Below are 143,679 nucleotides of genomic sequence, written 5' to 3'. Positions count from 1 at the left end.
CAATCGTATGGTCGATGTGGAGGTAGTCCGCTAGCCTTCTCCTTCCTGAAAACCTCCATGAGGTCTTGATATTCCGGTGGAATGTGAACTGGAGCAGGTTGATCAGAGCTTTCGATGGAGGTGGCCGCCAGTGGAACTACTGGTGTCTGTAGGCAGTGTGCAAGGCAGTGGATAGACCAGTGCGTGATTTGTTTGTTTGTCCATAAAATGCTTGGGTTGTGCTGTTCCAGCTAAGGGAGACCTAGGATAATGGGATGTCTGGCGGACACTGTGATGTAGAAAACAATGCTTTCTCAATGGAGTGCGCTGGTTTGAAGGGTGAGGGGCTCTGTGCAATGAGAGATGTACCTCTAACCAATATGGGCTCCATCAATGGCCTGGATCTTATGTGGCTGTCTTAGTAGCCGAACAGGGATGTTGTATTGGTGAACAGTGCTCTGATCGATGAAATTCCCCGCCACTCCTGAGTCAATGCTTCTAAAACACAAGACTTCCCTGAGTATTCAGCTATGACAGGTAGCATGAATGCAAGCTGAGATACGATCTGGGGTAACAGAAATTAACTCACCCCTTGCTAATGGGGTTTAGCGTCCCCACTATCCCCTGTATTGCGACGAAACTTGAGAGGGCACTGTCGGATGAGATATTTCTCCTCTCCGCAGTAAAAATAGCTAAACTCTCGATGACGCCTCTCTCTCTCCTCCTCGTTGAGCTGTGCACGACCCAGCTGCATGGGCTCTGTGGTGGCACCATGCACTGTGACATTTACCTTGCTGCGTACTGGGCGGTGGCCCTGCAGAAGGCGATCCAGGCGGATAGCGAGGTCATTGAGCATGTCAAGGGTGACTTGCTCGTCACGACAGGCCAGCTCTGTCAATACATCTGGGTTCAGTCCCTGGCGAAACAGTCTTTAGAGCTGGCTCGTTCCACGCACTCCTTGCTGCAATGGTGCGAAACTCGAGGGTATACTCAGCAACACAACGTGAACTTTGCTTCATGGTTAGCAGCTCCTCTCCTCTCTGCCATCCAGAGAGTGATCGAAGACTTGCCGGAAATGCCCTGTCAACTGTTCCAAGGACGAGATGGAACCGCCTCCTTGTTTCCATACAGCCGTAGGCCAGAGGAGAGCCACACCGGGTAAAAGCTGCAGAAAGTGTGTGATTTTCCGTGTCTCCGGCATGTTTATTTGGTAGTTTTAAAATGATTAGACAGATCCGTTAGAACATTGTACACGGAGTGTGTGAATGTAATAAAAAATAATAAATAAATTAATAAATAAATAAATGAGGCCTATTTTCATTTAGGTGAAAAGTACATGTACATGTTGAGCTCATATTATCTATTTTATGGATTAGAGATTTATAGATTTGGGGGATTTTCTCCAAACATGACGGACAGAAACTAGTCATACTGAACAATCTGTAAGTGGTACAGTAAGTCAACTGCCTGATCTTGCACTGCTTATTTAATTAAACACAATGATTTGGCAAAAAGAACCACAAATTATTATGATCTGTAACTATTATTTAAAAAAAAAAAAAAAAAAAAAAAAAAAACTTACAGAAATAAATGACTAGTGTATCAGTCAGGTTTTCCATTTAAATGAACTTATTAATAGTTTATTATTCATTTATAATAGGATAATCAAATATATTGCCTAACCAACTGCTTATATTTAGCACCTCTCCTTGCCCCACCTTTACTATCAGTTTTGTGTTTGCTACAGATAATTCATGTGGGGGTGGGGAATTCATTTGGGGTATGGGGCCACAGTGGCTAAATTATCACCTTAGGCGGGCCAAGTAAAATCAAAACAGTTAAAATTGAACTTGACACTTATTTATCACCCAAAATGGAATTCTGATGTAAATATTCATATAACATCCATGATCAGCAGGATTAGGCCAACACACAACATGAAGGATAAAACTGACACAAGACCAGACCTATCATTTCACCATATCACACATAATGGCTTTCACATTAATTTCATCATTAATTAGCATCATTAATCTCCTGACTATGAGTAAAAACTGACTGTTGCTTTTTAAGTGCTGCAACCAACTCATTTACCGTGTCTGTCCATGCCTGGCCAAAATATTGTACTTCTTCACATGATTTGTATCGTAATGCTGTCGAATATAAAATACTTTGAGGACCGCCACTTGCTGGGAGCAAATTAAACCAATTGTTTTTTTAAAGTAATATTCTTGTTGTCCATTTTTCTTGGAATATACGGCATTCAAAATCCACCTTCCGAGATATTTCTCACATACCCACGTTTTCAGTTTGGAAATATTTGAAGATTACAATTTATCTATATATAAAGACTCAAGGACTATAAGCCTATAAGGACTCAGAGAAGAGGACCTCTAGTGGATATATAAAAGTAACTGCATCTGTGTGTGGATAATTCCTTACAGTTCCATTACATTACTGCTTTACATTTAGAAATTAGAAATTACTGCTTTACAATTAGAAATGTAACCACACCCACTCATCCAAACCAGTAATTAACCTGTATGTTTAATTTTCTCCTAATAATGATTTAATGCTGATTTGGGCTGAAATCCTGTTTCTTCTGCTACAAACAGAAAACGAGAAAACAAGTCATTTTTCCTTTTTTGTAAGTTTAAATTTAATGCAAGAAACAAACGGTTAAAATGTACAGTGACTTTTTACTCAGTAAGTGAACTTGACTTGATTTGAATCAATGCATTATGGCAAAGAGGGTTTATATTTGGTCCTTTTGGCTTTCCATACTATAAAAGAAGCCATGCTTGTGCTGTCAGACACGTTTAGCGCATTTCACGTGCTGGGTGTAATCACGCAGCAGTCGCAGGATTAATATCTGGCCACGTTATGAACAGGGAGGTAACTAAATGAATGAAAGTTACAGCTTTGTGGAGAGGTTTCTCTGCCTGATTCAGGTAGAGAAAGATCATCACGTTATAGAATAAAGTTAATAAGTGGAACCTGATCATAAAATAGTAACTTTCACCGTTTGAGCATGGTCTGGACTTTAAGTTTACTTGGAAATCCTCTATAAGTTATTGGTCATGGCGGGAAATAAAATTAACCCATAAGGATAACGTTACGATCTATAGTTACATCATCATTTTACACTCCGACTCAGTGTTGTTCATGAGCAAGTGATTTGTAGGATTTAAAAATCCGTCTCCAAATTTTGAGTGAGTTTTATGAACACGGTTTCGTCCCTACACGCACCTCACCGCATTCTAATTCTGTGACGTTGACAACACTGTGACGTCATGGCTCAGCCAGCAATAAAACATTCTGCTCAGCTGAAGTGGTCTTTAGTTTCTACAGACAGATCACTGAGAGGTATGGCTCTACTAATATCTTCACTTTAACTAAGCTTCTTGTACACCTGTCTTTCTGTAATAATGCACAAAAAAAAATAATAAAAAATGTATCTATCTTTTGATAAATTTGTCAAGTCAAATTTATTTATATACTGTATATATATCAGATTTAATAGACAATGAGTGTCAACCAAAGTACTGTACATCTTGGCTAAATCTAAAGTGAGAAAAAAAGAGAAAATTAAAATAATGTAAAAACAAGAAATAAAAACATTGAAAGACAAAACCACAGATAAAAGACAGGACAAATGCAGAAGACCTGATACTACAGATCTCCATTCCCCCCCCCCCCCCCCCCCCCCCGTTTCTTTTTATTGGTATGCATTTAACTGAGTGTACTGAGCCATGGCAGTGAAATCTGATCAGCAAAATATTAATTTTATTATATGGTATTATATGTCAGCTGTTTCACTCAATGGGAACATGGCTGTCTTTTTAATTACTAAAGCTAATATTCCATGAGTTAGTGTGCGTCAGTAATAAAGCTGAACTAGTAAAGATATTTGTAGCAAAACAAGAACCTCTAAAAGAAAGGTTAGATAACGATGCTCATTTACTTGTATGATTAACCGAAATTCAAACAAAATCTCTTACATGTCTTTAAATAGCAACTGAATTTGTTTAAGTCTGTTTATTTTGCTTTACATCAATGTGATGTGATGCTACTCACAGATGTTATTTCAGCACGATGGAATGATTTTCAAAAATGAGGAGGAATCACAAAGAGACACCTCAGCATCAAGCTGTGAGGAAGTTTTTTTTAACCATCCATACACTTTTAGTATTTGAAATGCATGACTGCATAGCAATCAGTGTTAAAATATAATTTGTTTTTCTTTGTTTTGTTTATTTACAGATGCTGGAATTAAGGAGTAGTAAAATGGACATATTGTCCAGGTACAGTCACCTGTTCACACACAGGACAATTAGTATGATGAGTGTGTTTCATTTCTAAGAGAAAGCTGAGTCTGAGAAGCAGAGAATGCCAGTGTAGAGTTATTAAACTCTTTGACCTTTCGATAGGAAACGATCTGAGAACAGAAGTGAAACTTTTAAAAAGTAAAATGTGTGGAAAGACTTTTATCAGAAGTGTGTTTTAATTTAACGGAATGTGTTTGTTTCTTAAAGAAAAAGAGAAGAAGCAGCAATGACGATCGCTCCAGAATCGAGTAACGGGCCTACGAACCAAGATTTCTTGCAGGAAACTCCACGACCTGAGGAAGTTCTGGTAAACAGATAATTAAAGGATTTTATTAGTTGACGCTTGTTATATATTATTAGTTATATTTAGATTTATTAGTTATATTTACCTTATCAAATGCCACAGCATTTGATAAGGTAATAGTCTTGTAGGGTTTCTGTGAGAACACTGAAGCATCTTGGATAGAGCAAAGTGAGATGGACAGGATTTGGAAATGGAAATGTAATAATTTATTAAGATCTTGTGTAGAAATAATGGGTCATTTTCAGAGTTCAGTAAATGTGTAGTGAGGATTTAATACACTAATTGCAGATGTCGGTATTCAGACGTCAGATGTAACTACATACTTTTTTCTTTACAGGAGAGAGCCAAGAATATTGGTATTTTAGTAATTTCACAAATTGTCATAGACTGAGTTTTTTTGACAAGGCTAAAATTTGTTGAATTTTCCATTTTAGGCACATGGGAACAATAGCATGCACACTATGGCAAAGCAGAACATCCGGTTACCTGTCACTAACACAACCAGAAATACATTAGTCTTCCCCATAAAGAGCATAGAATTTGAACGGGCAGGTGCTGGTAAGATATGAAATATTGTCTTTTATCAGAGCAAAATGACTTATAAACCAACCAATCTTAATGTTCAAAGAGTACACACAAGGCTAATTGCATGTGTTGTGTGTAATTGAAAGGGCCTCCAGCAAAGAGCCCTGGGAAACCAAAACTTCTTCCTAGAAGGCCCAGAAAGGATCCGATTGGTCTTCCCCCTTTCAGAGCACTGATGCACAAGGAAACGGTAAGTGAAACATCTGGCAATCCTCAGTTACTTACTCTGGGTTCCTTTAAGTAAATGTGCATATATGTGATCAAATTTGATTAAATTGTGAGTAGGACTTGTTTCCAGACTACAAGCTTTCAAATATAGATGTAAAAATTACATACACAGAAAATGTATTTGAAACATATTTTTTTGAATATGTTAATTCATCATTATTTTACACGAAAAACAACACTTCAGATCTTAGCCACTGTATGAAACAGATCATTAAATTTTATCATCAATAGTTTAACTCCTTTTACCATAGACCAAAAAAATTGAATTTCTGTCTGTTTTAGGAGGTGTCCGTGTTCAGCGTTGATTTTTTTTTTTCTTTTTTTTTGTCACACTACACACTATGTTACACTAGTAGTTAATGGCTCAAATGAAAACGCAAAGCTTTAAGAATTTGCAGGGGTTTTTTTTTACCTACTTTACTAGATTTAAATATTATCATTTTATATGGACAGTTTTAACTATCAAAAAAGCTTTAGCTGTGCTGTTCGTTTTAACTTTGTAGAAATTATTATTGTGGAAAGCTGTGAATTGTTTGCCCAGCAGGGGGCTCACACCCGTCCTGTTGTGATACATTATACTCTACATACAGAAACCCAACAGAGTCCTGATTAATCTTATAACAGACTTGTGGTGATAAATGAATTCATTTGTTTACACTGATTGAAAATTTCTGATAAGTCCATTTCCATTCCACTGGTAGAATGGAATGCCAGTGTACTGCCAGAAAGGGCTAAAGTAGATTAAGTGAAAATATGCAAAAGAGATTAATATAATTTAATGCATTTATATTGGATTTATACAGAATTTATAATGGATATAATATTTGATTAGCTACATTATCCTAAGCTATTTCTTTGCTTTGTGAATTTTAGAAACGTTGCCTGAGATCAGGGGTCATTTACAGAGTTAAGCGTGTAGTGAGGATTTAATAAAGTGATTGCAGACGTCAGTATTCAGAAGTCAGATATAACTATAGACTTAAACTTTTTCTTTATAGCAGAGAGCCAAAAATATAGGAATTTTATTAACTTTACAAATGGTAATAGATTTGTATATTCTCTACAGGCTGAGGTTTTTTGACAAGGCTAAAATTAGTTAAATTGCTAATTTCAGGCACATTGGGAAAATAGCATGTGCACTACAGCAAAGCAGACTGTCCGCTTACCTGTCATTAACACAACCAGAAAGAAATCAATCGACCCCATGAAGATCATAGAAATGTTTGAACGAGCAGGTGCTGGTAAGATATGAAACATTAACTTTCATCAGAGCAAAATGACTTATAAACCAACCAATCTTAATGTGCAAAGAGTACACACAAGGCTAATTGCTTGTGTTGTGTGTAATTGAAAGGACCTCCAGCAAAGAGCCCTGGGAAACCAAAACTTCTTCCCAGAACGCCCAGAATGGATCCGATTGGTCTTCCCCCATTCAGAGCACTGATGCACAAGGAAAAGGTAAGCGAAACATCTGGCAATCCTCAGTTACTTACTCTGGGTTCCTTTAAGTAAATGTGTATGTATGTGATCAAATTTTATTAAATTATGAGTAGGACTTGTTTCCAGACTACGAGCTTTCAAATACAGAAGTAAAAATACGTACACAGAAAATGTATTTGAAACGGCACTTCAGATCTTAGCCACTGTGTGAAACAGATCATTAATTTTTATCATCAATAGTTTAAAGTAGATTCAGTGAAAATATGGTAAAGAGATTAATATAATTTAATGAATTTATAATGGATATAATCTTTGATTATCTACATTATCCTAACCTATTTTTTTGCTTTGTGAATTTAAGAAACGTTGCCTGACATCAGGGGCCATTTACAGAGTTCAGTTAAGTGTGTAGTGAGGATTTAATATAGTGATTGCAGACGTCAGTATTCAGAAGTCAGATATAACTATAGACTTAAACTTTTTCTTTATAGGAGAGAGCCAAAAATATTGGAATTTTAGTAATTTTACAAATGGTAATATATTTGTATATTCTCTACAGGCTGAGGTTTTTTGACAAGGCTAAAATTTGTTAAATTGTTCATTTCAGGCACATGGGGAAAATGGCATGTGCACTACAGCAAAGCAGAACATCTGCTCACCTGTCATTAACACAACCAGAAAGAAATCAATCGACCCCATAAAGACCATAGAAGAATTTGAACAAGCAGGTGCTGGTAAGATATGAAATATTACCTTTCATCATAGCAAAATGACTTATAAACCAACCAATCTTAATGTTCAAAGAGTACCCACAAATCTAATTGCATGTGTTGTGTGTAATTGAAAGGACCTGCAGCAAAGAGCCCTGGGAAACCACAACTTCTTCCTAGAAGGCCCAGAATGGATCCGATTGACCTTCCCCTATTCAGAGCACTGATGCACAGGGAAATGTTAAGCAAAACATCCAGCAATCCTCAGGAACTTACAGGTACTACAGAGGTAAAGAGTAAGTCTCTTGAGGCTACAATTGAGGTAGAACCTCAATTAAGAACCAACATTACTGATGCTGTCCTGGATTGCATAACCTCTACATCGTTCAAGAATCAGTTCATTCAGCGCATTGTGGGTGAGTTTGATGATATACTAGCAAAAGCCGTGTCCCAGGTTCATGAGCAACAGCATGCTGTGAGATTCGATACAGTAGGAGGTAAGATAAACAACATCTCCTGGGAACAACAATCGAGCAACAATGTTTTCAGGCCTGGCTTCAGTGATGGTGTGGCATCTGTGCTTGGTTATGCACTGATAGAAGTTAGAGAAGATGTGAAAAAAACTTTTAGAAGCCAGTCACAAAAATTTCAGACAGCCTCACCAACGGCATGCGATTCTGTAACAGAAATAGTGGACAGCGTCTTTGAAAGCATGCTTGATTCCTTGATTCCTCAACTGAAACCAGATGTTTGCACTGAAAGGGATCCTAGCATGATTGATTCTCTTAATAGTCGTGAGTCTGATACAGTGTTTGATAGTATCCTTCCCAGCACTGACTCAGATTTCAACCAGAGTCAAGTCCATGAGTCAAGAGGAAGTGCTGATGAGTCTAGCGTCACAGCTCAGGACATTGAGACATTAGGTAAATGACTCTTATGTTACATAGCCATATATTCATAGTGAGATAAGATTTTTTAAATGAATGATGTATTATTACTTATAGAAATCATGTGCTGAATGCAAATCACATTAATCACAGCTCAAATAAAATATTTGCCAAAATTGCAGACATTGTGAAAGAGAGAGCTGACTCCCCAAGAAGATCTACCAAAGTCCCGTTCTCCACAGTATTTGACCAGTCTTCTGGACCTGAAATTAAGGCCAAAGATGAGGTTGAGGGCATCTTGGCTGATTCTGGAAGCATGAGCCACCTTGATGTACCTCTGACTTCAAGAGTCAAATCTGACTCTGATTCAGATACAAGCGTTCTTGAGCTCACTGCTACTTCTGAAACAGAACATGTTGACCACATGTCAAGAACTGATGAAGTAGCAGAAGAAGGACTTGTGGCTAAATCATATGTTGAGCTTGAGCAAATCATGGCTGCTCCTTCTGAGGAAAACACTCCTTCTGACATTACTTCCCAAAGCCTTCAGCTGATTGGACACCAGGAATGTGCTAGCCCTGTCCCTTCACCACCTTCTAGTGATCAGCCAGGTAAGGGAATCTTTGTAGGATACATCGCTAAGATTTTACATTTTTATAACCTTTTAAACATTATTAATTCGTCAGTCAGAAATATTTTGTGTTGCTATACCTCTGTTATATTTATGTTGAAATTATTTTGAGGTATTAAATCATGGCAAATAATCAACCATCCATTGATTATCTTTTCACACTGTTCTCTCTTGTATCCATATTGTAACCTCCCCAAGAGGATCTGCCAGGAGAAGGGCACGTCCTATAAAACCCAACTCTTTGCCAAACATATTCTCTGATGAAGAAGATGGCATCTTTGACCAGTCTCACAAAAAGGTAGAAAGTGATGGCAAGCGTAGACTTTCTCTGCCTGGTATGGAAATGGAAATGGGTTCTTCTGTAAGCAGAAGCGGCCTTGATGAGCCGCAGTTCATCTGAAACTTCCAACGTTGAAGAAGCTACAGCAAAGTCAAGTTAATTAAATTAATTAATTAAAACATTGCAAGTAAATGAATATATGAATATATATGAAAAATATATTTTTACACTGTTCTTTCTTGTATCCAAATTGTAGCCTCCCCAAGAGGATTGTCATGGGAAATAATCTTTCCAGCCTAACAAAAAACAGAGAGAGGGTTTGTAGATGTCAAAAAGTAATTAAACTTTATCGAAACTGTGGCATTCCCAAATGGAAGGAAACGTTTATCCAAATTTAGTAAATCCAACTATGCCACCCTGGGGAATAACCAGGGACATACTCTAAAATAAAGGCACACAGATAAGTTTGACCAATCGGGGCAAAGACCTTGAGAGTGAGACATGAATATGAATCTAAAAATTACGTTTTATTATGACGCTTAAGCATCATTAAAACTTAACATACAAATATAAAATCGCTTTCTCATGAAGCACAATAAGGATTTTAAAACTAAGCACTTCTCCAGGCCCAGGCTTGGCAGGAACAAGACAGGCCAGCTACAGCTCGGGAGGTCATCCAAACCCACCTCAAGTCACACCAAAATCATCAAACACTGCCTACACCATAATGTTCTTGTGTTGGCTCATTAAACACGCGGTGAAGTACACACCACTGAATAAATGCAGCTAGCCTCCCCTATCCCACTGACTCACTGGCTACTGGAGAGAACAAAATCACCAGTTAACCCAAAATTACATAAACACTAAACAATAAACAAATAAAAACAAATATTACAGACACCATGATGTGGTGGCTATAACAACCAGGCCCACTGACACGACCACAGAAATTAGAGGCAGTTAACAGCACCTAAGCAGAACCAGAATTATGATAAAGGGTACAAATGGAAAATATAGCCACTATAGCATGGAGACAATAAGGCATAGCATACACCCCCTCAATAGTAAGGTGGTTGTGTGGAAAAACAAACCAGAAAGAACAGGTTTGAGGCTGGAAAACACTAATTTACCAATTAGTGTCTCATACTACGTGGTTGCAGAACATAAGCTAAACATACATCCAAAAATAAAGTTAAAGTTAACAAAAATAGCAACAAAACAGACACTAGTACAACGAATAATAATAGAAAAAGAAAAAACAACACAAACAGAGAAAAACAAAATAAAAATTACACCAGCAACAAAGTAAAGCTGATATGCAGCACAGCAGCAGAAAGGCACGTACCCTGACAGCCCAAGTGTGCAACACAGCAAAAGCAAAGCCTGTAAGTGAACCAGCCTAGCAAAATGCCCATAAGCAAAGCAGTTAAGCAAAACTATACAGCGAAGTAAAGCAATAAATAAAGCAAACAACTAAGTAAAGCAAAACAACATATAAAACAATAAAGAAAACAACAATAAAGAAAAAAATAAGAACAATAAAGAGAATGATGGTAAAGCAAAACAAATCAGGAAAACGATCAAGCAAAACAGCAGTGGTATCATATGTAGTGTCTTCAGCTAGGGATTTGTCTTAGAGAAGATTTAAATGCTCAACTCCCCACTCTTACCTTAACACAAAGATCGGAGTGTCAAACTAAATCTACCAAGTCCCAATGTGAAAAAGGGAGAGGTATACTTAACATTTGGTTGAACAAACACCAGACGCGAAGTTGTATGATTACTCACAGGTACCACGGCTCAATATACATATACATATACACATACACATACATATACATATATAGCCACCGGCTAATGTTGCGATCACTGAATGCAATCTCCAGCACGATCTCCGCTGCCAACTCACCACAATACACATGCCACCAACACCGTTCCAAAACTATAAATAAACAAATTAGCCTTGAGATGTTCACCTCATTACACCGTGAGCAAAGTCTGTGTACCTGCACGGAAATTGGAACCGGAAATGCCAGGGAGCGAGGAACTCCGAATCACCAAGACACATATGCACCTGACAAAATAAGGTTCCTTAAATAATCGGGTAGCTCCCACCTTATTGGTCTGCCGAAGCCATACCCGGAGCAGAGCCAATAGGATAGTTAAATCACTTATCCTGCCACATTCTACCCCCTTTTATTTGAATTGCCGTCCGGACAATGACCCAACGAACACACATCCTTGAACTATTTCGGGCTTGCATCCCATGGCCTAAAGCAAACCAAAATTCTTTTAGATGTAGGGCCTGGTGCAGTGACTTCTCTCACGCCCCCCTCATCCACGGCCCATGGTAGATGGTACGGGTTCAAATGGTGGCCTGCAGTGGCCCTCCCCATTCTCTGCAAGGGGATGTCATCAGTACGTGACCGGCCTGCTGGCAAACTATCATGCCCTGATGGTATGTGAGATCCAAAACCAGGAACCCCAAGGCCCACCGAAGACACTGTGGCCCCCTCATCAACACTTACCGCCTTACTCTGTGACGGAACAGGGTCCTGAGAAATAGGAACACGAGGATCTGGCCCCCGCCTTACCGGATTGGTCTCTGGTACCAACATCAGCAAACCAACATCCTCTGATACTTCTACTGACAGCACCTATTCCCAAAAAACGAGGATGTGTCGAGGCCGGAACCAGACTATCCTTCCGGATCCGGGTCTTCAAGGCCGGAGAGATTAACCTTACCCATGTCATCCACTGGTGCAATGGTGTATACTACACCACTCATAGTAGTATTGCCTTCACAACCTGATACACCATTGGGCTCCACAGGTCTTGAATTTTATGACGTCCTCTAGCGTCATACTTGCGTAAATAAACTAACTGGCCCTCCTCCAGTGGTACATCACAGACGTGGGCGTCATGTTTTGTCTTCCGGCGACCAGCAGCAGCTTCCAGTCATTCCTGTGCCCCCTCAAAAGCTACCTGTAGCCTATCCTGATGTTCCCTCATCCACTCGTGCACACTACCAACCCCTACCTCCTGGACTCAACCCAAAAGGAAGTCCACCGGAATTCGTAGCTCCTGCCTGAACATTAGAAAATATGGAGATTCACCAGTCGCCTGATGAGGAGTGGTATTGTAGCAAAACAGCACCTGTGGGAGACATAAGGCCCAATCAGCCTTCGGGGACACAGGTAGAGCACGTAGAAGGTTATGCAGAGTCCTATTAAAACACTCGCACTGACCATTACCCGCTGGATGGTAAGGGGTAGTGCAAGACTTTTCAACATTATACAGAGCAAAAGCTGAAATACCAGGGAGGACTCAAAATAACGGCCCTGGTCTGAATGGATACAACCAGGAACACTGAACTTATAAAACCATTCCACCACCAAAACTTGGGCCACTATTTCCGCCCGTTGGTCCCAAGTAGGCACCACCAAGGTGTACTTGATGAAAATGTCTGTCATAACCAGCACATTCTCTAACCCTGAACGATTCAGCTCCAACACCGTGAAGTCTAGTACCAATATTTCGTTTGGCCGAGAGGCCAATAGATGGCACATGAAGCTACTAGTCAACTCCTTGGTGCCCATGCTCATGGTGTAATTGCAGTAAAACTTTAACCTACAATAGCGATGGCAGCACCAGCTGAAGTCCCTCTTCGCCCCCATCAGAGCGAAACACCCGGCGATGTAATACTCTGTCCTGATCACACAAATGGCCCCATTGGTGTAACAAATTCACAACAGCCTTGGGAAGTTGCCGGCACTCCTCTGCACTAGGAGGCACCCCATGCCTCCAAAACATTAGGGCCTCACCAATAACAGGATCCTCTTCCTGCAGGAACTGCATATCCTCAGCTAGACTGGGCAACGCAGTAACTACTGCTTGAGAACCCAGCCCTGTCTTCCCCGCCTTCCTTACACTGGTGGGGAGCACTGTAACTGGCAGTAAAGCATCTAACTCACCCTGGTTTGAAGGACCCTGTCGGGAGTGAGCATCCGCATTATGGTTGCTTCTTCCGGAGCGGTACCTCAGCTCAAAATCAAATGCAGCCAATTGCGTGGCCAATTGCGCATCCCACCAGTGCTCTGTTCCCTCGAGCTTGGCCGTAGTCAGTGAGGTGGTTGTTATCAGCGAAGACAACACACCTCTGCCCTAACAGGTATTCCTAACAGGTAAACTTCTCAGTCATGGCTCACTTGAGCGTGAAGAATTCCAACTTCATAGAGCTGTAGTTTAACATATTGCGCTCAGTGGGCCAAAGACTGCGGCAAGCATAGGCCGCACCTTCCCCTCCTGTTCCTGAGACAGAACTGTGCCCAACCCCCATGGCTAGCATCTACCTCCATGATAAAGGGAAAGGAGAAGTCAGCATAAGCCAATACAGGGGCAGAGGTGAGCCTGCTCCAACCCTTCAAAACTCGCCTGACACTGCTCCATCCATGCTGCACCAAAAATTGACTCTGCCCAAGCCCTAGGCTTACAACCGGCAAACTCTGCCACCAGCCAATGCAGAGGGGCCGCCAACTTAGCAAAACCATCTACAAACTGTCGATAGTAACTGGCAAACACCAGGAACGAACAGAGTTCTGCCACCCCATGTAGGGCACGGCCATCGCGTTACTGCCTCTATCTTGCTCAGATCTGTAGACACCCCAGCAGCAGAAATTAGATGTCCCAGATAGCTTACCTCCTGCTGGAAAAACATACATTTAGCTAGTTTAGCCTTCAACCCCTCTCGCTCCAGCCGACTCAAAACCACCTCTAACCGCTCCAGATGGGTCACGGAAGAGGAAAACACCACTCTGTCGTCCAGGTCCAAAAGCCAGGACTGACACTGCTGATCCCCAAACAACCTCTCCATCAACCGCTAGAAAGTGGAAAACAGCTTATAAATCATACTAAATCATACATACTACATTTTTTTACATTAAATGTAAAAATATATTTTTGTGATGTTTAGGTAATGGATATGTTTAGGGGATAGAAAATACAGTTTGTACAGTATAAAAATCATTATGGAAATTCCCCATAAAGCATGGAAACCCAACAGTGTGTGTGTGGACCCCCGAAAGTAGCAGTAGCCCCCCCCCCCTTGTATAAAACTCTTTGATAAATTATGGATGGGCCACAAGAAGTTGGACACAATTCGAACACTGGTTCTGCTGAGTAGCTCAATTTTGACCAACTTTTGAGCTGTTTGGCTTCCCATACTCTAGCGCCTGTTAAAGCTGGTCTCCTGAAAAGAATGTTCCTCAGTAACCAATCCTAGCGCAGAAGGAGGGATCAGACGGAATAGCGGTGGTAAAGAGCGACAGTCTGGGTTGTTTGTTGTGCTCCTCCTCCTGGCTGTGATAATAGGTCCTTTTCCCGCGAAATGCTCTGTGCGTTTCCGTGAGAGACAGAGAGGGGAGAACAGAAGAAGAAAAATAATACAAGAGGAGAGGGAGAGGGCTTCGGCTTCCGGAGCAACATGGCTGCTGTTTACTCGGAGAAACAGGCCGGGCTGCAAATAAACATCGAGAATGTGTCGTCGGAAAATGAGAAAGACTCGTCCCCGGAGAACAGCACAGACTCAGCGAGCTGTGAGAAAGACTTAAGTGTAGAAAACAGCGGTGTGGGAGGCGGCGTGAGAGCCGGCAGTCCTGCACCGGAGGCCCGAGAACACGCAGAAACTGCGGCATTCAGCGGTGCGGTTCCTGCGATCAGAATCAAAGAGGAGCCGCCCGAGGACACTGAATACGTGGCCGTGCATTTGGACGATGTCGAGGAGGAAGACTGGGACGAGCAGACCGGCAGAGGAGCACATTTCGCGGGCAGAGATGAAGGTACCGAGGGTAATTATTGACTACCAACAAAGCAGCCGGAGGGCCACCGGAACGCCGCGCGTTGCACGAGCGCCTCTCTGACCTAGTCACAGCGTAGTGCGTTAGACATTTATGCTCTCTGCTGGATTTATACACAGCATTGGGGTTTAATAATGAACGACGTAAATAATGACGTGTAACACACACTTTCGACGTGTTTTATTAAACCAGGACTCACGTCGACGGATTGACCGTCCTTTATACTAAATAAATAAATAAATGAGCTTCAGTTTGTCGTGTTTTTATCAGACAGTCGCTTCGAGGAGGGGTTTAAAGCCTTCAAGGTGTTGGCCTTTCTAGCACTTACATCCCAAATCACGTGTGTTAGGCGTTCATTTAAAAAAACACGCCTTTTCACATGTATGCACATTTGGCAGTCTCTGTCGATCTATTAGGTAGATTTTTTCCCCCACACAAAATCAAGGCGCATCAGCTGTTTGAAGGTTTCATGGCGAATAACTGGCGTTTAATCGAATGCGATGGTCTGTCCCCGCGCCCGTATGCCCTCAGTGACGATGTACCGCAGTGCAGTATGGGAAGTGAAGTTTTATTTACCCTGTACGGGAGGGTTAAAAAACACATACACACACACACACACACACACATATATATATATATATATATACACACACACACGTGTGTCTAGACAAGTTGACTCGCAGTTTATTCTAAAGGAAGTATTTTGCTGTTATTTTATAACGTTTATAAAAGCACAGCACGGTTGAATGCTCGGGATTGGTCGGGAGGTGTGCATTGTTTCCATATAACAGGAAAGTAGTTCCGGCTCTAGGTTTAGGTTAATGCATTCGTTCTAATACCTTATTGTTGCTATAGTAACAGCCCAACCACAGGGATTTGTATGGAAGATGCTCCACCTAATCTACAGTGCTGGAAAAAGGCTGGTTTCTTCTGTTTTTGTGTAGTATCTCTTACTAAATCGTTTTAGATCTTCAAACGAAATCCAACATAAAAACAAAGGCAGCCTGATTAAACTCACAATACTTATTTATTTATTTTATTGAAGAAAAAAAAAAAGGGTTATCGAACACCTGTCACCCATGTGAAAAAACTAATCCCCCATAAACTTAAAATCTGGTTGTGCCACCTTTAGCAGCAATAATTGCAATGAAAACACTACCAATAACTGGAGATCATTCTTTCACAGTGCTGTGGTGGAATTTTGGCCCACTCTTCTTTGCAGAACTACTTTAGTTCAGCCACATTGGACGATTTTCGAGGATGAACTGTCAGGTTAAAGTCCTGCCACAGCATGTCAATTAGTTCAAGCCAAGACTTTGACTAGTTCACTCCAAAACTTTAATTTAGCTTTATTTGAGTCATTCAGAGGTGGACTTACTCAACTATGCTTTGGATCATTGTCTTGCTGCATAATCCAGTTGCGCTTGGGTTTCAACTTACCAACTGAAGACTGGACATTCTCCTTTAGGATTTTCTAGTAGAGAGCAGAATTCATGTTTCCCTCAGTTATTGCACGTTGCCCAGGCCCTGAAGCAGCAAAGCATCCCCACACCATCACACTTCCACCACCATGCTTGAACATAGACATGATGTCCTTTTTGTGGAATTCTGTGTCTGGTTTACACCAGATGTAACGGGATCCCTGTCTTCCAAACAGTTCCACTTTTGACTCATCAGTCCACAGAAAACTCTCAACCTCAAACCTTTTTGAGATTTTTTATTATTTTTTTTAAATGCAAAATTCAAGCCTTAATGTTGTTCTGAGTTATCACTGGTTGTCACCTCACGACTCTTCCATGAATACCATTTTTTGCCCAGTGTCTTTCTGATAGTGAAGTCATGAACTGTGACCTTTGTGACCTGGTTGAACCCCAGTCCAGCTGAACCCCATTATGAATGCAGTTTCATAGATTTAGGGAATTAGTAACTACAGGGGCAAATACATTTTCAGACAGGCCAAGTTGGTATTGGATAACTTTTTGCTTCAATGAATAACATTTATAATTTAAAAACATTGCTTACTCGGATTGTCTGTTTTTTTCTTTGAGTTTGTTTTCATTTCTAAAACAAATTTCTAAATTTAGTATGAGATGTACACAAAAACAGAAGAAATCAGGATTGGGCAAATACTTTTTCACAGCATTGTAGAGGTAATAAATGGGTTTTAAAAAACATCGTTTAACAAAGTAAAACTTAAACCATGTTACCATGTTAACTCTGTTTTTAGGAGACATTTATTTAACATTTATTATACGTACTTTGTAACAGTCAACGTGTTCTCACCTGTGAATCTTCAGGCAGAGGAGTTTGTGGTTTCTTGGTAAGATGACAGGCTGAGAGAGCGAGAGAGGGAGGCTGGTGAGGGAATGACTTTATTGCAGCTATAATGCAAGTGAGAACAGGAACTGTACCGGACATGTTATTCCTTACTTAATTCTTAGAGCTAATATTTTCTTCTTTTTTTGTCATTTTGTTGAGTTATTTATATTTCTTTTAAATATACCAGTATCTGCAGTACATATGTTTTTATTTTATTTTAAATAAAGTGCTTCCTAATACTTTGTTTTGGGCATGAGGTTTAATTCTTTTCCATTTCCTCTGAAACAGAACTCCTGACCTGCCATTTCCCCTTTTCTATTTTTAGGGGATTGGCCATTTTGCTGTGAAGAAAAGAGTGAGGCCTTTGGGAACAAGGAGGCATACACAGAGCATCGCCGGGAGCACACCCATGATGGCCCCATAGTCTGTCTGGACACTGACTCCCAGTGGGACAATCTGCTCGTCTCCACAGACGGAGGTCATCAAACCTTATGCTGTGCTCTGTGCGGTTGCAAATTTTCAAACTCAAGAGAGTTTTTTACTCACCAGCTTAAACACCGTAATGACATCATTAAACAGGAATCGATTTTGGAGACTGGTGAGGGTTTATCAAAACAGAGAGTTTTTGAGTGCAAAGACTGTGGTAAGACGTACGCATCAATTGGCCAATGCCTTAATCATCAGCGTTCACACAAGCAGGCCTCAAAATCGGTTTTCCATCAGTTGGACCATTTAAAGAAAAAGTCCTTTCAGTGTCCCACCTGTGGCCGCTCTTACTCTCGTGCATCGGCTCTTGATGCACATCGCCGTTGCCACGAGGAGAAGTTGTTTAAGTCAAGAAACAGCGAAGGCGAGAAAAACCTAGCTGATGAAGTTGCAATTAAAACTGAAGACACCGCTGACACAAGTTCTGAACAGCTAGAGGAGTCGCCAAAAAAACATTTTGAGTGCTTGGACTGCGGAAAATCTTTTCGCACTATGTGCGGCCTTGGGACACACCAGAGATTCTCTGTCAACTGTTCAAGCACTACAGTTAAGGTGCGCGTCAAGCGTTCGTTTGACTGCACCGAATGTGGAAAGACTTTTCACCGTCCTATGGCAATGGCATGTCATCAACGTTGGCATAAAAGAAAAGAGCAGTTCCAAGGTAACGACCAGCCACTTCAGTGTAAGGAATGTGGCAAGGTTTTTACTTCATTAACATTCTACAATAAACACCAGCGAATGGTTCATAGTAAAGAGATGCCAGCCAAGAGTTTCCTGCATCAAGTCTTTCAGCTCCAGAAGAAGGCTTTTGAATGCCAGGAATGTGGTCGTCGGTTTTCTCGCGCTTCTGCGTTGCATTCACATCAGCTCTGTCACACCGATGTTTTTGGTGAGATTATGGAGGGGAGTTCTCAAAAGTCCAGTTCAGAACAAACAATCGTCTCCGACCAGAATAACCAAGACAAGGCTGCAGATTTTGCTGGAGCCACAGTGTATTCACAAAATGTAGTGCAAACCAATGTTTTAGTAAAAGAATTGAGGCGTGACGGAACATTTTGCACAGAAGGTCATAAAGTAGATGATTTTAAACCGCTCAACATAGCAGCTTCTGACTGTCATAGACGTGACCATGGCTCCCAACAAAACCCTGATCTTGAATTGGTGTGCGAATCAGACCAGGAGGAGAAAGACTTTAACTTGAACCCATGCAAAGAAACCGTGCTCTCTTCTCAGCCTGGAGATCTAGAGATCGATGTTGTACAGATAGGCTGTGTGAATTTCAGTGAGGGATTAGGGAAGGCAGAGATAGACCAAAGTCCTTCGCAAGAGGCTAAGAAGTATGAATGCTCAGAGTGTAATCGGACATTTGATAAGGCAGTTTCTTTGCGCTGTCACATGTTATGGCACAGAGGAGGAATGGGGAAAAAGTCACGTTACTGGAGAAAAATTCACACCACAAATCCCAAAAGGAAAGCTTTAATCAAATGTGAGATTTGTGGCCATGAAAGTTTCACCAAGGCTTCTCACTACGTTCATCTGGGAAAACACGAAGACAGAAAACCCTACAAGTCTATTATGTATCAGCTTGCAAATCTGCAGAAAAACGGCTTCAAATGTGACCTATGCGGAATGCAATTTTCTCGCCTGTCTGCTCTGCAGTCTCATCAGCAGCATCACAACAAACGGAAGAAACCTTATGAATGCTTACAGTGTGACAAAAGCTATTCAAACCTCAGTACTCTTAGCAACCATCGGAAAGTTTGCAGTGGTAAGGAACCTCTTAAAACCAGTGACGAAGACAGAAAGACGGAGCAGTTTAATCCAAGTAAGACACTATTGGGTCCCAAAGTTCATCATTGTAAAAAATGTGGGAAAGGATTCTGGTCTATGGGAGCCCTCTTTCATCATAAACAGTATCATCCGCAGTGTGCCGACGTTAATGCTAGCAGTTCAGGAGCCACCCTTACCTCTGAAAATGGACATGCAAGACGCAAGAGGCGAGGTCATAAGAGGGTTATGATGAGTAGTCACAATCATAAACCTCACGTAATGTCTGATCGCATCAAATCCAAATTGTATAAATGTGATGTTTGCGATAAATCCTATCGTGTTATAGGCTGCTTTCTTAAACATAAGCTTCTCCACCAAAACCAAGGTATCCCACCTCCAGTAAAGTCGTTTGACTATCAGGTTGAACAACTGCAAAAGAACATGTATAGATGTCCTGACTGTGGAAAAAACTTTTCTCGTGCCATGGCACTTCAGTTCCATATGAGAAGTCACGGCTATGAAACAGGCCTTCCAATGGAACAAGCAATGCTGTCCACCAAGTCTGATGGGCTTCAGTGCCCAATCTGCCATGCTGTTTTCAACTGTGAGTCGTCACTAGAAATTCATCAAAAACACTGCTCAACAGCCAAAGGGACAGACGTGGACATGTGTCGAGAAGCGGAACGGGACAATCTTGGTGCACCTAAAGAAAATAATGTTCAAAAACAGACGCATGCAGATGTAAAAGACATGTCTGAAAAAGAACTCAAAATACCATCCTTTACATCTGACATGAAATATGCATGTGATGACTGTGGCAGAAGCTTTTCTGTTGTAGGTGCACTTAACTTTCATAAGAGAATTCACCGTAAATCTCCCATTTCCATTGAGTCACAGTCTGAATGTGTAAATGTGTCGCCCAGCAAACCTGAAGAGCCAACAGCCAAGGCTCCATTTTTCTGTACAGAATGTGGGAGGAAATTTTCTACTAATTCTGCCCTCGGTACACACCGGAGATGGCATAAAGACAAGAAATTGGCCAAATTTATATTAAAGAGTAGTAAAATGTCAAGGAAAAATATGGAGAATGGTCCTTTTTTGTGTAACTTGTGTGGGAAGGGATTCTTCTATCTATGTGTTCTCCGTCGGCACCAGAAATATCATCCACCGATTGTGGCCCAGCCTGATCCTGAAGTAAATCTTAAAATGACTGATCTCCTCAGCAATGCTTCTCCAAAGAGCAGCTTAGACTGCCCAGACTGTGATGCATCTTTCCTTAGTGGATCTCTCTTAGCAGCCCACTTTGCCTCCCATCATGCCAAGCCACCTGTGGTTAAAGCTAAGCAACACGTACAGGAGCCCCCACTTGGTGTACAAGTCTCAGATAATCCTATTATACCAATCAGAAGCTCACCCACAGCTGCCATGTTGGCAGTTGGAGGAGACAAACCAAAGATAAAATACCACTGCCTCCAGTGTAACAAGAAATTTGTAAATGCAAGAGGTCTTCGTGCACACAAATGGCAGAAGCACAGGAAGACCAGAGGGCGACCACCAGCAAGCATGAATGGAGGCATAAAACCTTTTCCTTGCTCATGGTGTGATAAGCGCTATAGATCACAAGGAGCCCTGCAGAACCATGTACGGTCATGCACTGCAAATAACAACAGAAATCTGAAACAACCACATAAACCAGACGTAGTGAAGGAGCCGCCATTACAGCATAGGGCTTTAGAGTCCGGTGCAAAGTGCCTCTTCAAATGTAATAAATGTGGTAAAGCGTTTCCCACTGAAAAGCAATTGGATGCTCATAAAGAAGCCACAAAGACACGCCCTCACTGTTGTGCGCTATGCTGTCGTGGCTATTGGACTGAATCTCAGCTACAGCAGCATCTCATTTGGCACGATGAAGTACGGCGACGTCTCCCAGCTGATCTTCGTTACAGGCTTAACAGCTCTGTAGTGTCAGGATCTTCAGCTAAACTCCTGGTCTCAAGCACAAACCTGGTATCCCCAGCGAAACTACCTTCGACTGGTGCTAATTTGCAGATGGACAAAAATTACAAATGTCACCAATGCAGCAAAATGTTTATTTCCCCACATGCACTCAAGGAGCACCAGGCTCTCCACAAGAGTGAGGAGCCTTATCTTTGCTCTCTTTGTCCAAAGACATTTGCTGAGATCAGAGATCTCATTGATCATCACCAGGAATGTTTGGGTCATGAAGAATTAGGAGCCACTCCTTTACCTGCTTCTCCTCGAGATACAGAGAGCCTGACATGCATTGAGTGTGGGATTTCTTTCAATCAGGAAACAGACTTGCATCAGCATTACATTGATCATGCACGTGGAGAATTCTGAGTTCTGATTAATTGAAGTTTAATTAGCCTGAGGTAGTTTGCTCACAAATTTCCTTTACTTTGTTTTTGGTTGTTTTGGGGTTTGTTTGTTTTTTAAATGCAGAGAAATTAACTACAGTAGTTCTAGTGTGTGCAGATGAATTGGCTCTATTAGATGCTATATAATACCACTATAATAGCCTGTTATGTGACATTTGCTGCACTTAAAACAATAGTCATCACTGCAGAGATTTTATACACATGCTCAGTTTTCAGAATGCAAAGTAGTGACAAATAGTTGTAATCAAGCATTTTCAAGCTTTGCTGATCATTTAATGATAATTTTGAAAGAAAAAGAAGCCTGTTCTAAAGAAGAAGCCTGTCCTTGTAAATGTTTGAATGCTGTTGCTTACTTTAGTTATTCAGCAATATGACTCATTGTGATATTAATTAAGTAGAGATATTATATATCCAAAATGTAGTCTATGATGAATTTTTTTTTTGTAATATTAAACCTCGTGGCATTTTAACTGAAATAAAGGTGATGCAGTGTGTAACAGCAATGTTTGGAATTAACGTATGGAGTTTGCCCTGTTATTTAGATGTAAATATACAGCTCTGTGCAAAGGTTTTAGGCACATGTGAAGAAATGCTGTAGAGCAAAGATGTCTTCAACACATTGTAAAGAGTAGTAAATGAAAAAAAGAAAGTCAGTATTTAGTGTATGGAAAAAAAATAAAAAGAGTAGTCTCCGGTACAATTTGTGCAGTTTTAGAAGGAAATGAGCTGTAAGTTTTATTGAGCATCTTGCAGGACGGGATATGGTTCTTCTGGGGACTTGGACTGTCGTATTTGTGTCTTACGTGCTGGTCTCTTACGTGCTGCTTTCTTTAATGACCTACAAACATTTTCTGTAATATTTAATTTTGTGCTAGAAAACTAATGGTTGGGAATCTAACGTTTTTGTACCGATTTGATAATGTAGAAGTCATAAAATAAAATCTATAACAAAGTTTGTACATAAAAAAAAAAAAAAAATAGGATGCCTAAAACTTTTGCACAGTATTGTATATGTATACATTTTTTTGGTCACCTACATGCACTGGTGGTCTTGTCATCTACTGTATATAATTAATTGTTTTCACCAGTTTTTGTGTTGATATTCGTCCTTGTGATTAATCAGAATTAGCCTTGACTCAGCCAGACTGGTGATAACAAATAATACATTCATTTTGAAGTGACTAGTTTGAATTAAATGCAGTTCAGTGGATATTTAACATTTGGATTTCATTATGATGAAATGTTTTGACCCCTTTTATGGAAAATTTGACTGGACCTTCAAGGACTCCTCATGTGAATTTAACAGGTGGCTCATGTCTTTCGAGCAACTTCTTTTAAATAAATAAATAAATAAATGACTGAAAATAGCAGAGTGTTTCGCAGAGGTTGTAATTAATTTGCGTTTGTGCTGTGCATAGTAGCATATGCTCAGTTTTCCACATGTGTCCCTACTCATGGACAATTATTTTCCAATAGCAATGCTTTTTATTGTTTGTAGCTGTGTTTTCTCTGTGGTAAAACTCTTGACAGTACAAACCCAAATCATGTGTGTAGTGTGTTTACTGATTATACCTTAAAGCCCAAACCTATTCAGAAATGCTTTTAAATTACTCGCTGCTTAATAACTTTTTTACATTGGTTTCTTGTCCAGTATGTTTATCGTTTGCCGTGAGGAAGCATTTAAAATGAATGTAGATATGACTGCTATTCACATATAGTATCTTTTCTTAGTGTTTTACCTGTATGTATTTAGACCTGATTTTTTTCCCCCTCTGACAATGTTGAATGACGTTAGAACAGACATCTCTTACAGAGGCAGGTTGTCTTTGTTGGAAAGGAATTCTGCTGTAATTATGTGTAGTGTATTTAAGTACATGAAATGATTCTACGAAGATGAGTGAATAAACCTCTGAATATGCAACTTGTTTTATGGTGCACACTTTCACATGAAAACAAACAGTAGGCAATATGAGTGACTGAGTACAAAAATGGTTTAGATAAGTTTTACTAATGGAAAATGTCATTCCAATGAATCTCAGTGGTTTACTAATTTGTTTAATTAGAGGTATTCCCCTTCCCAGCCTCCTACCCCTCTCAGATTTCCCTCTCCAGTAAAACCGAACAGCATGAGATGCCAGTACTGCAGGCAGCAGTTTACTCACTGGGAAGCATTCAAAATCTGCATGCAAAATCATGTAGCGGTGGAGGTCAATTTAGTGAGGGAAAGCAAAAAATTTAGTTAAGATTTAGTTAAGAATGTTAATAACAATCGAATGGAGGTGAGCCACATAGATGAGTGCTTTTTTTAAAAAAAAAAAAAGTAAAACTCAACCCTTTCAAAATTATTGCTGTTGCTACACTATATGGCCAAAAGTATTTGGAAACCTGATCATTACACACATACAGTGGGAGAAATAAGTGTAGAACATGTCAACATTTTTCTCAGTAAATATATTTCCAGTGAGATTATTCACATGAAATTTTCACAGACATCAGTATTAACTCCAAGAAATCGGGAAATATAAAGAATTCACAACATTAAAGTCCATGAATAAAGTTATGTGTAATAAAGTGGAATGACCCAGGAAAAAGTATTGAACACGCTAAGACAAAGCAGTTCTCCAAGACAAGGTTAGGCAAGGAACCAGCTGAAATCTGTAAATAATTATATCCCCTATCTGCAAATTAATTAAATTAAATTGATGGTCTATAAAAAGGCTTTTCGTTACCAAGGTGTCACACAAGAAGCATCTCATGATGGGTAAAAGCAAAGAGTCTCTCCCAAGACCTTCACAACCTTATTGTTGTGAAATATGGAATCTCTTAATGTTGATAAGGCCAAAGAGGTGATTGTGGACTTCAGGAGAACTTGCGTGGGCCACTCACCACTTCACATCAATGGAATAACTGTGGAAAGAGTCAAAAGTTTCTTGGTGTGCACATGACAGAGGACCTCTCCTGGACTCTCAACACCACTTGCATAGGCAAGAAGGCTCTGCAGCATCTCCATTTTTTATAGAGACTGAAGAGAGCCAACCTCCCCCTCCCTTCTTCACCACCTTCCTCAGAGGGTCAATTGAGGGTTTCCTGACCAGTCGTCTCACTGTTTGGTATGGGAACTGCACAGTCTCAGACTGTAAAACCCTACAGCGAATTGTGAGAACAGCTAAAAAGATCATCTGGGTCTCTCTACCCACCACTGTTGCCTCGGACAATAACCGCTGCATCCATAAAGCCACCAGCATTGAGGACAAACCCTCTCACATCCATGCCATCACCCCTACCAGACTCTGCAATCATTTTGTTCCTGAGGCACTAAGATTGATCAACACCTTGCTGCCTCCCATTGTTCACCTGAACTAGTAACCCAGTATGATTCAATACCAGTTCCAGAAGAAGCAAAGTGTGAAGAGTAGAGGTGTAAGAGCCAGAGTAAGTTTTTTATATATAAATATTTTTTTATAGGGGTCAGTTAGGTGATCACGGAAGAGGTGGGTCTTTAGCTGTTTCCTGAAGATAGTGACAGATTCTGCTGTCTAGAATGAGGTTGGAAGTTCATTCCACCAATGAGACACTGAGGTACACTGAGGGACAGATAGTGTGAAGGTTCTGGAAAGGGACATTGAGCCACGCTGAGTAGGCACCACTAAGCGTTGGTCATATAGTCCACAAAACAAGATAATAGCTGCATTTATTTAGTAACGCCTACTTTTCCAGCCTTTTGTTATCCCGTCCCAACTTTTTTTTTAGACATGTTGCCGCCATCAAATTCAAAATTACCTTATTTTTTTCTTAAAAAGGTACATTTACTCAGTTTAAACACTTGATATGTTTCCTGTGTTCTGTTGGGACTAAAATATGGGTTTATGAGATCTGCAAATCATTGTGTTTGTTTTTATTTACACTTTACACAGCGTCCCAACTTATTTGGAATTGTAGTTGTACTTCATATGATGTCATAATGAAGTGCTTGTTTTCGTTCACTTGACCAAACATTATGTACGGATAGATATTTATAATATTTAGCCTTTGATTACGTGTAGGATTTGCATATGGTTAGATATGGGTTACAGTTTGTATTAAATTATGTGTTATTATTTTGTTTAAAGATCTTATTTTTTTTTCATTTAGTACTGCCCTTCAGAAGCTGCATAAGATATATTACATGTTTCCCAGGAGACAAAATAATGACAATTTACACCGATCATTCTGTTCAAAAGTTTACACCCCCTGCCTCTTAATGTATTGTGTTGCCTTCTTGAGCATCAGTGAATGTTTGCACCTTTTGTAATAGTCATGTACGAGTCCCTCAGTTGTCCTCAAAGATGATTCTAAACATCATATAGTCACTTTTGGAAAGGGGTCAAATATGCAGTAGATGCTGGAAAAGTAAAGAATGTGCAGGACCTGTAGGATTTTTGTGAAGAACCGTGGGCAGTTTAACTGCTCAGGACAAACACGGGACTCATGAACAACTTTCACAAAATGTAAACAGTCGTTGATCATCCAGGTAAAGACACACAGTATTAAGAATCAAGCGTATGTAAACTTTTGAACTGGTTCATTTGTGTAAATTCGGTTATTATTGTGTCTTTTGGACTATATGTAAACATCTGTTATGTGAAATAGCTTATTTAGTGCAGTACTATATAAAAAAAATTAAATGCAATTTTAATGATGCCTTTTTTTTGCAGATTCTGCAAGGGGTATGTAAATTTATGAGCACAACTGTATAAACTGGATTGTTAACATTTGTAAATATTTTTTTATAAAAAACCTAAAGCAGAAAATCCATTACTGGTATTAAGCAAAATGACATTAAAATGGTCCAAGCTTAATAAGATCAGCCCTGAGCTTGGGTTACTGTCTGTGTGAACTGTCACATGTTCACCACATATCCACACAGGTTTCTTCACACCTCCCCAAAACATGTGGATCAAGTGGAGCAGCTGTAGTTGCCCTGCAAGGATTAAAATACCCAAGCGTAAATTAATTTTAAAAAATATATGTGCCTTGGTATTACAAAGATTGTACTTTTTTTTTTTCCAGGTTAGTCTAAGCAAAACACAAGCCAGTCAATTTATTTTCATTCTTGACTTGTGTAGGAATAATCATTTTCCATGCTTTTCCAAGGTTTCTGTATTTTATCTGTTTGAGTAGATTATATTAAGCAATCTCTGTGTGTGTAACCTTAAAGTAGTCATGTTTTTGAAAGTTCCACTTGATAAGATAGATTGAACAGGTGGTAGCTTTCAGTTCAAGAATATTTTGTTAAATTTTACTGGCTGTTCTGAGGGCAATGCTCCATGACATCACACGTAGATACTAACATATATATACACCCAGTCTGTAGTTGGTCATGCCCATTTTGGTTTTAATTGTACCAGTGGTAATGAGGCTCACTGTAACTGTTTTGCTGCTGGTGTTTGTGCGTAAGTGGGAGGTCTTTTATTTCTTACTCAAGAGACTTGTAGTGACTCACCTGAAATTATATCTAGTTTTGTGTGTCAGGTACTGAAATAATGATTTGACAAGATTATATTTTGTTAGAGTATATTCTGTTGAAATGTGTGTGAATTAGACCATAGCAGAGCCGATGATGATAAGATCATCGGGGGTTATGAGTGTACTCCTCACTCGCAGCCCTGGCAGATTTATCTAACCTATGATGATGGACAGCGCTGGTGTGGAGCATCCTTGATTAACAGCAGATGGGCCGTGTCTGCCGCTCACTGTTACGTTCCGTGAGTATCTCTCAGCGCTTTTTCTGTTTTCTCAGTTGGAGAGCATCAGCAAACATGCTGACTGATCGAAATTTAAACGTACTGAACCGTAATAACTAAAGCCATGATTTTAATATCAGAGATAAAAACTGATAAAGTAGTTGGCGCTTCCTTTGCAGGCACAAATATTTCTTCCAAGCAAAATATTTCTTCCAAGTCTAACAATGTTGCTTAAAATAACAGCCTCAAAAATGACCACAGAACTACATTTATATTAATAAATACTCTACTAGTGATTATGTATTTTAATGACATTTAGATTTATTGATTATTATTATTATGAGATTTATTGAATATCTATCTATCTATCTATCTATATATATATATATATATATATATATATATATATATATATATATATATATATATATATATATATATATATATATATATTTCATCTGCAATACAAAAATAATGCAACATAATTGTTTAAAAAAAAACAGTTACTTTATTTGAAAAATTCCATTCAAAGGGCTCATCGTCTTTCTCTTCACCTGGGAGAACACAACGTGTTCACTGACGAAGGCACGGAGCAGAGAATTTGGGCTGAGAAAGTCATACCACATCCAAACTATAATGACAATACATACGACAATGACTTCATGCTGATCAAACTGAGCGAGCCTGCAGTTTTTAACCAGTATGTGCAGCCTATACCTCTGGCTTCCTCCTGTACCGTGGCAGGGGAGGAGTGCCTGGTGTCTGGATGGGGAAATCAGATCAACACTGGAGGTAAGGCAACAATAATGCAAAATAGATGTGTAAAAGTTCACAGTGTGATAGCCTTAATAATCTAACCTATGGTTTGTGCAATATCACAGGATCAGCTCATCATTAGAGTGGAATTCCAATTAGAAAATCATTTTAGTGCCACTAACAGGATTAGTAGCCCTGTTAAGAGGAACACTCAGTCGACAGTAGTCTATGAAAACTACTAGTTTATTAACTTATGTTTTTTTCACTTATTTATTGCTGCTGTTGGTCGTAAGTTTACGTACGCCTTGCAGAATCTGCAAAATGTTAATAATTAAAAAAAAAAAAAAAAGAGGTAGCAAAAAAATTGCATTTAGTTTTTTATTTAGTGCTGCCCTGAATAAGATATTTCACATAACAGGTGTTTACATATAGTCCACAAGACACAATAATAACTGAATTTACAAAAAAGAACCAGTTCCAAAGTTTACATACACTTGATTCTTAATACTGTGTGTCATTACCTGGATGATCCACGACTGTGTTTACGTTTTGTGAAAGTTGTTCATGAGTCCCTTGTTTGTCCTGAGCAGTTAAACTGCCCGCTGTTCTTCAGAAAAATCCTCCAGGTCCTGCACATTCTTTGCTTTTCCAGCATCATCTGCATATTTGACCCCTTTCCAACAGTGATGGTCAAGAAGGCAACACGATACATTAAGAGCCGAGGGGATGTAAACTTTTGAACAGGATGTTCGTTGTAAAATGTTATTATTTTGTTTAAATATTTTAGTATTTCATTTAATGCCCCCTTCAGAAGCTACATAAAATATCTACATGTTTCCCAGAAGACAAAATAATAATTTACACCAATCATCCTGTTCAAAAGTTTACACCCCACATTCTCAAGTTGCCTTCTTGTGAAGTAATGAATGTTTACATCTTTTGTAATAGTCGTGTACGAGTCCCTTAGTTGTCCTCGGTGTGAAGAGATGGATCTCGACATCATATAGTCACTGCTGGAAAGGGGTCAAATATGCAGATGATGCTGGAAAAGAAAAGAATGCGCAGGACCTGTAGGATTTTTCTGAAGAACAGTGGGCAGTTTAACTGCTCAGGACAAACAAAAGGGACTCATGAAACAAGGGACTCATGAAACAAGGGACTCATCCACTATCACAAAGCATAAAAACAGTCGTTGATCATCTAGATAAAGACACACAGTATTAAGAATCAAGGGTATGTAAACTTTTGAACTGGTTGATTTGTGTAAATTCAGTTATTATTGTGTCTTGTGGACTATATGTAAACATCTGTTATGTGAAATATCTTATTCAGGGCAGCATTAAATAAAACAACTAAATTCAGTTTTTATGATTCCATGATTTTTCTAAAAAATTATTAACATTTTGCAGATTTTGTAAGGGGTCTATAAACTTATGACCTCAGCTGTACAGAGTCAACAATGGTGAAGTAATACTGCGTTTAGCTAAACATTAAATCAGTTGTTCATGACTTTTATAATCTTTTCCAGTGATTTATGCGTCCGTTCTGCAATGCCTGAATTTGCCTGTACTCTCCCGCTCAAAATGTGAGGCGTCCTATGGTTCCAAAATCACTAGTAACATGTTCTGTGCTGGGTACTTGGAAGGAGGCAAAGATTCATGCCAGGTAAAATTACAATAGTACTGCAAGATTTATTTAATTCTAACCCACTTTAATGTATTCTGTTTTGTATTTGTTCTGTTTGCTAATTAGAAATGGATGTTGACCCATGATATCTCTTGAGTTATGTAATAAAACAATTTATTTGAATCTAAAAACCTAATATACCTCCATCTAAATGAGTAGTTTCATGTTAGATAGTTTTGCTGTTGCATTTCAAGGAAACTGATTTTAATGAATTAACTATTAGTCTTTAGGATTGCAAAAAAGACAAGCATGTGCCCTGTTGCCAGGAGAACTGTGGTTGGGAGTCTAAAAGAGTCAAATTTGCTGTGCAGTCTGGGTGAGAGGGATGGCATTACATTATGAATGGATGGATGAATGAATAAGGGAACTGATTAATTAATTAACCAGTTCATTCATTCATTCATTCATTCATTCATACACCTTCTTCACATTGTTTAATTTATTATTTTTTATCCCATTTCCCCCCAATTTTTTCATTTGCCAATTCCCACCCAATAGGCCACAAGACATGTACCAACCAGGGAGGGTGAAGGCTAGCACTTGAAGCCAGCCACCACATCTTTTTGAACTGGTGCTCCACTGCTGTATCACAGAAGTTGAACATACTAGGAGGAAACTTCCCTCTTACACATACATGGGCTTACACACCCATAATTGTCTAGCATCGCTGTAAGTGACAAGTAATGCTGTAATGCCATCCCAGCAATGCAATGCCAGCCAGTTTCTCCCTGTTCTCTCTGTTATGCCACCAATAATTTTATTTGGAAACAGATTCTTCCACGCTCTTTTTTGTTTATGTTATAAAAATTATATATACACTGCACTACAGATTCATTTACAGATGTATTGCTCTCATTCATTTCTTTTGTACCTCATTCCAGGGTGACTCTGGTGGTCCTGTTGTATGCAATGGGCAGCTGAAGGGCGTCGTGTCCTGGGGCTATGGATGTGCTCTCGCTGGCTTACCTGGTGTTTATGCTGAAGTGTGTCGCTACATTGACTGGGTCAATACCATCATAGCTACCAACTAAGAAAGAAAATGATACTTTAAACACTGTGAAATGTAAAACTTTGCTTTATGTTATAAATCTGATCATGCTGATCATACTGTCTGGTATTAACCAGAACTGGATTTAATTTTGAGTCTGACTCGTCCTGTTTCTTTCTCATTCCATCTCAGTGAGTGTTTCCTTACCAATATTAGCTCTGGCTTGCTTATTATGTAGTTAAATTTACATCCATATTTCTGTAAAGCTCTTATTAAAATACTATGCAAATAAAGATGACTTGAAATTGAATTAAGTGAAGCAGGAGCTTTTTTGAGGCAGATGGCCCCCAAAAAGAGCCGTATTCAGTAACATCTCAATAAGTAGATACCATGTAATGTACTGCTATCACTATCAGTCACTATCATTGACCGTAGTCTGTAAAATTAAAGGTACCAGTTTAGTTTACAATTGCATTGTAAACTAGGCACTGCTAAACAACTAATTTTCTTTAGTAAACTCAGTTTGGCTGTTTTGAAGATTCAGCAAATGGCCAAAAGTTTGTGGACACCTGATCATCACACCCCAAATGTGGGCCTTCCCCAAACTTTTGCCACAAAGATAAAAGCACACAATTGTCTAGAATTCCTTTGTATGCGATAGATAGATAGATAGATAGATAGATAGATAGATAGATAGATAGATAGATAGATAGTATTTGAACAACAAGGCCAATTCTATTGTTTTTGCTATACATTGAAGCCATTGGGTTTGAGATCAAAAGTTGAACATGAGACGATAGATCAGAATCAGATATCAGACATCAGAATTTCCTGATATTTACATCTATATGTGTTAAGCAACTTAAAATAGGGCACCTTTGATGGCAGAACACCCAATTTTTAGTTGAGCAAACGTATAGGAACAGATAATCTTAAAGTAAATTATAGTAAACAACACTTAATAATTGGTTGCATATCCCATGCTTGCAATACCTGCATCGAGCTGGTGACCCACTGACATCACCAAACCATTGAATTTTTCTTTTATGTTGCTTTTCCAGGCTTGTACCACAGCTTCTTTGAGTTGTTGTTTGTTTTGCAGGATTTCTCTCTTCAGTCTCCTATTCAGGAGGTGCTCTTGCATTCTCAATTGGGCTAAGGTCTGATGATTGACTTGGCCTAGTCTAAAACCTTCTACATTTCCCCATGATGAAGTCCTTTGTTGTGCTTGCAGTGTGTTTTGGATCATAGTCTTGCTGCATGATGAAGTTCCTCCCAATTAGATTGGATGCATTTCTCTGTAAATTGAAAGACATTTTTTTCTGTAGACTTCTGTATTAATTCTGCTGCTACCATCATGAGTTACATCATCAATAAAGATTAGTGAGTCTGTTCCAGAAGCAGCCATGCAAGCCCAAGCCATGACACTACCTCCACCATGCATGACTGATGATCTTCTATGTTTTGAATCATGATCTCCTTTCTTTATGAACACTTTGGCCTTTCAGCCACATTGATAGAGGTTAATCTTAGCTCCAGAACTTTTGTGGCTCATCTCTGTATATCTTTGTGAATTCCATTCTGACTTTCTGATTCATACTGCTGATGAGTGGTTTGCATCTTGTAGTCTGGCCTCTATATTTACGCACTTGAAGTCTTTATCAAATGGTGGATTGTGATGCCTTCACCCTGTGCAGGTTGTTGGTAACATCAGTAACTTTTGTTTATGAGTTTTTCTTCACAGCTCTCACAATGTTTCTGTCATCAACTGCTTTCATTTTCCTTGGCCAACCTGTTTGATGTCTGGTTGTTAGTATACCAGTGGGTTCTTTCTTTTTCAGGACATTCCAAATTGTTGATAAATTTTCCTTTTCTCAGCTTCAAAATGGTTTGCTTTTCTCCCATAAACAGCTCTCTGGTCTTCATATCAGTTTATCCTTTTTAACAAAGCGCTTTGAGTGTCTGGAAAAGTGCTATATAAATACTGTAACTGTAACTAACTAACTAACAACAAATGCAGTCTTCACAGTTGAAACCTAGGGCTCAATCCAACAGTAGTCATTCAGAGCTATTAATTCTTTAAACAATCATTTTAACAGGGCTCACCTGGGCAACAAGAAACACCTGCTGTATCAGCGTTATCAATATTTTTGATCACTTGAAAAAATGAGTGGGTTCAAACAAAAGGTACCATGTTCGAAGTTGTTTAACACATCTAGATGTAATTATTAGGAAATGAAAGCTGAAATTCTGATATATCGTCTCAAATTAATCTTTTGATTTCAAACCCCAACCCAAATGTCTTCAATGTATAGTGAAAACAGTTGAATTGGCCTTGCCATTCCAATACTTTCAGAGAGGACTGTACATCGATAGAATCATGGGGGGGGGGGGGGGTGTACACAGTCCTTCAATTCTACGTGTTTATTTATGAGGGACTAAATAACAATTGTGGTGAAGTCCAGTAAGTAAGTACACCCTTCCTACTTTCACAATCATCAAGAGAATAATTACCTACTAGGTGTTACTAATGAAATGTACAAGATTAGTTAATCAACAAGAAGTGTGATCTCTATAAAGGTAGCTCCAGTGTGAGTCTACATCATGCCAAGGAGAAAGGACATCAACCATGACCTCAGAGAAGCAATTGTTGCTGCTCATCAATCTGAGAACAATTATAAGGTCATCTCCAAGTGAGAAGGATTATTTACAAGAGCCTTCAAGACAGTTGCCAATCTTCCAAGGAGTGGGCAACCCAGCAAATTCAGTCCAAGGTCATATCGTTTAATACCCAAAGATATAAAGAAAAGCCCAAGAGCTACCATCATATGACCTGCAGGCCTCTGTAAGCACATTAAATGTTTATGAATGGTTATGTAATCAGGATACAAAAAAAATGGTAACTGTAATCTGTTACAGTAAAGTAATCAGATTACAGGTACATTTTGTAAAAAAATGGAATACTATCAGGATTACTTTTTTTTTCTCATTTATAACCAAATAAATTAATCTTTTGACATAACACAATACAGACAGCGGCTTGATTATAGTTCTGGTTCTCTCTTGCCAGTCATGTCTCACATGGGCAACCTCCATGCGCAAATTTAATTTGGTAGAAATTAACACGAATTGTTCTCTGAAATGCTTTTGTGGTGTAACGTTACCTGCGTCAGGGAGAGTGATCTTCTTTTAATTTATTATTTATTAAAGCAAATCCAAACATTCAGCATATTTTTAAGCTCTAAAATAAACTCTAAATAAAAGTATTTAGATCATATTGCTTTTCTTTTGAATTTATTTACGTGTGACCTTGAAGTAATCCAAAAGTAATCAGATTACATTACTTTCATATCGTGATACTTGGATTACGTTACTGATTAACATCTTTTATGAAGTAATTTGTAACTGTAACGGATTACATTTTTAAAGTATCCCTCACAACCCTGTCAATGACTTATGAATAGATTATTATTCATTTATAATAATCAATCTGCTGTTTAACAGCACTGGACTCTTATTTTGAAAGGGGTTGCAGAAGAAGAAGAAATCATGTGAGTTGACCATTAAGGGACATTTAGGAATTTATCCTCAGCCACTCATCCAAGTCAATAATCAACCCATATGGTTTATTTATTCCTAATAATGATTAAATGGTGAATCAAGCCAAAATCTGGTTTGTTCTATTATAGACACAAAAAGGAAGAAGAAAAAAAGCATTTCCCATTTTTTTTTGTAAATTTCAATTTAATGCAAGAAACGAAGGGTTAAAATGTACACAGACCCCCAATGCAGCCCAGAGCAGGATAAAACACTTCCCTAAGATGAGTGAATGAACTGCATGAATTTACTGTAGTTCCATAATAAACAAACAACAGGCTAAAATGAGCTAAATTAAGGTAACTCTTTCTTACTTTTGGTTTCTCAACCATCTGAACACTCAGCTTTGTTTGGGGCAAAAGGCAAGAGAGACATTGTTTTTACTTTTCATGGTATCAAAATGTCTTTGGGGTGGCATGGTGGTGCAGCGGGTGGCGTTGCTGCCTCACAGCTACAGAGTTCGATCTTTAGCACGGGTGACTGTCTGTGTGTTTCTGTACATGTTCATGTCTGTGTAGGTTTCCTCCGGTTTCTCTAGTTTCCTTCCACCTCCCAAAAAACATGCCAGTATTTGGTATTGGCTAAGATAAACTGCCCCTGGGTGTGTGCACGTGCCCTGCGCATGGACTGCCATCCCATCCAGGCTGTATTCCTATATATAAAGGGTGCACGGTGGCTTACTGTTTAGCATGTTTGCCTCACACCACCATGATTGGAGGTTCGATTACCACTACTGCCCTGTGTACTGCCCTGTGTTCTGCCCTGTGAGTTTGCATTTTCTGCATGGGGTGCTGTGGGGGTTTCCTCCGGGTACTCCCTCAGTCCAAAGACATGCATGGTAGGCTGATTGGTGTGTGAATGTGTATGCGATTGTGCCCTGTGAGGGATTGGTACCCTGTCCAGGCTGCACCCTGCCTTGTGCCCCATGCCTCCTGGGATAGGCTCCCGGTTCCCTGTGACCCTGAATGACAAGCAGTATAGAAAATGTATGTGTGTATATATATATATATATATATATATATATATATATATATATATATATATATATATATATAGTAATTTTTCACCATGAAAAGTAAAAACATTATATGTCCTAAGGACGCTGTGTTACTGATCAAAAAATGACTGTCTAAATGCAAAAATCATTCAGGCATACACGAGGCTGGCTCTAACCATTTTCCCCAAACAAAGCTAAGTCTGAATCAGGACTTATCCCCCTTTTCTGGTGGTGTTGAGATGGTAGCAGGATAAACAAACTGCATTTGTATGTTCTATCTTCACAGGATAAACAAAATGAATACAATGGGAAAAAAATTCCTTTAGAAGCTTAATTACTGGACATAAATGAACAGAAAACAGCGCGGGTGCCTCTGCAAAAGGACTACAATGTCCAAGAGAAACTGCTGCGTCCCACGTGACGTCACACACTCCGGATTCATATTGATGAGGTAGTGACTGGTGATGCAAAGAAGAAACAATGCAGGTAGGTTGAATGCGCCGACAGAACAGCATTTTGGTAGCCTTTTGCGCATTAAAGTGCCTGTAATGAACATACTCTATCGTCGTTGAATAGTATGCGTGTGTGTGTTTTTGGTGAAGTGTATCAGTAGGGTTAATTTAGCGTTATAAGACTAAATAAAACAGCGGTAGCCTAGCCTCAGCTTCAGCTAACTATGGGCGAGTCGATGATGCGTCGGCTTTGCTAGCGCTAAGCAGTTATTAGACGAAATAATTTTTTTCTTAGTTTTTAAAGTATTCACACCGTTATGGTGCAATTAAATGTTGTAGTAGAGTATATTCTGACTGAATATAGCCACCGTGCACATATCCTGCATGCCTACATTGTTTGTATATATGTCTGTATACCACTGTTCCTATATCAGTCACTATTCCTTCCCTGTCTATTGTTTGTATATATGTCTGTATACCACTGTTCCTATATCAGTCACTATTCCTTCCCTGTCTATTGTTTGTATATATGTCTGTATACCACTGTTCCTATATCAGTCACTATTCCTTCCCTGTCTATTGTTTGTTTATATGTCTGTATACCACTGTTCCTATATCAGTCACTATTCCTTCCCTGTCTATTGTTTGTATACATGTCTGTATACTACTGTTCCTATATCAGTCTTGTTAAATGTTCCAGATTTAAACGTTTGCGAATTTGTTGTGTGCATTTCAGGAGTGTTAACTACATCTTCGTTAAGTCTTCGTGAACCGGATTCCTTCTGGAGCTGAGGATCATGGAGTTTGCCAGTCAGTCAGTCAGTGATCTGTTTCTTGCTAAAGAAGATATGTCTCTAGCTTTGACGCAGATGGCTCCTGCAGAAACAGCATTAGATCACACAGTACAGGACATCACAGCACAGATCATTGGCCTGGGAGAGGGGAAACTGGACCTTTATGTCCCATCAGAAGCAATAATTGAACCGATATCCCCAGCGGAGGACGTGCCAGAAGACGGTGCACTTGCAGCTTCAACGTATGAAGCTGCTGAAGATGAAATGACAAGTTATCCGGTTCAGTCAAATCATTCTTCAGATCCAGGTGTGCCAAATGAGACGACCGCAGTCAGCAGTTCGGTATCAGACTCAAATCCCAGTGACGCGTGTGAAGTGTCCCTTGGAGACTTGGCATCTAACCCTACAGCTCCTGGAGAGACAGGAATCTCTAAAGAGGATACAAGTGTCAGAAAGTTCATCCCACCAAAGAAGGACAGAATGGACCCACTAAAAATGGACATGTCCAAGCCTACAGTGATCCCCCTCACCTGTAAGTTTACCTGATATTTGTTGTTGTTGATTACTGTGTGAGAAATGCTTTAGCTTTTAAGTACTGTCATATTTTCATTTTTTTTCTCTACTTGTATTGAAAACGACTTGAACTTGCAGTATGCTGAGAAGTTATTAGTTTATGATCCACTTGCAGCATCTCAGCTCTCACTGCAATGTCTGGAGTGCCACATTATCTTCAGTGACGACAAGAGCAAGCAACGTCACCTCAAAATGAACCACCCTACTGAGTATGAGCAGTGCATGCTTGGAGATGCGCTGTTTGCGTGCTATGTGTGTGATCGTCATTTTACCTGCTCTACAGAGCTCATGGCACACCAGCGCGCTCACACTGAGAAGCAGCCCTTCAAGTGCCCCATTTGTGGAGATGCCTTCAGCCGATCGTCTGAGCTTACAAGCCATAAGAAGGTACACTATAGCAAGCAGGGTTATACCTGCTCAGACTGCAGCAAGCTCTTCAAAACCCTTACATTGCTTAAGTACCACCAGCGTGTACACACTGGGGAAAGGCCATATGTTTGCATACATAAAGAGTGTGGCAAGAGATTTACCATGCCCAAAGCTCTCCAGAAGCACCTGGATGCACATGAAAAGGAGGCGACAGAAGGTGTAGAAAACTTGACAAACGCCACAAGCAAAACAAAGAAAAAGAGGAGCAAGTGTAAGTATTACTGTGTCTCTACCAGTTATAGTCAGTACCGTTATTTAGTATGGTACATTCACAATGTTTTCCTACTGTAGGAACTTTCTATGGACATACAGCATAGCATAAGATTTACTGACATGAAGCTGCATCGTACTGTTGTTTTGCATTGGGTGAAAATGTATATTAGAATGCATTCACATGTTAACCATCCCTCTTAGTGATCCTAAAATTCATGATAATTGCTTTGTCTACATATAATTCATATCTGGAGTCTGGTTTGGTAGTTGATTGAGGGGATATATTTCTCTAGATGATAATATAACGATTTAAGCAGCTTAGCAGCTGGTCGTGACAGATGATTTGTCCTCGTGGCATCATATCTTTTCTTTTTGCCTCCTATATAAAGTGCTGCAGGGATGATGTATTTTTGTAGGCCAACCCGGAAGTTAGCTTGAGCTTGGCCCCCTAGTCAAAAATCCAATACGATTTTTCCACTGGCTTTTAGAAAATAAATTCTGTGACCAAGAAAGGTTTATGATTTTCGTACACGTTTTGTTCATTAAGTTAATCTTCACAAACGAATACAGCTTTTATGAATTTTGAAGCCTAAATACATTTGCCAGATGTAAAAAGCTAAAGTTTGGCTATAAATGAACTACACCATGGTCACATGACTTCAACGTCACCACTGGGCTGCTGTGGCTCAGGTGGTGGAGCGGGTTGTCCACTAATCGTAGGGTTGGCGGTTCGATTCCCAGCCCACATGACTCCACATGCCGAAGTGTCCTTGGGCAAGACACTGAACCCCAAGTTGCTCTCGAATGCAAGGCGCTAACTTGCCAGGCAGCTCTGCTACCATTTGTGTGTGTGTGTGTGTGTGTGTGTGTGTGTGTGTGTGTGAGAATGGGTGAATGAGACACAGTGTAAAGCACTTTGTAGAAATGGTAAGGTTAAAAAACAAAGTGTTTTTATTCTGACCATTTACCACTAAGTTATTCCCTAACTGTGGGGCTTTTGTAAGAGAAACTCTGCCCGCTGCTGTAGCCTTCTATAGCCGCGTTTCCACCGAAATTACCTGGAACAATTAGTCCCAGGAATTTTTTTCAAGGGACCATTTGGTTCTACAAACTGATGATGATCAGACAAATAAGACCTGAGCCAGGAGAGGGTCGTTCCCTTAACTCCAGCAACATTTTCTACTCTTATCAAGGACAATAGTATGATCAGTGGTTTCAAAAGCTGCACGATGGTCAAGCAATATAAGCAAGGAGGCACAACCCTGATCAGAGGCCAGTAGTAGGTCATTTACTACTTTAACCAGCGCTCTGTCTCTGTCCTATGATGAGGCCTAAATCCTGTCTGATACACTTCATGAATGTTATTCCTATGTAGGTCCGAGCACAGCAGCTATGCTACAACCTTTTCTAAGATCTTGGAGATAAAGGGCAGGTTTGGTATTGGCGTATAGCTGGACAACTGACAGGAGTCAAGGTCAGGGTTTTTTTTAATTAGAGGTTTGATAACTGCTAGTTTGAAAGATCTAGGTAGCCAGTGCTAAGGGAAAAATTGATTATAAACATACAACAAGCCTTCCACGCATGCAGCCAGTGTCTACATCTCTTGGAACCGGAGGATAGGCATCCTGTATGTGCTCACTGCCCTGGAATTGACCATCTGAAGGATGCTATGTCTGACCCAAGACAATGTGTGACTTACATGAAAAAAAAAAAAAAGAACTTCACCATACTAACTTCACCATAACTTAACCTTCAGGAAAGTGACAATATGTTGCTGCCTTTTATGCTTTTATGGCTTGAATTCTGTATTAAATTTCACTTTTGCTGCTAGAAGGTCCCTCCGTCCAATTTTCTCTAATGACATCTAAGATGCTGCAGGGCTTGCACCTAGGGCTGCACGCTTATGGCCAAAATTATAATCACGATTATTTAGATCAATATTGAGATCACGATTATTTATCACAATTATGCATCGATTTTAGGGACAACATATTTTTATTGCACTTTCACATTTAAATAAACAGACCGCTGCTTTCACCTCCATGTCGTGCTACATTCCTGCTAATGTACAAATCTTTATCAAATTAGACTGGTCCTTAAAGTGCGTCATCACGTAGAAGCAAAATATCAATAGAATTGTACCCAGAATATAGCATAAGTAAAAATAAAAATGCCATAAACCAAATGAAAATATGCATCAAATATAACAATATGCAACCAAATGAAAACAATCAAGGCGTATGCAGAAAAGGCAAGAACAGTGTTTACGGGAGGAGAGTACATTTACATGGACAACAATAATCCGATATTAACCCAATTAAGACAATACTCTGATTACCATGTAAGCAGCAATTTTTAATTACCTTAATCTGATTAAAGTCATACTCGAATACATTACTCAGAATAAGGTCAATAATTAGATAATTAAATCATTAAAACTGCTGTCCATGTAAACGTAGTTATTGGTTCCCTCGAAAAAAAAATCCAAAAGATTTTCACATAGACTTTTGGATTATTGCAAAAAATAATCTCTGTGATCAACAAAAGGTTACAACACGAACACGTTTTGTCCATCAAGATCATTTTCACAAATGAACACAACTTTTATGAAGTTTGAAGCCTAAATACAATCGTCAGAAATAAAAAGCTAACCGTACGCTATAAACGAACTACACCACGGTCGCTCGACTTCAACGTCACCGTCACCAAGCTTCCGAGAGCTTTACCAAACTTGATTTGAAAACATTTTCCATAATACAGATTTACTCTGTGGATGAATCTTCATCCATGTTTTTTGGGGAATTGTGCACAGCAAACATGAACCAGTTTATCTGTTCATTGAATTGCCTCCTTCTGTTAAAATAGGTGATTCTTGGCCAAGCTTACTGATGAAATGTACCAGCCTTTCTAGAAAATGAATGCAAAGCTAGCAGTGCTGTGTACTGATATATAATAAGTGTTTTTACTTAGTTAGTTGTCACTTGGTTTGCCTCACTGTTCTAGACATTTTACATGCTTTTTTTTGTTTGTTGGTATCAAAGCAGTCCAGTCGTATAAATTCACTGTAAAATGTTTAAAGACTATTTTAAGGGTTATCAATGGCGTCTCGGAAACTTTCTCCATGCAAAATGCATTCCTTGGGAATGTATATGGTTTGTCATGATTAACAAGATATTTATTTAGACAATTTTTTTTTTATTGTTCCAGGTACATCCTCTAGGAAATACGCATGCTCACAGTGTAATGAATCTTTCAAGACAGCCAAATCACAGCTGCACCACATTAAGGCAAAGCACTCACAGTGCTCAACCATTACACCATCCAACAGTGCTGTGGCAGCAGGAAGCCCATGTGTTACGACTCTGACTGAAGTAGTTCAACTACCTCTACCACACGTGGAAGCGTTTGGACAGGCAGCCCAGCAAATAGGCCCACTTGGAGTTGAACAGATTAAAAGACTAATAGAGAAAATGGGAAATGTCCAAAAAGTAAATCAGCTGGTCATTCTTGGAATTGATCAGTTACCTTTGCAGGCACAAAGTGCTGGTATGCAACAGCCACAGGGCCTTATACAACCGTTGCACTTTGATTTCACACAGCCAACAGTTCAACAAACTGAACATCAGCAGGCAGGGGACAAGAAAGGACATGAAGGAACAGCACCAACTGGAACTGAGCAAGATACATTATTAGAATCTTTAGAGGTTGAGGTTGCTGTTGAACAAAAGAAATCTGCGGTCCACGTCGAGACAAGTATTTCTGCAGCATGTCCAGAGAAACAGGCGACAGTTATTGAATCAGACATGACAGGAGAACAGGTAAATGAGGTTCAGTATGAACCTGAAATTACTGAAAAGGACATTTTACCTCCTCCGTTGGAGGCCAGTCATCAGCATATGCTTATAACAGAGGAGCAGCACATTCAAGATGCAATAGATGTCAAAACTTCAGAAACAGTGAACGATTCATCTTTGACTTATTTAACTGATTTTGAAAGTAGAGTAACAAGCGAGAAGGAACTTGTGATCAAGCCAACAGACATCACAGTGCAGGAGAAGACAAACACAGATACAGACCCAAGTCAAAAGGACTTTGAAGCTGCAGGTTCATCAATAGAACCCGAGACCCAAACTGAGCAGGGGAACGTAGTTAACCCTGATATGACCAACACACATGCAGATCCTCTAAATCAAAAGGCTTCCGAGGCACTAGGTTCATTAGTAGAATCTGAGCCACAAACTGTGCAGGGCAATCCAGATAAACCTGATGAGACCATTGCCAATGCAGAGTCCCGATGTCAAAAGGCAACGGAGGCAACAGGTTCATTAGAAGAAGCTCAGCCAAAAGCTGAGCAGAGTAATCCTAACCTTCAGAGGAGTCAAGAGATTGAAGCTCAGTTAGAGCAAGAGCATTTAAAGGAAATTCTCTTATCGGAGGATTCAATATTACAGATGAATAAACCCTCTCTTGGCAATGTACAATGCAATCAAGAAAGGTCTCCCTTGGAGCAGGCACCCTGTAGTGAGTCCAGTGTACAGCAATGCAGAGTGGAACCAGAAGACCAGACACTTTTGGAAGAAGAAAATCATTACATTAAGAAGGTACTGCCAATAAAGAAGAAAAGTTCTAAAAAGCGGGTGATCCGTAAGTCTCAGTACTTGGAAGTTCAGGATGAAGTTGCAAAAAGTACATTACCCATAACACCTAATCAGAAAATTAGCACTGTATCAAAGACACCAAAAAAACAAGAGAAGGCAACGAAACATTTTGGACCTAAACAAAATAAGAAAAAATATTCAAAGCCAAAACTGTTACATATATCCAAAAACAGTCTATATAAAGATCAGCAAGACATTGATCCAGGAAATGTGCCTGTTTTGTCGCACAGTGAGATTGAAAAGTTGAAACAGAAACATAAAAAAGGAAAGAAAGCTGAAAAGTCTTCTGGGCTCATGCAGGCCCTTAATCTCCCCTGTGAAAAAAAAGTAATGAAGGTGTCGGAACAAGCACATCGAGGGAAACCTCAGAAAAGAAAGTTTGAAAACCAGAGAGATTTGGTAAAGAAAGGGAAGTCTACACAGGATACCCAGCAAGATGAAACCCCTGTGCCAAAGAAGAAAAAGTCAGGCAAAATTTCTGAGGCAGCTTCCCAAAAGAAAGCAAAGAGCAACATCACAGTGAATAAAGTAAATAAGAAAAGCCACAAGATCACAAAACAAAGGGAGAAAGATAAAAAAGTATCAGAGACCCCAATCATGGATCAAATAAAGCAACAGGCCTTGCTTTTGCTGAAAGGTCATAAGCAACCACAGCTGAAGGTTCATAAGTTGGATGCTAAGACCACAGGATTAGACCACCAACTAATAAGTAAATGTCAAACCAAAGAAATGTATGGGCATGAGACTACAGCGCCAGAAAAGGAAGGGATACAAAATAAATCGCTGCAAACACCCAGGCAAAAGAAAAAAAAAGCAAAAACAGTCGGAAAGAAATCCAAAGTAGATACAAAGCAATCTTCTCATTTGCAAACATCTCCTATTAACAGTGACTTCCCTTCTGGTGCAAAACAAAAAGTTGTGAGGAAGCGTAAAGCCCCTGCAAAAATAGATCAGGAAATTGCATTAAGCCCTCCATATTCTCGGCTCATAATTGGCTGCCATGACTGTGGGAAGAGCTTTTCGGAGGTGTCTGCCTTGCAAGAGCACATGGCATCCATGCACTCTGAAAATGGAGCTCTCCAGTCTATTGTACCCTGTGACGTGTCTGAAATGCCCACAGTTAGCCTGAGGCCAAATGAAATAATGCTCACAAATTCAGTCCACTCGAGCAGCTTCGAAATACACGTACCAACAGATTGGGATGTGGAGTCAGAGATGAGAGAAATTGGTTTAGGGGATGAACAAAGGAATGAGCACAGGCTTTCATTCCCTGCCCTCAGTCCTTCCCCGTCTTTTCCAATAACAATAACCTTTGTTGAAGAAGGTAAACAGGATGACACTCCTAATCAAGAGCCTCCACTTGGACATAAAAAGGCAATTGGTAAAAATTCTTCCTGTCACGTTGAAACAAATGAAACTAAGGTAGGAGAACAGGAGAACATAGATGTACATTCACTTCCACCAGACTCCTTGTCTGGGCCACAGGAAAGCATGGCTCTTAAAGAGGCATTGCCATCTAATGTGAGTTTAGTCATGGTTGAGGACCAAAATTATGGAGATTCCCATGTATCAACTAAGTTATCCAGCCTCTCCCAAAGTAACTCTCACAAGGTCTCGGATCCACAGGCAGGGGAAGCGAGTCACAACACAGTCAGTCACAGTCCATCATTTATTCAGACCCAGCTGCCTACCACTTATAATGCTGGATCTCGCTTAACAGAGCAATCGGAGATTAAGCAAGAGGCAGACGAGATATCCATTCAGACGGTAACGAGCCGACCAAACACTTCTATGACGAGAGGTAAAAGAGGACGAGGAAGCAAGGGTCGGGGAAAGAGACAACTTGGAAAAAGACGTTCTGCTGAAAACAAGCGTACAGAAGAGATGGTGGCCAATGAAGAAGACTGTCAGGTTGTCTTTGAGTTGTATTCACTAACAGGTAACAGTGAGGAAAAGAATGAAGACGTACTCAAAGACAGAAAAGCCATTAATGCCGCTGCAACTTCCATGCACTCGGTCTTGAAGGAATCTTCCGAGGATCAGGAAGTATACGTGTTACCACAACCTGTTACCGCAAGTGCTTCGGAGATGATGACATCAGAAAATGGTTCCCTAACTCAGAAGTCTGGAGAAGATGAAAAGAACAGTAGTTTCTCAAGTAGCTTAAGGAAGGGGAGAATCTCTATACATCGCCAGATTGGAATGAGAGGACAGGTAGGTTTCTGTTGAGTATGTAATACAGACTTCTTAATTATATGTTTGATAATTGTTTAAAGTAAATTAACGTATACAGGAACAACAGCTAATAGGGATCAGCCAGCAGGATTTACAGTTATTGTACACCTTTGCAATATGTGCAAACACCCACAGAAATATTTTTTTCTTTTTAAAGCAAAAATCACAGGAGTCACAAAAAAAGAGAGTAATACTTTTACAAAATTTGAGTTTTTTTTTTTTTTTTTCTTCCTAACATTGTTTGATACTAATAATATTGCTTGTGGGTCTAATTCTTTTTAATACATTTGGTGGAGATGTTTCTGTATAAAATTCGCACACCACTTTATGCACTTGATGTGCATGATTGCAAACGGTTGAAATGAATCAAGAATTTTTAATTGATTTTTATTCTGAGAATTTTTTTTGTTACGTGTGTCTTCATTGAAGGGCAATCTACAGTCAGATAGTGGATTAACTTCTGCTGGTACCTCTACTGATGTGAAAATAGAAGCCAGTCCATCGGTTCTCACAGCCCAAGATGTCCAAGCTAATGATGGAGATTTTTTGCAAGGAGTCCAGATGATTTTGGTAAAAGCGGAGGATCAGCCAATTTCAAATGATCCCCACATTGTACAGGAAGCTCAACATATGCAAATTAATCACGATGCATGTCTAGGTAAATATTTTTGTTAAACCAAGCTACATTTAAATATTTTAAACTAATTAATCTAGTTGTTTTGCAAGTTCTTTTTCAGCTGTTGTTTATTTTTGAATACCTTTTCTCATCTCACACTAAAGAAAAGCACCTGGACCATTCCACAATTGGAATTTCCTCTGGTTCCCCTACAGTGGGTCAGTCTACTGCCAAGCAGTGTATTTTCTACCCTGTAAAGGAGGAGGAGGGGGAGATAGTGGAGCCTCAAGTTAATATCCAAGGGACCTCAAGTTCAGAAGTTTTGGAAGAGAGGACCGGACCATGTAAGATCAATAATGTTTGGAGTCAATGGGAGTTTGGAAATGAGGTTCTGGACAACATATCACTAATTTGTCCTTTCTACCAATCTGTAGGGGGTTCACCTGGATTAGAGGAGTGTGAGGTCAGGATAGGATGCCCACAAATGGAAGTGCACCCTAATTTATACTCCAGCACTGAAGAGGGTATGTAACAGCAGTTTAGTTTAATTAAACATTTTGCTTTAAGTAAAACTTGTTTTAGGCTTGTGCGATATTGTTTTTTCCCCCTGGTCATGATTTAATAAAAATGAAAAAGCGGTTAAAAACCAAAACAATGTAAACATCCAGAACTGATAGGAAAAGACATGAGAACAAGTATTTCCACCATTCTGGTCCAAGGAGAGTACTGTAGGGCAATAATGTTCCAGTAGCTGTGCACTCGGAAACTCTGGATGGTGGATTTTATTTTTTTTTTTTTGATGAGTCCGTAGTAGTGAACCGTAAACAGCTGAAAACAAACAAACAAACAAAAAAAACATGATACATTTTCAATATAATCCATTTACAAATTGGTTGTCTAATGTTCACATGGCTTATATTTTTCACTGTTTATGCTGCTGCTTAAAGTGCATGAATTTTGAGTCCTGATTGGCCCAAGAGAGCAAAATCCTCACCATTAACGTTAAATGTAAATGTTAGATTTGACACTTCACTGTAGGCCATTTTTAATCTTTTAAGACCCAAATCTTTAGCCTTTTTTGCTCTTTCAACCAGAAATCAAATGTGCTGTTTTAACCATTTTTAACAATTTTTGGGAGAAATGTTTTGGTGGTATTCTTAATAAATATATTTAACTGATGTTTTACATTATAGTTGTGTAATGTTAGCCAAGTCAAACATATATTGATAGATTTTATTTCATATTAATGAAACTCAAAACATTATCAATTTACCTTGACAGAAAGTGAGAGTACCTTGCAAGTCGTCTACTGGAGAGCACATAAAATAGGGGGAAGGGTGGGGCTTCCAGATTCATGTGTCGACTGCTCTTTTGGTGTATTTTTGAGTAATGACTTATTATTGTACTTTGTTGTTGAATTGCAAAAGTCCTATGCAAATTGTGTAAACGCTGGCAGGTTTGGTGATATAATCAGAGTAAATATCACAGGATGTAATATCGTGGCAGTGTAATATCATTCAATGACGATTACATCAAGATTTGTAAATCACAAAGATTTCACAAGCTTAGTCTATTTATTGTTTGCTTTCTGATAATGTGCAACTATGTCACATGCAGGCAATGTTGGTACGGAGCAACAGAGCACTGAAGACATTTTAGAATTCCTTTCCCAAACATCAGATATGGAGGATTTGGTTAGTGACCCTTCTGATCCGGAAGCTGAAACTCATATTATGTCTTGTTACAATGGTATCTATGCCAATGGAGCAGTGCAACAGTGTGAAATGTCCAGCACTGAGCAGCATGCAAAACCCTCTAAGTAAGTCTTATTGCCATAAATAATTAAATTAGGAAAAGTGCCCACATCTGTCTTACCACATTCTATTGCTGTTTTTTTTCCAAATAGAAATACAGGCTGTCCTGAAGCAGATGACAAACAGGCAGGCAGTAAAGAGCATTGTGAACCCATTGACTACTTCATTCAGTATTTTAGTTGGAATATATGGAAAGATATTGCAACTTGCACAGGGCAAGTGTCAAAATTGCCAAAGCCTGTTACTGAAAAGGAGGTGGCCCAGTTTGTAGGAATCCACATTGCAATGGGAACCCTAAAGGTGAGTAATAACAGTCAGTCAGCTCCATAAATATTGACAAGGTTTTATTTAGGTTTTAGTATATTGGAAGTATATTGGGGAAGTGGCAGCACAGTGGGTAGGATGTTGGAAGGTCGTGAGTTCAAATACTAGCAACACCAAGCTGCCACTGCTGGTCCCTTCAGCAAGGCCTTTAATCTTTAATTGCTCAGTTCCAATGAATTAGTTATTATTTAAGTTGCTCTGGATAAAGGTGTCTATTTGCATAAATGTAGGTAAAATTAAATAATGTGCAATAATGCATACGTTCAGGATGAACTTGAGAGTATTACATCCATATCAGGTGACTGGTATAGGAATTACAACACTTTTATATATATATATATATATATATATATATATATATATATATATATATATATATATATATATATATATAGCCATGCTTCTTTGCCTTGGGTTGCTTTCAAAGTATCCTTTGTGTCATTGTCCATCTGCAGTGTGAAGCGCCGTCTTTTTTGAAGCATTTGGCTGAATCTGAGCAGATGATATAGCCCTATACACTTCAGAATTTATCCTGATGCTTTTGTCAGCAGACACAGTATCAATAAATACCAGAGAACCAGTTCCATTTGCAGTCATACTTGCCCATGCCATAAGATCATGAACAGTCCCTTTACTACTTCATGCACTTCTCTTCACATCATGGTACAAGTTAATAGTTGTCATCTGTCCATAGGATGTAGTTCCAGAACTGTACAGGCCTTTCTATATGTATTTGGCAAACTCTAATCTGGTCTTCTTGTTTTTGAGGCTTACCTCATAAAATCAGTTCACCCACTCACAGGCTACTCTAAATTGTCCCTGGGTGTGCATGAGTGTGTGATGTGTGTGCACCATCCAGAGTGTATTCTCTTATGCCAGTTATTTCCAGGATTGGGCTCCTGATCCACTACTACTGAAGACGAATTAACAAATCGTTATATTATACGATACATTATCATCTTGTGATCTTCCTTTGCCAAGCCTTTTCTATTCTTTGTTTTTAGGAGTTTCTGTATTAGGCATATTTTCAATGGGTGAAATGTGTATAAAACAGTTTCCAGTGTCCGATTATGCTAATTAATCTAATTAAACGAATGGATTTTTACCAAGTGTGCCAGTAATTCTGGAGCTGCCTCTACATAGTTGGATGAAATTGGTATTTAGTCCAAAGTCAATATTTAAATTAATTGTGTTTTTGAGACTTTAACTTTTATGCTAAATAAGCTGGTCTACATCTTTCTCTTTCTCTCCTATTAACCCTCAGTTTCCAAGTATGAAGTTGTACTGGGATGATTTCACCCGAGTGCCATTGATTGCTGATGCCATGTCTGCAGCCATGTTTTCTGAACTTGCATCTAATCTAAGATTGGCCAGTCTTAAAGGGGATGGGCCAAACTGGAACGGACAGGATGCACATAAGGATCAGGATGCAAATAATTGCACAGAAATTTTGGTATCAAAGAAAGATCCCCTATGGAAAGTTCAGGCAATAGTGAACAGAGTTCGAGAAGGGTGTCAAGCACTTAAACGAAATGGAAACTGTGGAGTTGACCAGTATCTCCTTCCTTTTCAGAGACATCCAACACACTCATTACATCACACAGTAATGATAAATGCTTCCGGATTGGTCATGGACTTTAGCTTGCGTGTCAGTGACTGTAACAGAGAGAAAATTGTTGAGGAAATGGTTTCTCAAGAAAAAAGTGATGATCAAGGAATGGTATTTCTTTGCAAGCCAGAGCTATCAACACCTTCCATGTTAGAGCATCTCCTAGAGGCAGGAGTGCGCAGTGCTGGCAAGGTTGGTGGTGCTAGGGGGCAAATAGGTGATGAGTTTGTCACTTCTGATGGGAAACTAAAACTGTTCAGATGCCATCATGGCTTTATTTTGTCAGCAGTAACAAAAGACAAGTCCCGCTCGACATCGCTTGTAAGTGGTTTTGAGAAGGCAATCAAAGCTGCAAACCTGAACCGAGATTTGAGAAGCCTTTATCGCACACCATGCACAAGCCCATCACCCAGTGCCTGGCCACAATCTGTACTTTGGGACCTTATTGATCTGGCATTAGTTAATTCTTGGCTACAGTACAAGCAAGATCAAAACCATCTTTCAGAGCTACTATCACTTATGGCATTCCGATTAGAAGTTTCCAAAGCTTTAATTCAATCCAACAATATTGCTGTGCAAGACTCCTCACCACCCCCATATCTTCCACCACCAATACAGCCTGGATCAAATGCATCCACAGGACGTTCGGATGTCTTTGAGACCCCTTTACCTGATGCAGCCACACGATATGATGGTTTGGGCCACTGGCCAGAACAACTTTCCGAGGGTGAAGAGGCTAGGTGTAGATTTGGAGGTTGCGAGCAAATGTCTAGAGTACGTTGTCTCAAGTGCTGTGTTTTCCTCTGTATTTCTCGCAATCACAACTGCTTCCTGAAGTTTCACAGTCAAGGAACTACATGAATCTACTAAAATGCTCTGACAATAGGCCAAATTAAACCAATGAGTTTTATATAGTTATTTATCACCATGATTTGTCATTTAGTGTTGACTGATATGGGGCAGTTTGTCTGGTGTAAGTGATAGTTTGCTCTGTCCTGATTTTGTTAAAACAAAAAAAAAAACAAAAAAAGCAAACAAAAACCCTGTCATTTGCTCATCTTGATTGCAATGGTATTGTAATACTCAGTTCTAGGACCCGGTTGAACCCGGTTTCTACTTCTGGGACTGGGAGTAAGTGTTGACTGTTTGAAACCTAAAGCACTTTGTTCATAAGCTGTTTTATTGGAATAGTTCAGGGGAACAAGTTATACCTGTTAGTTTGCCATGCTTAATTTGGCCAATTGTGCATCTTTACATCTGTTTAAGCTAAACCCTGACATACTAGGTGAGAATTTATAGCCACAGTTTTAAAAACCCTGAACTCACCCCAAGAAACAGTTTTGCACAGTTTATATGTATAAACTAAGTATATAACATCAAATTACATCGTTTACATCGTTTTCTTCCCCCTGCTTTAACTGGTGTAGCCTATGGCTTGGGTGTACATATGTATTTATCATAGGCTAGCGGATTTGTAAGTTATTATTGCCCCCCTGTATCTAATCTTCCACTATTTGAAACCATTTTATATTTTTTTCTCCTGTATTATATATTACACTATTTTAGCTAAAGAATAATTGTGTACAGAGGATATAAAAAAATTGTAAACACCTGTATTAAAACAGCTGTTTTTTGTAATGTAAACAAAGCTAAATCATAAAAGAACATGTTCACCTTTTAGTGTACAAATTACAACCTGTACAGTGCCACTGAACATTAAAGTGACACAATTCAGAGAAAAAAGATTTAAAAAAAAAACAAAAAAAAAACAGAATAATCTAATTGCATTAGTGTGCACAAACTTTTTTATAATTGGGTACACGGCTTTGTTCAGAATGAACATCAAGCTCCTGTGAAATGGTAGTTAGTACACACCTGACTTAAACTGAAGTGACTCGTATTACTCCAAATAAATCTCAGCTGGTCTTGTAGGATTTAAACTCCCAGTACACTTCTTCTAGTGGGCATTTTAAAAATGTTTTTTTTATTTATTTTATATATATATATATATATATATATATATATATATATATATATATATATATATATATATATATATATATATATATATATATATATATAAGGGAAGTGGATGAAATATCCTTTTTATTGGAATTTTTACAACACCTTCAGGCGTATAACAAACATGTTTTCTTGATGATAAAAAGTTTACCCCAGAGTTGTTTTATTGAGATACTTTAAGTTAAGTTTTGAAAATATATTTGTAAAAATTTTACTTTGGTGACCTTTAGTCACAGCATTTTTAATGTTACCTTATTTATGTTGGCTTAATGAAGGCAAACCCTTTGCTGTTAGAATTTTCGTGTACACAGTAAATTACTTGAGACAACTGTTCTTTTTTTTTAAATTATTATTATTATTATTTTTTTTTTTTTATACACCATATTGCACTGTGTATGCCTTTTAGATCCAAGTCAGAATTCATACACAGGTCCACAATTTGTACAAAAATGTATAGATGTAATTGTATAGTATGAACTGTGAACAGATTCAAGTTGTGATTTTTTCAGTATATGGTAGATGTCCATGAACAATGTACAGTTTCAGTTGGGCTTTTAATTTAGAATTGAATTGTCAGTATTCTGTCTGATTATAATTTTGTAATTAGGTAACTGCTAAGTAAAAAATGTTTGAATGTGCTTTTTTTTTTTTATTGTCTATGCAGTTATAATATATGTTGACTGTTATGTTATTTCCTGCAAATATGATGGCGTGTGTAGTATATAAACAATCAGTTCTGAAGCTTGGTGTGTTATGAAAGTGAATCTATTAAGTTATATACTGTACTTTTAATGAAATATACTGTCTCTTCCTATGGAATGAATTTGAACTTGTCTGATTTCTTTGACATAAATAATAGAAATGTCTGTGTATTTCAAAAATAAACACATCAATTATTCCTTTGCTATTTAACTAGGTAAAGTACCAGAAACTAAAAATATTGTATAGTAGAAGAGGCATCTGAAGGTAAAGGGAACAGTGTTCTGAAAATATTAATGTTAATGATGAGCATGTAGTTACACAAATGTTTACTAGGAGAATTTGCAATTTATACAAATCATTTCCTAATTCATGTTTGCCAATTCTATTAGTAAGTCAATTTACATGAATTAGCGATATCGCTCCCCAGTCTTATGTTTCATAAATTACAATGAATAATGTGTATAATACTGCAGAATTTCTTTTAAAAATAGACATACAAATTAAAGGGATAATCCTATTGATAATAGTGAAAACTGAGTATGATCTGTAAGCAAGATGTCTAATAAGAGTTGCTGTGGCTGGATAAGACTGTCTTATCATGGGGGCAGAGTGAAAAATGGCCAACATGAAGAGTTTTGGTGTAATGCTTAAACATCCAGCAGTGCAATAACTTCAGGTTTATATCAGGGGTTCTTAAATTATTTATTTTTTTAGCTGCCCCAAAAAAAAAAAAAAAAAAAAAAACACTTTAGCTTGAAAAAATCTATATCTGCAGAACCTCTTTTGTTTTTATGAGTGTAATAGAACTATTTAAATATCACATTTGATTTGAAATATCAGATTTTTAAATAAATTTTTTAGAGTATAGTTACCGTTAGATTATTTACAGGGTTATTTTATTGATTTATTGTTATTCAGTTTAAGTTATTCAGCTTTGGAGCAATACAGCACGGTACTTCTCTGGAAACTTCTTCAGCATCTGAGCTGTGTATGAAAATGCTTGTTGAAAATGTGTTATTAGATATTACATTATATTAAATTTGTACACTATTGCTAGATAAATAATAGAGGAGGCGATCTTCAATTATTTGAAATATGTATTTTGTGAACTGCAATGCAAAGTAATGCTGTTTTGTTTGTTACACGGTAACGCAAGATCTCATTAAATAACTTCAGCCATAACGAGAACAACCACTGATCAGAACAGCGCAAGCTTTTGTCCCTTATAGAAACCAAAACGTCAATGAGCCGTTTGGTAGCCGAAAGTGTCGACTCTTGTTTGGTGAGCTGAACCACGTGACCCGACTCACTAAAAAGACTCGGTATTCACTGGGGTCTTCGACTCACTTGCGCCCCCTTTACATCATTTGCATGAGTAGTTGGTGCTGGTGGTTTCCCTCCATAAAAAGGGCAGCTATATAAGGTAAGCATGTAGCCCTTGTTGTTTGTAGCTTACCTTTTTTCCCTGCTTCTTCTTTCCCCCGCCATAGTTACTAATACTTTGCACGTGGTTTATATGTGAATTGGTTGGATAAGGAATTGCTTAGCAGCCGGCTGGCTAACCAATACAGGTCAACAGTTGGCGAGTTTAATTTCTAAGGGTGTTAGCTTAGCTCGCTATCAAATTAGCTAACATACATATACGACTGCTAAGAATTGCACTCATAAAGTTATCTTTCTCAGTAACCGAGTCGCAGCTAAATCAGTAGCCCGATTGGTCGCTGATCCCAGATCCAGCGGTGTGTTTTCATGCAGCAGAGACAAGGCCATGTCACTTAGGCCCTGGTTTGTTAGCTTGGTTAGCTAATGTTTGAACTGTTTCGCGGCTTAATAATTACTTAACACGACGCCGGCTCGCTTTATTTGATTCTCTAATCGGGGGGGAGGGGGACATGGGCATTTTGCTCTTTAACTTTCCACGTATTCAGTAAAGTCAGTGTTTTACATCTATCCTGCGTGCTGCTAAAGCGAACTAGCTAATTTGTTAGCTAGCCGTGCCGCCACTGACGTGGGATTGTTAAACTTGTTAAACATTAGCTACTGGTTACTTTTAACTGTGTAACGACTTCATCGGTATTAATGAGCCAGCTCTAACTTCACTGAAGAGCAGATCGATAATGTGAAGAAAGTTTGCTATGTATGAGTAGTGCGTCCAAAGGAGAGGGGGGGGGGGCGGTCAACTCGAATCAATACCAAAAATAACACAAATGGAAGAGTCCATATCTTGAATATCCACTGGTTTTACTACAGCCTGGCGAAAGATATTTATCTGAAACGTCGTGTTTGACTGGAAACTTTGTGAGCTAACTCTGAACTTGTACAGCTCGAGTAGTATTACTGAAGTACACCAAGTCTGCCTCACACCTCCAGGGCTGGGGCTTCAAATCCTGCCTCCTTCACTGTCTCATGTCATTATTTAACAAGAGCTAGGAAGTTATTGTGCGGTGATTTAGTATTTATACCTCGTACTTTAAATGGAGAATGAGTTTGGTTTTATTTCTAGAGTGATAAGACCTCATCATGAAGCAGCTTAGAAAAATCCAGGTGTATATATTTGTATTCTGATCTTGATGAAGTTGAGGAAGAACCAGATTCAAAATCCTCTTTTGGGTGATAGCGGGATTAAAAGTCTTTCACGATTACACAGTCAGTACGTTTACACGGACAAAAATAATCTGATGTTAACCCGATTAAGACGAGACTCTAGCATGTAAACAGCGATTATTGATGACCTTAATCCAATTAAGGTCATACTCGAAGTAAACACAAATGGAATTAAGACGTGTAGAGTATTCCTGTTTTAGTCGCGTTATCGATGTGCATTACGGACATGTACACACCTTAATCACACTGTTAACGTCGTGTGAGAGTTTTCACCGCATTTTGCGACAGGGCACGTACACACACGGCAGTGCTCAACAGTTTTACGGCAAACGAGAGCACGGCTGTGTCTCAAACCGCGTGCTTACCTACTACAGGATATAGCAGGTGAAATACATGTATTTCGGCTTCTATATAGTAGGTAAGTAAGCAGTTTGGGACGCAGCCCACGGCTTCAAGCAGTCGTCTATTTGCAGGTATAGCATGACAAATAATTAACTGCACTTGAAGTTTTCGTAAAATTAAAAATGAAACACTCAGAACTGTATACCGTACCTTAACAAAGATAAACTGTATGTTGAAACGTGAAATTCTGCAGGAACGGTGTGGCGTGGGGACGTAATGATGTGTGCCGTTAATCGATCTCTGTTCTATAACATGTAAAACAGGAAAATTCAAAAAGCAATTCATGTAAACACCTTAATCACAATATGGTCTTATTCAGAGTAAGGTCAATAATTAGATTACTGCTGCCCATGTAAACGTAGTCACTCTCATATTCATAAGAGTGCATATTTATTATTAGCATTCTGGTCTTTATGATTCCAGCTATTCAGGTGGGTTTGTAATCCTATACGTTTGTTTCTTTGTAGTAGCGAATACACATATAGGCCCATTCTTCAGAATGGATTCCGATATACTGAAGATAGAGGAGATCGTGATGGGAGGTGGGGAGACTGCTGCCCCTGCTGACGTGAACGCTGAGAAAGCGGGGAAGCCGTACACTGCGATCATCATCCAGGATCCTCCTCCAGCACCTGTCCTTCAGTCCTGTAAGAACTGTTCTCTTCACCTGCCCAAGGCTTAAGATAGCCTGGGCAAAGTTAGGATAAGTATGATAGCATTGGATTGAACGATTTGGTGGGGTTGTATTTCTTTCTTTGATTTTGATCCTGTTTTTAAATTCAGTTAAGTTACTGGAACCTTTCCTGTCTGATTTCACCACTTATCATAGCACTGAGTCTGCGTTGCTAAAAGTGTCCAGTGACATCTTACTTGCAGTTGATGCTGGTAAAAATACTGTGTTGATGCTACTAGATCTAACAGCTGCCTTTGATTCTGTAGATCATAATATACTTCTTTGGCATTTAGAGCATTTGATTGGTATCAAGGGGTACCACCTTACAATGGTTCAGCTCATATCTTAATGACTTTTCAGTAGCATTGGGTAAGTTCTCCTCATCTTCTGCTCCTATTATTAGTGGTGTACCTCAAGGCTCCATTCTGGGCCCGCTTTTTTTTAACTTATCTATGTGTCCGCTGGGGAATATCATCAGGGCACACAATGTCTCTTTTCATTTATATGCTGATGATACCCAGCTGTATGTACCATTTGAAAGCTGGTGACTCCATTCAACCATTGTTGGACTGTCTCGACGAAAAATAGTTAACAAATAGAATAACTTTCTCCAACTGAATGAAGACAAAACCGAAATAATTGTTTCTGGGTCCCCCTAGATTCAGACTGTCCCCAAGGTCTCATTAATGAGCTTCGTAATCACTTCCCCTCAATTTCTTCCCAGGTTAGGAACCTTGGTATCATCCTGGACTCAGAATTATGCTTAACCAAGCAAATTCGGTCGTTAAGAATAGTTTTTATCAACTTCGGATCATTTCTAAACTTAAAACATTTTTGTCTTTGGAGAAGGTTATTCGTGCTTCTATCAGATCGTGTTTAGATTATTGTAATTCATTGTACTCGGGTCTTCCTCGGTCATCTCTTGCTCGTCTCCAGATGGTTTAAAATGCAGCTGCAAGGCTGTTGACTAGGGCAAAGAAATATGATCATGTCACCCCAATATTAGCATCGCTCCATTGGCTCCCGGTCCAGTTTAGGATTCGGTTAAAACTGAACTCTTAATGATCAAGCTCCTTCTTACCTCAAAGATCTTCTTACTCCACAATCATCTAGTAGATTTCTAAGATCTTCTGATAGGATTCTTCTGTATGTCCCTCGATCCCGGTTAAAAACTAAAGGTGATGGAGCTTTTTCAGTCGCCGCCCCTCGTTTATGAAATCGATTGCCACTGGACATCCGCCTTACACCTTCTGTTATCATTTTTAAAAAGAGGATGAACGTGTATCTCTTCTCCCAGGCGTTTTAATCTCATTTTTACTATTGTTTATTGTCTCTCTATTTGGTTTTATTCTGTTTTCTATTTAACTTTTTTCTTACTCTGTTCAGCACTTTGGTAAATGTGCTGTATAAATAAAATTTACTTACTTTCTTTCTAGTAACTTGAAATTTCTCTCAATAGAAATTTCCCTGGATTTACTACACTTCTGAGCATGCTTTTCACATCCTGCAGTGGAGGATGAAGTTTGTTTTTCCACTTGTGTCTCAAAGGAGCAGTCTAAAAATTTTGAGGCACACCTTTCGGGGTCTGCAAGTAGATTTGGGTGGTTCCGAGGTTTTACTGATGGTAAAGCCTTAGTATACATGAAAGCATGTGCTGTGATCGCGAAGAACAAGTCATCCGGTTAATGCACCACTCTTTGCATGGTCCTACTATTATAGCAAACGGTGGCATTTCACACAAGCAGTAAACAAAGAAAGATCACACAGAATAAAATAATATAACACTTTCAGTTCATTCATGACGAAGTATGTATGTAAACTTAAATGGATAATGTGACTAATAGAAGCTTGCTTCTGGATTTTCAGCTAACTAAGACAGTTTTCCTAGCAGTTTTATTATTTTCAGTAGTAACCAGACATATTTTGTACAGCATTGGCCATTTAGACATGTATTCAAATTGCATGTGTTTAAAATGTTCTCTTTTGACTCAATTTACAGACCAGCATGAGAGCCTGCAGTGTTTCCAGTGTTTTATAACCTTCTGTAACTCCAAAGCCAAGGAAAGGCATATGAAAAAGAGTCACCGTGAAGAATACAAACAGCAACTGCAGCAGGTTAGTTTTAAATAGTTTTTTAAATCACTGAGTACTTTAATATTTTCACTAGGGCTTTTCGTACCACCACAGACACGTAATAGTGTTTAAGGATGTGTTGATACCAGTACTGGTGTTTTGTCTGATGCCATGCTTATCTACTCAGTAAAATGTACTCGTAAAAAAATATTCAGATATTAACTGATTCTCTGAGACTTTAGTCTCATGTACGTTGGCATGGTAATGAACAAACGCTACCAAGTCAGGGTGATCTGGATGTATTTCATGATTAAAGTTGGCAAGTAAAGCAGACTGTAAACTGCGCTCTGTGCGAATATCAAGAGGAAGTACTGAGAAAACGTTAAACATAAACTTCAGCACCAGTCACTGACGACAACAATTCCTATGTAACGGAAACAAAACAATAAAATCTTTGTGACCTCCGTTGTTAAGTAATACTAAGAAGTGGGTTACTCATTTTGGCATCACTGTTGGCTCATGCTCAGTCTGAAAAATCATATCCCTGCTAAATTTTTTCCCTAAGCCTTGGCTTGTGTAGTATTAAGAGTTTTTCAGAGTAGTTGGAATTGTTCAAACCAAAAAGTGACCTAAAACATTTGCTCGTGTCTATAAAGTTATGGAGTATATTCTGTTTGCTTTTTTTTTTTCCCCCTTATAGTGTGACACACTCTTCACCTGTTATGTGTGTGATCGCACATTTCCATCCTCTGAGGAACTAACACTGCATCAGTCTACTCACAACAAGGAAGACAAACCCTTCAAGTGCGCACACTGCGGAGAGAGCTTCCGTACATTCTCAGAGGTGAAGGGGTATTCCTATGAGCTTTTTTTCTGTTTTTCCTTGCATCATTGTTCATGTCTGTGTCCTTCGACTCCAGCAGCTCATCGTTTTGTCACGTACGGAAAAACCTATTGCGTGTCGATACGGCTACGTTTCGGCCAAACGGCAAATGTACCAAGTTTAGAAAGATACTGAGGCGACAATACCAACAACAGAGTTTCTGTTGGGATAAGGATCCAGTTTAACATCATCCGTCTGTCTGAAGATGCCTGAAACGTTGATATTTAAGTGTGATTGCCTCACACAGCGAATGTCATGAATTCATGACGTTATATGCCGTAGTAACAGACATATGCTTAAACACTTGTTTGTACTTGGATATTGATCTTCAAATTGCACCTGAAGCATCTGCACCTGCTCCATCATACCAAAAACAGTGAGGAATGCTTACACCCATTAAAAAAAAGTTTGTATGACCTAATAAAACTGAGAAATTAAGCCGACAGAACTAATTGAACCAATCAGCTGTTATTTCCCCACCGGTGTAATAGCTAACAGGGATCAGTCAAGTGAGGAGTGTTAAATGTTGCGAGTGACTTTTACTGCAGGTGATGAGACTGAAACACGTGTCTGATTTTCCTCCTCGCATGCCACATGTAGTCCTAAAACTTCCAAGAATAATAGTCTAGGTCAGTGGTTTAGCCTGCCTTTTATCAAGCAGTCAGTGCAGAACAGTGCTGCCATCTTAGCGACTTTTCAGACACCTTTAGCTGATTTTTTTTGTTGTTGTTGTTGCCAAAAAACATGCCTAGTGACTTCTTGGACAAACCTTAGTGACTTTCAAAATGTGACCAGTACTGTCCTGCAAGCGTGAGGTCTTGCTTTCCCACTGTGCTGTCACCTCTCTCTGTGTCTGCTCTGTTCAGTGAGGGTCTGAGAGCCGGAGATTTAACAGTGTCACGGATAACGAGACACGCACTTCCTCCCAATTTCCATCATTCTTATGTGAATGTTTTTAGAACGCAAGATGAAAGTAATGCAACATGTTTTACACGTAAAATAGTCCACGTTATTACAGCCTAGTTCTCTGTTCAAAGTAGTTCTAGTGTTCAGAAACATTTTTGATCATTCCTGTTCCATGTCAGTCCGTTATATAGTTATAAAAGTCATTTTGAAAAGTAATTTAAAAAAGTATAAAAACACTAAAGCAAAAAAATCTATCTAGCTATCAAAGACAAATGATAGATTATGTTATATATCGATAGATTTTATTTAGAATAGATAATCATTATACCTGGTCTCCTCCAATATGGGCCACATGAAAGGGGAGGCTGGGGAAGGGCTTTAGTTATAAAAGTTTTTAAAAAAAATTTTTTATCGAAGTACGTTATGTTCTTGGCTGCATTGCAACAAAGATGCCGTTTAAGGCTGTAACTAACTTGTATAGCCTGACGCTCTTTTTATCATCAGCTCTGTTTAATTGGTCGGTTTGTCTTCTCATGTTCCTAGTTGACCACACACCGGCGGCAGGTGTGTTACGGGCGTCAGTTTTTGTGTAGAGAATGCAACGAGACGTTCCGGAGCCAAGCACTTCTCCGTACTCACCGTCTGGCCCAGCACCCTGCGCGCCCGGATGGAGACGACACTGACAATCCTAGCAAAACCCACCGCTGTGGTAAATGTGGCAGGGGATTTGAAGAGGAGTCTGAGCTGCTGAGCCATCAAGAAAATCACGCAGCGAACCAGCACTGCAATGGCAGCAGCCCTGTCAAGAGGCGCGGCCGGCCTCCCAAAGCCGAAACAAGCTTGGCGACTGGAGAGAAGAAGCAAAAACGGAGCAAAAACGAAGAAAATGAAATTGCTGAGAAATCAGAGGACGCACCCGCAGCGCCCCCAGCACCACCAGCACCACCAGCAGTTGAGGCTAAACCCAAAACAGTGGGAAGGCGGGGGCGGCCACCAAAATCTGCCTCGCAGGATCCCAAATCTGACGAAGACAAATCTGACAGCAAGAAAACAAAGGCGGCTTCTCCGACAGCTCGCCAGATCCCGTGCCCAGAGTGTGACCTTTTTTTCTCTGCACCAGCTCAACTCCGGGCACATAAGAAAGAGAAGCACACACAGCGCAAGGCACACCCATGCCAGGAGTGCGAGGAAAGCTTCAACCGTGCCGAGCAGCTGGAGGCCCACATGGCCCGCGCACACAAGGCAGGCCGTTACTCCTGCTCGACATGTGGCAAGAGCTTTGGCCGAGAGAGCAACCTTAAAGCCCACCAACAAAGCCATGGGAAGGAGGATGAGAAGTCTGCTGGGGGCGGCAAGAGATAAGCTGAGCATGAGAGAGGAATGAGGCTTTGACGGAAATGGGTTAGGGCTTTCAAGGTTTCTAAAGCAACCTTTAGTGGAAGAAAATGGAAAAAAAAAACATGTTTTGGTTTATAGTTTGGAGACAGGCTTGAGATGCTTTGAGTGGGCGAGACTCTGTAGAGTTTCGTGTGGAAACTGGAAACCTGAAAGTCCCATTTGGCTTCCTCATTTCATTCTGACATGTTTTAATAGCTGTGGCATAAGTATATGATTTGGGCCACAATTTAAAATGTATAGCATAATCAAACCCATGTCTCACATATGCCAGAATTGTAGGGGCATGAACCTGATTTCAAAAAAAAAAAAAAAAAAAAGAAGAAGAAAGAAAAGGAAAAAAAAAAGCCCAGTCTTAGTGAAAGGATTTGCATTAGGCTTTTATTCAAATATTTTAATGTAATTTTTTTTTTATATAAATATGAGTGCGTTGTTTTTACATTATATTTTAGAAGTTTTGGGACGAAAGGTATGCCTAAATGAATTAGTGTTTTCTGATGGTAAGCATCAATTAGCGAATTAGCAGATTTATTTAATTTCCTGTTGCACCACAAGGTGTTACTTTTAACTTTGTTACATGTGACTAGCGATTCAGAGCTGTTATAAGAGAGATGATTACTCATGTTACCCCTTTTTTTTTTTTTTTTTTTTTTTTTTTTTTTAAATAAAAAATTCTAATTTTATTTGTTTATAATAATCTGTGACTCCTAATCATAATTACACAGCAAACTGACATGTACTCAAGCTGTTGCTGTGTAGAAGTAAATTCAGTCTTTCTCCAGCTACTTGTTTTAAGAAGAGGTCTAACATGCCTGGTCTAACATTTATCTGAGCTAACGTTTTTAATTCTGCACATGCACTCTTTGTAATTCATTAAAACTTTAACCAGCAATTGTATTACTATGATTTACTTGATGGCGGTTGTTCAATGTGAACGTGATACCTCTCATTTTATCATAGTAATGCAGATACGTTTTTAAACTCTTAAAAGCAGCTACATGATGCAGGTTTAATTCTCCTCATTTGAATCCGAATAGTTAGCTCACGTCTGTCTCGGTGTTATCAAGCAAGTAAAAATGTTTCCTCTGACATCTGTAAATCAATGCATACACCCTGGCCCATGTTTTGATGATTTTATTTTATTTTTTTAAACATTAGTAATGCACAAACTTTGACCACTGTAGCCCTCTGGGGGGAAAAAAATGTATCCTGCTGTGTCTTCAGTTTAATTTTCCCCATGTTGCCTGAATGGTTTAAAATTAAAGAAAACCACCTTAAGGAGCTGCTATGGAATCAGTGTGCAAATGTTTTCATGGTCCAGCACTTTCTCTATCCTGATCTCTTTGTGTTATTTGGTTCCCATAACTCATTCAAAATGAATCAGTTGCTCTAAACTAAACGAATGCTTCGAAACTCTGGTATCTGGACAAGCACGGGTGGGAACCGAATTCTCGGCTCAAGGCAATATTGTATTACAGTTCACTCTTGGACAATGCTAATATTTTCGGTCTTTGATCAGTTAGATGTGTAACGGTTTGTAAAGTCATGACAATAACGGACTAATACATTTTGTCCCTTCATGTCGTTCCAAAACTTGTGCTGAGATTTAGTTCAACGAAATAAAGCATCGTTAGATGTGTTGGTTGTACACAGTATTGTGTGTCGGGATAAACACTTAACGACAATGTAATAGAGACACAGACTATTAATTAAACAAATTAATAAATGAAATCTTAATAATGCACGACAAGAAATGAATGTCCGTGTATAACAGTGCTTCAGCAAGTTCACTAGATTACTGTTTGCAGTCTCCAAAAACATTCCAAATGAATTCAAAGCAAAAATAAAGTTGACATTGCAGCAGTGTCTTAGTGAAGGAACATGGCCCAAACTGTGACAGTCATTTGCAAATATAGGCTGTCTACACCATTCTAATGTATCGGATATTACCTGATGATGCAGAACCCGATGCCATCAATGATGGAATAATGCAGTCAAACAAAAGAGCAACTTTGTTTTTGTTTTTTTACCTCCTGCGTATGGATGCCATCCATCTCCTGACGTGCGGTTTCTTATTGTCAACAACAAAGAAAGCCAGTAGTCTTAACAGGGCATTCCTCATACTGTGAGATTAATCATAGTAAGTGGTATAGTACTGTCAAGCTGCTAAAATCATATTTTTCCCCCTGGGTAGCTTTATATATTCAATAATAAATGCTTAATTATTTAAAACCATAATATTATTAGAACAATGGACCAATTCTAGCAGTGCAGATGGAGCCTCTCAGTTATGCAGCCTCAAAAGTTCATGTTAACAATGGGAGTGGTGGTGGTTTGGCGGTTAAGTCTCTGGGATACGGATCGAAAAGGTCAGGGGTTCAAGCTCCAGCATTGCTAAGCTAACACTGTTGAGCCCTTGAGCAAGGCCTCTTAACCCTCTCTGCTCCAGGGGTGCTGTATCATGGCTGACCCTGCACTCTGACCCCAACTTCCTGACATGCTGGACTATGCGAAGAGAATTTCACTGTGCTGTAATGTATATGTGATTAATAAAAGACTCATTATAACAAACAACTCGGATGTATGCGAGTTGTCTGTCCATGGTCACTAGAAAGAGGTGTGTCAACGTACAGTTACATTTAACACACATTTCAGGCTGTGGGCCAAGCCCCAAAAACATTTATGTCATCTAATTCTGGTGTGGAACTATGCTCTTTTTTTGATATCCATGTATAAAATATATGATCTGGCCGAAAGTATGTGGACACCTGATGATTACACGCATATGGACAATTTTAAAACCATTGGCGTTAATATGCCGTTAGTCTTACCTTTTGCTGTTATAATAACCTCCACTCATCTAGGAAGGCTTTCCACTAGATTTTGGAGTGTGGCTGTGGGGATTTGTGCTCATTCAGCCACAAGAGTATTAGGTTGGGCGGTGATGTTGGGTAAGGAGGGTCTGGGGTACAGTTGTGTTCTAGTTCATCCCAAAGGTGTTCAGTGGGGTTGAGGTCAGGTCTCTGTGCAGATTACTCGAGTTCATCCACTCCAACCTTGGTAAACCATGTCTTCATGGAAATCGCTTTGTGCACAGGGGAATGTTGTCATGATGAAACATGATGCAACAGGTTTGGGCCTCTTAGTTCCAGTGAAGGGAAATGGTAATGCTACAGCATACAACAACATTCTGGAAAATTGTGTGCTTGCAACTTTGTGGTAAACACTTGGGGAAGACTCAAGAGGTCAGGTGTCCACATACTTGTGGCCTTATGGTGTATTTCTGTTAACAAGGTAAGAAATTTTCACATTCACATTCTAAAAGCACCAAGTATAACTTTCAGGCTGTATGTCAGGGCCATCAGATTACTTCAGATCAGATTAAGAACACCTTTTACTGCAAAAATATGTTGTTTTGTATCAGATTACCAAGAAATGCAGCATCAATCTGAAATGTCACACTGTAAAAGGTCTTCAGAGCAGATCTATGACCTTTCCTACATTATGTAATTGTCTACCACAGCGGAAGCAGCAATGACAGACGGCTTAAAAAATAAGTCATTTATTTGCAGTCTTGAGGATGTTCAAATTTGGGGATAAGTTTATTAAGAAATAAAGGATTAGCCTCCTTTACTCATCCCCTATTGCCAGGGTTCAGACAAACGATATTTATTCTGATTATTTTTCTCGGACGAGGGTGTCGTCAAGGTTGTCCTTTATCCCCTCTGCTTTTTGCTGTCGCCATCGAGCCGCTGTCTATTGCACTAAAATCTGCTCCCTTGTTTAAAGGAATAGTTCGATACGGTGAAGAATACAAATTGTCGCTATATGCTGATGATTTGTTATTGTATGTAACCGATCCTATTGCCTCTATGCCAGCTGTCTTGGGTGTTCTGGAGTCCTTCGGTGTTGCCTCTGGTTATAAATAAAATTTATATAAAACCTCTTTGCGTCCTTTAGTCAATAACCATCTATTTCATCCATCGTGTTTGGACTCCACATTTTCAGTATGGTATGACAAGGGTATTAAACAAGTTAGAAATCTGTATGCCGAAGGTGTGTTTGATAGCTTTGCCAATCGGGCATCCACTTATGACCTCCCTGTGACGCATTTTTTTCGGTATTTTCAAAAATCGGAATTTCGTTTCTAAATGTTTTCCTGATTTCCCCTCTGCGCCTCCTGAACAGGCTTGGTAAAGCTTGTTTTCAAACAATCCACATCAGAGAGGAATGATTTCTAGGATTTATGATTTTATTCTGGCGTTAGGTAGTGAGTCGAGTAACAAAATTAGGAATGCGGGGAAAACGTACTTAGGAGTACAGATAAGTGAGGAGTGTTGGGAACGTGCTATAGGGAGGGTACAGTCTACCACTTCTTGTGCCCTTCTTGGACTTATACAGTTCAAAGTTTTAAATAGAGTCCATCTGTCCAAGTCGAGACTTTCTGTGATGTATCCAGACTTAGAGGACAAGTGTGATAAATGCCATGGCTCTCCCGGCCATCTTGGCCATATGTTTTTCTTCTGCCCTGATCTCCATGGTTTTTGGTCTGGTTTTATTTTTTTACCATCATGTCCACTATTCTTAGGGTAGATTTAAAACCTTGCCCATTGATTGCTGTATTTGGGATTCCTAATGACTCAGTTCCATTGAGCTCAATACAAAAGGATGTTATTGCTTTCACATGCCTTATAGCAAGACGCTCCCTACTGTTGCATTGGAAGTCTGCTAAATACCCATCTATCTCCCAGTGGCTAAAGGACATGATGTTTTTTCTCAAACTCGAGAAAATAAGGTATACGATGAAGGGTTGTACAGACAAGTTTTTTTTAATAAATGGCATTCCTGCATCGTATACTTTATGGAGTTACAGACACTTCCCACTTAAATTTTGGTGCCTGTTGTTGGGTTTTACAATATCTATATAACCAGCTTCTCAATGGAATATTTGGGAAAGGGATGGGAGGAGAGAAGAGAAAAGGTGATGTTCAGCAGACATGTTTGGTAGACATGTTCAGCAGAAATGTTCAGCAGAAATGTTTACTTCAGCAGAAATGTTCAGCAGAAATGTTTAGTTCAGCAGAAATGTTTAGTTCAGCAGAAACGTTCAGCAGAAATTTCAGCAGAAATGTTTAGTTCAGCAGAAATGCTCATCAGAAATTTCAGCAGAAATTTCAGCAGAAATGTTCAGCAGAAATTTCAGCAGAAATGTTTAGTTCAGCAGAAATGTTCAATAAAAATGAAACTGTAAAAAAAAAAAATCACGAAAACTTGGTTTTGTTGTGGTTTTATGTGTTCATTTTTATCTACATAAAATTCCCACATTCATAAGAAGTTATCACCTCCCACACAGTGTCTAGCTGTACCTACACAGTGTGTTGTCTTACTTTCTCCTGTGAAACCTTTGCTATATATCTGAAAATAAACCAGTAGAAGAAGAATCTGCAGTGACGTTCTGTAGCCTCCAAAACAACGGGTCCTGTAATCAGTTTTACAGAAGAAAAAAAAAGCTTGGACCAAGTTGTAATTATGATTGTGCCTTAACGTTATAGAAAGTGTAGTGGCAAAAAATGTCCTGATTAAATGCAAGCCTGTGAAGCTTCAGGATCAGCTAATACTGGACTCCCCTGAGAAATGCTATAGCCAACTAAAACAAACATTGAGCGAGCACAGAGGAGGAAAGACATCCAGAGAAACAAAATGCTTGTATTAACTGATGTATCTGCCAGTTAACCTCTCATCAGTCTAACACAGCACGCTGAACTTCCAGGGTTTATTATACTGATGGTGAGTCGCTGACTAAAAAGGGGGCGGGGGGGGGGGGGGATGGGGGGGTGTGAACGATGATAGACTGCACATTGGTCATTTTGCTGTGTTGGCCTGAATTATTATAAAGTTTTGCAGCCAGAATACAATTCAATACACATGAGCCAGTTTTTCCTCAGTTCCTATAACAAGGGATCGATCAACTCGAAAAATAAGCAAGATAGTGAGACTCAGCTCACTGCATATATAGTTAGGTCCATAACAATCTGGACATTGACAAAGTTAGTTATTTTAGTTGCCTGTTTGCCATGGTATATTGGAGTTAAAATTAAATAATGATGTTTATGGCAGTTATGATGTTTAGACTTAAGGCAGTCAAAGGATTTGCAACCAAGTATTAAAAGATATTTGTAGGTGGACACATATATAAAGTGCTGTAATTGCTGCATCGTTCACCCGATTTGGATGTACATACTCTCAAATAAAAGATGAAAGTCTGTACTTTGAGGTCATAATCATTATTTAATTTCAATTACTTACATCTTCTGGTGGACCCTGTGTTTTTGAACTGTGTGAAGCTGATTGATCTCTTGATTGTTGACTTTGACACGCCTGTCTACAGGAGGGTGTTTTTGATCTTGTGAAGGGTTTCTTCTTAATCATCTGATGGATTTGTATTGACTTTTCAGCCTAATGATGATTTTTCAGCCTGATGATGGCTCACTGACAGCTTTTTGGACCTTATATTGAGTGTTAACAACAACAGATTCCAAATGCCACATTAGAAAGCAACCTTTCATCTTTTTACTTGTCATCTATATACTGTGTTAGACAGCTAAAAAACAAACAAAAACAAAAATGTAAAGTACATAAAGCATACCTAATAAATCTCTCTCTCTCTCTTTCTCTCTCTCGCTTTCTCTCTCTGTCTCTCTCACACTCAATTCAATTCAATTCAAACAAGCTTTATTAGCATGACTGTATTACAGTATTGCCAAAGCATTGGTCATGAAATAAAATGCACATAAATAAAAAAATAATAAATAAATAAATAAATGAAACACCTGTTTTACATATTTGTGCTGCTGTGAGGGTTTCTATTAAGGGGGTTGGATACTTTTGAGACTGGAGAAGTCATTATAAGTTGCATTTTCAGTTGAATTTGTTTGATTTGTTCATTGCACACAGATGAAAGTCTGTACATTTTGACAATAAACTTGATTTGCAATGGGGGTTGAATAATTCTGCTTGCAGCTGTATGTATTCCGGAAGCTTCCACCCTCCAGTGCAGTAGATGGCGGTGTTACACTTTAACCTGGTCTACCAATCGCAAAAACACCAAGGAAGAAGAAGAAGACGAAGAACAACAGCGCGCATAGACAGATACTTCACTTTTTTTTTATCCCGTGAAAGCGTTTATGTTGTTTTTGTGTGTATTTGGAAGTAGTTCTTCACTTTGGCAGTAAATGTCGGATATCTTTTGTATTACTCTCCTGTGAAAGCGGAAGCGTGTAAACAGAGAGGTGCGTGTTGGTAGGAAGGTTAGCTAGCTGCTTTCAGCAACACCAGCCTATTTCTGTGAATACGGTAAATAATAATACTAATAAATAATCATTTTTACATTGCAAAAAGTGAAAGTTCATGCAAAAAGAAAGTGTAAGCTCTTGTGCTCCTGACGTCCTTTGATATTTCTCCTTTATCAGGCAGACATGTCTTCAGAGCTAACTATTGACATCCAGCTAACAGAGTTGGGCTTTTCAAGCTGGGATTTTCAGGTTTTAAAACAGAAAGAGACACACCAGACTTCAGACCTGGAATATGCTGCTGCATCATCATCATCATCATCATCAACAACAACAACAACAACAACAACAACAACAACAACAGCAGCAGCGTCGTCGTTGTGTCCCATACCAGTGGAAAACCTCATGGATGAGGACACAAAAGTGGATCACAACACTGCTGTTGTCTGTCCAAACTCCTGTCCCGGTGATAAAGACTGTGGGGTTAATGCCAGTTTAGTGCATGCAGATTCCACAGAGACTAGTACAGGCGAAAGCAGCAAGCAGACTGTTTGTGAAAAAGAAAATGGACATGTGGGAGAAAAGAGAAAAAAATGTGGTCCGTGGTACGATGAAACGACGAGGAACACAGACGAGGATAAAAAGAAAAAGTTGCACAAAGACCAGAGAGAAAACGACGAGCTCCGAGAAACAGGAGCTCAGAGGAAGCTGATGAGTGATGTTTCTGGGGAAGAAGAAGAAAATGAGGAGGAAGAGGAAGAAGAGGAGGAGGATGACGATTATGACGACGACTTGACGGCAGATGAAGAATGTGATGATGTTATGCCTTTAGGTAAGTGAGTGAGTGAGTGTGTAAAAACACACAGTGTTCAGACAGTGTTTGAACGTGCCTCGGTATAGTCCTTGGTATGATCTTAGAAAATAGATATTTTGTTGTTGTGCAATCGTACCTAAGAATTATAGCACTATATTGCATAGATGCTGAATATATTGCATTGAGAAATACTTTATAAACTCATTAGGTGCTTATACTGACTGCCCTAATTTGAATATTTGTAAAATCAGGAGAACTTAGTTGATCATAAGGCTGAATCCCTGAACGCTTTACTTTCTATCTGTAAGAAATAAAACATGATGGAGTATGCTGTTCTAGAAAACGAATCAATGTCACCTGCCAAGTCTGAATGAGAATTCACCAGCATTGTGGTATTCTCATTACTGTCATTTGTACCTTTTTTTTTTTTTTTTTACATTTTTAAAATTTTTTTATTAAAGGCCCTTTCAAAGGACTAGGTCATATCTATCACCGGGGCATCCAATTTTGTCCACAGGACCGGTGTGGGTGCAAGTTTTCATTCCAATCAAGCAGGAGCCACATCTGATTCCACCTGTTTTATCAGTTGAGCTTGGCCATAGACTCAAGTTTGGCTTCTGCTTAGGTGGAATGAAGACCTGCACCCACACCGGTACTTTTCTGATAAGATTGGACACCCCTGCTCTGTCACATCTATTTTGTATCATTCCAAAGTAGAAAGAATGAAATAATAATAATAATAATAATAATAATAATAATAATAATAATTCAGGTCCATGACAGTAGCTGCAATGTACCTTTGTTGAGATGCAGGAAATTTCCCAGCAACTAGAAGCTTTAGTATGGTTCTAATGAAGCTAAATGTTAACATTGTGGGATTGTGGAATTTCATTTATAGCATGTTCCCTCCAGACAGTGTGGGGTGGTAACAAAGCTGTGATCCCACATTTGTTTCCATTACCAAGTAGGCTGTACTATACCTACAATGGATATAAAAGGTCTACACACCCCTGCTAAAATAGCAGGTTTTTGTGATGTAAAAAAAAAAATGAAACCAAGATGAATCATTTCAGATCTTTTTTTTTTCTCTCCATTTTTTTAAATGTTAAACAGCAACCAATATCATTCAAGTTAAGACCAAATAAAAACATACAAAAGAACCCGATTGTGCAAGTGTACACACTCTATTATAATAGGCATGTGATTGTGTTCAAAATGAACCAATCATATTCAGTAAACCTCAAATAAAGCTTTTGTAGGATTCTTTTCATCTTCTTAGTTTGAAAGCTGAAGCTATAGTCTGCAAAGAGCTTCCAAAGCATGTACAAGATCTCATTGTCCAAACGTATCAATCAGGAGAGGGGTACAAAAGCATTTCCAAAACATTAGATGTACCATGGAGTACTGTGAGGGCTATCAACATCTCAACAAGAGGAGAAAATGGGGTACCACAGTGACCTTACCAAGAACAGGACGTCCCTCAAAAATTAAAGAAAGGACAAGAAGAAAAACAGGGAGGCTACCATGAGAGGTATGACAACATTGAAGATGCTGCAGGAATATCGGTCAAGTACTGGTCACTGCCTACATGTGAGAACAGATTCATGTATTCTTCACGGCTGGGCTATGGAGTAGGGAGGAGAGAAGGAAGCCTTTTCTCACAAAACAAAAAAAAAACTTCCAAGCCCATGTGAATCACCCCAAACCATGTTGTAAAATGTGTTGTGTTCTGATGAGACCAATGTAGAACTTGCATCTTTGACACAAAAATAAGACTGCTTATCCCCCAAAGAACACCATACCTAGTCTACTCAAGATGGAGGGATTAATGTTTTCAAACGGCTCAGTCCGAGCCCCAAATCCCAAAAACACGTGGAATGACTTGAAGAGGGTTGTGCACATGAGCACCCCTCACAATTTGGTAGATGTGTAGTAGTTTTTGCAAGGATGAGTGGAATAAAATTGACAAATAAATATGTGCTAAATTGGTAGACTCTGTTAAAGCACATGTTGCATTTTGTAATACAAAGTATTAGTTAAGGCATGTGCACACTTATGCAGCCATGTTATTGTACATGGTTTTGTTTCTGCTCTCACCATTAAAGGCAAAAGTTCTGATATTATTCATCCTGGTTTCATTTTTCTTTTAAATCACGAAAACCTGCAGTTTTAACAGGGGTGTATAGACCTTTTTTTATTATTATTATTTTTTTATATCTGCTGTAAACTGTTTAAACGATAGGTGTATTGATCTTGATTTTCATTATTATTTTATATGGATTTGCGAGACTGTGAATGGAATACAGTTTGATGTAATGATATAAAAATATATTTTTGCGATTAAGCCATTCACATTAATGCAAATGGTGTCCATTGTGTCACAAAAAACCTCCTCTCCCATACCAAAACTTATTTAAGATACACAGAGACCGAGCTGGGAAACAAGTAGTTAGGCTACACTATTTAGTTTTGCCATTTGGATGCGTTCGTTGATTGGACCAGCTGCTTGAAATGGAGAGCAGAGAATGCAAGCCTCAGCTGGAACAACTCGAATGATGACGTACATCTCTTGTTTGGGAAACACCACTGTCTGAGTATTTACTGATTTTGTTAGCTCGGAGCCAACCCTTACTGCACATCCTCCTCAAATGGAAAAGGAAAAAAAAAAACCCTCTAAAAACTGTTTCTATTATGTCTCTGCAGATACAAATGGTTCAGAAGAGTATCGTTGCCAGTTGTGCAAACTCACATTTTCCACAACATTCCTCCTACATGAACATTTGCACATGCATAATGGTGTGCGTCTCTACCAATGCGCTGAATGTGACCAGCAGTTCTGCCACTTAGTGAGCTATCGTAAGCACCTGCGCTCCCATGCAAAAGCACCCTCTATCCAATGCATCATTTGCACAGCCCAATTTACAACCCAGGAGGACCTGCAGCAGCATCTGGACACAAACCACTTTGAGGACAAGTTCTACCAGTGTGATCTCTGCAAGCGCATTTTCACCAGCATGGCAGAGTGCAAGAAGCACGTGCAAACGCACAAGCGGCGCACAAAACGCTACCCCTGCCCAAAATGCGAACGCAGCTTCCGCCATCGCAGTTCTATGCTCTACCACCTCAAGCGACACAATAAAGGCGTCTTCCTCTGCACTGACTGTGGCCTGGCGTTCTCTACAAAAGCCGTCCTCCTGCGCCACAGCTTCCATCACCTGGGCCTTTTGCCCTACACCTGCATACGTTGCAAACGCCATTTCCGTTTATCATCTCAGTACATGAAGCATGAGTGTAAACCGGAGCAGTTGCAATGCGAGGCATGCCTCGTCGTCTTTCAGAGTCAAGAGGACTTCCTGAAGCACAAGAAGGACACGGGTTGCTGGGGTCATCAGACGGCTCTTAGCACAAAGACGAACGACATCCGATGTATGGAGTGTGGGCAAGTCTTCGACAGTACAGAGGAACTGAAGAAGCACGCGGGGACGCATCAGAGGGTCATGAGGTGCTCGGAGTGTGGGATGGGTTTCCGCTCATCCATTATGCTCATGTCGCACATGGTTGGGCATGCGGCTAAGCGGCCATGCCTCTGCAAAGAGTGCGGCCTGGGCTTCTGTCATCAACAGGCTTATGACAGCCACCTTAAAACCTGTGGGCTTGCGAATCCAGCAGAGGTAACTACATTTGTTTTTCCTTATAATATACAGTTAATATCATGCAAGGATAATTCATATCTAATATTAATTAAGGTAATATTGTTTATATAATGTCAAATTAATTTGATTTGAAACAGTAATTAGTTGTTTTATAATACATGGTTATGCTTTATATTAGTCTAATATTGTGCTATCATATTTATTGTCAGTATTATGTTTATCATGTTTCAACAGTTCTATTTGTTTTATGTTCTTTGAATGGGCTATGTATTATTTGTATTATTTTTAAGCCATTTTATTTTCTATTTTAATTAGCTAATCATGTGGCAGCGGAACAATGCGTAAAATCGTGCAGATACAGGTCCAGAGCGTCAGTAAACATGTTCACATCAAACGTCAATCTTTTCACTTTGACTCATTATATATCCAGAATCCACAGGCCCATGCTGCCCACAACAAGCCTTCCTTCATGTTGTTCCTTTTATTTCTGTTTTGTTTTTTTGTTTGTTTTGTTTTTTTTGTAAACAAAAAACAATGCAGATGATGACATAATAGACAGCTGTCTGTTTATTTTCATGAGAAAGCAGGATTTGGGGATCAGGGGCCTGTAACATGAGGCTGATTTAGGTGGCTAGCCAGGTAAGTGTCAGTTTAATTTGTGCCAACCCTGGGTTTTAGGCACGATGAAAGTGGCTCGGCTTTTACTATGGTGTTCATCACCATAGTAACTTGCGCTCCATGACTAACCTGCTGTGGGGCAGGTTATGTTCTAGGTACGAGAACTCAAACCCAACTTGGACCAATCAGCTGTGAGCAGAGTGACATAATAAGTGACGCAACTAATTCAGCACCCCAGTGCAAATTATAAGACGAGCACATCACAGAGAAAGAGTTTTCCCCTGTTACTTACTCGCACGAAAGATATGTTTTCCTCAGATGGAATTTCATATCTTTGTCAACTTCTTGATCTGCACGTTTAAAATCTGACCCGCCAGAGCTCTTGCTCTGGTGGCATTATTTCTGTCATTAATATATTTTCACAAATTTGATAAATTTTTTTAAATACTACATTTTCCTGAGCTGTGGCAGCTGCAGCGGTGGTGTTTTCTGTGTAGCCTAGTGTAGGATTAAATTCCTCATATTTGCACGTAATAATTTCTTCCTTTTCAACTGGAAGTATGCTGCCTTTTTTTTTTTTTTGCACGTTGACCCGCTATTGGTTGTTTGGTGCTGACGTCGCGCTTTTATGTGCACGTGCTCGTGGTGTAATCATAGCTTAAGGATCAAAGCCCGAGTTGACGGAGAAAGCTGATAACCAGCATCATGATACCAATAAAGCCTGATTGGATTGGTTTCGTTTTGTCAACTCGAAACTAATCCCATGACCCTGAGTTTGTTCAACCAGCTTCATGGTACAGGCCCCTCGTGTGTTTCACCTGGGATCTAATGCGAGCCTCAACAACAGGTTGCAAGTGATAAAACTCGTATAGTGTGAGCAGCACAGCATTTCTGAGATTTTGAATATTGTGTCCACTAGTCATTAGTGTAAAGAGGTTTGTTTGTTTGTTTGTTTGTTTGTTTTTTAAACATCCCATATTAATACAGAGTTCACTTGCTTTGATGCAATCTCGGGTGTTAAATTATTTGAAATGCAGATGAGCCAGGTATTCATCCATTTTATATTTATTTTATATAAACAGAGTTTATAGTGCCTGTCCATTACTCTACGTCCAGGTCAGAACGTTATGGTCCATCTTCGCTGACTGACGAGTTGATAAAGTTGACCTTCATCTGCACCACACACAATAATTATTTACCACACACAATAATTAATCTAATTATATCATTGATTTTGATTATTGAAATAAAATATTACTCTCAAATGTGCGCACACTCACTCCAGTCAGAGGTGATTTTGATTCTACAGATAAATCAAAGATGAAATTGGTAAACAAGGAAACTGTAATTGAATTTTCATTCAGGTATTTTGTGCTCAGATTTGTCTCCATCTTTGATGAATAAGGATCAATGTTCCTGCCATCCAAAGTACAGTGAGGTTTTCTGAACAGTTAGCACTTCTGCTTAGTGAGAACTTGGTGAAAAGTACCCTTGAGTAGTACCACCTCCACAAACAGCAGCCTGCCAACCAGACATGATGTTGAGAGATGAATGAAAGGAATCTTAACACATGAACGACGATGATAAATTTAAAAAAGATCAAAAAAGAAGAAATGGAAAAAGCCAGAGTCAGAAAAATAGACCAAGATCAACCAAAGGCTTCCCTCCATGAGGGTCGTCCCTACTACTTTTATTTCAGATCCCAAATGTCTTGTGTTTAGTGATGAAATGCACTCTCAAAAACTAAACAAACCTTTATAACAATGTTTTTGCAGATTGTCCCAAAGAAGCAAAAGCCAAACTCACTGAAGAAGGAAGCTATTATCACCATTCCTACAAGCAAGGAAATTCAAACTATAAAACAGCTTGTGCACATGCATCCAACTGCCGTAGTAAGTGACCAAACAAAACCTGCCGAAGTTCAGTCTACATTCACTCTGAATAAAGAGCCCGTTTCTCCTATACCCCTGGTTATGATTTTGCCTGTACCCTCTACATCTGCATCCAAAAGCATCCAGAATCCTCAAACGCTTAATTCAGATGTCTCAAAGAAATGCCTGTCGGCTCCACAGGTCATTCACATTCCATTACCCCCTAATAAATGTTCTGTACGCAAAGAGTCTGGCAAAACAGTACTGTTAAAAGACATGGCTAGCGCCGTGCCTGGCTCAAACATTCTGATACCTTTGACATCTGGTCCGTGCACATCTGGTTCAGTAACTAAAATATACGTCGTGAAAAAGGAAAAGGAACAAGTGGCGATAACGCACATTCCACAGTTGAGTGCGAAGAATGAGCAGAAAAAGACCATTTTGTCAAGCTTGGAGATCCTACAAATCTTGAACGTGATGAAGAAAAATGTTTGTGTTGACAAGAAGGCAGAAACTCCATCAAGCTTGACCAGTGCAGCATCAGACAATGCAGAGGTGAAAGCAGATGATGAAGAGCAGAGAGGGTTGAGGCTGGAAAACAGTAACCCCTCGCTTGAAAAGAGCAGTGATAGCACAACAAGCACAGAGAGAGAGAGCCTTAGTCTTAGTGCTGTAAAAATGCAGCCTCCTTGTCCTGACATTGATTCTTCAGCAGTGATGCTTGACAGTTCACCAGTTAAAACACAGCCTAAACAGGATCAAATCCCACAATCATCGATTCATTCATCATCCAAGTTCTCCTTAAACCCAGATGAGTTATCGTCAAAGAACAGTGTACAAAAGACAGACCAACCCCCTCAGGAGGAAGACTTTTGTCTGTATAGTGCACAGTCGGAATACGGTGATGAATCCGAAATAGTGCAGTGTGAAATTTGTGGGAAAATTATTTTAGAAAAAGATTTGGACCAACACACCGAGGTGCATTCAGTCTCTTCTGTCCTCACTACTTCCTAGGTCTCGGATTTTTAAACTTGAATGAATGGTTCAGGTTAATTTTACTGTAAGAACATTTAAGAAAAAAAAGAAGAAGAAAAAGATGACTCTGAACAGCTTTCAGTCTTCCTTCCTTCCTTCCTTCCTTCCTTCCGTTTTCTCTTCCTTTTTATTTAAACATAGGGAATCTTTCTATTAAATCCAATATTACTGGAGTAAACAACAAAAAAAAAGACTGGTTATGTGTATTCATATGAATGAAACAGTGAATATAACAAAATTGTTTACTGATCCTGCAGATAATTTGCACAAATGAGTACTGGTATGTTTTGTTTTCTCTGCTGTGTATGAAGATCAGGACCTTGCATTGAATAGATATTGTACACGGCTTTTAACAGACGATTGTCTTCAGGTTCAAATCAAGCTGAACTGATGTTCTATTTTTGTTTGAAACCTTTTTTAGACATTTTTTTCATTATAACAACACAATCAAGAGTGGTGTTCATGATGGATGTATTTGTTTAGTTATGATTAGCATTTAAAAATTATGCTAGCTTTTATTGTTTGGGGACGGGAATAAAAATGCAATCAAACATTCTAGTTTTGCATTGTTGTTGTATTTATTATTTACAAAACCATTTACAAGCATACGATTGTATAGAATCTTTGTTTGTTGTGGTATTACAGTTTCCCTTCACTGGAACTAAGAGGCCCAAACTTGTTCCAGCAACAGAGAACCCAACTTTGGAGTTGAGTGTGATGGTCGGGTGTCCACAGATTTGACCCATCTAGTGTGTTTTACGAATGTCTTATTGTGAACCAGTTTCTTGTTAACATGCTATCCCATGTCGTGAAAGACCATTCCAAAACACCAGTAAGCTGTGAGTATGGTGTTTACCCAGTCGTTGTTTTTCAAGTGGAGTTTTACTGTCCTCTCATGTCAACAAGCCGTTTCCGCCCACAGCGTCACTGCACGCAGGATAGGTTTTGATTTCCTCTCAATTCTGCATGAACTGTATAGGCTGCTGTGTATGAAAGTTCCAGGAGATCAGCAGTTTCTGAAGTACTCAAATTCAGCTTAGTCGTCAGAAACAATCACGTCATGGCAAAGTCAACATGAAAGAGCAGATGTAGAGGTGTTCTTAATAAAGTGGCTGGTGAATGTATAGCAGCTCTCATTGAATAGGCTTCACACTTTTTGGCCAAGATAATTCTGAGACAAATTAACAAAATGACCATATAATATGGTATGATACAAATAATGTTGAGAAATGGTCATATACTGTTATACATGTCAGACTTCATCTGCACCTTTTCAGCTATATAACTAACAGATTAACAGCTTGTGACTACAGACAGAGCTATGGGTACCCTGTCCTCCAAAGCTAGCGATAGGCTCCCATCATCTCCATTTATCATCTCTTGATGGCTCTGGTGAATTGCCCAAGCACAGAATGCAGATGCACTGATGACATTCTTGTGAGGTCTTACAATATCGTCTCGGCCATCGTGCATTGGAACAATTGCCCTACAACGATCTGCAGCTATTGACCCCTCTTTGACGAAGGTGATTGGAAACTCACTTCTGATAGTGGTATACCTAGGCAAGTTGACTCTCTACCAATCAGATTAATGCAGAACATTCAACTCAACCCTGTAAAACCTGCCTGGGTTGCTGTTTCTGCTCATTGCCAAAGAATCCATAGAGAGAAAAGCATCGATTTCAATAACAAATAAACCAGCAGAGCCAAATGGACCAGCATGTGGCACCCTCAAATTGTTACAGCTTAACTCATTGAAAAGGTACCCATATAATAGGTCTTGTACCAGCCTTAAATGGACAGTCATGAGCTCGGGTTCTTAGAAGGTGCCAAAGTAAAACCATTTACCTTGTGAGTAGGGCTGTAAACAGTGCACACTACCACTAGAGTCCTGTGGACCCTGGCCATGGTGGATGGGGGGCTGCCAGCAGGACTCTTCACATTGCTCATGGGGCAGTGACAGTAATCAGACCAGTGACTTCTGATGACACTATCACACAGGTACAAACTTCAGTTTTGCCATCAGCCCCAAGCTCTATTCCTTTTGAACAAATACTTTTGAAAGTAGAATCCAATTTTCAGAACAAGGGTTTTTACCTAACTTACTATTTCAGAGGAAGGACAGTGAGTTCGGTCGAATTATAGTTTTGCAATTGCGAGGGCTGATCTGAAAAGAACACATGGTGTTCAAGACACACAAAAGAAAAGGTGAGACCATTTAAGCTTTTTTTAAAATTATTATTATTATTTTTTAATATGTAAAGTTTTGGTGTAATTGCCCATGTTGTAAATATGCATGTAATTTCAGTATTCATCTAATGCTTCAGACATGTTTATTTAACTACAAGTAGATACATATTTTAGTATTGATTTTTTCACTTTAGGTACCATATGAGCTGTTTTTCCTATTGTTCATTTTAAAATCTGTAGAGTACTGGAAAAAAATAGTACCCTCATTCAGTTGTGCTCCAGGCATGCACTGCAAAGCCTTGCCGACGGCCATCAACAGGAACATTTAGATTCTTTAGCACCTTTACATTATGGGGGTGAAAACTGACAAGTGAAAAGTGTGGCAAGGAAAATGGTTTTAAGCTATGCCACTAATAACTAACTTTTACATTAATAATAATAATAATAATACTTAAAAATACTATAATAAATAAACTAGAAAAAATACTAAAAAAAAAAAAAAAGTAGTCTTGGGTAGAATTAGTGCAGTTTTATAGGGAAATGAGCTGTAAGTTTTATTGAGCATCTTACAGAACCAGCCACGGTTCAGCCATGGAGACTTTGACTGTCGCACTCGCTTCTTAGTTTTGCAGCAAAGTCCAGCAGCCTTCATTGTGTTTTTTTTTTTGGTCTAAAAAGTGTCTCTTACCTCTTAATGTTTTCTTTACTGACATTCAAACATTTTTTCTGTAACAGATACTTTTGCACTGGAAAACTAATGTTTGGAAGTCTAACATGTTTTTGTACTGACTCGATAATGTAGAAGTCATCAAACAAAAATCTATAACAAAGTTTGTACTGAACATTATAGGGTGCCTAAGACGTTTGCACAGTACTGTATATATGTACCGAATGTACCTCACCATGTAACCTTTTGTATGTGCATTTGAATATGATTTAATAAATATTAAAGCCCATTTATTGGGAAAAGGATGAAATTGTAGCATACCAAACCATTTATTTTAACATGCATTACAGGCAAGAAAAGAGAAGAGAAAGGGAGGGGGGGTCAGAGAACTGAAAATGGGTAGTGGGAGATCAGAATTGCACAGCACCTTCCACAAAACAGTTCACAAGATTGCATTAACTGCAGTTCCATTACCATGTGTCTCTTATGAACCATCTAATAGAAAAAATAGCCCGGTATGAGTATGAAGGAAACTTGGTTGAATCGGGTAGAGTCAGAAACCCCCACCTCCACCCCTTACCCCTTGTTTAATAATGATAATGTCAGGCACAGTTTTATGTTCCATATACTAACAGCCTCCACCCACAAAACTTTGTACAGGGGAAAGTAGAGCCACTGCCTCTCATCCTGCTGACTGTATGATCTTTAAGCAGGTTGTTCCTGTTTTCGGTAAGCCTTATTTACTTTTTTCTGGCAACCTGAAGGAGTTTTACATTTATATTGGACCAACATAGCCTACCTATTTGCAGATGTTGGTAGAAACACTGTTTTTTTGGTGGAAATGTTTTTAGCTTTGAAACTTTTATTCAGGGCGCATTATGCTAGCCAGCATGCAGTCTTTAAGCAGATAGATAGCCTTGTACTATCATTGTTTGTAAGTAACAGAACAAACTCTGCTTTTTCTAATGATGAGGTGACACAATTATAGTAATACAGGCCCATTTATTTAAATAATACAGTCTGTAATGAGTAGCTTCTCATAAGAGGGCACGGGGTGAATGCAGGTGATACTTAGCTCAGGACAGATAATCGACATAGTTATTAAAACGGTGACTCAGAAAGCATACTTTTTACACTTTGTATTTTGAAATATTGATTCATTAATTAAACTGTGAGTGAAAATACACAAGGGTTTTTTGTTTTGTTTTGTTTTTAAGATATGTAATTTTACTTTTTACCTAAAAGAAAAACATTAATATAATGTAGTACATTCTGGCCTAATCAATACATTGAGTTGCTAGTTTAAGTGTTTCGCCTCTTTTCACTTTCAGAACTGCATTTATTAGCCTGGCCATGATGGAAATATATTGAAGGGATGAAAGGTTTCAGATACACTGTGCTGTTCAAACAACCTGTCACCACCAGCCTGTACGTTGCTGTTCGTAGCAAACGGGTTCTTGTGACCAAAAAAAAAGGCACCTAGGTCTTTTAAGTAAACAAAGTAGTGTTCTGACATAGCATGTTGAATTTGGATGCAAATTACTCAGTGTTATCCTGTAACTGCCCTAATAAACAATCAGATATAGAAAGCATTAAAGACATTGTCACAAATTACCTTAGTTCACTTCATACACCTTACTCTGGTCTAACATAACCTCACCTAGATTAAATAATATTGGAGAATTGAGTGTTTGCAGTACATGTGGCACATAACACGAATACCATCCCTTGTCTGTGGTTTTAAGGCAGTATAGAGATACGGGCATGATTGACCGACAGGAGCTGATTTAGTACAAATGGCGGTGAATTATCTGTTTCTTTCAGAGATGGCTGACAAGGAGGATTTAAAGACCACCATTTTTAATGAATTTGAACTTAACATGGTTTATATTGGGTCAAACATACTTTTTTTTTTTTTTTTTTTTTTTTAGGTCTTTAGATACTCTGCTAGTTTGCTCTAGAAATGTTCTAGTTTAGCCCTCTTCAAGAGAATTGATGTCTGTCTAAAACTCTTAACAAATCCAAAGGATTTCAGAAATGACATCATTTACATGTCCATAGTGTGGTAATGTTTTGAGTTCAAAGGTAGCTAGACTCAGACGTATAGGTATTAGGCTGTTGCTCGTCAAGTTCAATGATTTTTATAAACCGTTTTTGTAAACTGTCGGTTTGTTATTCCTGTGCAGGTGAAAATAAGTCAACAGCCACCTTTACAGGAAATGACAAACCAGGGCTTTCCTTTGTATCTTTTCTTTTCATGTTTAGGTAAGTGCGTTGTTTTTTTTTTTCACACCTCAGACTCACAATCATGTACGAAGCGAGACCACCATAGCTGTGTTTGCTTGGTCTGCTGATTTCCTGTGCTAACAGTGTTTTTCCAATTTGTAACCGTCTGAGTAACTTATTCCACTCCTTACACGAGAGGTTATTTATGAGCATCATGTGGCGATTGTTTAAAACCATGTGTATTTGTGTTAATCCATATATATTTTATGTCCATGTGCTTCTGTAGTCCCGACCTACAATACTGAAAATTTAAACCCATTAAAAACAGTGCTGCTGTAATTTTTGAGCCAGTTTTGTCATCTGTAACTGATGATTTCCTGTTAAATGGCAATAAAAAATTTTTTCAACTTTAAAATCAGTTCAGTAACCTATTTTATTTCAGGTTGTGTTGCCTGTAATGTGGGTGTAAAACCCTGGATACTTGACAGTATGAATACATATACACGTGTGTAGGTGTAAATAATTGTACTGACTACAAAGAAACTAAGAGTAGTAGTGACTACTACGAAACTAATCCTTGTACAAAGGAACTTACTAATTAAATTGGGGGAGGGTTCAGCAAGTTTTGACTGATTAAATTTGACTCATTAATTGTTTTATCTTTCACATTCTTGTTCTCCTTTCTGTCATAAGCCATGATCAGTGCAGAAGAGACAGGTAAGCTTTAGCTTGTAAGTTACTAAACTCCAACAACAGTCTTGCTCTCAATGTTCTTTCTTACACACTTTATATTGCAGCAGTAGATTTTAATAGATGAGGTGATGTTTTTATCCATTTTCCAGAAAAGGGTTCATGCTACCGGATAGCTCCAGGTATGCTGGCAGGTGTGGTTCTTGGTGACATCGCACTTACAATACTGATTGTCGCGGCTACATATTACTGTGCTAGTAAGCGTAGAATCAAGAAGGAAAAGGGTAAATCCTGAAAATTGTTTCTTCTAATGTCCATTTTACCCAGTTCCATATGTTCTCTATTTGTGACATTAGTGACATTAACATGTATATGCATGCTTTCACAGCTGATAAAGTCTACATGAATGTCAGAGCGAACTGCAAACAATAAGCAGCTTAAGAGGATGAAGATCTGACAGTAACAGTAATACTTTACTATTTTCCAAAAAATGTGTGGCAGTCCTCTCACTTTTCAGACCAGAAGATATTTATTTGTGTTATATAAATATTTTTTGCTAAAATTGTCCAGTATGCTTGCTTCATCTAACAACTATAATAACTACATGCATAATATATATATATATATAATATCTTTTAATGGCTTAAAATTAGTTAGTTTTTTTCTGTCTGTACGGTTGTGTTGTGTGAATCATTTTAAATCTGTGAATAAATTTATTTGAATGTCTTTTTGTTTGTTTTACTTTTTTTTCATTTGGGGTGTGGAACAGTATGGAAAATTCACAGTATGATAAGCCAGTATCACGGTTTGGAGAAAATCACTATCGGCTTAAATATTTGTACCACTACAACAACAGTGCAAACATAAAATTATTTGATTAGCTAAATGTATATTACTGTTTTTAACATTTTGATTGGATTCTTAACTCCTTAAAGTCATCCCTTTATAAAATGTAGAATAGAATATAAAAGTCTGGACCCACCAACAGGTAATGTGCATTTAAGGCGCTAGCAGTTGGTCTTCAACTTTAACAGTAGAAATACATTTTCTCAGATTTTTGCCTGGAATGTTTTTCTTGTTTTGTTTTGTTTTAAATTTGTACTGTACATGGTGCTTTGTGATAGGCTGACATCCCATCCAGGGTGTATTCCCACCTCACTCCTAGTGTTTCACCGCAACCCTGAGCAGGATAAAGCCATTACTGAACTGATTTGTTTGTCATCATCTGAAAAAGTCATATAAAAAGTCCAACTATTTCAGATTTAATTATTACAGTATACCATCACACTGATCCTTCATACAAGTCTCATCTTTTCTGACCAGCCATGCCATAGTCTTGGCAAGTCTTTTGATAGACTACTAAATACCCTGTTAAACATGGCTGGGTTGCCTTGCTAGCCACTCTTATACAGTTGGGGCCATCGTGTAACATGCATGCAGTACATAAATCAGTGGAAATACAGCATACATATCCACATTAGATCATGTGTGTTGCATTAGTCTTGTGCATTATTTAATTGAGGGGGAAAAAATAAAGCTAGTCTGATTATGAAATAGAGACTTCTCATTAATCCTTCATGTTAATATTCTTACTTACTTCTGAGTTATATTATCAGGTGGTACGTTTTATTTTTTTTTAACATTTGATTCTTTTAGTTGTTCCAGTAATCTTGTTTTGGTGTGTTTATCTCAGTAAAATGAAGTACAATTGTTTTGCACTGCAATCTGTGCATCCGGTGACTGCCTAAAGCGAAGCAGTCTCTTATCATCCTGATAATTTACCAAAGAAAAATACTCTGGCCTTTTGCTGTCACATTTTTATCAAATCCTGTGCGTTTAGCGAAGTCGGCAGTACAACTCGGACTAGAACTGGAAGTCAGCTTGACAAAGCTGTCACGTAAATGTTAAACGATTCAAAAGTGCTTCACCTTACAGTTATTGCACTAGTTACAAAGTTGAACAGTATGGTATTTGCGCGTATGTAAAATTTAAACAGTTTAGATTTACTATATTAAAAATACAGGCCCTACAGTAGGAACTCTCTTTCATTACTGAGATTCAAATCTTTTATTTTTTTTCAGTACTTCATAGGACCTTTATTTATCATAACAAACTCAAACCTCCTCGGCATGGAGGATACCAGTGATGCACAAATTTCTGGAGAGATATTCTGCCATTCTTCAGAGGCAAGTTTTTCAGCTGCTCTTTGCTGGAGAGGTTATGTTGCTATACCTTTTTCTTGTCACGATTGGATTCAAGTCAGGTGACATAATTGGCTAGGTCATTGTTTTCACTTTTTTCTTCTGTAGAAACTCTTGTGTGATTTTAAAAGTGCGCTTTGGGATCATTATCATGCTGGAATGTTCCTCTTCTGCCAAGCTTCTGGAGACTGGGAGTCATTTTGGTATGTCCACAGGCATTCATGGCGCCACCTATAAATGTCATCCCCCCAAAATCTTTTGCACTCATGCAGCCCCATACAGTATCATCACACTCCCAGCTCCGTGCTTCACTGTCAGGACTATGTATTGACAAATTCATCATGATCTCATCTGACCAAACAATGTGCTCCCAATATTCATCAGGCTTCTTTTCATGTTCTTTAGAAAAGTTTAACCTTGCAGCCGAAGAGCAAGCAAGGTTCATTTTCTTGGATGCCATCCATAAAGGTTGACATTATGCAATGTCCTTCACACTGTCCGAGCTATCACAGAAACTCTGATTTCCATTGATCGCTCATGTGCCAAGCCTGAAGCACTTGCCCAACTATTATTCAGCACTTGATTGTGCAAGCTCTGATTAGTGGTACAATGACGTGTAGATAGACACAGCCCATATGTCCAAAGTTGAGAAAGTTCTGGGGTTCACAGGTCATTTTAAAACCATTTTCATGCAATTAGGCTATTTGGAAATCACAGGTATACTCAGTTTTGGGGGCTGGTCAGGTCTCTATCTGTTGGTTCATGCATGACTGGCTGGAAAGGGAGACTCAGCGTAGGACTGCTCTAAGCATGGCACACTGATGTGCACTGACCCTCCCATCTGAATGCCAATGTCCATCATTTCATTATTAGCGTGTCATTATGCTTACTTATTTCTGCTCCTATGGCCATTTGAAAGCATCAGATATCCCCATGAGGTAATTCTCATCTGATTAAGAAAAACAGTATATTAATTATCAGGATTTATAATACGAGTTGAAAGGTTTCCATTTGATTAGGATCAAGGTCAGTGAAAAACCCACAGATGAAGATTGTGTGTGTGTGTGTGTGTGTGTGTGTGTGTGTGTGTGTGTGTGTGTGTGTGTGTGTGTGTGCACTTTCTCTCTCCACCTGTGGGTGTGTGTGTACGTGTGTGCATGTGCGTGTTCAGGGGAAGTGAACGATAATATCTCCCAAGAGTGTTAGTGTTACTTTGACTTGGCTAGATTTCAAAAGTTTCTTTATTATTTCATATCTAGTAGCTCTTTTTTGAATAAAATAAATACATTGTATACAATTATTAATAATAAAAACGTTCTTTATCCATTTTAACCTAATCTGTAATTTCCTATTTCACTGTGGTTTTTGATTTCATTTCAAAACCACACTGAACAGTGTTCCTACTTTCATAGCAACAAGGAACAACAACAAAAAGCCTAAACCACATCATGCATGATGCAGTGCTAACGTTTCTGATAACATTGATCATAATGGTAATCAAGTTCACTTTCAGACAGCACAGTTCTGAGAATATCCAGTGTTATTGAAGGCTGTGATCTTGCACGCCTCGGTAACAATGTTTCACGATTATGTTTGCTTTTACTGATAAAACCAAACCACGTATCATCATAGATGGAGCTGACACATAAAAGTGTAGACCCACAACACTGAAACTAACTAACCACAAGCTGAGAGTATAAAGACAAACACAAACTAAACTGGCCTGGTCTGAGTACAGAAAGCATCTCACGCCAAACACTCAACAACATTTTCGAAAATAAGAAGTCTATAAATAGCTGTATTTATTTTTCATTCGTTTTGAAGGCCATAGATAATGAAATCCTAGAAATTAGCACGTTGGGGCAGGGGGGGGGACACGAAAAGAAAAGTTTCTCATACATATGTTAGCTTGACTAACTGTATTTGTTAGTGTTTGCATTTTTAGATTGTACACCTTTTCTTAATTTTTTTTTCTTTCATATTTCTGTTGATTAGCACTGAAATGTAATGAAAGGCCAAAGAAGAGCGTGTAAGCGTCTGTGTAAAAATAAATAAATAAATTGAAACAACTCATGACTCCGCCTAGTATCACACTGGCCAACAGACAATGACACGTCTTTAGCATTCGCTCAGTCCCTCACCACAGTGTCCCTCTTTACGTTTCAGCCAACTGCAAGAACTTTGTGGACTCCTGTGTGTGAGATTCTGGTTTAAACATAGGCAAAATATTTGTGCATCGTTCATACGAGGATAATTAATCAAACACTTAGTGTCCAACATGGGCTGGATTCTGCACTCGATAGCTCTTCTCAGTGGACTCTTTGGTGAGTTTGTGTTGTATCAAAGTTCTTTTTTTATTATTGCCTTTTATTTTAAGTGATTTGGGAATGTTTGACAGTATTTATTGAAAATCAGACTCATGTTTGATGAAATATATAGAAATTAAGTCCCACCTTCTTGGTAATGCAAGTAATTTGGATAAATAGTGTGTTAAAATTTTGACTAAGAACAGTCTTTGTATGCATGTTTCTAATTTCTAATGTTTCTAATATTTTTTTTTTTTTCAGGTTATGTGGCAGCAACCCAAGGTAATGCCTATTTTATGAGTGAAAATAAAACGTGAGATTGCTTAAAACCTGTTCATGTAGTTTATTTTGAATTGTCTGTCATACAACAAATGTGCCGTTGCTCTGTTTCTCTTTCAGACTGTGGCACATGCTATCAGCTAAACATGATGGTCGTTATTGGTATCATTACCTGTGATATAATTCTCACACTTCTTATTACTATCACGGTCTACTGTTTTGCATCACGGGAAAAAAGAAAGAAGAGCTTGCGTACACATAAGAACTCCAGTGAGACAGGTATGTGTTTGTTTGTTTGTTTGTTTGTTTGTTTGTTTGAGAGAAAAAGACTTAATCTAAATGAACGTGATGCTTCTTCATGTCCTAAGACAAGGGAAAATTTCGCCAGTCGTCAAGCAAACCAAAGGAAGTGGAAATTACAGAGTCACCTTATCAGGTAAACGTTCTGCTTGCAAAGATGTAATAAAAAGCAATAAGAAGTCTGATACCCAAGTGTGATAAATGACAATAACATAAATAGTTTGAACTACCCATGTTTTTACATTTTTTATTTTTGCTAAAATTGTAATGAAATCCCTTAAAAGTTTACGTCCTTAAACACTTATGTAAAAACACATGTCTTTGATAGCTACTGTTTTGGTTGTAATGTAATGTAGTGTATTTCTTTGTTTATTTTGTGACAGGAACTATATGGAGTGCAGTCCGATATATACAGTGATCTTCACCAGTATCGGAAATAATGCTTCTACAGGTGATAGGATCTCTGTCGCTTTACACAACAATTTATAAACCGACAAGGTTCAGAATGCAATTTTAGACATTACTGGCCTTTCTGTAAGTCTGTTACTTTGAATTTTTGACTTTTGAAATATTAAAGGTTTTGTCAGTGTGTGCCTGAGACAGCAGGTGTGATTGGGCCAGAAAGCCTAGCGGTCACAGCTGAGAAATCAGGAAGTAAATATGCAAGCCAAATATAGATCACATGAACATTGGCTTTTTTAATATTAGTAATCCTTATGTTCATCTAACTTAAATTTTTATGTATGAGGTAGCCGAATATGTATCTAACGTAAACCACTGTAGCAATGTTTGTATAAAATATCTATACAAAGGATTAAAAACATTTGTTGAAGAGAAACAAAGTGATGTTTTCCAATGCCTAACAGACGCTGTTATAAAGAGAGCTGAAGAGAAGTGAGGAGAGCTAAATTGGTACTTCCCTACCAAGAACAATTTTGTGCCAGGACACAAATCAGCACATGATTATGATTCAAGGAAACATTATGTCTGAAGTAAGCAAAGGAGACACAACGAAAAACAGTAATCACACAGCCATACTTTGATATATCAAAGTACAGTGTCCTCGACTAATATTGGCACCCTTGGTAAATATAATAATAATAATAATAATAATAATAATAATAATAATAATAATAATAATAATAATATGTTTAATTTATATAGTGACTTTCCAGAGCAAAGAAGGCTGTGAAAAATTGTCTTTATTTGTAAAAATTTGTCTTTTGATTGCAATTATTTGATGTCTATGAGATTTTTTTTTTTAAAACAAAAGTTCAAAAGGTTAAACAATAAAGACAAATTTATTTGGACAATATTAGTGGAGGGCAGTGTATATCAACCAATATATAAAACAGAATGTTGTGTTCTGTGAATAAACAGAACAGAGTCAATGATCCCTTCTTGGAGTATCACACTACTGGGGTTATTTAATAAATCAACATTATGGATTGCTGCTCTATTTTTCCTTCTTAGATATTATAAGAAATTTTTGACATGAAGCAGAATTGGAACACGGTGATTAACGCTCTGGGCTTCTACATTTATATTTATAAGCATTTAGCAGAATTCCTTATGCAGATAATGCTTTGTATTCTCCATCAAAAACATATCCTCATGATAGTAAATAGGCCAGGGTTTAAGAATACCAAGTTCATTCATTCATTCATTCATTCATTCATTCAATCTTCAGTCACTGCTTTATCCTGGTCAGGGTCATGGTGGATCCGGAGCCTATCCTGGGAATGCTGAGCACAAGGTGGGGGTACAGCACGAATGGGACACCAGTCCACTGCAGGACACCATGAACATTCACACACCAAGGGGCAATTTAACCAATCCACCTACTGGAATGTTTCTGAGAGGTGGGAGGAAATTGGAGACCCCAGAGGAAACAAACATGAAGAACAGAAACCACACAAACAGTAACCTAAGCTTAGGATCAGTTTCTTTTTTCTTTTTTTTTTAATGGCTTGCTTGCTTATTTATTTATTTATCTATCTATCTATCTATCTATCTATTTATTTATTTATTTGTGAATGAATGAATGAATGATTTATTGCTTGTTTAGTGAAGAAGTGGGTCTTCAGGCTTTATTTGACGTTCATTCCACCAGCTGGGTGCCATGATAGAGAAGAGTATTGAGAGATGGAGGGTCAAGTCGAGCAGTGCTACACGCTTGAAGAGATCACGGTGTTTAATAAGTGCCTTCAGTTATGTGGGTGCTGGTCTGTGTTTGGCTTTGTAGACAAGAATCAGTGTTTTAAATTTGATGTTGGAAGCTGTAGGAAGTTAGTTAGGGAACACAGCAGTTGAGTGATCTGGGAGTATTTTTGAGAGAAAGCAGAGCATGCAGAGGTCAAAACCACCAGGCTATCAGTGCTGAGCAAGCCCCTCAACCCTCTACTGCTCAGCTCAACTGTAAGTCACTTTGAATGAAAGCATTTGACTAAAGAATAACTATAAATGTAAATGAAGGTTTATTTGCATCAGACAACAAAGGCCTCTAAACATATTTTGGATAACAGTGAGGGTAATGTTTCCAAGTTACTGATGTCAAAAAGAATTCACATTTAGGACGAAGTATCAAGAGTTATTTTGTGGAAGTACAAGTGCTGAACATCACCACTTTTAGAGGTGTCTTTTTTCTTATTCTTTTTTTATTGTGTTGGTGTGGACGTCTGGATTGTGTACCTTATCTTCTTTGATTACAGTCCAGGTTGTTGAATAAATCACCTGTGGGCAGTATTTTGAAATTCAAATATGAATCAAAAGGGTTTTTTTTTTTTTTTTTTTTTTTTTTTTTTTAAAAACATAAGAGTGATAAACGAATGTAGCAAAAATTGGTTGGTTTCCTGTTTATATGCAGTCATCGTGACGTGACACGACATGCCCTTTTCCAGGGTAGTGGATGATGAGAATCACGTATTTATACAGTTTTCAATTGTATAGTTTTATTTTTTATTTAAACATTTTTAAAAATGCACTATTGCAGCTGCTTGTATCATACAATGTATCATAAAAAAGACCTCAGTAGGTTTTAATTTTGCATTTAATAATGGTTCTTAATATTAAAAGTAACTCAAAAAGTGAAACTGAGTGCTATTAACACATAGGGAGTGACTGTACAACGGCAGTTTTGCCACATGAGGGAGACATGAGTCTGTTAAAGAAGCTTAACCTGGTCCCAAAGCACATTTTTGCTCAATTAATGAAGTTGTTCCAACCTCGCTGTCCTGGAAATCTCTTAAATATGGTGGGATCCTCCAGGACTAGGGTTGGGGACCAGTGAATTAGTTGACAACCTGAAGAAAAAAAAGGCTTGTGACAGACCGGGAGTGCACCCGAGGTAATCACTTAATCAAATATCAGTGGTGTGCTCAATGGTTTAGAAAATCCCTGATGGTACCCATGAGACATTTTAGCTCTCTGCTTGATAAAATCGTTGATCTTTTCTGAGATTTCTTTCCTGCAAAGCCACTCAGTTTTATTAGACTACATTCTATAGAAAGTCAAAAAAAAAAAAAAAAAAAAAACCCTGTATTTTTTCATGTATGTGGATAGTTGATATACGGATACGAACCAGTGAGATAATTTCACTCTCTCACCTGGTACTATGATCCAGAGGTCAACACTATCTGCTGCAAAATTATTGCCAACTTGGATGAAAATCGAAACACATATAAGTCCGAAACACTAAAACATGTACTTTTTACAACAGAGATTATCACAAAGCAACTTTACATAAATCAATTTCCTGACCCAGTAATTTAGCAGAGGACAACACTGGCAAGGAGAAATGAGTAATTATCTAATCTGGTTTCAACCTCATATCCACAGTTTATCAGTTCATGTGTGTTGCTGCTTTATTGAAATGATGAGAACATAGGGTTAGGGTTAGGTTCTGTAGGAAGGTAGGAAGTTCTGTATTACATCATGGCAGGTTTAGAAGGTCAGGAAGAAAGTTTCATGTTAATGAGACCAGTTAGGGACTATGAGTATTAGGGATTTCATTTTTATCAGATATATGATTATAAACATCCACGTGAGGTCATTTCTAAAATGTTTCATCGATGCTCAAACAGGAGGAACATTGGTGGAGCCATGTCAGCATTGCACATTGAAATAGATTGTTGGGTATTTTGTATTTAACAATACTTAGATTAATTTTTAAAGTATACATACTTAAAGAACCATCATCAGCTCCTCCACCCACCGACCCCCCCCCCCCCCCCCCAACCGAGGGCGAAACTGAAGAATAAGTAAGAGTGTTTTTTTTGTTATTATTAATTGTTTGTACTAATAAACAACATTCACTTTGCCATCAGTAGTGGTTCCACAATGAGAATAAGATAGAGGAAGAGTGGATGACGGATATCTGCTCTCTTGAATTCCCTCACTATACAGCTCGGAGAAATGCCTTCTAACAAATTATGTATCGTGTTTCCGACACATGGGTGAAACATGGAGCTGGGTGCACCACCCATGTATGGGAAACCCTGTAATTTCTCCATTTCTCCGAGCTGTATAGTGAGTTAATTCAAGAGAACAGATATCTGTCATCCATTCTTCCTCTATCTCAGGATCATATTGAAGATCCAAGTATATTTAATTCTATCAAATATTATATGTATATTCCCATTCTAAGAAAACAAAGCAATTTATTTCCAACCTCACAGTGACATAAATGCAGCACGGGGTCAGAGGGAGGGCGAAGGAGAAAGAAATATATATCTTCTCTGTGGCAAACCCTCCAACTGAATGCACACACCACCTTAATCCCAGACTGAGATATATATATATATATATATATATATATATATATATATATATATATATATATATATATATATATATATGGCACTCCAGAGGAGTAAAGTGTGTTTTCCTGATCGAGAAGAAAAAGGGAAATCATAAAAAGGAATTGAATCATGTTTATTTGTGTCGAATGAAAGGCAGTCACTTGCACTGATTACGAACAGCATAGATACAGTAATAGATGGATCAAAAGCCACCAGATACTTATTTTCGAAAGAATAAAAACAAGAAGAGTGAAATAAAACTAAAGATAAAGGTCTGTCTTGATAACAGTAATAATAATGATGTTCTCTTGCTATTGCATCAACATACATTAAAGTGGTAACATTACGTAGTCTTCTCCTGTTTATAACCCAGCTGAACGTTCAAGGCTTTTCACCGTATGAAATTGATTCAGCAGCAAGCTGCTTCCCTTTCATGCTGATCAGTGTCTAGAGAAAATAAGATAAAGCCGCATGTCTCAGTTATCACATTAACGGCTGTATAATTAAAGGGGGGAAAAAAGCATGCCTTTTCATATTAATTTAGATACAGTACACTTCTTAAAAAGTCGGGCTCATTAAGGATGCCGGATCAACCCGGTCACACAGAACATTTCTGTTGAGTGAAGACTTTGTTGTGTTTTATATGAAAAGAAGGCATAAAGTGACAGATACTAAACCCAAGCTTAATGTCTTGTGAATTTGCCATTAGGAGACCATGTTAGACACTGTCATTTTCAGTAGTAGTTAGCAATGTTACTGTACATACATTTACATCACACAAGTCTTTAACCCCTTTGACACCCAGGAGCTGCTGGTAGTTCTGTAATAATTTATAGTGGTTACTGAATAATATGCATAAAGATGAATAACTGAATAATAAGCTGAGGGTCGAATTATGACAATTCTGTAGATAAGATGGCCTGTGATGGTTTTTGTGGCTCTAGAGAGACAAATTTAGCTGTTTATTTTATACAGCAGTTGTTCTTTTATTGAGGGTATCCATAATTCTGTATATTGATGAATCCAAGGTTTTCAGATAGATTACAGGCCACAAAGCACAAAGATATGATTCCAGTGTGTAATATAAAGTATACACCATCTAAATATTGCTTCTATGGCCCAAATAAACATTTCACTTAATTTCTTTTGCAATCATAAAGGAATTCAATTAAACATAAAACACTCGTGGCCAGAGTGTCTGGTTAAATTCTCCATCGTCCTTTTTGTTTAAAGGCTCTTTGTTTGCAACACTTGGGTACAAATAGAGTACTGAGATGAAACTAGGTGAAGCTAATCTTTTAATAATCTTACATCAGGTTGGGCCTAAGAGGATTTCAGGGCCTTGCTTCTTTGTTGCCTTGCTTGGTCTATTTATGCAAAAAAAAAAAACCTGCTTAGACTAAAACACCCAGAAGTAAAGAACAGAACATTTTTTTTTTTGGTCCAAGCTTATTGGAAGTGTAGTATCACTGTTGAAAAAGCTTCATGAGCATCATTTGTGACTTACTTTTAACATCTAGCAGCATAAATTAAATATGTATTCCCTGATTACAGTGATATTTAATGTAGAGCAGGGCTGTGCAAAGTCTACTGAGTGCCTGGAATGAAATTATGTATAAAGACAACAATCTCAGAGTATGGCTGGTAATAACCAGACGAAACATCAAACACTTTTTTTTAATCTTCATTCAGACTGGGCCTAATTGGGGGGGGACAACATAAATTACCAGCTTCCTCAGATCATATTCCAAGGCCTTTTTATGGTTTTACCAAACTGGTACTGGCTAACAAGAGTATGCCTTTTTCTTTTAAAATGAATTATTACTCTTGTTTGTCTCCTCCTTTAAAACATCCATAAATAAATATCAAAGCACTTTCTGATTCATACAGCACCTTGGTGAACCCTGTCATGCAGGAAATGACACATACACACGCACACACAGCCATTAGGTAGGGCTTGTATTTACCAATTCTGTTACTGATTTTCATAAAGCTTAGTAATTAATAATACTATAATAATATTAATAATATAAGTCTAGAAACATTTAATGGACAGGATAGGAGTTTGAAAGCAGGCATTTTTTTCTGTAGAAATCTGGTGTGCAAAAAGTCCAGAGTCCAAGGTCAGAGTTAATAGTTATTTGTGTATATTTTGAAGTACAAGAGCACGAGAGTACGATAAGCAGAGCAAGTTAATATTTGCAGGACTCAAGAAGAGCAGTCCTCCCCTCTAACAGTGTGGAATGCAATGAATCTCTCTCTCGCTCTCTCTCGCTCTCTCTCTCTCTTCCTCTCTGGTTTCATAGAGATTTATGAAATGAGTATTTGACCTTTGGCATAGCAAACAAGCAATACCAAGTTATGGTAGTTGGTGTGCTTCGGGTGCAGGAGGCTGAACTGTATTTTGTTGTATGCAGAAAGTCTCTTCTTCCTTTGAGGGATGTAACAGATACTATCCCCATGAGTTTTGTTACCAAATAGGGACCTTTAATGATGTCATATCATTAAAGTACTGCCTGCAAAAAAGAATGTTCGTCTAAAAAAAAAAAAGTCTAAAAACAAAGAAACAAACGAATAAGTAAATTGATTGTTTGAAGTATATGCTGTATTATAGTGCATAATGATAAGCAAAAAAAAATCCCACAAAAAAAATCTAAGCCGACTTATACGTCCACCTTACTCTTACCCTAATCCAGGTTATCAATGCACATTTTTCATGGGTACCAGCCAAATGTTAGAACTGTTGAAATCCCCTTCTTAATCAACACAGAAAATATTTACACACAACAGTTCAGCTCAATGAAAGCACTAGGACATGTGCTAAAGTTGCATAGAAGTTGCATTGTGAGCTATCTAACTATGGGCGTTGCAGTCATTCTCGATTTCACTCTGTAGGACTTACTATGACCTCTCGGTTCTACTAAACAGGTTCTATAAATTAAGTACACTGTTGGACAAACAGTTTCCTGATTTGCTTTTGGCAAAAGTCAAATAGAGTAAGAGGTTTTTGCTGACAACCTAGATTTCTTTCTCAGTCTTGTCTGGACACATTTCAGCACTGTTGTTGTTCAGGTTCATTTTTAGACACAGCAAACAGTGACAAAGAGAAAAATAGCGTGGCAAACCACAACAGAAACCCCCAAGAGAATATCAGTGCTAATTTTGATAATTCGTTGCTGACAAAGTGATAGTTTTTATGGTTTGGGCTGTACAGCATCATGACAATGAATTTGCCATTATTAAAGGAACAAAAAAAAAAAAAAAAGAAGAGTCATGGGTCAGTTTTGAGGACATCTAAGAAATTGCAAGAACACACACACACACACACACACACACACACACACACACACACACACACACACAGACAGACAGACACAGTGTCCTATAGGGTCAATCAAAGAGAGCGGGGCTAATGTGTGTCACATCGATGATCCTCAGCTGAGAAGAAAGCAGTCACATTAACAGTAACAATGTACCCTGGCAGAGTCAGGCAGAACTGAGAGCTTATAGACCCACTCTGAAGACCAATACTGTGATTTCTCTTTTCTTCTTTATTATTGTGAATCCTGCATCTTCAAACTGGTTAGTTTCCTACATTTTATGCAGCTGTTTTATGCTGCACCACACGCAAGCAAAACACAACCTCAAACAAGTAATGAATTTTCTATAACAGAAACTCTGACAGTAGTGCTGGCTGCAATTCAAACTCTAGGTTTATATTAATGTACTCATTGTAATACGTTATTGTTTTCATAGTAACAACTCATTCACAGGGACTTGTTGATAAAGTGAAGACACTCCACATCTGTCTAAGCCTAATAATAAACCTAAACGTGTTGTTATTTAACAAAGAAATACATATCATTGAAAACATTTACATTACATTTATATTTATTCATTTAGCAGACGCTTTTATCCAAAGTGACTTACAAATGAGGAAATACAAGCAAAGCGATATATCAAGCGGAGAACGATGCACAAGTAGTGCTACCATACAAGATCTTTAATTGATCTCTAGAAAAAACAAAGTACACAGACTAGAGGTGAAAGTGCCAGTGTAAGTTGTGTGTTTTTTTTTTTAAGATAATGTGGGGTTGGCATTTTATGGGTTAGTTAGGTGTTGACGGAAGAGGTGGGTCTTTAGCTGTTTTTTGAAGATAGTGACTGATTCTGTGGTCCGGATTGAGGTTGGAAGTTCATTCCACCACTGAGGGACAGTTAGTGTAAAGGTTCTGGAAAGGGACCTTGAGCCACGCTGAGTAGGAACTACTAAGCGTCAGTTAACTGAAAGCAGATTGCATGAGGGAATGTAAGCCTTCAGGAGAGAGTTGAAGTAGGAGGGTGCTTTTCCAGACAAGGTCTTGTAGGTGAGCATCAAGGTTTGAATTTGATGCGGGTGGCTAAAGGAAGCCAGTGGAGGGAGATGAAGAGGGGTGTGACATGGGTTCTCTTGGGCTGGTTGAAGACGAGGTGTGCTGATGCATTCTGAATCATCTCAAGGGGTTTGATGGAGCCGGCTGGGATGTCCAAGAGTAGTGACTTGCAATAGTCCAGTTTTGATATAACAAGAGCCTGGACTAGTAGCTGTGTAGCCTGTTTGGTAAGATAGTGTCTGATTTTCTTGATGTTATACAGAATGAACCTACAGGACCATGCAGTTGTTGAAATGTGGTCTGTGATGGTCAAGCTTTCATCAAAAGTCACCCCAAGGTTCCTGGCTGGCTTGAAGATTACAGAAACTTTTAAGAAATGGCACCAGACGGGAATTGAACCAAGTGCACCACACAGATAAAAGGAAGTTTCCTGTAAGGAGATATTTACATATTTAGTATATATGGAAGGAGTCTCCAGTGTCAGCAGTTTGTAACAGTCAGTAAGTTTTCCTCTGCAGGAAAGTTGTCAGGACATAGGAGTTTATGCTTTGCAGATTTTTTTCTTCTTATTATTAACTTACAATGAAAAAATGTTAGAATGTGTGTGATAACAGGAACTAACCTGGGTTAGTTGCCTCATTCATTAGAACATTCTTTAAGTAACAAGCATTTCCTGAAATCCTTTGTAATTAATGAAATACATAAAGTCGTCCATAAATTAATGAGTACCCTGACCCATTCGGTATTCAATGAGTACTTGGAGCGTCATTTGGAGCTTGCATGCAGTTCTACCTCAAAAAAACCGAGGCTGCTAATTACTATACCAAAATCCTTATAATTATATAGAGTGAGAGTGAGCCATTGCCTAGTAATCATCTGATTAACTAGGAGGTTTGTGGTACAGTAGTGCAGTGGGTTTTGTGACTGGCTGACAATGCTAGGTTACATACATATTAGCTGTACAAAAACAAACGAAACAAACTGAATTTAAAAAGCCTGTTCATGTAAATCAATCCACACAGAATTTATGTTGAAGTAAAATATTTCATTTGCGTGAACCGATGTAAAATTTGAATGAAGTAAATTCAGTGGAATTGTTTTACGTAGCTTTTGTACTCCCTTTGGTCATTGTTGTGTAAATTGGAAAAACGTTTTTTTGTTGACTTTACTTGATTCAAATATGTCAATCGGTTCCATGTGATGTAACTGATTTTCATTAACACAGTTTGTTTTTGTACAGCAAACATGATTTGATCATTTACTACATATTCAAAGCCCTGGAATTAAATTGAACTCCACGTGGTCAGCCGTGCTCAGGATCGAATCCAAGACCCCAAAGCTGTGCGGCAGTAACATTAACCACTACACAACCATACTAGTCAGCACTAACTAATGTTCCCTTCTTTTCTGTATAACTCTTCCAAACAAACATCATTTTTGTTGTATATTGTTGATTGTGCTCGGTCTATCATCTACTATTTATAAATGCTGTCTGTCTCTGTCTGTTTCTGCTGTTTAAGTCATTGACTCATCTATTAATTTTTCCTCTGGACTGTGAATTGATTATTTGACTTGTGCCAGAGTCGGACTGAGCAGAGTCAGCAAAGAACTACTTACAGTTTGTTTGTTAAATCTCTGATAAGTAAGGCTATCAGGAAACACTCACAAAACAGTCTTGTACATAATGTATATCCTTCTATAAGTTGTTCGTTATTCACTAAGATTAATCGTTATCGGGAAACCCACCAGTTTTGCAGATGTTCCACAACTGGAACTACTGTATAAAAGGCTAAAAAAAAAAAAGTATGATTTTACTACTACTACTACTACTACTACTACTACTACTAATAATAATAATAATAATAATAATAATAATAATAATAATAATAATAATAATAATAATAATAAGGGCCACATCACACCACCACATAGTTGATTATTAGAATTGTGGATTAGTATTTTTCTATAACAGCCTGCCCCAATGTGTTATGTAATGTCATCACAGTGCTCTTTCCACTTGTGCAATTATCTTATGTAACTACATGCAGTTAAACAAATATCATTCTTCCACATTGAGAACAGTGTATATTGCATTGTGTTTATTTGATATCATTCCAAATTTCTTCAGTCTACTATGCTGTAGAACTGAGTAACACAACAAATTGTCAGCTGTTTTGGTTGCTAAATGTGGAATGTCCCATCCAGTGCAAATATAAAAGTGCAAATCAGGTCACACCAAATGCATCACTTCTCACTTTGCTGAGAAGTGGCAGGTTTTATTGTCAGATGCCTGTTATTAAACGCTCACTATATCTTGCTAAGTCTAGAAGAAAGCATGAAGTTGGACATAAAACCCACATAGGATAGTGGTGTGTATGATTTATTTACTGCTGCAGTATCAAACTTTATTGGTTAAAAATAAACAAAAATCAATTATTCAGCAAGTCCATGAAAAAAAAAAAATCAGTGTTCAAAACGGTCTCCTTACCTTACCCCCATTCACAAAAGTAAGCTTAAAATAATGATTTATAATTTGAGCTGTCAGGTCAGATTTCACGAGAAACATTATGCAACATCCATAAACAGAAAGAAGAAGACCCGGCTACTATATAGTGTATGGGTGCTGAGGATGGTGGAGTGTTTGTACCTTGTCCTTACAACAGTTGCTTAGAATTTCAACTTGTCATCTAGATGGCTGCTTTTAATCTGGATGGTTCTAAACTAGACAGTTCTAAATCATTGACATATGGGGAATCAGCTGTTGTCAAAACCAAGAAGCCTCGAACTGAACTCGAAGTGACAGAGCACGTGGTAAAATGAGAATAAATATCGACATGGCTTTTGAGAGGTGGTGACAACCATAAGATGTGAAGGGATTGAATACTGAAGCAGAGATGGAGAGATTTTTTCTGCTGAAAAGACATTTCACTGGCTGAATAGGTAGCTAAATAGTATTAGCACACTTGTTCACCTGATTCAGATAGGTATCGAGTTTCCTATTGCTTTCTTGTTATTTGATTTTTGCTATGTACAGTGTGGTAACTTATTTTCTGCTAGCTATGAGAGAAAGCAATCCACCTCTACTCTAGCAAAACCGTATCCACCACCACCACCGGTGTCAAGTATTGGAGTTAATATTGGAGCAACCCATATGAATACCACAAACCATCAGATTCATCTGTGCACTGGCGCATTGCAGAATCACAACCCACATAAAAAAAATAATAACTCCACAAGAAACTTGCAATTTTATGTTTTAAACAGAGATGGCGATAGAGAGGCAAAAGTTTTCTACTGCAGCTTTAATATTTTATTCGTACTTTGTCAACATGCAAGACATTGCCTTTACAGCCATAGCACCCTTTGCTAGTTAGTTGTGATGAAACTAATTATAAATATATTTGGGAACAGTATTGCTAAACGAGTGAATATGTGTATAGACTATATATGCATAAATATTTGATATGCCTCACTCATGGCTTCTTACCATGAAGGGACATCAGTAGCTAAGCAGAAGTTACTCAGATGGGAAACATGGGGTGCTGAGATGTGAAAGGGGGATTAGAGGAGGTTTGGGGTCTGACACAAAAGCGTGAGACCCAAGTGTCTTGGGAAGAAAAAAAAGAAGGATAGATTAAAGAGCCTCTTTGATGCTTGTGAGAACAGTGAAAAGGGTGTGGATGTGACAAAAGAATAGTTTTCATTTTCTAAAGACACGGTATGATGTAAACCCTGCATACATGCCATACACTGGTGGAAGCATGGCTCATGAACGCATTGTTGATTGTTGATGATGAAGTCTAGTTTTCACCTTTTTTGTTACTCTATGGATGGACTTGTGAGGACAGTGTGATATTGACTCTATAACATTTCATGATAAAACTTTCACAGATACTAACGCAATGCACGCCAACTCAAGGCAGTGATGGCTCAGTGGTTACGGTGCTGTGCTACTTATCAGAAGGCTGTGAGTTTAAATCCCAGCACTGCTACTGTTTTTCACTTGTGCAAGATCCTTGAACATACCTTCTGACCCCAGCTTCCTAACAAGTTGGGATATGTGAAGAAAAAAATAATTTCATTGTACTTGTATAGTTTATGTGAATAAGGTCTATCTTCTTCTACTCTAAAATTGCTTTAAAATGCACACTAGTGTGAACTATCCGAACTGCAAACTGTGTCTCCTCAGTGGCGGAAGAGTGATTTGCTAGCGAGGGTTTTCACCCTGAAGGCTGTGTAAAAAAAGTCAGAAGAAATGTATTTTTAGACCCAGGATGACAGTTACCTGTACTTGAAATTGAATGTCATTTATATTTATCTCACTCAGTGATTCAGAATGTCTCAGTCAAATAAAAATAAAGTTGATGATGGGGCTGTTTTTGTTCTGTTATGAGCTAACATGAACCCCCACCCCCCACCACCACACACACACACACACACACACACACAAACAAACAAACATTTGGTGCATCCGTCATTTCATCAGAACCAATATCACTAGCCAGTGATATCCAGGGGATACCCACCTTGCACTCAGTGTTACCAGGATAGTCTGGGATCCACCACGACCCTGACCGGAATAAACAGGTTACTGAAGGTGAATGAATATCACTAGCAAATACAACCTTCCATGTACAGTAGCTTAGCAACTTTAAACAGTTCATTTGTTACATTAAAGAATTATAAACAAGGTATAAATTATGCAAAGGATGTAGTCAGTAAAAGTAAGCCCATACCACTCCTCCACAGATAAAGCCAAACTTGGACCATTGCCTCCAATCACAGAAACACAGAGAAACACAGAGAAACACAGGAGATTACAACAGCTGTTTTAATCTCTATGTAAAAGATACATTACATTCGATGTTCTTCTTGGCTTGAATCAATTAACTACTGGTGAATTTCTTGTGCATATACCACAGTAAACATCTATTAAACTAGTACATTTAGTAATTACAACCAGCGTGACTGACAGCTACGATGTCTTCTTAAGTACTTGAGGAGAAAATGCTAAGCCTGCAAAACACACATCTAAAAGTAGCTTCAGATATTGAGGGGAAAACGGGTAGATGTGGTATACTTCTATTTTACTTTTTTTTTTTTTAAACTTCATATACCATTCAGTAAACAGAACAGGACCAATGTGTTTTTCCATCCATTCATCCATCCAGCTTTATCCTTTTCAGGGTCACGGGGAACCTGGAGCCTATCCCTGGGAGCATCGGGCACAAGGCGGGGTACACCCTGGACAGGGTGCCAATCCATCGCAGGACACAAACACATACACACTCACACACCCATTCATACACTACGGACACTTTGGACCTGCCAATCAGCCTACCATGCATGTCTTTGGACTGGGGGAGGAAACCCCCGCAGCACAGGGAGAACATGCAAACTCCGCATAGACAGGGCCACGGTGGGAATCGAACCCCTGACCCTGGAAGTGTGAGGCGAACGTGCTAACAATCCTTTACCTTCATATTTCACAGATCATTAGAACTTCAGCCGGTTTTAGAGATGGGGGTTTGGCCTAAAATGTCTGTTCATCTAAATACAGTAATGCTGAAAAAGATCAAAGGGAAAGTCCTCATAAAACCCAATCTTGCACAATGGAAATGTAACAATTTATAGCGATTTTCATTCATTTACTACAAATGAAGTCCTAATCCAAATCTATGACTACAAACCTTCCTTGTAATTGTAATAGTCTGATGGAAGAGACTCTCCTTACCCTAAACCTAAGTGTTTATGGCTGTAAAGACAACTTTCACATGTGTTGGCTTGTAAGAAACTTGGTCTTTCAGTGGCTTCTCATAAAATCTCATTCTAAATAGTCTGATGGAAGAGACAGAATGTGATTATTGACCCTGAAACAGAACACTGAGGCTGCAAAATTGTTTTCTGTGATAGAAAGTTGTCTGTCTATATGCTTATTCTACCACATCTGAATTTTTTAATCTTAAAGCATATTTATGGAAAGTGCTTATTCTATACAATGCATTTTTTGTTGGAATATGATCTCAGAATTGATGCAAAAACTGCAGCAGAGTCTTTAACGGAGATTGTCAATGATTTTGTTCAGAGTCAAATAATCTTGATGTGTTGCAGTAGGAGTTCTGTCTGCCAAGGAAATCCTGGAAGCTACACCTCCCCTGATAAGAATGTTTACAGGAACAGAATGTTACTCTGGAGGATGAGGGGTTTAGGATTAGCAGTGTCTTACAACATTATGCAGTGACATGTATATTATAACAGTAATACATTTCCATAGCTGACTCACTAACTATCAGACTGTTGTGTCTGACCACACTGATTGGTGTAGGAAGAGGACTAGTAGTAGTAGCTTGGATACATTTCAAAAGGAGTCTAGTTATAAAACCCACTAAACATAAACTTAGTCTTTACTTAGTCTTAGAACACAGTACTTAGTCTTAGAACAAGCCCAGGTTAAATATTTCTGCAATGTCACTCACTCCTTCTAAGTCTACCGAACTTCCTCTGCAAACCTTCATCATTGTCATAAGTGTTCCCCTGAGTACAAGAGGAAGGGTGGAGAATTTCCTTCGCTGTCTCTCGCTTTCTTTCTTTTGCTTTTAAATACGAAGTTAGGAAATAAAACACAACCATTTTAAACAGGAACAAGCAGTCAACAGTATTCGTGCTTTAAAAAAAATTGATTTAGCATTAAAGGCACTTCATATTTGAATTTAATACAGTGCAGTAAGTGGCTTACTTTTGTTACATTGTGGCTTCATGTTGTTCCTTTCCTGTACCACTGAGGGCCCGGGGTGCTTTTCTTTCACTAATGGCTTCTGACAGCAGTGCCAGTGCATGGCAATGCCTTGCATTTAGCAGAAAGCGCTGATGTGTGTGAATTTCCAAGGTTGGATTTCCATTCAAATTTAATTTCAACCCAGTTTTGTGCATTAACATCTTCTCAACCCCAACAGCAAATACACACTGAAATAAAATAAAATAAAATAAAAAAATAGGTACAGAATTTTTGCAGAATCCAGATTGCTGGCTTCAGGTTTACATTATTCATGTTGGTTTAATCACTGTGAAAATACTAAACAGCAGATATCATATTGGGACTCTGGACTCTCTGTGATCTTTCCATTTGTAAATGCCAGATTTAACTTATCAGGTTATTATCAATCACCTCATCAACTAGGTGTGCTAGAGAGCAAAGGCAAAATGGCTAACTATGACTGAGAACCCCTGTTACACAGTGACACTTATAAACAAAATGCAAGAACAGACTCCAGTTAAGAGTCTCCTTAACCTCCACAAAGGTCTGTTCCACCAGCGGGTCGTGATCAGGGTATCTTCTCATGTGAATGGTTGACCTCTATTACCTAAAAGGGTCTCAGCTTCATCATGGAGTCTGGCTTCAAAAGATTGTAATTGCTGCTGTTTTATCTACACGTACAAATTGTGTAAGGTAAACTAACCTAAGCTAAACTAAGCTTAGCTAAGTTAGAGTATATAAATCCAGAGACTTATTTCACCAGTCAGCTTAGACGTTGATTAATCTCGGCGATAAGTAATAAGTTGCTATTACTATATATCTTACTAATACTAATGTTACCAAACAGAATTGCTTTAATCTGTCGTGGTGGTTCTGAGGATCTGGTGCTTTTTGGACTGATGTTCATGATGTGCTTTCAAGAGGTTGGAGACTTCAAGACAGACTTGTAAACACCGCAAATTTCAATTTGGATCAAAGGTGCAGTGGGCATCCCCTGAGCTACCGTCTAATACTGTCTATTAGCTATCTACAATGGGTGATATGATTTTTATCATGGGGCACATAGACTGAGCAATAGCTTGGAGGTATGATTCCTGCCTACACCGTGTGCACGGAGTCTGCCTGTTCTCTCCGTGCTTCGGGGGTTTCCTCCCTCAGACCAAAGACATGCGTTGTAGGCTAATTGACATTTCCAAATTGTTCATAGTTTGTGAAAGGGTGTGTGAGTGTGTGTGCAATGGGTTTGCACCCTGTCCAGGGTGTCCCCTGCCTGGATAGACTCCAGGCTCCCTGTGACCCTCTGTAGGATACATGGTACAGTAAATGGATGGATATTGTTCTGAGATCTGATCCAGACAAGACACAATGGAATTTGAGTTAAAAGTTATTAATTGAATCCAGAGAGGTACTGTTTGAAAGCTAGATTTGCAAAACACCTTGGATGCTCTTGGGTATTCCATTTAATTCCCCAACCTGGTTGCACTGTGATCAGACTTGATCCTGTTCTGCTTTTCAGTAACCCAATTTGCTTGTTGTAATGCATGGGTGTTTGTAGGGTGACCGTTTCTTTACTGCTTTTCACAGTGCTTGTGTCACAGCTGTAAACCTAGCACAGAATCAAAAAGGAAAATGATTTGTATACAGTACGTGCTATTTTGGAATGCAAGGTATAATAATATATTGTATAATCAACTATAAAGCTATAAGTTATTTTCTTAGAAGGACTATAAAGATTATCATTCAATGTAACATTTAGTGTCATGCCTAAATCCTAAATAGAATGATTTGAATTTGAGGACTCTACGCACAATTAGGCATTGAGTGTGTGTGAGTGCTTTAATTCTAAACAGGTGTCTGTCAGAGGATTACTTCTATTGTGTTTAAGTGAATCTGTGCACAGGTTCAGCAAATCCCTGAAGCAAATACAGGCTCTTGCTCATCTGAAGTGGAATTAGATATAGCAGGGAAAAAAAAAATCATCAAGACAATAAAGCTTTTTATTCCTCTTCTCATAATTAGCATAACGATATTGAAAGGGATCCTTTTATTTCTACCTTGATTCATATTCACAATCATTCCTTTGAACTTCATGTATTGAGCAGCGGAATTACAACTGAATCAGTAGGAAGGACGTTGATAAATATCAGTTCACAATGCTGTATCAATTGTCCTCACTTCATACAGCCGGAATTCACTTTTAATTTATTCTAATTGATTCTTTTAGGTTAAATGTGTACAGCTCATTGTTTTCTATGTCCAGGTGCTTAGAAATGATAGTGCTGGAACATTAAAATTAAATGTAGTCTCTAATTTCACGAAAACAGAAAAGTCCATTTTCAACTCATTTTACTCTAATATAATATCATTTCTGTGATTCCGTGATTGGAATGAGATCTACTGAAATGTTTTAATGGCTTGTGAATAGACTGTAATTGGCTTCATAAAAAACTGTTATGACTGTAACATATCTGACTTAAATGGCCACGCAATGTTTCTACTTTTCTCCCTCGATGATGTGGAATGCTGCGTTCAGACCACATGGAGACCTTCCTGCCTAACTCTCTCCTCTCTGTGGTCTCTGCGTGGGACTCTGCAGTGCAAGCACGCTTAATGTTTCCATGGAAGTAAAGGGCGGTGAGCAAGCGAGTCTTTGTGCTTTTAACACAACAAGCAGTGGAAGATGACATTTGACAGTGTGCAATAAAGAAAATGTTGCATGCAGATGAATAAGAGGCGTGATCTTATTTCAAAACATCAGACTGAACATAATAGAAATGATGACTAATATAATTAATGGAAGTTAGCAGAGTATTAGCAGAGTATTTCCAGCAGTAATTTAATCTCCTTTAATTTAATTTAATAATTTAATCTGACATAAATGACTTAAGGACATCAGTGCAGCTTGTACATCATGGTAGATCACTGGATCAGTGCGTGCTTGTGGTCCAGCACTTTTTTTTATGAGTGCTATTTCTTCAATTTTGTAGTTTGAGTAGTGGACACAAAACTCTGGGAGGAAGAAAGGGCTTTTTAGAATATGAATGCACTAGAAGACTTAACTCTCAAAATACTGCAGATAGTCGATGTTGTTGAACTTTTCTGAAGCTTTAACTTTGATCTGCACATAAAAATTTTATGCCTGGAATAACCAGTCCTTCAGATACGCCCTGAGAATTAAAGTGCACAGCTGCTGAGCTGTCGGAATGCACAAATGCATTTCTAGTAGTGACCTTAAAGAAAGGCAGCAATAGAGATAACTTCCTCAAGAGGCAGAGAAGTAGCCTCAGCAGACAAGGACGTGGAATACAAGTAACCACGTAAACCAATCAATGAGGCAGTATCTATGAAGAGCAGAAAGTCCTTTGGGTTGACAAATCATCCTAAGAAAAAATAATGTCATTCTGTTTTCATGAGGCAAGGGTCATCCAGAGAAATGGCATCAGGTGGTGAAGGGACTGGAATGTTGATTGGTGCATAAACAGAAGCAAGAAGAATGATGGTAATGCATTCCAGCTTTGCTTGATTTTTTTTTTAACTACTCATGTAGTCAAAGACACAGTGAATAGTCTAATGGATCAGAGATCAGAAATCATGAGGATTGTAAAAACAAATTATATTGGCTTTTGCCATCCAGTTCCACACCCTGTAAAAACAGTGAGAGAAATAGCATGATCAATAGTACCATAGCAGCATAAAAATTAAACTGCTAATGGAGAAAGCAGCAGAGCCACAAAGAGCATTGAGGTCAATAATGAAACACTTCTTGCTGGAGTATTTATGTGGCTACACCAACAGGTGTTATATGGTGTGTGAAAAAATAATGAACAATGAAAAAGACTTTTGTAAAATCCAAAAACCGTTGGGTCCAGGAGACATTTTGGGCAACACTCTACATATTGTATGTTAATTCCTGATCCAAATCCATTCACTTACACAAAAGCCTTTTGATTATGGTTGTCGTTCTCAAAATTCTAATCTCCAAACTAATCTTAAGATAAGACTTTGAATTTCTTTATGCATGAATGCCATAATCATTAACAGCATATTATATTATGTAATTATCCGTGTTTGGTTTCATAAACGGTATCAAATATAATGAGGTTATTTTGTTCCTGTTCCAGTTTGTGACAGAGGCCTCAACATGAACAGTCTATATGCAAATAAATGTGATGTGCTTGAGTTCTATGCAAATATTTCACTCTAACTTGCTGAATAAAACTAAATCGCAAAGCTAAACAACATAAACCATTTGGTTATTATTTATCATTGATTCTCATCATTTGTAATGATTAACATTAAGTATCCAAATTTGGTTGACTTTAAGTACTTATGGGTGAAAATGACAAGAAGGCAAGTGTAAGTTCTATGCAGTCGTGTTAAATGTTTTAATAGTATTTCACCCAAAAAAGCAATTTGTGTAGCATTTCAGTTTTGTACTGAACGTTGTAACCTCTGCTCTGAGACACAGTAACATCAAGACTGAGATCTGAGATGTGGCTGCGTTCTGGTAGACAGACTTGGATGAGTTCATTGCTGTCATTTGATGGTGTATGTGGACCAGAGGGTTAGGGTTAGTGGAGCGAGTGGGCCATTAATAGGCCATTGCACATTATCTGTTAGGGTAGTCATAAGTGAGAGCGTCTTTAACTAATATCTGAAGGCATAAAACTGAAGTTGTCTGTGTAGTCACACTGTTACAGTTAAACTTGCATTTTAAATGACATCAAATGCAGTTTAGGAAGATTTTGTGATGAAACAGAAAAAGAATTTAGCTACTGTGTACACCAGCATCTGAAGCTTATCAGGCTTAATAAATGGGGTTTATTAAGAAATACTGTGAAACAAATTTTAAAAAAAGAAAGAAATGTTGGTAGCCTTGATTTATTGAGCGGTAAATAAAGAAATTCAGAGGGAGTTTAGCTTTAGTCAGTAAACATATTCAAATATATAGACATCCTGTCATTTGGTATTGTCCCATTCTATACTGTCTCCAAATACAGCGTGTTAAAATGTATTATAACATACGGGAAAATACCAGTAATTGCTGTTTTCCATGTTATGTAACTACATCGACAATCAATAAACAATGGAACATATTCATTCATCCCAAAGTGGGGTTGGGGTCAGGGCTCTGAGTTCCTCCACTCCAACAATTGTCAAACGATATCTTCATAGAGCTTGTTTTGTCCACAGGGGCATTATCAACCTAGAACAGATTTGGGTCCCTTACTTCCAGTGAAGTGAAACTGCAATGCTATAGCATGCAAAGACATATAGTGTATAGGTTTTTCCCCAAAACCTAATGCAGATACTATACTCATCATTAACTTTACCATGCACTTGTTTTAAATAATTTCCTGTTCAGTGTTTCCTGTTTAGTGGTTAGTGTACATGTGTTTACCTGTTATGTAGCACATATTATCCATTAGGGCTGCACAGTGGTGGAGAGGGTAGCATTGCTCTAAGGTCGCTCTAAGGTCCTCAGTTTAATTCATGGAGTTGTTAACAAATCAAAGCAGTTGAAACTGGGATCTTCTGAACAGACTTATTTTTCAAACTATTACCATTTATTAGTATCTGTATATCTTGACTATGCTTCATATTACATACTTATTTGAGATATTCAACATGATGTAGTCTACTATGAACAGCTGAATGGCATGCTAGAACCACCAAAAGGTCATGCCAGGCTGCTCTACATAGCAGAAGGGAGGAGTCATCACCATCTACTGAAGAAATGGTTGAAGCACCAAGCAAACACACTACTTTACTGCAGAAACTAGAGAGTCATGTTCATACTGTATAGTCTAAGAATAGCATAACCTTTATCTTGGGCCACAACTAGAAATGTTTGCACGTTTTTAATATGGTCAGAGTTCTTGAACAACATTACAGATCCTACCAGCTCTGTGAATCTTCAGTCTTGTATCATGAAGTAAATATGTGATTATATAGATGTGTTAAACAACTTATATCATGGCACCTCTGGTGGCAGACAACCCAATTGTTAGGTGAACAAAAGTATTAGAACAGTTTTAAAGTAATTTAAAGTAAATAACACTTAATATTTTATTGCATATACCTTGCTTGCAATAACTGCATCAAATCATGTGGGAAAAAAAGTGCACCCCATGGAAATTGTTTTTTTTTTGTTTTGTTTTGTTTTGTTTTTACATATTTGGAAAGCAAACATTTGATCCTCTTTGAAACAGTGCCTGTTAATAAAGGTGATACACTATCAAATGATGCATAAAATCTACATTTTGCAGTAATTTTCACAATTTAAATGAACAAAAAACAGATCAGTCACATGGAAAAATTAAGTACACCCCTACATTTATCACACGTTCCAATCCATAAAATTTGAATCAGGTGTTCAAGATTGGGTGCCAGTGATTAGAACCTGCTTAAGGAGTGCAGGTGAAACCTGTCTTATTTATATCCCTCTCATATCTAGTGTATGGTGTTCCCCTTGCTATTGAGGTGTGTGGTGTCATCATGACAAGGTCTAAAAAGTTCTGCGAGGCCTTCAGAAAAAAGGCTGTGGATGTCTGTGAGTTTGGCAAGGGATTTAAAAAGATCTCCAAATTATTGGAAATACATCATTCCACTGTAAGGAAAAAATCTATAAGTGGCACAGATTTCAAACGACTGCCAATTTGTCCAGGACTGGCCGTCCCAGCAAATTCAGCCCAACAGCAGACTGTCTGATGCAAAAAGAAGTCTCCAAGAACTCCAAAATTTCATCACAGTATCTGTTAGTAAGTCTTGCAACTGTTGGTGTCAAAGTGGATGCTTCTACAATCAGAAAGATATTGCACAAACTTGACCTGCATGGGAGGCGAGGAAAAAGCCTTTGCAGGACTACAGTTTGACAATAAGCAAAGACCAGGCCTTTTGGAATAATATGCTCTGGACAGACGGATCAAAGATAGAGTTGTTTGGCCACAGTAACAGCAGACATTTTTGGCGCTGACCAAAGACAGCTTTTCAGGAGAAGCACCTCATACCAACTGTGAAGCACAGTGGTGGAAATGTTATGGTTGCTGCATCATATCAAAGAGTGCTTGAAGATAATCTGATGCCATATGTCCGAAAGTTGAAGTTGAACCGAAGTGAACCTTTCCACAGGATAATGATCCTAAGCATACTAGCAAATCCACAAGTTGTACACATTAGAAGTGTCTAGGGATGGAGCACTGCAAGGAAGCTCTCGAGAGGTCTGACTGTGAACACCTTACAATCTGGCAGCTCCGCTCGCAACTCACTCTCTTCGGGGCCGAAGGGTGTTGGGTTTCAGAGCCTCGCTTTTTCCTCCCCAATGAAAATAAATCTCCATCACACTGCAGAAAACTCCCCTTTTAGAAGTGCACGACAAAATATCACATTTATGGGGAAAACCTTACATAGGCCGTATTTATAACCCCGCAATGTCAGATTATCCGGCCATCGTGGGGAATGAACGACACAGCTATTTAGCTATGCCGAAGGTGGAGGAGGCACTTGCGAGTTACCTCTCTCCATCGACAGCAGGTAATTTAGGGAGGCCGGCTTTGCCATCCAAGCCATGTAAGGCCACCGTGGCATTGGTGTGCAGGGCCTATGTGGTAGTGGGTTTTGCTTGTGAGTCACTGCATACAATGGCAGTGTTGCAGGCCTACCAAGCAGATGTGCTGGGTGAGCTTGACATACGGCGGCATTCAGCCAGTTCCTTCCCTGTTGTGTTGAGTTCACCTGGGCATCCACAAGTGGAGCCTGGGCCAACATTAGTGCGAGGGAGCCACAGAAGGATAGTGTGGCGGGGGATAGCCAGGGGAACCGGGCGGCCACATTTGCAGCCTGGTACTAGGCCTGAGCTGAGAATAGTCATAAAGGCCAAGCAGACAAAGCAGGAGCAGTCCTGAGGGGCTGTGGAGGGATGTATCAGGGGACATGAGGTGGTTAGGGCAGTTAACCCCCAGTACTATTGTAGGGCCTCCCCTAGCCAGGGCTGTCCAAAGGGGCCATAGAACATGTACCCCGTTCCCTGAGGGAGGTTTTACAGAAATTATTTCCTGGTCCGCAAAAAAAGATGGGAGTCTGCGGCCAATTTTAGATCTGCATCATCTGAACTGTACTCTTCGGACATACAGGTCCAAGATGCTGACACTCAAACTTATCGTTCCACAGATTCAGTTTGAAGACTGGTTTGTGACGATAGATCTAAAAGATGCATATTTCCACATTTATATATATATATTATATATTCCACAAATATTTCCCAGTCACAGGAAGGTACTGAGGTTTGCATTTGGAGGCAACACATACCAATATTGGGTTCTTCCCTCCTGGCTAGCTTTATCCCATCGCACCTTCACAAAGTGGATATCATTCTGGCTCCATTGCGACTCCAGGGCATCTGTGTACTAAACTACCTGGAGGACTGGTTAATTCTAGCATGATCCAGGGAACAGGCGATTCAACATCGAGATGTTGTTCTCACCCACATGAAGACCTTGGGGCTCAGGTTGCTTGGGGCTCAGATTGAACCTCAAGAAAAGTATGCTTTCTCCAGTGCAGAGGACAACTTTTCTAGAGGTTATAAAGATTCTACTATGATGATGGCATTTCTATCCCCAACATGCGTAGGGTCAATCCTATCAATATTGAGCAATAAGATAAAGCTGGATCTCGGCATCCCCTCCAGTCTCTATGTGAGACTGTTGGGGCTTATGGCAGCAGCAGCCAACATCATACAGTCGGGCATATTGCACAGGAGACCATTTCAGTGGTGGCTGAAAAGTTGGGGGTTTCGTCCAAGGATGAAACCTCTGAGAGTAATCAGTGTCACGTGGCGATGCCTACGGGCTCTGAGAATTTGAAGGTGTCCCTGCTTTCTAGCCTTGGGTCACACTCTAGGGGTGTCTCCTTATCACAAGATGGTAATGACAGACACCTCCCTCATGGGCTGGGGCATGGTCTTAGACGTCTGTCCAGCTCACGGTCTCTGGAGCAGCATATAAATTGCCTAGAAATGCGGGCTGTGTTTCTAGCACTGAAATCCTTTCTTCCTCAATTGAGAGGTCACCATGTGTTAGTTGTGACAGACACAGCAGTGGTCTCAGATATCAACCACCAGGGAGGATTATGGCCGCACCCCCTGTTCAGGCAGGTGCAAATAATTCTTCTCTGGGCAGAGGAAAAGTTGTCAGTGAGTGCAATGTACATTCTGGGCAACTGGAGCAGACATCCTGTTGAGGCAGAGGCTGAGGCCCAGGGATTGGTGGCTCCATCCACAAGTGGTGGAGTCCATATGGTGGACGTTCACCCAAGCAAAAGTGGATGTGTTTGCCTCTGAGGAGACAACACACTTCCTGCTGTGGTTTGCCCTCACTCCTCCCACACCATTGGGGCTGGATGCCATGGTGCACATGTGGCCATGGTCACATCTGTATGTTTTTCCTGTGATTGCTCTGCTCCCACAAGTTCTAGAGAGTTTGCCAAGACTGTCTATGTCTGATGCTAGTAGCACCTTATTGGCCAGCTCGAATATGGTTCTCAGAGATAATATCCCTGCTGGACGGCACTCCTTGGGAGATTCCCATCCGCAGGGATATACTTTCTCCAGCCAGAGGGCTGATTTATCATCTTTGGCCGGAACTATAGAAACTGTGGGTCTGGCTCCTGAGGGGCACCAGCTCATAGATTCTGGTCTCGCAACTGAGGTTCTAGAGACCATGTTGAATGCTAGAGCACCATCCACGAGGAAACTGTATGCGCTCAAGTAATGACATTTTGTCTCGTGGTGTGAGGAACATCAACTAGACCCAGTGAACTGCGCAATAGCTACAGTCCTGGAGTTCTTACAAGGACCTATCTCAGCAGGGTTGACTCCTTCTACATCAGGGTCTACGTGGCCACCATTTTGGCCAGCCACACCCCTATTGATGTTGCCTCTGTGGGGCAACATCCTCTAACTTTGAGGTTTATGCATGGTGTCAGGTGGCTGAGGCCCATTTGCAGACCGTGCATACTTTCCTGGGAAGTTTCTGTGGTCCTGCAAGGTCTGTCAGGTGCCTCATTTGAGCCATTAGAGTTAGCCTCAGAGAAGCTTCTGACTCTAAAAGTAGCTCTTCTACTGGCCCTGGCATCTCTCAAGCAACTAGGAGCCTACGTCTGCTGCCCAGCTAATAGTGTTGCAGGCTTTCTGCCCTTCTCCGTTCCTCACACTGATACAAGAGAAATTACACCTACTGTGTCCGAGTACAGAGTAAGGGCTCTCTGTACTTACATCCACCGTTCCGGCCAGTGGTGTAAGTCGGAGCGGCTACTGGTCTGCTTTGGCGGCGATAGTAGAGATGATGCTGTGTCGAAGCAGCACATCTCTAATTGGATAGTGGAAGCAATCTTTATCGCTTATGAGGCATGCGGTCTCACTACGCCTCTGGGCATAAGGGCTGCAGCGGGTTGGTCTACGACACACATTCATCCAATATTACAGCCTGGATATACATTCCATCTCGGGCGCGAGTGTCTTGCAGAGACCCTCAGGCTCGGATATTTTTATACAGGCCATACCCTCAGTATGACGTGGTGGGTATTTTCTTTCCCACAGCGTGGAGCTCACACAACGTTGAGTTCCCTTTGAAAGGGAACATCTGGGTTACACATGTAACCCTGTTCCCTGAGAAGGGAACAAGAAATTGCATGTCATACTGGGGCATACTGGGTGTCATACTAGGGCATGCCTGTGAATTGCATCTTTGCTTCAGATAATAGAGGCTGATGGCGTGGTTCACAGGTGCTGTTTTTAGATCATGCGATGCACTTAATTGCCACGTCACCTGATCACAGCAGGCCTATAAATAGGCATGATGTTACACAAGCTTCAGATACCGGTCACTCATTCCCTTCTCAGGGAACAGGGTTACATGCGTAACCCAGACGTTTTCTTTGACTGACCTGTTCGATGTCGGATTGGCAGTACACCAGTGGTTTCTTTCTTTTTCAGGACATTACAAACTGTTGTACTGACTATGCCCAAAGCTTGTGCAATTTTCCCTCTTTTCTCCTCTTCAAAATGGCTTGCTTTTCTCCTACAGACAGCTCTCTGGACTAGTTTTCACAGGTGAAACCTAGGGCTCAAACCAAAAATTAGACATTCAGAGCTATTAATTGTTTAAACTATCAATCTAACAGGGCCCACCTGGGCAACAAGAAACACCTGTCAGTCACGTGTTACAATATTTTTAATCACTTGAAAAATGGGTGGGTTTAAACAAAAGGTACCATGTTCTAAGTTGTTTAACACATCTAGATGTAAATATGAGGGAATGAAAGCTGAAATTCTGATCTATCATCACATATTCATCTTTTGATCTCAAATCTAAATGGTCTAGCAAAAACCACTGTATGTTTCCATTTTAACAAGCATTTCAAGTCACACCAGCTATGTCAGAGACACTTTAGAGCTGCAGAAAACTCAAGCCTGGCATCATGCTGACCTTGTTTACACTTTGTCTCTGCATGAATGAGTGATGTGTAAACCCATATAAAAGCACACATTCTATACACAGTATATAATATCTATAATGTCACGATTGTGTAACTTGCAGGCTTTGTAGATTGTATATTAGTGATTGTTCAGTACAGCTATTCATGGATAACCAGAAGAAAATATATGAATAAGCTGTTTATTCACTGCACAGTCTCATGTCACATTTTATTGAGCTGTGTTGTAATTATAGCTGGCCTTGACCCCCATGTTTAATTGACACAGCTGTACTTTTGGATCAGGGGTGTCCAAGCAGGAGCCATACCTGATTCCACCATTTTAATCAGTTGATCTTGGCTGTCAGTAGACTCAGGTGTTGCTTCTGCTTAGTTGGAATGAAAACCTGCACCCACACTGGTCCTATCCTGATAAGATTGGATGTACAACTGTGTACGTTTACAACTGTGTACATAGTTGTACTTTTCTGAATTCACACCTGGGAAGTTGTGTAAATGTTACGGCAAAGTTGAGGAAGACACACAGCGACAGTCCATTCAGTCCATGCCACATGCATTTTCAAGAGACAAAATGTGACTGTTAGATAAATGTAATTCAAATCAATGTCAGTTTTGCTGATGATATGTGGTGACTTTTTACATGTTCTTCAGCCTCAGACTGTTTATAACTGAGCGATGCTTGAACAATTAGTGAGGAGCGGTCACTCTCCTATTTATCAGGAAATTAAAACAACTTTTGTTTGTGGTATATTTACAGTTATCAGCAATTTTTTATCTTGCATGAGAGCCAAGATTTTTTATGCCAACATATGGTTGTATTTAGACCTTTTACCTACATAATATCATGGTTTGAAGGCGTCTAAGATTTCTTCTAGCACCTGTGCAAACAGAGCTCCTCTTCTGTGGTCAGTGTGCTAGATTATCCCAACAGCATACAATCAGAGTGTATGCTTATCAGTCATATGTTAAGGGATTGTATGAACCACCGTATTAATTTTAAAGAAGCAGTTACGTTGTAATTTAACACTGAAATGTTTAACCAAAAATTCTCCATAAATAAAAGTGTAGGCTTAAATGCAGAAATAATAACTGCTATAAGCGTAGTGTAGATATTCATATATATATATATATATATATATATATATATATATATATATATATATATATATATATATATATATATATATATATATATCCCATATAAAATCACCCCACCCCTAACCCTGGTCCCCAGAAGTATATTTCACATTTGTAGGAAAGTTTCACACAGTAATAGTAAAATTCTATTCAAATATATATACATCCCTTGTTCCCTTGTTATTCAAGAAGATTTTATTTTTCTCTCCAGAGAACAGTTGTGTGTAATCAGTCTGAAACATTCAAAGAAATGTTTGTACCGATGCCAAAAATAACATTATCTGAAATTAATTAACCAAGGACCCAACCCACCAGAAGTCAGAATGTTGGCCCAGCAGTGGTTCCCAAAGTGAGGGACAGGGACTAGAAGTGCTCTATGAAGCAAAGCCATGGTAAAGCAATCTTTTAATTTTCTTAAAGTTGCTGAAATTACAACCCTCACTATATGGCCAAAAGTATATGGGCCTTTCCTAAACTGTTGCCACAAGGTTGGAAACACATAATTGTATGGGATGTCTTTGTATGCTGTTGCATTACAATTCCCTTTCACTAGAACTAAAGGGCCCAAACCTGTTACAGCAGGACAATGCCCATGTGCACACATCGAGCTCCATGATTTGCCAAGGAGTGGAAGAACTTGAGTGTCCTGCACAGAGACCTAACCTCAACCCCACTGAACACATTTGGGATGAACTGGAAAGTGGACTGCACCCCAGGCCTCCTCACCCAACATCAAGAAACGCATATGGGTGGTATGGAATGTATGTGTCCACATACTTCTGTCCATGTAGTGTACCATTAGCTAAGTTATTTATATTTATTTATTGAGTTCTTACACTGTCCACAGCCATGCAGCTATCTAATCAGCCAATCATGTTGCAGCAGTGCAACGCATAAAATCATGCAGATACATGTCAAGAGCTTCCGGTAATGTTCAAAATGTGATCTCAGTGACTTTAACTGTGGCATAGTTGCTGGTACCAGTTGGGCTGGTTTGAGTATTTCAGAAACTGCTGATTTCCTGTGATTTTCACACACAACTGTCTCTACAGTTTACACAGAATGGTGTGAAAAAAAAAACAAACAAACATTGTGAAACACCTTGTTGATGATAGACATCAGACTGGTCTGAGCTGACAGGAAGTCTACAGTAACTCAAATAACTACACTTTACAACTGTAGTGAGCAGAAAAGCATCTCAGAATGTACATCAAACCTTGAGGTGGATGAGCTACAACAACAGAAGACCATATCAGGTTGCACTCCTGCAAGCCAAGAACAAGAATCTGAGGCTATCATGGGTGAGTCTGTGTTTATGATGACCTCAGATTTCTGTTCTTGGCTGACAGGAGTAGAACCCAATGTGGTCTTCTGCTGTTGTAGCCCATCCACCTCAAGGTTCGATGTTTTGTGCATGCTGAGATGCTTTTCTGCTCACTATGGTTGTAAAGAGTAATTGTTTGATTTACTATATCCTTCCTGGTGCATCAAACCTTATCTGGATTTTTCCTCTGACCTCTCTTATCAACAAGGCGTTTCCAACCACAGAACTGTCGCTCATTCAATGTTTTTTGTGTTTCCACACCATTGCTGTGTGATATTCCCAGGAGATCAGCACTTTCTCAAATGTTCAAACCAGCTCATCTGTCACCAACAACCAGGCCACGATCAAAATCACAGAAATCACACTTTTTCTTCATTCTGATGTTTGATGTGAACATTAACTGAAGTTCTTGACCTGTATCTGCATGATTTTGCATTTCACTGCTGCCATACGATTGGCTGATTAGATAACTGCATGAATGTGCGGATGTACAGGTGTTCCTAATAAAGTGGATGGTGAGTGTATAGGCATTAGCATGTTTGACTGTTCACGCAAATTAAATTAGTTTAATCCAAAGTTCAATAACTCAGAAAACAAGCAGGGATATCAATGTCAACTGAAATTTAATTACAATGTTAATATAAATTGTGTTCTGTCAGTAGAAAGTTAATGAGTAGAAAGCATTATGGCTCCGATATAAGGCTCCAAAATATTACTCTGCACATTTAAATAATGAGTCTAATTTGGATAGACAGCTCATTGTAAAATAAACATGTACTGTGGGGGTCACTCTAGTTGATTTTAGCAGTTAAAGGGCTCCCTAGCTGCAAAATGTTTCAAAGCCCCGGCTTCAGAGAATGCTCAAAATGCTACTCATCATATAAAACGGTGGCTTCTTTATAACACTTCTTACTGGTGTAACAAAACACATTTCAAATTGTGCATCAATCCAACAAATACCTGTAATGATTGTGCACGGTTGAATGTTTCAAATTTCACGTGGATATTGCGTACATGATTCAGCTGAAGCTTGAACCTACTATCTATCTATCCACACACACACACACACACTATCTGTAGCACTTATAAAACAGTTATTCAAAATAGTATTTATTTTCATGGTAAAAAATAGAAGAATAAACAAAAACAAAGAAGGTACACAGATCATTTTAGCCATGACAAGAGGAGCAACACAGAGCTTACATGTAGTGTCTCTATACCTGAACGTAAGGTTTGGTGTATGTATGTATGTATGTATGTATGTATGTATGTATGTATATTTATATATATATATATATATATATATATATAAAAACAAACAAAATAAAACTAATCATGAAAATGAAACACAGTGCTGTTATTGTAATACGATTCATACTGTATTATATAGAGAAGGTTAATGTTCAATCACTTACAATTATTGATGTTGTGGAACATGACTGATTCATGTAGTAACGTACTGAACGTAAACAAACGTTTAACTGATCCGTTGAAATGTGCCATGTTGTGGCTGTGCTCACAGAGAAGACCAACACATAAAACAAGTTGATATATTTAGGACTCGTTAACTTTGGTGTATCATTTGAGGGCAAGGAAGAGGACCATCACTGCTTTCTTTAATCGAACAAAGTACCTTTATCGCTGGAAATAAAAGTATCTGATTCATAAAAAGTCACACATATTGCTCTTCTCCTATCTCTTCTAAATAGCCAACCCAGACACATGCAAAAATCCATTGACCTTAAGCGTTAATATGAGATGCCATGTATGAGTCCTGTACGATATTATGATCATGAGACATGGGCTTTAATTGCATCATGGCATTCATTGTGAATGAATGTAGGTGTTTCAAAGCTTGGTCATCTGTGTAAAAAGTTGTCCATGTGTGAAAAGTATGTTCCTAAATCAATCAATCAATCAATCAATCAATCAATCAATCAATCAATCAATCAATCACAACTGCAATCGCTGTTGAGCTCTTCACTAGAGTTGAGATGATTCGCCAGTTCTTGGATCACGGCGTCTCTACCGATCTGATCGTTCCTGCGCTTCTCCATGATCAAATCCTCCAGACTCTGAAACTCCAGCTCGTGGCTCCTCTTCTCAGAGAGCTGTAATTTCATCCTGTAAGGCTGCTTGCCAATGCGCAGCTCTCCACCGGTTTTAAATTCACGTTTACCAAACCTGCACCATGCAGCAAAACACTCCGGGTTCCTCCAGGAAAGGCTGCTGTCCTTCACACCGAGCTGATCAAGCGCGTTCTTCACGACTACATCCGGAGGCAAGGCGCGGAACTTGTACAAGTCGTTGACGATTCGTCCGCGTCTGCCCTGACCCGCGTCGGAGAGGTGGTCCATTTTAATCTCACTCCTGTGCAAGTGGACCACCTGAAAGTCTCCTGTACAAACCGCCCAGTGGGGATACTGACCCGCCGCGACGAACTCGACCAAGTCGCCGGGTTTGCATCTGTTCAGCAGGTCCTTACACGCCTGTAGAGCGCCCGTGTCTGCGTCCTTCCTCTCGTACACACACTCACCACGGTAATACACCGCGCACTCCATTTCACGCAGGCTGTCGTACTCTTCTTCGTCGCCTTTCTCCGCACTGTGCTCCTCTTCGTCGTCGTCGCCGTTGTCATCGTCGTTGGAGAAAATATACGAGACTCCGATCCGCGGCCCGTCGTCATCCTCGTAGCCGTTCGGGTCGACTGTGGGAACTTCGTCGTAACTTAAACGCGTCAGTTTTTCCACCTGATTCCCCATCGGTGAAGGTATGGAGATTAAAAACACTTCCCCCCGTCCTCCAGGTTCAGACCGTTTCAAATCATACTTGGGGCTCGTGCTTCTTTCCTGAACAGGTGTATTGTACCTGCTCACTTCCGGCTCTGCCTTAAGTCCACAAACAGCCGGAAAGACGTGACACACAAACAGGAAAGTACTCCAGTATTGTTTCTGTAGATGTTCCAGAAAAGTTAAAAAATAAAAGTAAAAAAATAAGTGAGTTCGTGTGAAAGTTTTTCCCCGCTTTCGGAGGAAACTGACTGGTAGTGGTGTGTCCGGAGCCGAGCTGCTGCTGTGCGCTGTGACGGTTAATGAGGACTCAGAGGACTCCACTAAACCTCCACCTAGTACACGCGCGCGCCATTTAAAGACACAGCGCACTCTTACAGTCACTTCAGACCAACACACAGCCTGCAGAGTTCAAGCATGTGGTCACACTTAGGCCTATTTATGTCGTTTAATCGTGACGTGGCCTTTGTTTTTTTTTTTAATTACAGTGGATAAACCCATTACATTTAATTTAAAATACTTTTAAAACGTTAATAAGAAAATGACGCTTGCTTCATCAAAAGGAAGGATATACTATTATTTATTATTAGTATAGTAGGGCTGGATAAAAATAAATATATCGATTCTCCGATTTGAATCGATGTTCAATTTAACGAAACGATATCGATACGGGAAATCACTGAATCGATTCTTTACTTGAGAGGATGTGAATATTATCTGTAGTTCGCATCTCGTCCTGAAGATGGCGCCATCTTTCATGTTTTGAATTTTGAAAAACGTTCCACGTCGGCAAAATTAACATTTTAAATTAAATATTGATAACTAATCGATATTGAATTGAATCGAAATTGAATCTAAACCATATAAATAAGAATCAACTCGAATGCTTTTAATTTTTCCTTTTTTTGAGTGATTACCTCGATGTATTATCATTGCAAAACCACTATTTGTTTAATTTATTTATTTATTTGGTTTAACTACAACGGCCATCTTTGTGTCAAGGCAAACAACAAATTTTGGTTATACAGGTATTTATGGAAACCTCAATATCTCGGCTCAGGGTAGTTCCTTGCAACAAAAAACGATCTCTGGAGCACATTACAGGGTGCATGTACATATATAACCATTTTGCACATTCTTGTTCCTTAGAATTGGAACTTAAGTCCAAATGTAATGCTCAATATTGCTCACAGTTTCACTTTTACGGTCAATTTATAACGGGAAGGGTTTGAGTCTCAGTCTCATTTTTCAGTCTTTCAGTCTCGGTACCTAGGTAAGTACAGTGTGCATGTGGAACATTTCAGGTTTGAGATTTCTCTTCTTTTTTTATGGGGGTGAGAAAAAGTGCAATAAAAAAATCCCTCATTTCAGGTTGAATATTTCTGGTGGGGGATCTGAAATTTTCACAGAAATGAGTCCTCTATAGTAGCATTCTGCTGTAAAAATTGTGAGTTTGAGACTGGAGGTAAAGTCTGCAGGACGATGGACTTCGAGGGCCAGATTTGAGGAACCAGCCTGATCTATCATGTTGGTACTGGTGTAAAGTTGCTATGCTTGAACAGCTGTGGTGTTGTTTCTCCTGTGATAAAAGCAGTAAGTAACTTCTGATATGCAGTCACTTACTGCTTTTGTCACAGGAGAAAAACACAACCAGTCGGTTTATGACACTGTTCATATGTAAAACACCCAACTGAACACTGTACTTCCATATTTGGATCAAATCTATTCAATCCTACCAACTGTACACATGTACCAACATGATGGATCAGGCTGGTTCTTTACATCTGGCCCTCGAGGTTCACTGTCCTTTACTAAAACACCTTACAAGTATTTTATTAATAAAATGACTGAATCTGTTACCCAACGTAGGACAAACCTAGAATTATGCTATTCGAGTTTTGGACTTTTTACTTTTGACCAGTTCTGTGCTCAGATATGCAAACAATCGTGTTAAATGGTAGTGAGAGTGTTCAGTATAATATTCGCGCCACCAGATAGGTTGTTTGAGCACTACAGACGGATAGCCTTTGACCAGTTTCCCAACTACATGTTATCAGAATGCTTAATTGCCAAGTATGGTGTACTTTGTAACAATAAACCTGCCACAAAAGAACAACAACTGTCTGGTTGTCGAATCTGAATTACTGATGGTAACAGAAACGATCAAATTACTGTTTAAGTCACTTTGTATGTCCATTTGTACATTTACTTTACACTTTAGTCACTTTACATTTTACTGTCACTCGTCACATTAATATAGTGCTGATGCTTGGTCTTGTTCTTTGCACTATGACAACCTGTAAAACCTTCCCTACAACTGATAATCCAGACCTCATACGTTCTTGCACCCACTTGTTATATATTTTATATATTTATTTGCTTGACCTTTGTTTAATATTTGTATCCTCTGATAAATTATAGATTCACTTGTAACCAAGTTTGGTGAATTGTTACTGCACACTAAAAGTACATTGATTTATTCATTTTGAAACATTTGTAAAGGTGGCCTCTTTTTGACACTGGCCATGTAAATCTGAGTTAAAGCAATGATTCTGAATGTGTAAAAGTAAAAGAGGATACTTCTGTGGACAGGTAATGCTCTTTGTAATTTTTATAGCTATTTTCTTACTCCTTATAATTCTAGAGATTATTTAGACAGCTGTATATGTAGATTGCTACAATATCAGGTCATGTGTTGCTCTTATCTGTCATTCTGTCACCTTCACTGAGCCCACCTCCAGGCATGTGCTCCAGTTATTAATCATCCCTCCCTTAACAGTTGGCCAGAGAGTTTGCTTTATTTAACAGAGTTGAAGGACTTGCACTAGGTGTAGCTGTGAGGCATGTCTCTGTTACTCATTACCATGCTGAGCACTCATCTCTATATTCCACCTCACAGAACCCCTGCTCCAAATTCAAATTTAAAGAGATTGTATTGGCTGATTATTATTACTTTCTGTTCAATGCACATTGCAGTACATTTTCAAATCAATATTTTTTTCAATCACATTTGGCTCTCCTAGGCCTCTTCTATCTGTTTATGTCTCAGCGTTAACACTTACACATTGGAGGTTGTTAAATGATTCGGGCACGCTATAGATAGTTCTTTCAGTTTCATATTACCGACATTGGGGTGAGTCGATAGTATGTGAAACTTTCCTGCATTAATGCGTAGGCTGAACTTTCATGTTTGAATGCTAAATGTCTTTCTTATATATGGTGAAGTCTTAAGCTCTTTGACATTTTTTTTTCCAGAAGTGTGTTAAAAAGATCCTCACACTCTGTACCATTGTCCTGTGGAGTAAACTGAAGGATTTCAAACTACCTGGCACTTCACCAATGTAAGTGACTGGAATTTGATAGTGACAGCTTTCATTAAGAGTCACAGAAAAAAATACTCACGTGCAGAGTAAACAGCACAAGTTAGGACAGTTGGAAGAAAATGTGCCACATAGCACTTTTTTGTTTTCACTGTGCTCACTTTGGGTGCATTACAAGAATTTTAAGCAGCTAATAGTAAGCCCCTTAATACCGCCTTTCCTGGTTTAGGGTCCTAAAGGCTACTGCTCTTCATCAAAGATGGATTATTCGTGGAAGTGCTTGGTGTGTATCTCTTTGGGTCATGGCAGGTAAGCATCTCCATGTAAAGCCCACCAATAGTGCACTGGGAGAAGTGAAAGGAGGCAGGCATGAGTATCAGCTGGTCTGGAGCTTCCCAGCATTTGTAATGGTATATTATTTCAAATGGGATGTTTCATCCCAACCCAAATGTTTTCAGATGATTGAATCTTCTTAATTATTTATTAATATACCAAGCAACAAAAGAAGATGGCCACATCGGGTTCCTCTTCTGTCAGCCAAGAACAGTATTCGGAGGATACAGTGGGCACAGGTTCACCAAAACTGGACCAGGTCAATTTGTTCCCATCTTCAACTGTCCCGTTTCTGCCCACAAATCTGCCTCTCTCACTGGATGTTTTTGGTTTTTCACATCATGCTGTGTAAACTCTACAGACTATTATGCAAATCCAAAGAATCTGAAATAATCAAACCAGCCCATCTGGCACCAACATCCATGCGCACATTCTGGTTTTTGATGTGAACATTACTGTAACTGAGGTTCTTGATCTGTTTCTGTGTGATTGTAAGCACTGCACTGCTGCCACAGGATTGACTGTATGGATAATTGCATAAATGAGCTAGGGTACAGGTGATCCTAAGCATAGTTAAGCACAAGGTTCCTAACCTTTCATGGAATGAAAGTAATGTTTTAACTACAGCCAGTACATCATACAGCATTTCAAATATCTACTGCTTTCACTTGCTAGGGCCTTTGCTGATTTCACATAGATGATTTCACTTTTAATGAATCCAAGAATCTTTAACTTTCCAAAGACCCATATGAGAATGTTCATACAGCAATTTTTTTTTTTTTTATCTGATGCTGTACTGACCTCTAGAGCAGCAGCCAATCAGAGTGTACATTTCAATCACAAATGTATTTTTAAAGATATACTATATCATACATGAACAAAAAGCTAAAATTCTTAAGAGCAATTATTCTTAAATTGCTAAATGGTTTAAAGTTTAGCCCCCCCACCCCCACATTTCCTTAAGAACTGTTTGACAGAAATATAAAATGTCCCAAAACTTATGTGGCTTATTGATGATTTTGAGCCAATATTTCTTGTGCTTTTGGGTCAGTAGTGATGTACGTCTTGGAGTTCTGGCATGGAAACCTTCTGTGTTTAGTACGCGCCTTACTGTGCTCACTGAAACCTTAGTGCCTGTTACCACCAAGTCTTGCTGCAGGTCTTTTGCAGTCACTCGAGGGTTTTTCCACAACCTGCTTTCTCAGAAATCTGGTTGCAGCCGTTGATAGCTTCCTTTTTCTGCCCCGTCCAGGTATTTTATAAATTTTCTACCCCTAGCCAGTTCAGGTATTTCATGTGTTCCAGCTCAAGCACACCTGGTGCAACTAATGAAGCCCTTGATTAGTTGCATCAGGTGTGCTTGAGACAACACCCGTTTTGCATATTTGTGCTGTTGTGAGGGATTCTGTTCAGGGGGTTAAATTATTTTGAAACTGGAGAAATCATTATAAGTTGCATTTTCAGTTGAATTTGGGGAAACCGCTTGAAGCATTCATTGTGTTGAACTATTTCAATTGCTTTTCTTTGATTTGTTCATTGCAAATAGCTGAAAGTCTGTAAAGTTTGACAATAAACCTGATTTGCAATGGGGGTTGAATAATTTTGATTGCAACTGTAAGTTGTTTGGTTAAAATTATGATGGTCTGATACATATAGTAAGCTGTATCAGAATAACAGGTGTTAAACCTGTGGTTACGACAGTTAAGCTTGAGGTTCTGCTCTGGCATTCTCAGTGTTTAAATACCCAAGTTGTTTCATGTTTTCCTTGGTACCACAGTACTATTAGTCGAAGGTGTTTCTGGTTTGTGCTATCTACAGTCTGCCTGGCTTTGGTTTAAATAGTGGTATCACCCATTGCTTTATTGCTGGAAAAAATGTGTTATTACAACTGTATGTTATTTACATTTGGGGGAATAACATTCCATTCCTTTTGGAGTAAGTCTATACAACATAATTTGTGTCAGAGGTTACTTGCACATGGGTCTACACAGGATTATGTCCTTCAAAGGGGATATTTGAGAAAAGATCACAAATGAGTGCATAAAAGGAACCAAAAGATAAAAGTGTGGTGATCCTGTGCTTCAGTCCTAATTGAACACTTTCCACTCTACAAAATACATCAGAAAATGATGCTTTGATTTGCACCACTTAATCCATGTACACCTGGATGCAAACTATAAGTAGCGTTTCTAATTAGAGGGTCTTACTCTCAGCTTTTGATAGCATAAATAGCTGCATTTGCATAAGCCGTGAATCAGTTGAGCAGCATACACAATACATTATACTGCTTTCTGGAGATTTTTGCAGCATGTTATGGATAGACAGGGTATTGAGCAGCAGCAACTCATGACCACAGGTTTTGGTTGGGCAGGATGGCATTAATAATGGCAAAGCCTCAAACAATATTATGTCAAGAAGCTATTACACTATTTAGTGATTTTTAAAAAAAAAAATTTTTACAGTTACCCTGGGCAGTTAAGAGTTGGCAACATACAGTCATCCAGTATATAGTCTAGCAGCTCATTTTGAGAGTTTAGTCCATGTGTGTTTGAGATAACATTTTTGATGTACAGGCACTAACCAGTCCATAAGCACCCTTTCACTCACCCAAACTTTTCAATATATCTTACAAAACAAATGGTACTGTAAATCATAAATACATTGTTTGCACTACACTTTGCTTTTCTTATGGAAATTTATTAATTTAATTTCTATGACTTGCACATGATCTTTGTGGCCACAGGGTATTTTTCAACTAGCCCACCCTGGCAACCCTGTCATTAACTGTCCTGCCCTTTGCTTCTCCCTAAGCATGGGGTAGCATGAATCATGCCCCAGTAGGTCTCTATTATACTTGTTGCATTTTTTTTGACCACTAGATGCAATGATAGCTCTAAAATATCTAGAAAGTTGAGCAAATCAATTGAACATTGGATTATATCTGTTAAATAGCAACTTTAAAAAAAAAAAAATAAATAAATAAAAAAGGGGGTACCTTAAAAGCATTAGTATTCAATAGAATTTAAAATCTGTGAAGTTGCGAATGAGAACTTAAAGGACTTGAAGGTTAACATTTGTTGAACAGCTGATATAAATGGCTCTGCACCTAATTACAAGCCATTGGTATTACGATCTTCTATGATAAGTACTGTCTTACCTTGGGTTAGACAGTCATGGTAGAAGCCTGTTGCTTACAGCTGTACTGTATGTTTTGTGTTTTATATGTGTGACAACCATTAAGCATCGACCTATGCATTGTATGTCATGAATTCTAAGCTGTTTCTTTGTCAGTGTGTACAGTAAAATCCAGTGACAAATTAAACGAGCAACTAACAAAGTCTCTTACTAAGGTGTTGGGCCACCACAAGCTGCCACAACAGCTTCAACTCTACTGGAGAGTTAAACAACATAACTTCTCTTTCTTCCAATAGATAGTCCCTCAGTTTGGTGTTTTGATGATAGTGACATTAAGCGCTGTTTAACACATTGCTCCAAGATCTCTCTTAGGTGTTAAATTTTTGTTGAGATTTGGTAAATGGTCTGCACTTATATAACACCTTTTAACCTTATCAGTTCTACAAAGTGCTTTACACTGTTCTTCATTCACCCATTCACACACCAATGGCAGCAGAGCTGTCATGCCAGTGAAGGTACTATTCTGCCATTGAGAGCAACTTGCCCAGTGTCTTGCCCAATGACACTTTGGCATGTGGAGGCACGTGGGCCGGGGCTCAAACTGCCAACACTACAATTAGTGGACAACCCACTCTACCGTCTGAGCCAGAGATCTGGTGACTGTGAAGGCCATAGCATATGAATTACATAATTTTCACACACACTTCGATGAGGATAAAAAAGTTTTTTTTTATCATAGAATAAAGATTAGAAGAACTTTTAGAAGAACTTTATGTTGATTTTCAGTGACTCTTCCACAGACCCAGACCATACCAGCAAAATGCCCTCACAGTGTTGTGGACTTCTTCACTGTAGAGGTCAAGCATTCAGACATGAACAGTTTTCTTTTGTATGAGGCACATGTACTTAAACATGGATCTAAATGCAGCTGTCACTGTTCCTACTGAAACACAGCCATTTGAACAGACTTTGAATGTCACTGAAGGTCCTGCCATCCTACTGCTCTGTGCAACAATAATAAACCTCTTTCACTTTTCATTAGTTTTTTCTATGCCATTTTGATCCCAAATCTAGGTAAACTTGATGTGCAGCATTTTTATACATGCCACAAAGCATGGTGGATGTTAAGTGCTTTATCATGCAGGGCACCTATGTGGAAGCATCAGCTCTCAATATGTTTCTCTACTCATTTGTTCAGGGTTTTTCTTTTACTTGCCTCTATGTCTCTTTACTATATTTGAAACATCCATCCATCCATTTTTTGTACCGCTTATCCTACACAGGGTCACTGGGGAGCCTGGCACCTATCCCAGAGAACTCCGGGCACAAGACAGGGACACCCTGGACACTCACTCACACCCTCATATCCATTCACACACTACGGACAATTTAGAGATGCCAATCAGCCTAAAACACATGTCTTTGGACTTGGGGAGGAAACTGGAGTACCCGGAGGAAACTCCTGAAGGTACGAGGTGCAAGGCAAATGTGCTAAACACTAAGCCACCGTGATCATCAAAGCTAAATTATTCTCATGAAAGAACTTATTTTCTTTTATTATTTTTTTCCCCCTTATTTCTTATTTTCTGGAAGTATTTACTTCCAGAGATGTAGATAAAATGGGGGCTTTATTATCTGACCCTAACTGCATTGTCACATTAGCCACTATTCAGTAATATACTACTACTACTACTACTACTACTACTACTACTACAAATAATAATAATAATAATAATAATAATAATAATAATAATAATAATAATAATAATAACAACTACAACAGAATCCTGTCATATTGTATTGTAGTCTGTATCTTCATCTGCTGCACTCTAATGTATGTCTATTTCTGGCAGGTATACTGAAAGCTTTCCCACAACAGTTTTTTATGGACACTGTAAAAAAAATGTTTTTTAAAAACTTATTATTGAAAAATTTAATATTACAGGAATAGAACATTAGGCTATGCACAAATGATATGACGAGAAAGAGAAAATGTTCACAAAAATCAACATAACTGGACTGAAATTTGCACTAAAGTGTAACTTCTCTACATCCTCCACATTCTTTATTTTTACATGCAGTGACAGACTGACTGATGTTTTCTATTTGTGTATAAAAACACATGATTCTTATGGCCTTTTCCTTATAATATTATAGCTTTGAGCTGAGCTGAGCTGCTCCAAACTGTTACTCACACTGAACTGCTACTGTCACTGTAGTAGGCCACAGGTGCCAGTCCCTTGCTATATCAACACAGTAAAGTGTACACCTGATTGAATCAGTGGATAATTACAAAGGCCCTAAAGTTCTCCTAACTTTGTATGTTAGAAGAAGGAAAACATACAGTGCATCTCTGTATAACTGCAGCTTTTCACAACTGAACGATGACATCCCTTTGACTCTGCAGTACAACTGGTAAGGAAAAGTGGTCCAGACGCTCATATTTCCTTTATAAAATATGTCTATGATTCTATTTCAATACAAACCTTCTTAATATAATCTGTAACACGGATTTGCCACTGCAGGAAATTGCCAGGTTTTACATATTGTACTCCGACATTTGTTGTGCACAAGCATTAGTAAACGTTACAAAGCTGTGTGATATCTTAGCTTTTCTTACAATTGCCATATACTGATTACTCTTGGCTCACAGGCATACAATAAAAGAATGCCCTTTAGATGGAAATCAGTGGAACACCTGTGCAGAATATAATTAAGAAACTGGAATTGGTGTGCCCTTTCAGCATAGTCTAGTAGTCTGGCAAGATTTCTCAAATAAATGTAGGCACAGATACATGAGAGGTTTCTGTCATCTGAGCACTTACGAAGGCCAAATTGTGACTATGTGAGGTTTACATATTACTAGCTTATTCACCAACTGCATTTTCTCCTGGTAGTGGGTTGAAGACAGAATTTTCCCTATCTATACCTCCTGGATCGGTTGGCAGTCCATTGAGGGTGATAAATACTGGATACACACACACATTCACAATTTAAAGTAGTCAATCCCTCTACCAGCACCTAACATAAACCACACAGATGGAACATGCAAAACTCCTCACAGACAATATCAACTTCAGCTCACCTTCTGCCAGCCTCTATTTATATATGTTAAACATCTAACACTGTTAAATATGGACATCATGTATCATCCAACAATAATTTCACATTATCAACATGACCATGCTCTAATTAAGTATGCAGTATTTATAATACACTGCAATTCAATAATGTCAGTACTGCATTGGTAATAGCTAAAATAATACATTTACTTCAGTTCTCCTGTTACATAAAGAGAACCTACAGTATATTTATATGAAGGTTATCTCAAGTCCTATTCACTGGGACATCAAGTGACCTATCCTATGCACTAGATGGAGCTACTGAGCTATCTCTCTCTCAATCATGGTTTTAATAATTTCATGTAACAACTTGTCAACTTGAGAAAGTCTAAGTAGCGACAGTGTAAACACAAACACCAGGCTGGTATGTGGATGTCGTTTTGGAAGCCAGGAAAACACTCAAATGTGCAGGACAAGACCAGGGTTGGGAACCTGTACATAAAGATTACTTTAGATCTCTGGTGCCCTCGCTATTGGTACATGAGACCACGCTGTTAGGAAGCATCAAGATAACCTGTGTCTTAAGGCAAGTGTAGGTTTTTTAGGATAGTTATTCATGCAGATGCTAATAATGTATGTCTTCATCAGTGAGAGGTTGCTTAACTAAAGGTAATACTGCTGAGGTGTGTAAATTAGTCAAGGCTGTAGTATCAAGGGTGGATGAACACATCGGTACACCTAGGCTGAAGCTATAGTCAAGGTCCGCTATAATCAGCTGCCACCAATCGCCACAGAAATTCACATGATATAGTTAGTGACTACTGTTCAGCATCTAACCCCAATTTCACACTCTACATTGCAGCACAACAGTTTGCTTGATTTTATCAAACGCACAGAGCTCGCCATTATGGTGCAGTACTGTATGTGTACACTGAACTTACCGACAGGGAATGCAAGTGCTGTGTCAAGCTGATTAACAAACACAAAAACAAAGCAAAAGAGCACTACAATAATCAGTGATACAATAAAGATGTGAGTAAATGGGCATAAAGAGAGAAAATGAGTTCAGAGAGAAAACCAAAGATATGTGCAGGCATGTACTGTAGACAATTTAGCAACATCACAGAGATTCTGGAGTGCGACTTTGCAAAGTTATGGAAAACAGCTCAGAGTTTAGAAAGGCATGTAGTAATTGTGATCAGGTCTGCCCAGTAAGTGACAGTAATCGCAGTGATTAGTCAAATGAAGAAGCATGGGTCCATCAGCTGACATGCAAGTTGACTGGACTCATGGCTAATGTAGTTTGGCTGGTGAGGAGTAGGACAGAAAATAGAACTGGCTAACGTTGTAAATTACCTAATACCAGCTTGATTTCTTTGCTTGTATTAATAGATCTCAGTGCAGCTTTTTGATATCATATATCACAATATCAATAATACGATTTTGTTGGGGTTAAGGGAACAGCTGTTTCCTGCTCACCACTATCAGTTTACAAATGTTAATGATTTAATGATTTCTATGTGCGTAGTTCACTTGAAACTGTAGTTAGCATTAACAAAGTCTGTCTTGACATCACTTTCAAGTGCACTCGGTCATTCATCTGCTTGATAGCCAAGTTATAACACGACAAACATGAGAAATTTGGCTAATTTAAGACAATGGTCAGGAATGCCTTCATTGTCCTGTTTTTTCTTTCTTTTCTTTTCTTTTTTTTTAATTTCAGGTGTTAGGATCATTAGAATTACGTGGAAGTTATCTAGCATTACATATATTTTTATCAAGGCGGGTCATCCAAAGCATTGATTTTGGAGCACTGGCTCTCTAAGTGATCAAAATTGATCTACTTGATTTGTTATGTTTATAAGTATGCTGGTCAAACAATTCAAAACTTTATACAGATTGTGAGTCCAAGAGCAGCATTGCTAATTCTATAGTCAGTTTCATGGCTGGTATGATTTACCATGTTGCTAGCATAATTTAGCATGTTGCTAGCATGTTTTAGCACATTGATAGTGTGAATTTGCATGTTGCTAGCATGAATTAGCATGTTGCTAGAATGTTTTACCACTGCTAGCATGAATTAGCACATTGCTAACATGAATGAACACATTGTTAGTATGAATTAGCATGTTGCTAATATGAATTAGCACATTGCTAGGATGAACTAGCATTGTGCTAGCATATTTTAGCATGTTGCTAGAGTGAATTATCTGACATGAATTATCATGTTGCTAGCATGATTTAGCATGTTGCTAGCATTATGCTAGCATGTTTTAGCATGTTGCTAGTATGTTTTAGCACACTGCTAGCATGAATTAGCATGAATTTTGACCCACTGGTTCCACATTCCTTTTATAAATGTCTGTAGTGTGCAACATGTGTCAGGGTTGTGATCCTATAATTATCCACTGGATATATACACCACACTGGATATATATAACTGGATATATATACACTACACTGGATGTAAAATGAAACATTATTGCCTCATCTTTGACTCCCACAGTGTCTAAAAACACTAGAGCTGTTAACCAGGTGCCATCTGTATGTAACACACTGTGCCAGCATATAGAACACCGAACACCCAGTCTGCTTTCTCAGTCATTAATACTGTAGGAGATGCAACAACAGTTCTTGGAAATGCCAGTTTGATTTGTGATTAAGAAGCATTTCAACTGCAAAGAATTTTTGAGTATTTTTAAATATAAAAATACTGATCTAAGGTGTATTTTGGTCCAAATGTTTTGGTCCCTCTTCACAAATAATAAAAAAAATCACCAAATGGAAAATTACATACTGGACACAATGACATCTCTGCCTAAGGATGGACATTAAAGCGCACCTATTATGGATTTGAAGCGTGCCTAATTGTGTTTTAGAGGTTCTCACACAATATATTTACATGCATCCAAGGTTAAAAAAGAAAAAAAAAGAAAAAAAATTAATGTGCTCATAATTTAAACTGCAGCATTACCTTTTTTTCTCCCAGTGTCACAAACGACTCATTCAATGATCCGTTCTAAAGGATTCATTCTAAACTCCTCCTTTCAGAGAGCATACTCTGCTCTGATTGGTCAGATGTCCCAGTCTGTTGTGATTGGTCTACCGCTGACAGCGAGCAGACCAGAGGCGGGGCTTTTTGTTACAAACCTTCGAAGTAAGTCAGGAATTACTAACGACTCGTTTCAGCTGTTCAGAATCGGTTCCTTGTTTTAGGAGTCGTTAAATCTGTTTGTCGTGCGCTTTGATTCTTGAAATTTTGCCGATATTTTTACATTCACAAACAGCTCTATAACACACTACATGAACGGTAATATTTGAAAAACCATAATAGGTGCACTTTATGAAAACAGCCTCTACAGCCATGGTGGTCTGGCATGTTGAATTATATACTGTATACCTTTAATGTTAAAGTGTCCCAGGTCATGAAGATTTAATTGATTGCTAAAAATATTGAAATATGTCACAGCTGGAATGAAGCGATGCCAATATACTCACTTTACAACAGAGACAGCACTATTGAATATTAACATAATTTTTTTATTTAGAAAATAAGAAAATAGTAACTTTATTCCCTTATTTTGAATGTCCTTGACTGTGTATCTTGTGACCTGACATTCTATAACACATTTCTCAACAAGCCCACTTGCCTCACTTTGTTTTCTTTCATTTGGCTGCTGTAGGAACACCCTGAGCCTTGCATAGAAAAGGAAGGAGGGGGCATTCCAAGTACATGGCCAGTCACCTAAATGTCTGTTGGGTACCAGAAACTTCAATGCCCTATGTAAACAGGGAGGAAGCTTGTGTGCTGGAAAAAAGGGGCAGGGGGGGTTAGTAACATGTTGGTGTTAGTAAGAGTAGCTGTAGCTCAGACAGAGGCAGGGGCATTTCTATTTTTAGGGTGACTGGAATGTACACAGAGACTCATGGAAGGAAAGCTTGACAACAAACAACACAGCGTGATCCATCCTATAAACAGCCATCTGCTAGTGTTTCAGACTGCATCAAAGATACAAAGAGACCCTGGAAAACACAAGTGACAGATTTGGCTGTGTCTGGATGAGCTTTGCTTATACTATAGCAGGTACAAAAACCCACAGGATGTGTTACACACTGGCTAAAACCAGGTAAGATGACGGACTAACTGACAGTTAGACATCTGTAAATACAGCTATTGAATATAGATGGATATAGACTATGGCAACTGTCACATCTTTAATGCCACTTCTTTAATGTTATATACACAAACCTCAGGCTTGCACTGTTCTGATTTGATAGTTATTGGGGACTAACATAAGAAACTAAGATGATAAGTAAATAGTATTATACTGTATTAAAAAGAAAAAATAACATGTTGCTTATTTTATGCAAAGAATAAATCAAATGTGAACAGGCCTCTTGCAAGAAAGTTGCATACCTTGTTAGCATGTGCAGACGTTTGAAGCAGAACGGTCATGATAATACAAAACACTCTAGAAAATGAAATCAAGTACTATGTCATTTTCATATGTATCCATTCACATATGTGTAATTAAATATTCTCTGTATAACCTTGTGAATTTTAATGTTAATCAGCCTTATATAATAATGCTATTTTAGCCTATTATAATAATGGCAAAAGCTATGGGGTAGCAGCACAGTTGGTAGCATTGCCGCCTCACAGCTTCAGGATCTCTGGTTCGATCTTGAGCTTGAGTGATGGTTTTGGGAGTTTCTGTTTAAGTATTCCCCATGTCCATGTGAGTTTGCCCTGGGTTTTCCAGTTTCCTCACAACTCCCAAAATCTACTAGGTGGATTGGCTAAGATAAATTGCCCCTAAGTGGGAATGTGTGTGTAAATGCATGTGCACGGTTCCCTGAGAGTCCCGCCTCAAGCCGAGTATTCCTGGGATAGACTCCAGATCCACCATGACCCTGGCCAGGATGAAGCAGTTAACCTTGGAGTTACAGTGGGGGAAATAAGTATTGAATGTGTTATCTTTTTTTTAGTAAATATATTTCCAATGAGGTGATTCACATGAAATTTTCAGCAGACATTAGTATTAACTCAAGAAATCCGGAAATATAAAGAATTCACAGCATTAAATTCCACAAATAAAGTTATGTGTAATAAAGTGGAATGACATGGGGGAAAAATGTACTGAACACGCTAAGAAAAAGCAGTTCTCCAAGGCAAGCAACCAGCTGAAATTCGTAAGTAGTTAGAAAGTAATTATACCTCCTATCTGTGCAAATTAATATCAGCTGGGTTAGTAAATTGATGGTCTATAAAAAGGTTTTTTGTTACCAAGGTGTCACACAAGAAACATCTCATGATGGGTAAAAGCAAAGAGTTCTCTCAAGACCTTCACAACCTTATTGTTGCAAAACATATTGATGGAATCGGATACAGACGTATTTCAAAACTTCTGAATCTTCCAGTAAGCACCATTAGGTCAATTATCCGCAAGTGGAAGCAACGTCACTCCGTTAACATCTGGCCAAGCACAGAAGCTCCTCACAAGATTTCTGACCAGGGATTCAGAAGAATAGTCCGAAGAGTACCCAAGAGCCAAGGACCACTCAGAAAGAGCTCCAGAAACACTTGGAGGCAGCAGGTGCCGTCGTCACAGAGAAAACAATAGGCAATGCACTCCACTGCTCACGCTCACCCGCAAGACTCCATTACTAAAGAAAAGGCATGTCGAAGCTCGTTTAAAGTTTTCTACAACTCATTTGGACAAGTCTATGAAATACTGGGAGAGTGTAGTCTGGTCCGATGAGAGCAAGATTGAACTTTTTGGCTGTCATACTACACACCATGTTTGGAGAAGAAATGGCACTGTACATCAGCCTAAAAACACTATACCAACAGTGAAGTGTGGAGGTGGAAGCATCATGGTGTGGAGCTGTTTTTCATCGCATGGTACTGGCAGACTTCATATAATTGAAGGAACGATGAATGGAGCCCTTTACCAGGAGATTCTTAATAAGAATCAGCTGCAATCCACCAGGATGATGAACCTGTCATTACAAACAAAGGCTTCTCCTTTGTTTTATAAAAATTTTGTATTAAATAAATTTCAGTTAGTGTGTTCAATATTTTTTCCTGTGTCATTCCACTATATTAAACATAACTTCATTTATGGACTTTAATGTTTAGATTTCTTTATATTTCCAGATTTCTTGAGTTAATACCAAAGTCTAGTGAAAACTTCATTTGAGTAACCTCATCAAAAATATATTTACTTAAAAAATTCAATACTTCATTCAATAATTATTTTCCCCACTGTACATTATTTTGTATGCTTGTAAATTGTGTTGTTTAATCATCTAATTGTGGGTCTGACTTCTGTATCTACTGAATAATGACAACTCTCTGATAGCATATTCAAGTACTATGCCTCTAATCATGAACTCAGTGACATTCCCCCAAAGACCTAAAATGTCATTCTATTAAAAGTATAAGGAAAATTAATTCCCTTTGTCCTAATAATGACCAAATTCAAGATATGGTGAATGTTAAATCTATCATCTCCTCTTGCTGACAGATTAGATGGTGCATTAATGGAGGTCCTACACTATAAAGACAAAGAGCTGTTGTCCACCCTCCTCTTGCAGCTGAACAACTTGAGGAAGGAGCAAATCCTCACAGATGTTGTCCTTTGTTCTGATGGCAAAGAGATCCCCTGCCACCGCAATGTTCTGGTGTCCAGCAGCCCCTACTTCCATGCTATGTTCTGCAGCAACTTTTGTGAGAGACAGCAGGCTCGGGTGGAAATGCATGGAGTTCCCTATAATGCCCTTAATAGCATTGTGGACTATGTCTACACAGGAGCCATTAGTATTACCATGGAGTCAGTTCTCCCTCTGATGCAAACTGCTGCAATGCTAAATTACGAGCGGATTTTCGAGGCCTGCTCGACCTTCTTGGAGGCCCAGCTCAGGCCGGATAACTGCTTGAGCATGATCCGCCTTTCAGAGATTCTGCACTGCACTAGTTTGCAGCAGAAAGCTCGGGAGCTAGCTGTGAAAAGCTTCTCTGATGTTGTGGCTTCTGAGGACTTCTGTGAACTCTCCCTGAAAGAGTTGGTTGGTTACTTAGAAGATGACCAACTGTGTGCTGAGGAGGAGCAGGTGTTTGAAATCCTTCTGGCTTGGATCCATCATGACCCTTTTGCCCGCCAAGGTGCTATCCATGACCTTTTTCGACAGGTGAGGCTACGACACATCCATCCCTCCTACCTCTTCCAGTTCATCGCCAGTGACCCATTAGTGCAGTCCTCCTCCCTTTGTACTGAGATCATTGACTCAGTGAGACGTCTCCTCTTTTCTGTTGGTTCCAATTGTCCGGGCGAACTGCAACCACTCTGGACTGCTCCACGACGTCATACCTGTAAAGAATCTCTAGTGGTTATAGGTGGGCGTAAAAACAATGAGCGCACATCTCGCGAGACACTGCTATTTGATGAACAGACAGAGTGCTGGCAAGGGCTGGCTAAGTTACCCGTACGACTCTATCGTGCCTCTTACGTCTGCATGCATAGCATCCTCTATGTTCTGGGAGGTCTAACCATGACCGCAGGAGGAAATGGTGTACCTACTGCCACAGTTTACACACTCTCCCTAAAAATGAATCAGTGGAGGGTTGCGGAGCCCATGCTGATGCCTCGATTTGGCCATCAGAGCATCTCCTACCTACAGTTCATCTTTGTTTTAGGTGGCATTACAGATGACAGACAGCCCTCCAGTGGGGTGGAGAGATACAATACCATGTTCAACCAATGGGAGTCTATGGCTCCAATGCCAGAAACAGTTCAGCACCCTGCTGTAGCAGCACATAACCAGAGAATCTATGTATTTGGTGGGGAAGATGCCATGCAAAACCCAGTACGAATGATTCAGGTAAGGTCACTAATGATTTCAAGATTTTAATGATCTGCCATACAAGATGAAATGTAAATGCTAGATCTTTTGAAAATTGGTTTGGCGCAACATTTTATGTTCACATAGGTTTACCACATTGGAAGAAATCTCTGGTGTAAAATGGAGAACAGGATGGTGAAGAATGTTTGTGCCCCTGCTTCAGTTATTGATGGCAAAATCTACATTATTGGAGGTACGCTGGGTAATTTAATTAACTGTGCAAAAATAATGTTTAAAAAGATCCAGATTTGTTGATTTGCTTCTTTTCGCTCAATCTAGTAACCTTTCCTTTCACAGGCTATACAAGAAGAATGGTGGCATATGACATTAAAGCAAACAGATTTATTAAATGCAAGAATATGAAAGAGAGAAGGATGCATCACTCAGCCACCGTCATCAACAACAGACTCTATGTCACTGGGGGCCGATACATTAACAGCCATGTTGATGTCCAGGATTCAGACAGCTTTGACTGCTATGACCCAGAGACAGATGCCTGGACATCAAAAGGCACTTTGCCATTTAAACTCTTTGACCATGGCTCAGTTCCGATGGTGTGTGTCTCACAGAAGCCTTTTCCCACATGAATGTGATTATAATGTTGTTGAAAACTCAGCACTGTGTACACAGATTGGTCATTGACTGAGAAAACTATGTCTTTAAGTAAGAAGCTTTCAATGACTAAGATTCATGCAGGAAGCTACATGATTTTTCCCCCCCAACTATTGTGACTAGAGGTTGCAGTTAAAGAGTAACATGACATACAGCTGTTCTAGCATAGGGAACTTGGTCATAAGATATTCTAGATGTGCAATCAAAGAGCAGCATCATTCAAGCATGTACCAACTCATTGTAACATGTAGCAATACCTATTCCTCAAAATTATAACAAGACATCTTGGCAGTTATTCCATTTCTTTAAAATGTACTGTAAATAAGTATGTACATGAGTTAATTAGTTTAACTACCCCTACTTTCATGTCTAGCACTTTGTAGGGAGCACAGGTATTATCCACACACCTTTATGCAAAAAACATTCCTACAATTTCCTATTCGCTGATCCTTTTAATAAGTTTCCATCGTTCCTTAAAACAGTGTCTGCGGTTCTATGTCAATTTCCATACTGCATTAATTAAGTAATATTTTTCAATTCAGCTTTGAATCTTTGAAGTATTTTCTGTAATTATCATAAAATTGTTCCTATTTCATAGACATTTCCGTGTAATCTCTTTTTTTTTTGTTTGTTTAATATTGATTTTAAAATGTCTCAAAGTATACCTTAGGTTTTAGATGATTGAAATAAAAGGTGTTTTGTGATTTATTTTGGAAATCTTGTGAGTTTATGGATCTTATTTCAGTACATAAGCAACTATTGCATTTAATACATAATAAACTAAAGTTGCGACACTTTGTGCAGTTCAAAAGGTAAACTGTGAGCATTTGCTGCATTGAAAATTCTCTATGCTTTGCAAATCTTGGCCATGTTGCTCCAATATTTACATGCCCAGACATGAAGCAGTAAATGAAGCAGAGGTCAATGAACTAGCATTGGTCTCTTCTATTGTTGCATGGGACGTTTCTAAAATAGATGACACACATTTGTCAGGGTACTCAGATTTGATCATAATGGTGAAACTTTGTGGATATTCTACATTCAAGATACTGTTAATTCTCCACTTTGGACATTCAGCAAACATTTCTGAATGTGCACATGCATTTTCCAAGGATTTACACTTCTTGGACCTATGGTATTCTATTCAGGCAGTGTGCTGGCTTACACAAATAATTATGCAAATGTTGATGTTAAAAGGTTCTGTATAATAATACTACATGCTCTTTTCTCCTCCCATTAAAGTTCTGTTTACACTGCATAGATCCAAAGTGTATTTCCATGAATCCCAAATGTACTGTGCTAAAGGTTTTTCTAGAAAATGGGCAGTCAGGGTTCGGGGCCTATAGGTGTTTCCATGTTATTTTGGGAAACAAACAAGGGAGAACATTACACCCCAGGAATCATGTGGTTGAACTGGGTTGCAGGTGTGACAGTCCAGCAGATTGGAGGAATGATGAAAGAGATGAACAGGTGTGTGTGTGTGTGTTTGTGTGTATGTGTGTTTGAGAGAGAGAGAGAGAGAGAGAGAGAGAGAGAGAGAGAGAGAGAGAGCACTCATGTGTTTATCCTGTTTATCCTGTCTATGAGTGTGCTCACACACACGCGATCTACCCTTTAGTGTTAAACAACAAAACCCTCAGAAAAAATGAAATGTTCCTCTCTGCAGGCTCTATGTTCATTTCAAAATAAAAATACAAAGTCAGTATAATAAAATAAAATATTAAGTTTTTTAAGAGTTAAACATTAATTACCATGACGCATAAATGATATTTGATATGATTCATGAAGTATGACAACTTTGAGGAATGCACCGTATAAATGTTTAGGAAATCCCCTTGTAGGATTTGGTCTTGGGAGCAAAACATTCAGCATAGCTTGGGAAAAGTTATTTTAGACTAAGGACAAATGTCACATGGTGAATGGATCTTTCAATTGGAGTAAGTGCTTGATGAAATCCACTGGTCACATGGGATAAGCCAGAAACACAAACTAATCAATTTTTCCTACAATTTAAACTCAAATGATCTACATGAAATATGTCTGTAGTGTTTACTTTACTCATGTTACTCAACATCTGTAATGATGGATCAGATCTCTGTGTGTAATTGATGACACATAGATTTTATCCATGACCACATTGATCATATCATGTGTTTCTGTTAGAGTACGCTACTGATTAAAGAACATCTTGTTGTTCGTGGGTTTTTAAAAAAAAAAAACCCTATTTAACGATGATTTTGACTAGCTGAACAACACAATCCTGCTTGATCAATAACCTCTATGAGCTGATCAGTGTTTATCTGTTTAAAACAGAAGGATTGTTTCAGCAGATTTCATCGATTGCACTTCATACAAGAACTTTGATGACCTTCGCACTATGATCCTTGATGGGTGGGAAGAAGAAAAAAGAAAGAAAGGAAAAAAAACAAAACATCACAGACAAGCCAGCCCCTCACCCCCAGCCCCCAATGTATAACCTCTTTGACCCACTTCAAAATATCTCATGAAACTGACAAAGCTCATTTTTAATGTATGTTTAACAACCCCATCAATCAGTGATCCAAAGCAATACATAGTTGAGTAACAGGCAGACTCCAATGAGCAATCAGCTTAATGTTTATATTTCTTATTCAGGGCGTTTCATTAACACTTAGACTCAGCAATGCATTATATAACTGGTCTTCTAAAGACAAAATTAAGTTTATAATAACTCTTCATGACATTGGGTCTGAAATTTCAGATGGATGCGAGGAGGAGCAGGTGATCCAGCGCGCTGATAGTGTTTCCAGTGAGGTTTTGCAATATTGAACATGATGATAAACAAAGCCACGTGCTCAAGGACGCTTTCCAGAGGGGGCGTGGTCAAGACAACTTCCGGATTCTCAGCCAGACAATATAAAAACGCAGTTGCGCACTTTCAGGCTTAGACACGATTTTTGCAACTACTTAACAAGCATATGAAAGTTTAACCGGTTGTGTTACCCCCCCATTGAAGACTTATTATTATTTTTTTTTCATTGTTATTTCGGTCTCTTGTGCTGCAACATGCCGTTTCTGGGACAGGACTGGCGCTCTCCTGGTCAGAGCTGGGTTAAAACCGAGGACGGCTGGAAAAGAACGACAAAAGACGAAAACGAGACGAATAACAATGTTTCCAAAAGGTCAGTATCATTACTGCCTTTTACTCTTCATTTGTACTCCTTTGACCGACTGTCTCCTGTGATCACGTGACTAGATTATCCAGCTTAAAAATTAGAGGAGAGATGAAAACTCAGTGTTCCAGACTGACGCACTTTTATTTACAGTCCTGATCATGTTTAATAGAATCGGTGTCGAAAGTGCGACAGATGATGATGATGATGATGATGATGATGATGAGAGAGAAAAAAGAAAAAGGAAAAAAAAAAAAACGAGAGAGAAAAAAAAAACAAAAAAACACCTACAACAACAACCGGACATCTGTTCAAGCTTGGTTTCACGTTACAGCTGTGCATTTGTGTTTGGACCACTGTTAATCATCCTACTATTAATACTCATCTCCCTGGCCTGCTTGCTGTTTCCATAACCGTGACGCAATCAAAATATATTTATAGGACTCTTGCTTTTGTAACATAGAAAGATCAATATTTTTTTTTAATTGCCATTAAGCAATACCCAACACCCATTCATCTCTACATATAGTTATTTTTTTTTAATGTGCATAATTGTACAGACTTTACAGCATGTCATAGGTATTTGAGCCAGATGTGATTGCTGATATGACTCCTTCTGATTATGATGATCATTCTAGCCATGAAAGCAACCAAGAGGACTATAACAAAGAAAATCTGCTCCTTTCTATTAATTACGATGTGGCCTCAAAGAAGAGAAAGAAGGATTTGCTGAACAAAAACAGCAAGGTTCCATGTAAGTGATGATGGCTAATAATAATAATTTATTATTATTATTATTATTATTATTTATATAATAGTATAAAGTGTCAGTTCATCCTGTAGCTTGTTGTGTAAATGTTTTTTTTTCCTTTCTAGATTTCCACAAAGACAAGTGGATTTATGTGCACAAAGGGAGCACCAAAGAGGTAATGGAACAAAAACTTTTTTTTACATTAATAATAATAATAATAATAATAATAATAATAATATTAATAATAATATTAATAATAATAATAATAATTTTTTTTTAAAGACATTCATTTAGCCAACTGTATGTCTGTGATGATCTTATTATTCATTTTTATTTCCGGTTAACTTTGTTTCGTACAGCGTCATGGCTACTGTACTTTGGGAGAAGCTTTTAATCGCCTGGATTTCTGCAGTGCCATCAAGGACACCAGACGATTTAATTATGTTGTGAGGGTAAGCTTTCTTTCTTTCTAGAAACACTTCAGTTGCTCCGTAAGAGGACGAAACCACAACAGCATTAGCACAGGATCTTGTAAACATCATGCACAGATTAATAAAAACAAGAAATGTAATGCACTCATTCGGATAAGATATAAAGTCTGTGAACAAAATACAATAGCAAAAGAATGTACATCTCTTAATGAGTTGGTTTTGTAATAGAAATTGGAATGATGTATTGATCTAATGTGTTTCTGTAACAAGTAAATGAATCCTCAGAAGTAGAAAGCAATATGGGCACTTTATTTATTTATTTTATTTATTTATTTATTTTTTAAATTAAGAGAATATGGTGTCATCCCAGTTTAGCACTTAAATGAAGACACTGAGATCTAGCAGAGGATGGCGGTTAAGTCTTGGTGTGTGGCTCTGTTTTTTATCCTCATCACTGCACTCCAGACTAGTGTCTATGTACACTAGTCTGACTATGTACTTGAGTGTGTGTCGAGTCTGAGCACTTGTTATCTTATAATTGTTTCTGGGCCTCATTCAAAACACTACCTATGCAAGAGGTACTAAAAAAGAAGAGGGGGGGGGACCCTGTTTTAATATAAGTGGTAAACATTGGTGGTAAGCAAAGGTCAAAAGAGTGTACCAGTGAAGACCAGGGTGAAACGTTCAGTCAGGCAGTGCTCAGCTGTGCTTAGAAATGATGGCCACATGAAAACAGAGTGGAAAGTCACCCCCCTCCTTCCTCCTCCAGTAGTGCACCTTCACAATATTTCAGCTTGCTAGTTTGCTGTGTGAAACCATGTTTTAAAAAAAAACAATTACTTGGTTCTC

The 143,679-nt window shown here is 38.8% G+C and overlaps 11 protein-coding genes and 1 long non-coding RNA gene across 17 annotated transcripts in view; 11 read left to right on the top strand and 1 right to left on the bottom strand.

Annotated features, from left to right (window-relative positions):
• The first annotated feature begins 2,831 nt into the window (after positions 1-2,831).
• Positions 2,832-9,635, top strand: LOC108265300 (uncharacterized). Its single transcript, XM_017467472.3, has 12 exons — positions 2,832-3,345; positions 4,059-4,131; positions 4,243-4,283; positions 4,515-4,614; positions 5,046-5,169; positions 5,283-5,386; positions 6,539-6,665; positions 6,779-6,882; positions 7,472-7,598; positions 7,712-8,497; positions 8,644-9,072; positions 9,293-9,635. Exons 2-12 carry the CDS (start codon positions 4,093-4,095, stop codon positions 9,490-9,492), a joined length of 2,181 nt encoding a protein of 726 aa, XP_017322961.1. The 5' UTR covers positions 2,832-3,345; positions 4,059-4,092; the 3' UTR covers positions 9,493-9,635.
• Positions 9,636-14,642: 5,007 nt separating this feature from the next.
• Positions 14,643-24,122, top strand: si:ch211-261d7.6 (zinc finger protein 91). Of its 2 annotated transcripts, none has more exons than XM_017467386.3 (2): positions 14,643-15,218; positions 17,872-24,122. In XM_017467386.3, exons 1-2 carry the CDS (start codon positions 14,855-14,857, stop codon positions 22,161-22,163), a joined length of 4,656 nt encoding a protein of 1,551 aa, XP_017322875.2. In that variant the 5' UTR covers positions 14,643-14,854; the 3' UTR covers positions 22,164-24,122. The 2 variants fall into 2 exon arrangements, with proteins under 2 accessions (XP_017322875.2, XP_017322881.2); XM_017467392.3 differs by having other exon boundaries at positions 14,644-15,209.
• Positions 24,123-27,475: 3,353 nt separating this feature from the next.
• On the top strand, positions 27,476-31,664 carry LOC108265257 (trypsin). The gene is made up of 5 exons (XM_017467399.3): positions 27,476-27,633; positions 27,783-27,945; positions 28,457-28,716; positions 30,209-30,345; positions 31,248-31,664. Exons 1-5 carry the CDS (start codon positions 27,561-27,563, stop codon positions 31,395-31,397), a joined length of 783 nt encoding a protein of 260 aa, XP_017322888.1. The 5' UTR covers positions 27,476-27,560; the 3' UTR covers positions 31,398-31,664.
• Positions 31,665-36,181: 4,517 nt separating this feature from the next.
• Positions 36,182-51,655, top strand: LOC108270015 (uncharacterized). 2 transcript variants are annotated; one of them, XM_017476259.3, is made up of 10 exons: positions 36,182-36,434; positions 37,137-37,726; positions 37,883-38,407; positions 41,617-45,281; positions 45,732-45,960; positions 46,083-46,262; positions 46,353-46,442; positions 47,536-47,737; positions 47,825-48,032; positions 49,321-51,655. In XM_017476259.3, the coding sequence occupies exons 2-10, from the start codon at positions 37,198-37,200 to the stop codon at positions 50,524-50,526; spliced, it is 6,834 nt and encodes a 2,277-aa protein (XP_017331748.1). In that variant the 5' UTR covers positions 36,182-36,434; positions 37,137-37,197; the 3' UTR covers positions 50,527-51,655. The 2 variants fall into 2 exon arrangements, with proteins under 2 accessions (XP_017331748.1, XP_053535834.1); XM_053679859.1 differs by lacking the exon at positions 36,182-36,434 and having other exon boundaries at positions 37,595-37,726; positions 38,051-38,407.
• Positions 51,656-53,683: 2,028 nt separating this feature from the next.
• Positions 53,684-62,611, top strand: LOC108268204 (zinc finger protein 84). 2 transcript variants are annotated; one of them, XM_017473022.3, is made up of 5 exons: positions 53,684-53,812; positions 55,863-56,042; positions 58,068-58,183; positions 58,842-58,985; positions 60,474-62,611. In XM_017473022.3, exons 2-5 carry the CDS (start codon positions 55,895-55,897, stop codon positions 61,290-61,292), a joined length of 1,227 nt encoding a protein of 408 aa, XP_017328511.1. In that variant the 5' UTR covers positions 53,684-53,812; positions 55,863-55,894; the 3' UTR covers positions 61,293-62,611. The 2 variants fall into 2 exon arrangements, with proteins under 2 accessions (XP_017328511.1, XP_017328520.1); XM_017473031.3 differs by having other exon boundaries at positions 53,740-53,812; positions 55,866-56,042.
• A 5,797-nt stretch (positions 62,612-68,408) lies between these two features.
• On the top strand, positions 68,409-77,163 carry wu:fe05a04 (zinc finger protein 37). Of its 2 annotated transcripts, none has more exons than XM_017475105.3 (4): positions 68,409-68,614; positions 68,795-69,446; positions 72,132-73,099; positions 75,475-77,163. In XM_017475105.3, exons 2-4 carry the CDS (start codon positions 68,801-68,803, stop codon positions 76,582-76,584), a joined length of 2,724 nt encoding a protein of 907 aa, XP_017330594.1. In that variant the 5' UTR covers positions 68,409-68,614; positions 68,795-68,800; the 3' UTR covers positions 76,585-77,163. The 2 variants fall into 2 exon arrangements, with proteins under 2 accessions (XP_017330594.1, XP_017330586.1); XM_017475097.3 differs by having other exon boundaries at positions 68,409-68,678.
• A 2,994-nt stretch (positions 77,164-80,157) lies between these two features.
• hcst (hematopoietic cell signal transducer) lies at positions 80,158-83,103 on the top strand. Its single transcript, NM_001200215.1, has 5 exons — positions 80,158-80,190; positions 81,648-81,726; positions 82,381-82,404; positions 82,530-82,661; positions 82,766-83,103. The coding sequence occupies exons 2-5, from the start codon at positions 81,681-81,683 to the stop codon at positions 82,807-82,809; spliced, it is 246 nt and encodes an 81-aa protein (NP_001187144.1). The 5' UTR covers positions 80,158-80,190; positions 81,648-81,680; the 3' UTR covers positions 82,810-83,103.
• Positions 83,104-86,856: 3,753 nt separating this feature from the next.
• tyrobp (transmembrane immune signaling adaptor TYROBP) lies at positions 86,857-88,106 on the top strand. Its single transcript, NM_001200254.1, is given in 5 exon segments — positions 86,857-86,902; positions 87,146-87,166; positions 87,284-87,442; positions 87,532-87,599; positions 87,847-88,106. Coding segments are annotated over 5 exon segments (351 nt in total). The 3' UTR covers positions 87,904-88,106.
• A 29,840-nt stretch (positions 88,107-117,946) lies between these two features.
• lratd2b (LRAT domain containing 2b) lies at positions 117,947-120,492 on the bottom strand. The gene has a single exon (XM_053679853.1). It carries the CDS (start codon positions 120,100-120,102, stop codon positions 119,290-119,292), a length of 813 nt encoding a protein of 270 aa, XP_053535828.1. The 5' UTR covers positions 120,103-120,492; the 3' UTR covers positions 117,947-119,289.
• Positions 120,493-122,714: 2,222 nt separating this feature from the next.
• Positions 122,715-127,932, top strand: LOC108262601 (uncharacterized). The gene is made up of 3 exons (XR_006982193.2): positions 122,715-123,470; positions 123,679-123,758; positions 123,946-127,932. It is a non-coding gene; the product is annotated as an uncharacterized LOC108262601 (long non-coding RNA).
• A 5,898-nt stretch (positions 127,933-133,830) lies between these two features.
• Positions 133,831-139,204, top strand: klhl38b (kelch-like family member 38b). Of its 2 annotated transcripts, none has more exons than XM_017490898.3 (4): positions 133,831-134,106; positions 136,515-137,863; positions 137,972-138,077; positions 138,182-139,204. In XM_017490898.3, exons 2-4 carry the CDS (start codon positions 136,526-136,528, stop codon positions 138,469-138,471), a joined length of 1,734 nt encoding a protein of 577 aa, XP_017346387.1. In that variant the 5' UTR covers positions 133,831-134,106; positions 136,515-136,525; the 3' UTR covers positions 138,472-139,204. The 2 variants fall into 2 exon arrangements, with proteins under 2 accessions (XP_017346387.1, XP_017346307.1); XM_017490818.3 differs by having other exon boundaries at positions 133,833-134,106; positions 136,510-137,863.
• Positions 139,205-141,421: 2,217 nt separating this feature from the next.
• Positions 141,422-143,679, top strand: part of fbxo32 (F-box protein 32) — a 6,259-nt gene continuing 4,001 nt past the window's right edge. The window contains 4 exon segments of the mRNA NM_001201308.2: positions 141,422-141,657; positions 142,287-142,402; positions 142,525-142,574; positions 142,759-142,851. Coding sequence (NP_001188237.1) covers positions 141,542-141,657; positions 142,287-142,402; positions 142,525-142,574; positions 142,759-142,851 — 375 coding nt within the window. The 5' untranslated portion in view covers positions 141,422-141,541.

The sequence above is a fragment of the Ictalurus punctatus genome, chromosome 1 (assembly GCF_001660625.3).
Source record: "Ictalurus punctatus breed USDA103 chromosome 1, Coco_2.0, whole genome shotgun sequence".
In the NCBI taxonomy this organism is placed as follows: domain Eukaryota; kingdom Metazoa; phylum Chordata; class Actinopteri; order Siluriformes; family Ictaluridae; genus Ictalurus; species Ictalurus punctatus.
Note: the sequence above shows the minus strand (reverse complement) of the source record. Positions and strands in the feature narration are given on the sequence as shown.

Bases quoted from the DNA above. Each gene is read 5' to 3' on its own strand.
- LOC108265300 (XM_017467472.3), top strand. From the start codon at position 4,093: ATGAGGAGGAATCACAAAGAGACACCTCAGCATCAAGCT. The intron at 7,599-7,711 runs GTAAGATATGAA...TGTAATTGAAAG, and splicing joins ATTTGAACAAGCAGGTGCTG to GACCTGCAGCAAAGAGCCCT. The intron at 9,073-9,292 runs GTAAGGGAATCT...CCTCCCCAAGAG, and splicing joins ACCTTCTAGTGATCAGCCAG to GATCTGCCAGGAGAAGGGCA.
- si:ch211-261d7.6 (XM_017467386.3), top strand. From the start codon at position 14,855: ATGGCTGCTGTTTACTCGGAGAAACAGGCCGGGCTGCAAATAAACATC. The intron at 15,219-17,871 runs GTAATTATTGAC...TTCTATTTTTAG, and splicing joins CAGAGATGAAGGTACCGAGG to GGGATTGGCCATTTTGCTGT.
- LOC108265257 (XM_017467399.3), top strand. From the start codon at position 27,561: ATGCCCATTTTGGTTTTAATTGTACCAGTGGTAATGAGGCTCACTGTA. The intron at 28,717-30,208 runs GTAAGGCAACAA...AATCTTTTCCAG, and splicing joins AAATCAGATCAACACTGGAG to TGATTTATGCGTCCGTTCTG. The intron at 30,346-31,247 runs GTAAAATTACAA...ACCTCATTCCAG, and splicing joins GAGGCAAAGATTCATGCCAG to GGTGACTCTGGTGGTCCTGT.
- LOC108270015 (XM_017476259.3), top strand. From the start codon at position 37,198: ATGGAGTTTGCCAGTCAGTCAGTCAGTGATCTGTTTCTTGCTAAAGAA. The intron at 38,408-41,616 runs GTAAGTATTACT...TTATTGTTCCAG, and splicing joins AAAGAAAAAGAGGAGCAAGT to GTACATCCTCTAGGAAATAC. The intron at 45,282-45,731 runs GTAGGTTTCTGT...TCTTCATTGAAG, and splicing joins AGATTGGAATGAGAGGACAG to GGCAATCTACAGTCAGATAG.
- LOC108268204 (XM_017473022.3), top strand. From the start codon at position 55,895: ATGGATTCCGATATACTGAAGATAGAGGAGATCGTGATGGGAGGTGGG. The intron at 56,043-58,067 runs GTAAGAACTGTT...CTCAATTTACAG, and splicing joins AGCACCTGTCCTTCAGTCCT to ACCAGCATGAGAGCCTGCAG. The intron at 58,184-58,841 runs GTTAGTTTTAAA...TCCCCCTTATAG, and splicing joins ACAAACAGCAACTGCAGCAG to TGTGACACACTCTTCACCTG.
- wu:fe05a04 (XM_017475105.3), top strand. From the start codon at position 68,801: ATGTCTTCAGAGCTAACTATTGACATCCAGCTAACAGAGTTGGGCTTT. The intron at 69,447-72,131 runs GTAAGTGAGTGA...ATGTCTCTGCAG, and splicing joins TGATGATGTTATGCCTTTAG to ATACAAATGGTTCAGAAGAG. The intron at 73,100-75,474 runs GTAACTACATTT...ATGTTTTTGCAG, and splicing joins GGCTTGCGAATCCAGCAGAG to ATTGTCCCAAAGAAGCAAAA.
- hcst (NM_001200215.1), top strand. From the start codon at position 81,681: ATGACAAACCAGGGCTTTCCTTTGTATCTTTTCTTTTCATGTTTAG. The intron at 82,405-82,529 runs GTAAGCTTTAGC...TCCATTTTCCAG, and splicing joins GATCAGTGCAGAAGAGACAG to AAAAGGGTTCATGCTACCGG. The intron at 82,662-82,765 runs GTAAATCCTGAA...ATGCTTTCACAG, and splicing joins TAGAATCAAGAAGGAAAAGG to CTGATAAAGTCTACATGAAT.
- lratd2b (XM_053679853.1), bottom strand. From the start codon at position 120,102: ATGGGGAATCAGGTGGAAAAACTGACGCGTTTAAGTTACGACGAAGTT.
- klhl38b (XM_017490818.3), top strand. From the start codon at position 134,039: ATGAGCTTTGCTTATACTATAGCAGGTACAAAAACCCACAGGATGTGT. The intron at 137,864-137,971 runs GTAAGGTCACTA...ATGTTCACATAG, and splicing joins ACCCAGTACGAATGATTCAG to GTTTACCACATTGGAAGAAA. The intron at 138,078-138,181 runs GTACGCTGGGTA...TTCCTTTCACAG, and splicing joins CAAAATCTACATTATTGGAG to GCTATACAAGAAGAATGGTG.